The sequence below is a fragment of the Aquila chrysaetos genome, chromosome Z (assembly GCF_900496995.4).
Source record: "Aquila chrysaetos chrysaetos chromosome Z, bAquChr1.4, whole genome shotgun sequence".
Classification (NCBI taxonomy): Eukaryota; Metazoa; Chordata; class Aves; order Accipitriformes; family Accipitridae; genus Aquila; species Aquila chrysaetos.
The window spans coordinates 56,321,912-56,466,090 of NC_044030.1; the positions used below are offsets into that span (position 1 = coordinate 56,321,912).

At 39.2% G+C, this 144,179-nt stretch overlaps 5 protein-coding genes across 27 annotated transcripts in view; 2 read left to right on the plus strand and 3 right to left on the minus strand.

Annotated features, from left to right (window-relative positions):
* Positions 1 to 7,105: 7,105 nt before the first annotated feature.
* Positions 7,106 to 16,712, minus strand: PDCD1LG2 (programmed cell death 1 ligand 2). Its single transcript, XM_030005842.1, has 8 exons — positions 16,555 to 16,712; positions 14,839 to 14,972; positions 14,571 to 14,639; positions 12,875 to 13,237; positions 11,500 to 11,784; positions 10,799 to 10,939; positions 10,000 to 10,041; positions 7,106 to 7,729 (listed from the first exon to the last, which is right to left on the minus strand). The coding sequence occupies exons 3-8, from the start codon at positions 14,623 to 14,625 to the stop codon at positions 7,647 to 7,649; spliced, it is 969 nt and encodes a 322-aa protein (XP_029861702.1). The 5' UTR covers positions 14,626 to 14,639; positions 14,839 to 14,972; positions 16,555 to 16,712; the 3' UTR covers positions 7,106 to 7,646.
* Positions 16,713 to 25,229: 8,517 nt separating this feature from the next.
* CD274 (CD274 molecule) lies at positions 25,230 to 48,748 on the minus strand. 5 transcript variants are annotated; one of them, XM_041121010.1, is made up of 9 exons: positions 48,423 to 48,748; positions 47,816 to 48,308; positions 37,239 to 37,451; positions 34,014 to 34,082; positions 32,985 to 33,338; positions 32,217 to 32,498; positions 30,861 to 30,971; positions 28,320 to 28,370; positions 25,230 to 27,356 (listed from the first exon to the last, which is right to left on the minus strand). In XM_041121010.1, exons 4-9 carry the CDS (start codon positions 34,066 to 34,068, stop codon positions 27,277 to 27,279), a joined length of 933 nt encoding a protein of 310 aa, XP_040976944.1. In that variant the 5' UTR covers positions 34,069 to 34,082; positions 37,239 to 37,451; positions 47,816 to 48,308; positions 48,423 to 48,748; the 3' UTR covers positions 25,230 to 27,276. The 5 variants fall into 5 exon arrangements, with proteins under 5 accessions (XP_040976944.1, XP_029861361.1, XP_029861356.1 ...); XM_030005496.2 differs by lacking the exon at positions 47,816 to 48,308 and having other exon boundaries at positions 25,241 to 26,289; positions 27,291 to 27,356; XM_041121008.1 differs by lacking the exon at positions 48,423 to 48,748 and having other exon boundaries at positions 25,241 to 26,289; positions 27,291 to 27,356; positions 47,816 to 47,837.
* A 163-nt stretch (positions 48,749 to 48,911) lies between these two features.
* PLGRKT (plasminogen receptor with a C-terminal lysine) lies at positions 48,912 to 81,814 on the plus strand. 5 transcript variants are annotated; one of them, XM_030005347.2, is made up of 6 exons: positions 69,948 to 70,083; positions 70,782 to 70,890; positions 71,284 to 71,414; positions 72,393 to 72,502; positions 76,457 to 76,536; positions 77,264 to 77,347. In XM_030005347.2, exons 1-5 carry the CDS (start codon positions 70,067 to 70,069, stop codon positions 76,534 to 76,536), a joined length of 447 nt encoding a protein of 148 aa, XP_029861207.1. In that variant the 5' UTR covers positions 69,948 to 70,066; the 3' UTR covers positions 77,264 to 77,347. The 5 variants fall into 5 exon arrangements, with proteins under 5 accessions (XP_029861209.1, XP_029861208.1, XP_029861210.1 ...); XM_030005349.2 differs by lacking the exons at positions 69,948 to 70,083; positions 70,782 to 70,890; positions 76,457 to 76,536 and adding exons at positions 48,912 to 49,024; positions 49,300 to 49,386 and having other exon boundaries at positions 77,264 to 81,814; XM_030005348.2 differs by lacking the exons at positions 69,948 to 70,083; positions 70,782 to 70,890; positions 76,457 to 76,536 and adding exons at positions 48,921 to 49,029; positions 49,300 to 49,386 and having other exon boundaries at positions 77,264 to 81,814.
* Positions 81,815 to 84,281: 2,467 nt separating this feature from the next.
* LOC115336943 (relaxin-3-like) lies at positions 84,282 to 87,467 on the plus strand. The gene is made up of 2 exons (XM_030004775.2): positions 84,282 to 84,519; positions 86,816 to 87,467. The coding sequence occupies exons 1-2, from the start codon at positions 84,294 to 84,296 to the stop codon at positions 87,181 to 87,183; spliced, it is 594 nt and encodes a 197-aa protein (XP_029860635.1). The 5' UTR covers positions 84,282 to 84,293; the 3' UTR covers positions 87,184 to 87,467.
* A 15,326-nt stretch (positions 87,468 to 102,793) lies between these two features.
* The window catches only part of JAK2 (Janus kinase 2), a 96,033-nt gene continuing 54,647 nt past the window's right edge, over positions 102,794 to 144,179 (minus strand). For 10 of the 15 annotated variants that reach the window (XM_041120945.1, XM_041120948.1, XM_041120939.1 and 7 more), the window contains 22 exons: positions 144,124 to 144,179; positions 143,191 to 143,308; positions 142,452 to 142,597; positions 140,806 to 141,127; positions 138,313 to 138,432; positions 134,642 to 134,799; positions 133,098 to 133,209; positions 131,211 to 131,397; positions 129,052 to 129,179; positions 128,413 to 128,547; positions 126,675 to 126,762; positions 124,463 to 124,590; positions 123,491 to 123,629; positions 121,397 to 121,548; positions 120,182 to 120,332; positions 119,363 to 119,499; positions 118,694 to 118,883; positions 117,651 to 117,775; positions 112,463 to 112,635; positions 111,070 to 111,187; positions 109,152 to 109,265; positions 106,931 to 107,665 (listed from right to left, as the gene is read on the minus strand). The exon at positions 144,124 to 144,179 is cut by the window's right edge and continues 68 nt beyond it. In XM_041120945.1, coding sequence (XP_040976879.1) covers positions 107,405 to 107,665; positions 109,152 to 109,265; positions 111,070 to 111,187; positions 112,463 to 112,635; positions 117,651 to 117,775; positions 118,694 to 118,883; positions 119,363 to 119,499; positions 120,182 to 120,332; positions 121,397 to 121,548; positions 123,491 to 123,629; positions 124,463 to 124,590; positions 126,675 to 126,762; positions 128,413 to 128,547; positions 129,052 to 129,179; positions 131,211 to 131,397; positions 133,098 to 133,209; positions 134,642 to 134,799; positions 138,313 to 138,432; positions 140,806 to 141,127; positions 142,452 to 142,597; positions 143,191 to 143,308; positions 144,124 to 144,179 — 3,258 coding nt within the window. In that variant the 3' untranslated portion in view covers positions 106,931 to 107,404. Of the gene's footprint in view, positions 106,908 to 106,928; positions 107,666 to 109,151; positions 109,266 to 111,069; positions 111,188 to 112,462; positions 112,636 to 113,152; positions 113,316 to 113,665; positions 116,037 to 117,650; positions 117,776 to 118,693; positions 118,884 to 119,362; positions 119,500 to 120,181; positions 120,333 to 121,396; positions 121,549 to 123,490; positions 123,630 to 124,462; positions 124,591 to 126,674; positions 126,763 to 128,412; positions 128,548 to 129,051; positions 129,180 to 131,210; positions 131,398 to 133,097; positions 133,210 to 134,641; positions 134,800 to 138,312; positions 138,433 to 140,805; positions 141,128 to 142,451; positions 142,598 to 143,190; positions 143,309 to 144,123 lie in introns of those variants that run through there. The other 5 variants (XM_030005609.2, XM_041120952.1, XM_041120951.1 and 2 more) reach the window with 5 other exon arrangements.

Here is a 144,179-nt window from a genome sequence, read left to right on the forward strand (position 1 = left end):
TTTTCATGAACAAAAGTGTTTTTTTAAAAGACACTGTGTCCTGTTAAAAGACTAATAAAAATAAAAGTTCAACTTAAATCTATCAAAGTGGAAAAATTCAAAGAATTAGGCTGAAAATACAAGCCAGATTCCCTAACTCATTCCAGTCTTGTTTCTTTTAGCTCCCTGTGGCTTTTTGGATTTAATTAAGGATTTAAAAGCCTTTCAGGGACATTCATAGTCACAAGGTGTGGTTTAATCCAGGATGTGTCACTTTTGCCCCCAGAGACTGGCTAGCACTGTTTGTTTCAAATGCTTTTGTAGCTGTTCTTCACACAGCCTATCTTCATGGCACAAAGCCCAGTTCTGCAAAAAGCCGTGTCATGTTGTGCCTGCGAATGGCGCACACACACACGGGTTAGCTGGCCAGTGTGTGCAGAATCAGAGCAGCAGGCACGGCAGTAACTTGTACCTGTCCTCTGCACAAGTGCTCCCACTGTCACGCAGCTATGAAGTGAAAGGCTGGTGTGGAGCAAGCCTGAGCATCTACCTACACATGGGAATGACCAGCTCACAGCAGTCACTGCATAGGACTGAAGAACAGTTTACCTTGTTCCTTATTCCTGCTGTGAGGCTTCTGGTTTCTAAACCAGCAGCAGGCCCCTTTACTAGAGCGTTCACTCCATGACACTGCAAGATGAGAGCTGTTTCTCATGACAAGTAAGGTTTCAATATATATCAAAGCAGTGCACATGTTCTTGTTCTCCTGGGAAAAACCCAGCTTTGAACAAGTGTCTGGCCAGACACCAAGGGCAAAACAGACCTTTTTTTTGTTTATAGGACTGAGCAATCAGAGTCTCTGAGTAGGAACTCAGTAGTGGATAACTGCAGCTTGTTATTCTTGTTTATTAAAGGGGGTTATGAAGGAAAATTAATACAGGCAACACTTACTACATGGGAAACAGTGTCTCAAACGTTACAACTCCAGGAAAGCTGGTGTCCTCACAGGTATAGACCTCAGCATATGGTAAAAAGGGTTTGTGTGATCTTTAAGACAGGAACGCAGAATTGGAGGAGGTCTTATGATTAGCATGTCCCTGATATCACAAGACCCAAGTCATACAATCCCTCCCATAAATTCATTGCACTCTAGCTGTAAACAAGTTTGGGTTTTGCTCTACCACTTTCACTGAAAAGCCTCTTCTGACCCTCCCCACTCAAACTCTCAAGAAGCCTAATCTCTACACTGCATTTAGCACAGAGCCACTTTATACCTTTGCTTCTATGCTACTATTGACTTTGTAAACAACTCTTTTCCATCCTGGTGGACTATTCCTCCAATAACCTAAATGAGATGTTTTTCTTAACAGCAATCCTGTCTTCCATCTCAGGCAGGCAGGGAAAATCCAAGGACTACTCAAGTACTACAAAGGGCAATGACAAAAAGGACAACTATGAAGGCTTGGAAAAAGGAAGTTTAATTATCTCAGTTATGATCTTGTTTTGAAATACCATATCAAAGGGGAAGTCATATGTGTAGCCTAGAACTGGTGCTAAGTTACATACGCAGTTGTGCTGCTGTAACTGACAGGGTACCTGAGGCAGATCAGTTAAAGAATTAAGCTGAAAATATGCAGATCAAGACCCAGCACAGAGAAGATGCATCAGCTGATAACCTTTGACTTGAGAAAATCCTTGACCTTCTCTACATGGGACTGTGAGCCCATCTGTCTAGTAAATTTTGCTAATCACTTCCTACTTCTTTCATAGCTTTCCCTATTTGAGTCAAGAACCTTTCAGCTTCTGCCCATTAGCAATTCTCCTGTCAGGCAAGATGCACAACTAAATCTCCGTGTTTTAGACTGTAGCCAGTCACCTGGAAGCACCACGAATGTTAAGTTATCCCAGTGCACAGTTTGGCTTCCAGCATAACAGCAACCTTGTCTGAAGTATCAGAGATTGGGTAAGGTCAGCAGTGAGAAACTGAGCAGAGTCGGCTCGTACCCTGAAATGGCTTCCAGAGTGTCTTGTTCAAGACTGTCTTGACTGATGCAAGAAAATTTTTCACACTCTTGTGCTTTTTCCACCTTCCTCTCTCCAATGGGGGGTACAATTGTACAAGTCAGCATTGTGGAAATCCTGGGAATACCTGACTCAACCAGCTTCCTCCCAGTGGAGGCAACTGCGACTCTGATCTTCTGTTCTTTTGCAGCAATTGTCATACACATTTTCAATGTTGGAAAACTGAACAGCCTTGTAGAGGTGAAGTTTGAGGATTGTTGTAAAGAACCTGAACAATCCTTCATAAACTGTTACATAGGGGCAAGTAAAACAACTGATCCAGTAGTCTCTTCTGAAGTTAAACTGTTAAATCTATGTCAACAGCAAAATGTAGGGGAAGGCAGAAGTCATTCCAATTCACAGCATATAGTAACCTTCATCCAGCTCAGTGAAATTTAGACTCTCATGTAAATAAGCTTCTCAGATGGCAATTCACCAGATTCTCCAAGTTTGCTGAATCAGATTCTGCTCCTGGCTTTGAGCATTTAACTAGTCCAGAAGCAGGCTCTATCTCTGACATCTTCCCCAATATATCAGCAAGGTCTACACTTTGTGGTTTACATTTTATTTCACAACTCTTTAGGACCATGAGGTATATGCATGACAAACATACAGAAAATCAAAGTTTTTGTTTGTGTGGAGGTCTAAATATGTTGCTTTTGCTTAATAAACTTACAGCTGTCTTGCTGCCTCAGTTTTCTCACCAGTCTGAGACAGCTCCCTGGACTAGGGTTGCAATATTTTGGGGATGTAGCGAAGGATCCCTCAGCAGTTCATGGCTTCTTATATGAACCAGGAAATTCTTTGAGCTCACAGTGCTTCGTCTGACTTTACTATTCTCACAAAAATTCTGGGTCCCTCTTGAAACAAATGTTGTTGACCACCTGTTCCCTTTTCCCACCAAAAGCTTCTCCTTTCTCAGTGACATTCTCAGGTTTATATGTCTCTTCACTGATATCTGGCTTCTTTGTTCTGCCAGGTTTTACTTTACTGCTCCATGAATACAAGGTGGAAAGAGTTATTTCACTGTTTGTCAACTTAGCATTTTGGTATAGCTGTTGCTGAGCTGGAGCATTGTTAAGACTGACAGTTGTCTATTTTAGATCTGGGAAGAGTATGTTCATCATCTTACCTGAAAAAAAAGTGGATTCTATACACAAATGCAGTCATCCAGTAGCACAGCAACCTTCTTGCTAGCAACATTTCCATTGCAATTAGGACTCCATTTCTGACTAGGTAGATTCCCCACCCCACCGCAGAAAGCCCTGTCTTCACCAGCTGAAAGTCATGTAATCATCTTGCCCCACTGCTTGAAAAACACATGTATGTAAGGAATGCACTTATACCTGCTCTTCAAATTTCTACTGAGTATGGTTTGTTTTATTTCCGTATATAAAGTGGTTTCTAACCCAGACTTTGCATGAAAGAGATTCCACTTCTCACTTGGAAAAGCCCATTAAGGAAAGAGGGTTGTGAGTAAACAAACCTCAGCTGCAGAAAAAGGGCAGTAAACACAAAACTCAAAAGTAAATAGAGCTGAATTCAATTAATGTTTTTTTCAAGTCAGCTTTTAACAATGTTCGCATGGTGCACTTAACCTGTGTCAGCTACTTTTTACCATATGGCTGCATATTGAAGTTGAGTGAAATACTACAGTGCACTGGCTATAAAACAGCATTTCAGGGTACAATTGACAACATGCTGAGGAAAACCAGGATGACTTGTCAAACAAGATGGCAGTCATTGATCTGGGGCTATACTTTCAGGCCATGCTTTCATCAGAGTATAAGAAAAGTCAGATAATTACAAAGGATACAGAAGCTAATTTGAACAACAAATTTACAATCAAAGGTTACTTTTGGTTAGAAGGGACTTCTGGAGGTCACTTAGTTGACCCTCACCCCCACAGAAAGAAAAGCCCACTTTCAAGCTAGATCTGTTCCAGTAATGGTGATTCTTTACACTATAGAGATGGTTTGTAAAACTTTTCTCCTTTGCTACTTTGTGAAGTAGGAATGTATTGGTTTTTGTGGCAAGCAGCATGTTTCTGTCAGGTGAAGGAAGAAATTCTGTAAGAAAAGATGACTGCACCATTTCTTAAGAAAGGCATAGGATTTTGTTCATTGGCAATCCAAAACTCTAAAAGGCATTTCCAACTGCTCGCAGTTAGCCATGGTCAGAATCAGCTGGTAGTTTTCTGGTATGCAGACATAAGTCTTGTAACACTTAGGTTTCAACTGGCCATTAGAAATTCCTCTTCCAATTCAGTCTTTTCCCAAAGATACTAACATTCTTGATATTAACTGTTGCTTTCCACCACGTCTGCGCTAGTGGAAATCAAGTAATTGAGTGGGTTTAGGCTGTTGCCAGTATGAAAGTGAATATGGTATAAAACAGAGGTAGTCTTCCTCTCCTCTGTGCTCCTAATCACAGAGCAAACTGCAACTCACAGAAACTAAAAATGTTGCTGTGGTAGAAAAGCCCAGATAAACCTACTGCAAGCCCTTAAAATCTATGGTAAATAGCAGAGGTGAGGAATGAGCAGGAAGACTCATCACCCAACTTGCCAGTTGCTCCTGTGCTAAAATGGCAAATATCTCACTCACAGTAAAGCAGGTCAGAGGATTGCAAAAGTAGTGTTCCTTAGCCAGACAAGAAGAATTAAATACTTAAAACCTATTTTTTTTAATACTTGCCAGTGAAAAATGGTCATCATTAAAATTCAGTGAACTATGTTTTTGATGACTATAAATCAGTGAGTAGATTCTTTGCACATCTGCTCTCACAAACATTCCACCAACTTTAACTGAGTCCATACCTTTATCCAGTACATTAACATGCTATTGCTTATGACATTCTCCTAGTTTGGACAAACTTATGGAGCTGAATAGAGGAGGTACATATCAGAAAAGATAATGGAAGCTTCCTATGCAATGTATCCACTATACAACTCTAAAATGCCAGTTGAGAGTGTCAGTAAGTTTTAAAGTCAATCCCTACAAACTTATCTTTATATTACATCTAAAAATGTTTAATATTTCTTGGTCTAATAATATTGACTCACTGTAAACTCCAAAATTATAAAAAAAACCCAAAAAAACAACAAAAAAAAACCCCAAACTCCAAACCCTTCAAACATTTTTCAGGCAGTTTATCTGTATCTGAAAACTCTTACTTCAGCTGTTCCAAGATAACAGCGTGTAAAACAGTAGATGAAGCAGAAAGAACAGAGACTCATCGTATCACACATGTATCATATGCTCAGTGGTTTGCAGTAAAAAACAACTCACGCATGAATTCATAGACACATATAGACTGGCCAAGCTGCTGACAAGCTAACTTTCACACACTAAGATGTGACAATCATCATGATTTATTTTGATTGCAGGTCATAAGAATCCAGTGAGAGTTGATAAAAATATAAACTTGTAAACCAAGATACATTTCTGGGTATTCTTATGGTTATTACAGTAAATGGGACTATTGCCCCCTTCATATGAAAGGGAGTGGGTAGGGCATAGGATTGTTGTGCAAAGCTGAGCTGCCTCTGCCTGGGGATGCCAGGTGAAATGTTTCAGTGTACAGACCATTAAGAGGGAAAGCAGGGCAGTGTTTGCTATGCCTGTAAAATGAGCAGTAAGTGCTGCCCACACCTGTTCTTTCCTGCCCACACCAAGGCAACATTTACTTAGCAGCATAAGATAATGTCAGGATGACTTTCATTTCAGTAAGGAACAATGATAATCACCATAATCTAATTTCAAAGGCTGTGATGTACTATTTGTGTTCATCCACATAAATTCAGTTTGAATTACTTACATTTTATGATTATGAGGAAAAAAGAAACAGAAAAATGCAAAATGAAGTCCTTTCAGGAACACAGCAGGTTAGATTTTTCACCATGGCTGACGTAAGGGGCTCATAGTTCCCAGCGGAGTACAAATCTGGTATGGGGAGAAATTGCATGACCTTATGCACTGACCCTAAACTATTGCTAGATGTTGCAAGCCAGGTCAGTCCCCAAGCTGCTATTGCATCTGAAGCTAAGCAATGCTTCAAGAAGCTGCCTCTGATTCTCTGACATCTACCTGATTTGCCACGTCAGCAAGAACATTGCAAGCCTAGTGCGGATTTGTCTCAGTTGAATCCAATGGCTACAAATGAGTATTTAAAGGTACAATACGTAGGTATTAAAGTAGAGGTGATGACAGAGAGAGATTCGTTTTTCTCTTCCACAGGTAAAATCAACAGCCGCCCTGATATTTAAAATCAGCTGTCCTGGTGAAACAGAAGAGGGTGTGAATGCTGTCTTTCTGGTCTCATAGCAGCACTGTAGGTCCACTTCGTGCTGGTGCAAATAGCTGTAAAGTGACACTGGAGAAGCAGCTCCCATCTAAATCCAGAGCCAGTGCTATGAAGAAAACCTTAACATTACTGATGCGATTATTTTTGTGAAACAGATAGCACTCTTCCAAGAGCACAGTAATGACAAAAGTAGTTTCCATGTGAACACTTTTCTTCAATCTTGTTATGTCTATCTTAGGAGAAAACACAGCTCACCAGAGCCAATGCTCTTTGAAAATAATATGACAAATCCTATCCAGTGCCCTTGCTTCACTATCTGATGACTATCTAAGATGCAAAGCTGTTTCCTGCTGGGTGTTTTTTCAAAACTGGCATGGTAGAAGCTACACCAAGCACAAAGTGTATTCAGAGTTGAATGAGGCATTTTTAGGCATTCCAGTAAAAGAAAGTAAAACAGATAAGTGCCTGGCATGGAAAAAACTCATATTTTCCTTTGAGAAAAGTTAAAGTTACTGTTTAAAAATAATCAGTGGAGAAATCTGGCTGAGCTTCATTTTCACTTTTGCTTCCAAATTCCTCCTAAAGAAAATTCTGTTGAGTAATCAGTTTAAATGTAAAAGTTCTTAATGTCACATAGTATAGCATCACAGTTCATGGTTTTTTACCTGACTTACTTATGCAGTTTTACATAGACTGTGCTTAAAAATTCTCTTCTGTGATATAATGTTGATTTACTGTTGGTGTTGGGATTTTGTTTTTGTCTTGTCCTTTGATTTAACTTCAACCTCTTATTGATTTTGTTATATGAAATATCTTCCATATATTGCCATGCTGGTGCGTACTTGTGGTAATTTCCAGTTTAATGTGTTGGAAAGCTTGGAAATGAGATACGGGCATGTAATGATGTCTCCACTTGAAAGATGACTGTTTAGACATAAGATAGCGTATGCAGTTTTCATTCAAATTCCCACAAGATGTTTGAATCCAAGCACCGTTCCTGAGACTGGAACAGTTAATAAAGGCATTCTTAAACAAAAATTCCTTGAGTAAGTCCATAAGTAAAGTGTATCAAAGGCACTCAGATAACCTCTTCACAATGGTAAACCACATTTGATGACAGCATAATTCTCAGTAACTTCAGGATATGGTTTCTGAAGAGGCATAGCTTTCCATTGCTGCAGTGCCAATAAATCCCCATGAGTTCACTGTTCATCCCAAAGCTAAAGTGCTGTAACTTTCCTTTGAAGTCCCCAAAACCAGATACAAAATGTGCAAATTACGGCATGGGAGATGAATACTTTTCACAGACCCACACTCCCACTGTCTCTTGAAGCTGTGACAGTCGACAAGTATAAAGCCTCAGTTTGAGAGTTAAAATCATCTCCTTAAAGAAAGAAAATGGAATAGTATTATTTTAAAAATCTGCAATAATTTAAGCAAATAAATACCCTGATTTTAACAACTGAGTGGTAAAAGAGTGAAAGCCCTATCTTCATTGTATGCAAGCTTTTCTGGGCCATGCTGAAGTTACAATGGCTCCTTAAAGCTGCCATTAATTACAGAGACATCCTGTTGCAATCTTTTCAGAGGGAAGAGTTCTCTCTCTCTCTCTCTCTCTCTCTTATCTGTGGTCCAAATTCTGAATTTTCTATTACATCAAAGCTATCACTGACTATCAGCCACATAAATGAAATAACAGAACTGAAATCTGGTTAGATAGCATCCACAGGAATGCTTGTCAGTAAAATCTGTGCATCTGAATAAAAGTTTGCAGAACAGGGACTTCACCAATGAGGTCAAATGTCCTACATCTTCAGTGCTGATACAGCTTGAGCTGTAAGTTAACATGATAACATGAACAATCCTTGTTCCTGTAACCAGGGCCATATGGGTCATTTCCAAGGATCTCTGGTAAAGTTATCTGTGGCTTTCATGCTTCAACTACCTACTCATCATGGAAAAAAGGTTCTTTCCAGTGTTGCTTAAAAATATATGATGCGCAGAAATATAAATGTTTGTCATATGACTTACTGCACACTGCACAAAGATTTTCAGTCATTAAAATGAAGAAGTAAAAGAAAACCACAAAAAGCAGCTACCTCTCCTTTAATTTCTTCATTTCAGTAAGTGCACAGACAAGGCTAGGGCCTACAAAGTGAAAAAAATCTACAACAGTAATACACCAAGCCATGGGAAGCCACGCTGCACTCGGACAACGTGCACTGGAATTGTGTCCGGGCATGCACCAACGCTGTCCTCCAGATTGCTGCTTGCCTTGGGCTTCTGTTCATTTGCACATGGCATAATTCCACTGAAGTTTCACACCATCACGTGAAAAATAAGAAGGGGCGTTTGACTACAGCAAGTGCTGATTTCTGAAAGGTGAAAGTGTTTTTCTGAAAGTGTCATTTTGACTGTAGTATCTACCGATAGTAGTGAATTGGACAGCTATGGGTGAGATGCAAGCACTACAGTCTAAGGTGGCATGGGAATCAGTGAATTCATGCCCTCTCTGTCCAATCCCTAGTTTTCATTTCACCTATGAAAGTTTTTTTTAAGCTGGTGAATTCCTGATGTATGATTTTTTAGCAGTGAGAAACATGGGTGGCTTCTCAAGTAAATCTTGTCCTTGGAAAAGCCCAAAGCTGCCTATGCATCCAGAAACTGCTACGTATTGTTTCTTCAGGCCACTTGGTCAGCTGCATCACAGTTTTGCTTCATTTTTGCTCCTTGGGGGAGAATCATTCATATTCCTGGAGCACATTAGGCAGCCTCAGGGCTAGCCTCATTAGGCTGTGTTAGGGTCTGGTTGGACACCAAGGAAATACAGCTGAACCCGATACCACCGTACCTAACGTTGGCCACAGCCTCTCTCCTGACAATACATTAACCTATCTGACTTTTATTTATAGGTGACAAAACTGATTTATATAAGTAGGTGTTTTAAGAGCTTTCTCATCATATTGCTTTATAGTTTTCTATGGTGATTTCTTTTTTCCAGTTTAATTTTAGTACAGGACAGTTATATGCATCCTGATACTTTTTTAGGCATTACCTTCCCTCTGTAATGTGAAAATTCCAGGATGTCTAGAAAAGTCACATACTCATAAGATGAGAAGTGGCTCAGTGGATGATCTAATATTCCAGATAAATGAGGTATTATTGTATTTGTTGTTAAAACCTGTGGCCTGAGCAGACTATTGCCACAAAAATCTTGATGCCGTCCAGAACAACCAGCTTTCTGTGTGTATCCTACTCAGCTGAGGCTACTAGAACTGCAGTTAGTATGCAGAGATGTATACCAAGCTATGTATGCAAGCTATCTGTATCTCAGTAAAAGGGAACAAACATTTATAAATTTTTACATCGCCTGTGAGAAAGTCATAATGTTAGATACTGCATTTTTAGAAAATTGAAGAAAAGTTGAATTTAAATTCAAAACTAGCGTCTATTTTGATGTAACATTATTATGATGTAATTATATTGATGTAATTATTGATGTAATTATTATGATGTAATATATATGTAATATATTAACATTATTATCTATTTTGATGTATCATTATTATGATGTAACATCTACAGATTTATAAAGACTTTAGCTGTAAGCAAGAAAAAGCTGTAAGCATAAATATAGAAAACCCTATGACTTACTGTTCTCATCTTTCAGGTTAGGGTTCAGTTTTCTTTTCCTCTCTGTTAAAGTAAATATATACAAATTTAGCTTAAGCATTTCTAGATTTGAAAGAAGCAATACAATTCAACAAACTTTTAGATTAAACTGAGCTTTAAGTTTATTATTAACTCATACCAAATTCATGAACTTCTCTACACTTCTTTTCTTTTACAAATTTTGAACAAAATTCTGAAGTCCTTAATAGCAAGACTTTCATTTCATGAAAATAAATACATTTGTCTGAGTTTACTGGAGTCTATTCATAGTCAAGAAAAGACTAGAATAATAGCCTGTTTGCTTTATTACTTTTCCACTGTTGCACTTACTTACAAACAAGGAAAGAAATACTATTCGTAATAGTCCAGTACAGCATACCATGTTAGTTATAGACCCTTAATGGAGATCAAAAATAAAAATTCTGTGTCATAAGCCATAGCTACACTGTCTTTTTAGCCATGAAGAAAAACACTATTCAAACTACGTTTTTACATCCCTCCTTACCCAAGCCAAAGCTTGTTTGTGTTCTTTACAGAATAGCAGCTGGTCAGATAAATAAATGTATCTTCCCATATACCTTGTCTCATGTAAGTAACAAGGTGAGGAAAATAAAACCCAATTCAAATGATCCAAGATTTCATTTTAGAACAGAGCTCACCTAGAAATAAAATGTGACCAAAGTCACACAAGCATGCCTAGCGTCACTAAAAATTCCAAAAGCTCATTCACAGAAAAAATAAAGAATAAGTGAAAAGATCCACTATCTGAAGAAAAATGTACCTTTTCTGGGTTGCCCATTCTTGAATGATTTTCTCTTTTTAAAGATTATTAGTGCAGAGGGAAGGACAGCTACCATCACACATGTGGGGACAATAAATAAGATCGGGGATTTTTGTCCACTATACTGTGTACTCATTAAAGCTGTCAAAAACATGAAAAGAAAGTAAATTTATAACTTACAAAACAGGCATCATTTATGAAGTTATCAGTTCTGATTCTCCAAAGTCTTGCTCTGACTGAACAAAAGATTCTTAAAATTTATCAGCATAGTGTTTTACACTTATTTTATGAATACTTTATTCTGCAATATTACTATAAGAAGCTTTACAAAAAATGAGTCAAATCTCTCATTTGTATGGCATTTGAGTAAGCACTACTGCAATTTATCTGTATCCCATCTGAAGAACAATTAATTAGAAGTCTAGATCAGGGAAGACACCCTTGCAGATTAAAGAATTTCCTCTTACTGGCAGCCAAATAATGGGAGCTATCCTGAAATTAAAATATACAGAAAAATGACAGACTGGTTTGTTGGACTGCAAGCTAGCTGAGGCTTCAAAGGCATAAATAATGCTGACTTGTTTCTTTTCCAGAGCACCAATATTACACTGTTTTCTAGAACCAAATTCCAGTGATGGATCATAGGGCATGATGTATGTAGAAATACTCTCTGTCTTGTGCAAGTCCAAGGTGATACGAACCTAAAGTGGAAATGTGAGCTGAAGTTTCTCCATTCAGTTCTTTATTCCAGAACACGCAGCTGTAGTTCTCACTCATACTTGGTTTGAACGTCAGGATGCTGGTGACATTGTAAAGACCATCTGTGGTCAGCGTATAGGTGGTATTTGCAGATCCACTGAGATTGAAGTTCTTCTCATTTTGCCAGAAAACCTCTGCCAAAGGAAAGCCTTCTGACTGGCACATAAAAACAAACTTGTCTTCACCTGGTTTTCTCATTACTTGTGTGTTTATTCTTTTGTAAGATGCTGCATAAGAAGAAGTTGAGTGAAATTACTTTATGCAACAATAGTAATCTTCCCACTTCACTTTCCTGTCTTCTCTTTAATGCCATATTTTGTCTATGGCTGTACCTGAGGTACACTTATTTGAAATAATGAAGGGTGTTCTGTCGAACAATTCAATATCCATTACTCAATCTTCTCATGCCTACAGTGACAGAACTTACTCTGCTACTTTATACAAGGCAGCAGTTGACACTGAATTTATAATCTATCAGTACAGAGGAAACAAGTGAAGTCTCATGGGACTCTACTTTCACTTTTTGAATATGCCGCTTCAAGAAAAAGGCTGGTTTTAATGTTTGTTTTATCACAGGTTATAAACAAGTGTGATATCTTCATCATATTAGAACAAAATGAACTTAGAATTTCTGTAAGGACAGTTCAGAGGAACCAATGTGGGTCTTAAAAATGGCTGTATCTATTTTTTTATTTGACAAATCTCGTTATTTAAATGCCTGGATGAGAAGTGAATGCTGCCTTATATCACACAGACATACTGCAGTTAGTGGGAAACACCAGAGGCCTTTCAAAGGACTAATCTATCATGCTATCCAGTAACATATGCCTTTATTACTAATGTCCATTTGGCTTCAATGAACACAGAAAAATCACACTTCCTTGCTCTGGCAGCTGCCATCACTTGGAGAATTCCCAGCCACTTGGGTTGTTGCAGCAGGGCTCCTAAGTAAATTAAAGCACCTCTGGAAAACTTTTGGGAATGGCCAGAGGTGGCCCAACAGGGCAGGGGGTCAATTGAGAGGTGGGGACACTGCAGAAGAGGGTGTGGGAAGAAGGAAGAGGGATGAAGGGCAGAGGGGGAGCATTCGTTCTCCCACTCTGGCACAGGCTGCTCCTGGAGAAGCTCAGCTGGCTGTTGAAGCAAAGACCAGCCAGCACCACGACAACTTCTTTGGTTCACCTGGAGGCTGAGCACTGGGTCGTGGTGAGAGAATTAGCAACAAATTCCTCCAAATTACTCAATTTCTACAAGCCTGTAGGAATTGAGTAGAGACATCTCAATGAATATATACTTACATTCAACTCGGCCACTAACCTTTTACTTCCAAAGTAATGTACTTGTAGTCCACCCCCTGGTAGTCAATGAGACAAAGGTATGATCCTGCATCTGTGATCTTCACGCTGGTGATCTGAAGGAGAGCTCGTCCCAATTTCAGTTCACTGTGCAGAAGTGCTGCTCTTCCTATGTTATCGTGATGTTGGGATAGAGAGGAAGTCTTCCCCTTGCGGAGCGTGTACACCTCTCTTGATTTCGACTGGCCCTGCCTTTTTTGCTCCCAAACAACAGTCAGGAGTCCTAGGTTTAATGAGCCGTTCACAGGGAATCTGCATTCCATGGTCACATTGCTCCCATACTCCACAACGTACAGCTGTTGGGGAACTTCAACTGTAAATAAAGCTACAGCAGGAAAAGAAAAGAGTTTCATTTTTTGTATTAAAATATGTTCTGATTTTCCTTACATTTGGGCGAAAAGGTGTCACGTAGTCAGCCATATAGTTACTAGTTTAACTAAAAGTTTTACGCGTTTTTTTTCCTACTCACACTAACATTTTTACTATGTCAGTCATATTTATAGTGAATCATCTATATTCTGTATAGATTACAGAGTCTGAAAGACAAGGACAAAACAAGCAAGGGTTTTTTTTACATTTTAGAAATAACTTAAGGCTGAGTCAGTGAATACGCAGGGAGCACTATTATGAAACTATGAAACTTAGGACACATATGTCCTAAGATTCTAGTAAAAGCAACAGTTAATTGTGGAAATAGTAAATTTAATTTCATCATCCTTCACAAAGAGAAAATCCAGTGTAACCCCTGTGAAACAGAGCTGCATTGGATAAGCAGGTGTAACATGGAAGAATTGCTATGTAGCAATTACAGTCTTCCACAAGCCTGGGACCATGTGAGTGTCATTTGATCCAATGCATCTTCTCAGATACATGCAGCAGTTATTACAGAAAGTATATCAAAGTAATCTGTTTAGCCATTCACCAAATCTGAAATTCATACTGTTATGAAAAGTTTACCATTTTGAAGTGTAATTGATAAAGGAGAGTTATTTATGATACATCATTCAACATACCTTCTTACTACTTTCTATATTGGATGTACCATATATTGGTAGATTTAGTTCAGAAGCACTTGGAAGTATTCATAGTGACATTCAAAAGAGAAGTTCATGCAACTGTTTATGCATCCCTTTTATTTCATGTGTTTGTGAAATACTTACAGGGAAGGCTTCAATTCCTCTTAGCAATGTTTGTTTATTCACTTTAATACAACTGTGATGAGGGAAAAAATAATATGAGAAAGCGCTAAGCCCCTTCTGGGTTTTGGCCAAGCTGCTCCTGGTACAGGCGTGGGCAGGGGAATACATGTGTTTTTACTTCACTCTGCCTCTATATGCAACTGAGGTTGCTCTACTTTACAATTGGCTTAGGTTGCTTTGGTCACCTTCCCTCTCGTAGCTGTGCCTGATGATGCTGGATGCCTCGGCTGCCAATACACTATGCTTTAAAGAAGCCTGGCTGTGGAAAGTGACAGGCATCTGTCCTGTGCTCAATTTGTACACAGTGCCTTCTGTGAGACGTCGCAAAGCAGCGGCTCCAGACATCACTGGCTATTGGTGCAAGTGTCACTGGAGCTGCTGAAGCCCACGCACTGAGGGCGTAGCGGTATTTGCTGCATTGGTTCTGCTGGTGGAATTGAAAGGCAGTTTCGCTCTCACCTGAAACCATGGAGAGCTGTGTTTCCAGCAGCAGCATTGGGAGGATCTGCAACATTTTCTCAGGTGGATCTGAAACAAAAGTAGTATTGCATCAAAACTTGCAACAACCACCTTCTCCTGCTGAGGTGGACTATAGCCATGCTAGCCTTCAAAACCCATCGCAGCTAAAAATCAGCAAAACTAAAAACAGACACAAGGCTACCATTAGAAACAAGGAAAATCCTGATTAAAACAACCCATGCACACACATGGAATACAAACCACTGACCTGTGGCAATGAAGAGAAATAAAACATTTCCACAACTTCACCTGTAAGGCTTTCAGGATCTGTAGCTTGCAGGCAGTCTTAAATAGCCTGATGGGACAGTGTTTTTACAGCAACTTCACATTGAAACTCTACCCCTGAATAATAAAAATCAATTGCAGTTGATTTCTCACATGTGGGAGAGCTTCATAAACATGCACAAGCAGAATTTTTTAACTGCCTGCGCTAACACCTGATTTAGTTTACAAGATTGCTAACCCTGGTTTTGTTTCAACTCTACTTTGCATGCTTTTTTGAGGATACTTATTGTCCAAGTTCTTTAACCTCAAGACCAGCAGATGCCTGGAACTCAGTGTGAGGTACTGGAAATCTCAGGGTAGGTAAATTAAAGTTTGCTTCAGAATGGATTAGGTATGAACACTTACCGCTGCTAATTCTTTCACTATGCACATGGCAGTGCCTGACATGTACAAAGTACCTTCTATTACTGACAGTAAACCAACTGCCCTGAAATAATGCAGAAAGTCCAGTTTTAGAGTGAGTATCTTCCTGTTCCAGTAATAACCAAACTATTGTTTGTACTTTTGTATACAGATCAACATAACTAAAAAGCAAAAAACAAAAACCAGGGACAACATTTAAAACAAAACTGATGAAATAATAGAAAAGAAGGAAGAATTACTTTGAATAAAGCATGCCAGCATATAGTATAATCTGAAAAATTAGTGAAGGAGATCCGGAAATAATCATAAGGAAGTAAAGAACAGAAGGAGCAATTTTAGACTTCCCCAGAGCTAGCCTTACTGGAGAGGGTTTTAAATTTTACTTCCCCATTCATTTGTGGCTCAGCTTGAAACATTCTGGCTCTAATTTTCTCAGGTGCTGCATTTCTCTGATTGCTTCTACCTTTGAGCTCTGAGTACCTCAGAAAGACAGGCTCAAGCTTTAGCAAAATTAGCGGCCAAAATCAGAGGGCTTTTCCTAGAAATTTAGACTTTTATCTTTTGATGTCACAGCTAAAGGTGACATTTATGTCACAGTAAAGGTAGATATGCAAACTACAGTAAGCAGACTTACTACATATAAATGAAAGCTAATTACATGTATCAGAGGACGGAGTTGCCACTACTTAATCTGTGATAAATCATACCATAAATACACATACCATACATACATACGGTACACATACCATAAATAAATAGAAGAACCCAAACAGGGAAACATTTTCGCTTGTGATACTGAAAGCAGAGTCATGGAATGCTTGTGGTGATCAGCAAGGATCTGTATTAGAAGGATCAAGTATCTATCAGCAAGGATGTGTATTAGAAGCCATCCTTCATTATTTCCATGATCTTACTAGTAGACATCAACCTGTTGCGCAACCTCAGTGCAATCTACCCATGCAACTTAATCATGTTGCTCTGCCAGGCATCCTGACATACTTCCATAAGGAAGGTCTGCACCAGCATCTGGAATGTTATTTCCTCCAAGCTTGCAGTACCGATCATTCACGCTGTTACAGAATAGCCCTCATTTCCTCTCTACCTTTTGTAAAACATATACCATCCTCTACTATGCAGTAGTCCTTGTACACAACTATCGTAACACATTCATGCACAGCACTGTCTTTTTTTTCCTTTAAGCAAAAGGTCATTTCTAAAGCATATTCATCATCTGTCTGTTACAACTTCACAGTGATATAACAAAGGAACACTGCACCATAAAAATCAGCACTCAGTGGTTCTGGCAGCAAAGTCAGGAATTGAAATCCACATCTGAGAACATGAAGTCGCATGACATTTCAACAGCAATTCAGATCCTGTCAGTAAATGAATTTCCCAGACCGACTTGCAGAAGAAAAGGCAAGTTTTCACACAGTGCTGTGTGATTATGAAAATGAAGCTGAATAAACCTTTGAGGGTTGAGGTGATGAAAACCATAGCATCAGACATCTGAAAACCATCATGGCTCTTTATGAGTTGTAATAGTTCCAGTGAGGATGTAAGGACCAAGACTAAAAATTTGAATGGCAACAATGAACACAAAGGCATGACAATATGAATGGAAAAAGGGAGGAATATAATCTCTTTTAATACAGCTTTTTTATTTTACTGAAAGTACTAAGTTGAAACCCACACTTGACTTTCTGTGGCCCAAGAGGAACATATTCTGGTAAGTTTTCTCAGTGAATGCTGAGTGAAATCCAGAGGGCAATGATAATAAATTGCTAAAATTCCGCAAAGGTCAAAACAGCACTATGTATAGTTTTCCTCCTTTTGATTCAGTTGATCATGTCTATGACTTTAGTCCTGGCCCCAGCTCACATACCCACAAGGATTATAACACTCATCTCCAAAAATAACGTCATTTTTTGCCAATGCAATGCACCAGTCCACATAAAATCTCGAGTTGTTGCCAAACATCCTCCTGGGAAGGAGTGAGAAAGATATTTCTTGTTCCCTCAGAAAATTTAGACTTGGCATTCCCATTTCAAACTGCACAAGCTCTATGCTCCAGGCCACAATATCGTTTTCAACATATTATTCCATTTTTGATATATAGACTTAATTCAGTTCTACAGACAGAAGTGAAGAGATGCTTGTCCTAACAGAGCTGTATATTATAAAGATGACCTCAGGAGGTAAAAGTGGTGGCAAAAGGGGAACGTCAGACTCTGCTATACGCTTAAATCATGGAGCTCTTGAGCAAAAGCTGGGATACTTCTTTTAAGTAGCTGTGCTTTGTATAGATCTCTTTGGCATGTGTTTATTGTTATGGCTACTGGATCTTACCTTCGGAGAACACTCGGGTTGTGAACCAACACTGAGTTGACGGGGAGGTTGGCACCAATCTGGTCAGAATTGTTAATGATTTCTCAGTTAGTAACAACTCCCACAGTGTTGACAATAATGAAGAGTTTGCAAGAAGCTTTGTAAGCAAAGGAACATGGAAATCACAGAATATTGTGCAATCTACTTCTTAGTAATAATAGATTGAAACCCACATCTGAATAATGTGAACTGTGAATTCAATTCTATTCCTTTCATCTGTGTATCTGAAAGATCATAGCTCTTTTCTTAAACAAAAGGAGCATCTTAGTATAAGACTGTAGTACAAGACCCTCTGACACCACCTTGGGTTAGTAGCCTTGCTATGATTGTCCCTGCTCATTGCAGGGGAGTTGGACTAGATAACCTTTAAAGATTCCTTCCAACACAAACCATTCTTTGATTCTATGATTGCTGCCAACACAAGGATAACAAACGATCCTGTGCTGGATGAATCTTTCTTCTGCCATCTACTAAACGAACACAACCAGAGGCACAGTCACTGATTCAGGGATATTATAGCCTAACAAAACATTGATAACCCTTTCCTGGAAACATCATTTCAGCTATTAAAATATTTGTATTCCAGCAAACAGATGATTAAGAACAGTAAACTCATTTAGCATTTACATAATGACACTTAGCAGCAGTAAGCAAGGGGAGTTTTGTAGACCAAGAGCATATCTTCCACTAGAATAATTAGAACTGTTGAAAAATCTAAACAAGCATCCAAGCACACCAGTTCTTCTCCAGGTTTAAAGCAGAAGTCAAACATACATAGAAGTTCACAATAATCACTCAGACTTCAGTCTGAAAGATTAAAGGATTAAAGGACTAAGGAAAGGGTACTTGGTCCTGTTAAAGTTAAGTAGGGATTGTAGACAGACTCTTGTTTGTATTGCATTTCCCTGCAGACCAAGTTAGCATGTTGGCAGCCCTTAGGATGTGATCATCCTCAGTTTCAGCAGGTATAACACAGGTGCTCTTACAAAGTTCCTGGAAGAAAGCAGGGACATTGCACTCCACAGCTGGGAGCTGGGAGGAGGACGGTAACATCACCAGGCTGGCCAGGTGGCCTGTGTCCACCTCCACACCAACTGTCAAGTGCACTTTAGCAAACAAGGTGTTGCAAGTGATCTGAAAGACTGGTGAGAAATCATGAGCTGATAGACTTTGTTATAGATTTGAAACAGCAACGTTGCAATTGATTTGTTCATTCCTACATTCAACATTTTTGCTTTGCTACTGACATACTCTGTAACATTACACAGGTCAGCTCAGATCACTCTTTTCTTATTCCCTCGCCTTCTACAGCCTTTGTATTTTTGTACTGCAAAGGTGGTGCCTGCACAAAGCACAAAAACAAAACAGTGCCCTCTGGAAGTATCCCAGGAAGACAAACTCACCTGAATACCAGAAGCAAACAAGCTGTGTTAACATGGCATCCTACCTGGCTCCGTTTGGCCAGAGAAAGCATCAGAGCAATAACAGGCTAATGTGACTGTACTGCTTCTCATGCCTAAGCTAGTTTGTTTTGGGGTAATTCAGATCTTTGTGCATGAAACTGAGTTTTATGCTCATTTTGTTGGAAAACAGGCTATTTTCTCATACATATATGTACACTGCAAAAGATTGAGGGGTCCCAGTCACTGCTTGTTTGCTTTGTCTTTCTCTGTTACTGAAACTCCTTTGTCTTCTGTGCATCTTGCAGTTTCAAAACCTACATTCCAATACTCTCATGTGTGCAAAAAGACACAAACTTTTCAGCATCCTCATGAAAGACTAAACTGATCTTCCTTCCAGTTTAAAAACAAAGAAAAAAAGTTTTTTAAAAAAAAAGGTTTAAAAATCCTAGGTCAGAAAATAAACAACAAAAAAAGCAGCATTAGATCCTTTTACAAACTACATCTGTTCTAGATCTCACCATCAGAAAGAAGGTACTTTGTTTCCATTTCAAGGATTTCATAAAAAAACTAGCAGTGCATATTAAAATTTGTCCAAAGTCCGTTTCTCAGGCCTGTCTCAGTATGTTCCGTGGACACAAGTCTTCTGCCCACTTTCTCTCCAACCCACTTCACCCACACACCCTCTCACCTGCTGTTCCTTCTCTGCTGTTGCACCTTTATTGCAGTCCCTTGTTGTCCACCTCACTATACAGTCAATCTGCTGTTGGGTCCATTGCTTTATATCTGATGTTCGCATCACCTGTGACAGCCTATTTGCATTGTTTCAGTCTGCTCTCCGTCTCACTTCGGCTTTCAGGTGAAGAGATATCATTTCTCACTTCCTTCTTTGCTCATCCTTGCTGTGAATTTTTACTTTCTCTGCATTGTTTAACTTGTCACCTGTTATATCTTTTTCACTGTCACTTTTTTTCTTCAATATCAAATACAATAATTCTAACACAACCTCAAATAAATTTTTTTTTCCATAGATGTTAGGATAAGTTTGGGTTGAAATTCTGTTAAAGACAATGTCATTACATTTAAAATGCAGCTGTGTATTCTAGAGAACACACACCTTTCAGCTCTTAGCAGCAGCAATGAACAATACAGGCTAATGCTTTGGCATGATACACTGCAAATTTTCTCTGATATCACCAGCTTCTACAGAAAGAAAGACTTTTCAGGGAAGCACAAGAAATTGTCCTCTTCCTAGCCTGTGCTCCTCCTGGGAATGCAGAAGGTGAAAGTCCCCAGACTTGCTGTACAATCAAAACAACCTACCATCTGCAGGTAGGAGTTTAATAACAACTAAAAGAAAGTAAGCAGGAACATATAGATACAAATTCATACAGATTTTTTTCACCATACTAGTCTTCCCTGAAATTCAGAATGAAAGATTTATGAACAGCAACATCCCAACACATAATGTGAAGAGGCTCACTAGCACCACTCTTCTGCCTTTGTCTATGACAGAAGATCGAGTTGCAAGACAGGTTCAGCTTCTAAAACTCTTTATTCCTCAGGGTTTGAAGCTATAGGGACCCGTCGTTTAGGATCTGGGACTTATCCAATCTCTGGTTCAGAATCAGAGTCCACTCCCCACAAATAATTTGAAAATAAATGTAATTTAAGCAAATCTTAAGAATATAGGAAAAAAAATCTGCAATCCATCAGTCAGAAATAGAGTAAATATCGATTTGCATTTTAGCAGCATTATACTCACATCAGATCTTTATGCAGTCATTGGAAGAATCAGGTTCATAAAACAGCTAAGATTTTCAAAGTTTTAACAAAGTAGTTCTATCCTATTTGCGTGATAGCAGAAACTATCCAACTCTCATGATCAGTTTAAAACATGCACCGATAGCACAGCTTGTAGGCTGATCTTATTCTGGCTTTCTGTCATGAAACAATTGTGTTAAAAGGAAACCACCAAGTTTCTTAGGAATTTGTGAGCAGTTCCAGTTTCATTTTGATGTTTCATGCTGACCGTACACTTGAGTTCAGTGCTCTGCACTGCTAGAAAAATGCATCCAAACAAGTTTATTCAAAACACTGTCTAAAATTTATATGCTCAAATTCTGCTTTTAATTACACCCATAATTTTTTGCTGGATTTATACCCATGTAGAGCAGTATACAGCCTTGGCATCTGAACTTGCATTTACTAGGACTGTTCTACATTCATGAAACTATTAAGTTACATTTTCTTAGTTTTCATTAGATTAATTTTACATGAATCCCTTAATGATTACCTAACATTTGCAGAACACATGCCCTGTTCATTTTCATCTATATCTATACCCATATTATTAAAAAAAAAAAACAAAACAAACCCAAACCAAATCACAATGAGGGTAGTCAAACACTGTTGCCAAGTCAGGTTGTGAATCTCCATCCTTGCCAATACACCAAACTTGACAGGACAAAGCCTGGGCAATTGGATTTAAGTTGGCCCTGCTTTGAGTGGAAGGTTGGACTAGGTGACTGCCAGAGCTCCTTTTGAACATAAAGTATTCTATTCTATTAAACAACCTTATTAATGGATGTCTCTGTGCATTTTACTGTTACTAGGTACTATTTACTTCCATACTGCAGCTCGTCACTCTATCTTTTAATTTATGACCACATTATGAGTGGGAGACATAAAAGAGGTTACAGTGGTCTCTTCCCAGGTTTCTTGGATGCATTGGTGCTACAGGTGGGACACACATACTTTTTGTCTCCAGTTAGTTCCTCATTACTTGGAAGAATTGTGCTCTAGCTCCGCACAAATAATGGTTGTGGCTGTAGTCCCATGAATCCTGGCTGGTTTGGGACTATCTATGATGATTGCCTGCCTCACAGTTCCAGTCTGACTCAGACTGTGAAACTGTGTCTCCTGCTGCCAGGGGCAGAGCAATCCATCTCAACAAACCCAAAACCACTGTTATATCTTTTTTTTTTTTTTTCCTCAGTAAACTTATCCTGTGTAGCCCTATCACATAAAGTAATTCCTGGGTAGCCTGACCTTCTTCCAGAAAAACTCCAATGACCCCTTTGGCAGCTGTCAGCAGTCAATGGTTTGGCTGACTGAACACTTGAAGGAGAGAGAAAAGTCCATAGGGCCAGAGTTGAGCTTGATCTATGATTTACAGTTAAAGTCAAGTTTGCCTGATGTCCTAACAGTTTCAGTAAAAGCAAGAGGGAAGAGATGGCAGTAAGTGAGATCTGTGCTCTTTTTGTAAGTATGTGAGAGTGGTGAATCGAAACTTCCTAAGGCACTTCTTCTTGACTGATGCTTATGCCCACTGTTTCCCTTAACTCCATCTTCACCCTCCACCTGCCACCAACTCTCAAAGGCCTTGTTTGCTTTGTGGCCTTCCACACTAAGAAAAATAGCCTATTTAGGGAGAAGTATTTATGCAAACACACCTTGCAATTAATAACGTTTTTTAAAGGATTTATTAATGGGAAAATAAAGAAAAAGGCAGAAAAATGTGAATGATGTGCAAGTTGTGCAAAGCCTATAGGCATTTTGAGGTGGTAAAGGCAGGAGATAACCCTCTGCCAGAAACATTGTAAAAGATGGATCTCGCACCTGGAGTCATAGTGATTCCCAGCAAATGCCTTTGCAGAATACCAGTGTGCTACCAAGGGAGACTCTCTACCTGCATGAACTCCTCAGGGAAGCCTTGTTTTGTTGATTGCTATGTTCCTTCTCTTCTGATTAGCCCTTTGCTTGCCTACCCCATCCACTACTTCCTCACTTGTTTGTTAAGGAGTCTCTACCTGCCCTGTGTCTAGGTGTCTGGCTTCCCTGCAGGTATTGAGACTTCTTCTGGAAGGAAAACAAAAGTGTTCCTTGTTCTCTTCCCACCTGACAGAAAAGGTATCCAAAGTTACTTCACAGTCACCATCACTGTCTTCTACTGATTTTGAGCCAGCTCTGGCTACAATAGGTTTTATTCATGTACTCCTCTTTTGGGAACAGCTCAGAGCAATTGCCCAAGAGTCAGTGACCTGCCTGGGGCATCTCATGAGCCCAGCAGTACCTGGCAGGTACTTGGCTGGGACAATCACCTAGATTGCAGGAGCAGAGAAATATGGAAGAGACATGGAATTGGGGAGAAGGTGCTGCAAAACCAGAAGTCCCACTGATAACATCTGCAAAAGCCAAAATTCCACTGTTAACATCTCTGCCATTTTGCTGGTTAGCCCATGCTTGGAGGATGCACCATTGGTACATGTCACTCTAGGACACTGATTTTTTGGTCAAAAGGGAAAAGGGACACACACTCTGCATGCTGCTCCATGAAAAGCCCTGCAGGCCAATAGCAATGATTCCATTTTTCTTATTATTAGTTATTCTTTAATGTAATTGTTATTAGTAATAGCATTCATATTCTACAAAACTAAATGCCACACCACAAAACAGGCCATCAGACTGGTTCATAATTATATTTTTCAAATGAATGAGTCCTGAACTCAAATACCAGTAAGCCAATTTAGATTGTGCACATGATCCAGGCTTTTCAGAGCACTTTTGGGCATCTAACAATGCTTGGCCATTAGGAAGCAAAATGCAACTTACTGAAGCTGAGTCTGCTCTAGCTTCCTGCTGGATTTCATTTTCCAGCTATCCAAAACCACTGAAGTAGCATGCAAAAATTGTTAACTGAAGGAAAAAAAAATATTATTACAAATATGGTGTTTAACTACATTTTTTATGTTAGGATAGGAAGGATTTCCTCTTACCTAGTTCTCATGACATAAATGTGTCACACTTTTAGTTAGGTGCGTATTCTCCCTCTGTCACGAGTAGAAAGTAATTGTGCTGAAACAACTCATGGCATTGGAGGATGAGTATGTGGGCCTGTCTCCCTATATTCATAAAACTGAAGCCGAGACACTTAGCTTATCCTAAAAGCCTAATTTGTAAAATTGCTAAAATTAAATCAGACAAGTTCTGGTTTGGATGCAGAGAAATATAAAGTAGAGCTTATTTAGAGAGGACAGGTCTTTTCACATCATCTGTTATCCACCACACATCCTGCTTTTCTAATGAAGTAGCAAAATTTCAAGCTTCCTATCAACCGCTCAAGAATTCAAGCATTGGCATTTTGGGCAGTAGGGTTCAGCTGCAGAATTTAAAAATACATTTATATCCCCTCATTTCATTATCTTACTCATCTGCTATACAGCACTGTCAACAGTAACTTACCTTTTCTCCGGCTGGGAAAAGATAAATGTAACAATTCCTGCTGTCTGGTGGAGCTTGATAAAGACATCAACTTCGGTTCCATGATACTAAGCATGCACTAATAGCACTGCCTTGCAAAGATTGATAATAACTAAAAGAAGTAGACTTTTCACTTTTACTTTAATATGCAAACAGCTGTTGCAGTCTCAAAGAGGAAGTAGAAAATGAACAGATTGTCTGGAAGGGGAATTATTTATGTAGTGATATGAAACTAGTGGTGGTATGAAACTAAATTTGTGCGTGGAGAAGAGTCAGTGCTTTTTCTACAAATGGCCCTAATATTTCCAAAGCCATTCTTGCACTGCAGGAATAATTAAAATTGGCCATCGCCCTCAGTGATACCCCTACTAAAAGCATGACCTCTAAAAGCATGTTGGGAAGCAGGAGGGGATGTTCAAGATCACATAGCATCCTTGAAGAATCAAACAGCAAGAATCAGTATCAGAATATGCAAGCCCTGCCATGAATTAGGGAAATCACTATGTAGTAACTATTTACTTAACTGAGGTCTACCAACTCCATTATGGTTTTGGGATATATTTCTCTATCCTACTATATAGGGCAGCTTGCTGAGATGTATATTAAACACAATTTCACATTAGCTAGATCAAATACTGCCAGCAGTGAAGCCCTGGGCCAAGGGCTGCATTCACATTCTTAGGACTGCACAGCAGACTCATTTATTTTAAACAGAAAAATAAAACCAGGGTCCAATGAGATTCCAGCTGTTTCTTCTTTGTGGGAGCCATTAGAGGGATGACATGGGTGTAGACACTATTCTACACCCAAATCTTAGATAACTGATTTTCCCAGAAAAAGCACAAGTGGTGCTAACACTACTTATCAACAAGTCAAAGAGAGCAGGAAAAAAAACCACAAGAAAAACACAACATATTTTATTAAAAAAATATAACTGTGAATAGCATTGTAATAAATAATTTTCATCTGTGTATGACCAAAAAAAAAAAAAGCTATTTTGCACCTAGCAAAATGTAACAAGGCAATAGCTTAAGAAATGGTATCCAGGAGCATGTTCCCTCAGCATTTCTTAAGTAATCACATGAGCATTTATTTCATGTCCTAGAAGTGAGAAGGTTCTCTTTCTTCTGTTCCCAAGATAAACAAAAAGGCAGTCCAAATCAAGAGCCATTCTTCCAGAATGTCCAAAGCGTTGCACTATCCCCAAATGGTAAATCAGAATAGTAATGAGCGGTAACCAAGTAGTGCCAGCTATATCACAAGGAAATTAAATTCCCAAAACACTTTTCAGAGAAAGAGACCAAGAAGATCAGTATTATCTAATAATTGCCTAGCCATAGTTGCCAAGAGGGTTACAGCATCTATTTCAGGCTTAGCTGTGAGTATCCAGTATTTTAAGATCTACAGTAAGGACAGAAATTGCCCTGTCTGTACGGCATCTTGTCTTACTGCACCCTTATCTTTTATGAGGATCAAAGTATTGAAAAAACTGTTTGAAAGCTGCAAAACAAAATCTCTGCAAGGAACTGAGAGCTCAGGTGGGGAAAAAAAAAAAAAAAAGAAAAAAAGAAAGCCCAGAAGGTGGCCTATTCAAGAACTAGCTATGAAATTCATGATGGTCATAGACCTAAAGTGCTTTACCTTAAAAGAACTTTTTGACGTGTCTTTGACATTGCATAAACTTGAGAAAGCAGAAACTTGGATATTTAAATAAATACCTCCAAACCTAGTCACATACACAGAAGCCTGAATTCAAGGACTTTTTACACTATAATAATTCTATTAAATTCACTGCAGTTTTTCCTGAGTTACAACAATATGGAAGAAGATTGCCATCGCAGAACAGAAATTAAAAAAATATCCCCTTAACAGACAGAACACAGAACATCTGAGCTGTCAAACTTTCACCACAGAGGAAAAAAGCTTCCCCTGCTTTCTCTAGGTCTTCTCAATTTGCATATCTGTAAAAGGAAGAATTACATGAATAAATTATCAAATTACAAAATGATGAAGTCACAAAACAGTTCATGGCTTTGGGACTCTTTCCTAGAGTTTGGAAGTAACAAAAAAATTTCCTTCATTGTCAAAATTAAAGATCTAAAATGAAATTACTTAAAAGGCCAAATAGAAAGAGATGATGATCATGGGAGGAAATAAAGTGGTAGTTCAAACACACTGGCGGGAAGCACTCTTTAGCAAATACAGTGAAATTGCTGTGGCTTAGGTCCCCCATTCTTTTAAAATCTTCTTTTAAAGTCTTTCAAATACATTCAGTGCTCTATCTGGTGGTACCCCTAGCAGCATATCCCCAGGCCTTAACTCCTTGACTTGGACATCTCTACCTGCGGGACCAGCAGGCTTACCTTTGTTTATGTTTACTACACTAAAGTGTAGCAGGGAGGGATTTGGGATGTAATTAATATAACTGCTTTAGAACTCAGCAAGAACATGAAAGAAAAACTTCAATAACTTCACCCTTCTGTTCCACACCACAGTATGTTTCAGAGATTTCAGAGATTCGGTCATTTATTTTCTTTCTTTGCTGAGACAGAATCTCACAGCTTCAGACTTGCTCGAGTGGCCATGATGGGTTAAGGTCTCCCTCCCCATTGCCATCACCACTCCTTCAGTTGTGCTGGCACAACTGTTTCTGTAGCAAAAGTGCGAGCTAGAGAAAAGACTAATTTGGGTTGTTACATATCTCCACATCACATTTTCCTTCGCATGGCTTTTCTTTTTCTTTTTTAAACCAGATTAATTATTTGATACAACTCCCAGTACACAATGAGCTATGATGGTGAGTTTGTAAGACAGAGAATGGGAGGCTGTACTTCTCTTGAAGACTCTGTCTGTTGAAACAAGGGACTAAACAAATCAGCCATGAATGAAGGCTCTGATGACCATGGATGATTTATGCTGTGTGCAATTTGTTACTATTTTTCCCTTTATCATTTATACTTACATTTCAGCTCTTTGTCTTCAAAAGAAGCATCTCTGCAGTCATATGTATCCTTATCTTGTGACAGCTCTTTAAACAAACATACATACAGATAACAGTCAGTATAGCTTAAACTTTTCGTGTAGTAATAAATCTTTGTTAAAAGCTGCTATCTCAGGCTGTCCAGGAACTATGTGACTTAAATACAGATTGGGAGAAGAGATTAATACCAAATAATGTCCATTTTGGGCAAGTATTCTCAGGAGAGATTTTCTCAGGAAAACCCCAACTGCCAGTATGAACTAACTTTCACACAGCAGCTTAATTTGAATTGGTCTCCAAATAAAACCATACAACAAATTAAAAAAACCCCAACCTTAAGCCATCATGAGGGGGGCTAAGGTATTTTAATCTCTTATTTCCCACTGTAAATATTAACTTTCTCCACTCTTTCCTCCATTTCTCACTGTCATGGTTATACTGGCCATTCATTGAGCTTTGCTCATAGCAAGTAGCACCAGTATCCCAACAGGAGGAAAAAGAAACTGCTAGGGAAGCTAAAGCTTATTCTTGTGTTTCTCTCAACAGGGCCAAACCCTCTGTCCTTAATGTTGTGACAAAGACCCTCAAATGCGCACTATAATACTGGAGAAAACACAGGATGATGCCAACAAGGCTCAAATTGCAGCATAGGATCTGCACAACAGGATGTGCTGCCATCCTGAGGTATATGTTCCAGCGATCATGTCCCATCCTATCACAGACTTTCCAAAACACAGCACACCACTCTGTCTTTTTCTTGTGCATATCAGGACTGCATCCGCTCCTGGAACAAGTATGCTTTTCTCTCATGTTTTCATTTCCAGAAGTTGACATAGTAATGAAAAGTCACTGTTCAATTGTAATTTACAGTTATTACATAAATGAAAAGTAGAAAGTAAAATAAAAATTGAATGTAAATCTGCATTTGGTTGCCACCATTACAAAGTAAATTCTCAAGCAATTATTTCTACAAAAATCACACTGAGCTAGATTTATGCTGTATGTACATACTTGCTGTTGATGAAGTAGCCACAGGTGTTCTGTTGTCCTTATTTGCTCTAGCTGAAAGAAAAAAAGAGAGAAAAATCAAAAAGAAAACAAAATACCTACTTCAGATCTACTGGGGGATTAAGCACACTGGTGGAAAGGGCTCACTTAACATAGCATGATGATTGGTTCTCAAAACCCTCAATTTCTTCAAAGACTTTGAAATATATTCTTCAGTGCCCCCAGTCTGTCAGTTTCCTTTCCAATTCCCTTTCCTTGTTCCTAAGCCAGAACTCCGTTGATGCTATACACTAACATCACTGGAAAATACTTGTTCAAATGGTTTTCCATTGTATATTTTCACCCAGAATTTGAACTTATTGGGCAACAGGGAACAAGAAGGGGATCACCTTCTTAGTGCTTTTTGAGGGGACAAAAAGCCCATAATCCAGGAAGGTTCCTTTCTGAAAGAATCATTTGTCCGGTCATCTAGGACAGCTTGGGTTTTGAAAGAAAAACCTGTTGCTACTACTTTAGCTTATGAAACAACTTGCAGTTTATAATACACACACACATATATTATATATAACATAATCATGATAATCACATACATCATGACATGTATATACATTATCATGTATACACACAAACAAGAAATATTACACAAACAACCTAGGAAACTTCTGAACTTCACTGAAATCCCCAGATGGGAATCTTCTGAGAAGTCAAGGATTTTGGTGTCCCTTCTTCCAGTTTCATATTCTGCTCCTATTCCTATCATGTTCTTAGGACAAGTATATTCTTACACGTTATCTACAGGCCCTCTACAGCCTGTTAGCATCACCTGCAAGCCTGTTAAGCTTACGAACACTTCTCCCAGGACATGTTTCCATAGGATGGATGCAGGAGATGAGTTTGTGACCAAAACACTGAATATCCACATTTAGTTCTTCTATCTTGTATTTGTTTTATGGAACTTCAACATGAACGCTCAGTGTAGAGTTTGCTTATAGATCTTTTTGTTAATTTGCAGACAGAAATTAGGGCTGTTTCTGGTTTTCACTGTGGAAAAGAGAGCTGGCAGTCAGGAAAGCCAACAGTTCTGCTATACCACCTCAGAAAGTATGCCTCTCTTAGTGTGGAAGCTTTTGAGATACCAGTTGAAAAGACAGTACAACTAGCCTTTGCGTTAATTCCAGCTGAGTTTTATGCTAGCTACATGCATTTACATCTCCTACAAAACTCAAGAATTTCGAGGGAGCATTTAGTCAACTATCTTGTCCAGGTTTTTGGAGCATTTCTGGTAATAATTTGCAGAGTCATGCTAGTGTGATATTATAATGCTAAGAGTACTGTATCAGCTTCAATGCCTCTTGTATTTTTTCTCTGCAGACAACTTGACAAAAAAAAATATTCAAAAAGTTATTTGGAAAAAAAAGAAGTAGCTATGCAACGGCTAAAAAAATCCACAAATTTACTATACAGAGGAAGAGTTCTGGCCAAAACCATAATGTTCAGTAAAACCACTTTCCTTTTGACATTTTCAAATGAGTCCTATGGATGTTCTGAAATCTGCATGACGTTACTCTGCATGAAGAGTAAAAAAATATCGCTGAATATAAAATCCTCAAACACACCTACCTTCCCTCCAAGGTAAAAAAAACCCACAAACAACAAAAGACAAAAAATGTAACAGTACTTATTTCAGGTTAAGCAACATATTTCAAACATTTTTTCTTTAATTTGGGGGCAAACCGTATTCTTTTCATGCTCAGATACCCTAAAAATTATTTCTCCAAGTTTTTTCTTTTGTTAGCTACCAAGCAAAAACAAATTACCACCAATGCTTTAGCTCTTCAGCATGCTGTGTCGCTGAAAATGTCCAGTTCAAGTCAGTGAAGTGAACTGAAAAAGCTCAAAACTTAATTAAATTAATCAAGTGGTATGAAGCCACAGTGGGAATACTCCCTCTTGTGAAAAAAAATCTTTCAGACTCAAAATCTTGGACATATAACTTCATATGTAGTTCACCATTTTTGTGGTATTTTAAACAGAATAAAGATATATGTATGTAGAATTCATAACAATTAGATCACTTAAAAAACGCTCTAACAGTTCAGTGAAAATTTTCAGAGAATAAAGGAAAAAAAACCCCTAAAAAACCTCCAGTGCCCTATGTGTTGCCAGCATTCTGGTTCCCAATCAAAAGGGAGGACACAGAATAGGAAACCTCCATTTCCAGTAAGTGCATAAGCTGTGTTTTGATCTTTGAATAGATTAGACACTCATCTTTCTGCTCTACATCATTACCTATAAGAAAAGTTAATAGAGGTCCATGGCTAAGTGGTTTGTGAGAGGCTGACAACCTGTTCCACTCTGCTAACTTGCTAGTATTTAACTAAGTCAGATAAAGAAAAAGAAATAAACAATGTGGTAAAAAATCTAGTGATTTCAGGATGAAAGATCTAAGGCAGACTTCTATTATCTCATTCCACCTCTGTGAGGATGAATTAACAGACCATATTGAGAATAAGTGAGATACACTACAATAAATAATTTGAATACCTTTTCTAAGGCAGAGCATAACTAGAAGCACTGATCCAAAGAAAGCAGTCACAATGAGAATTGCTCCAACAAAACGTCTGCTCTCAGTCCACAGAACACCATCAGCTGAATCTTCGAGAAAAACAAGTTGGGGAAAGACATTACATAATTGCATAAGCTTCTCCCTTTTATTTTCATTTTCACAGTATTATTTTTGCTATGAGAACTTCAGACATGATAACAGCATTTTAGATTGTGTCTGAGTTCAGGTGCTGATGGTGCACTTCACCATATCTCACCCCAATAAAGGAAAAATAGGTAGAAGATATTAATATTTATCTTTACTTCCTGCATTCCATGTGATAGTGCCTTTGATTCCTATCACAAATCCTGCTTGTCACCAAGGTATGAAGCATTACATCTAGCTTAGTTTCCCATCAGGACTACAGAAAAGAGCTGATTGAGAAAGAAAGTCTCTTTCATCCGGTAAAGCTCTGAATGCCAAGGATAAGTGGCCTCCTTGAATCCCAGAGGTGTTTCTTGCTAAAACAAAACTTGGCCACTTACCACTCATTGGAAGGACGACTTGGCTTTCTCACTCTCAGCTGCCTGTTTCCACCCCTTGCCAGTCCCAAAAAGTGTGCCAGCACAGGCATTTTTAAAACTGTCTGGTGAACAGGACCAGGGAAATGAGCTGACCAAGTAACAGTCTGATAAACAGTAATACTATTTTTGAGTTGGATCAGGCCTCCAGTCTGGCTGTGCAAGAAAGCTTGTGCAAACATATCAGGGTACAATGCAGAAATTAAAAGTAATCAAAAGCAAAAGCAGTAGGGGTCGTGCCCTGTTAAAGCTCTGATGAGAAATTGTATTGGTCTTCTCCATTCATGCATCTTCCTTCAATCCAGACTTTATGAGAAAAAAAATCTGCGTACAATTTGTTACCTTTAAATATGGTCAAAGCAAAGGCTATCGTGGCAGGAAAAGACCATATTGTTCAAATTTATTTGACAGTTATCATGAGCAAAACAGAACATTCTTGGAAGGTGTGTTTAATTTATATGGGTGGGTTTTATTTCTAGGCTCCGAGCTATATGCTTTTCAAATAATGGAACTTTTTTTAACACTCAGACTCAATTTTCACATAACTGTAGGTCATGCAAAATTCCTATCCTTGAATTCTGTCCACACATGCATGATGAACATGTTAGTACAGTGGAAGTGTACGCTCATAGCAAAACTTAACAACACCAGAATTTCTTTTTAGCCTTTTCAAAATTAGAAAGGAAAGAGAAACAAATCATGGCTGATTCAACTGGGACAAAATGACATAGTACCTTGAAGTGTATTACCATAAATGAAATTTAGAAATGTTACCTGCTATGTGTAAAACCGCAGATGTATTTTCTTGCAGCTCTTTGTTCCAGAATATACAGTAAAAAATCTCATCAGTTCTACTTTTGATTGTAAGGGTACTTGTCACACGATACAGCTGGTCACTTCCAGTTTCATAACTTGTGTTTGCCTTATCAGTCAAATCTTCATACTCTCTGTTTTGCCATATCACTTCAGCTTGTGGATATCCTTCTGACTGACATGTCAACTTCCATTTGTTGCCTCCTGTGCTCACCACTCCTTGGGTTATGGTTCTATAAGGAGCTAAACAAATGGATGAAAATGATTATTAGTAGGAAGCTAGAAGAACAGCATATATTAGCAAGACACCTTTTTTCTATCCCCAGCCCCTGGGTTGAGTTTCTGTACATCAGCTTGTCTTTTGTAAATAATACTCTTGACAGGAAAAGTAAATATCGCTATTGTGTCTCTCCGTAGTAACTGGAGGTACAGGATTTATTACAATTTTGATGCTGTTTAGAAAACTGCATTAGCTTTCTGGTCTTTGTCCCATCTAAATGGTTTTGCAACACAATACCTTATATGTCATTATGGGAAATAAATGACAGAACATGGATTCAACCTAGTCGGGAACACAAAGTTAGACAGCTGCACAAGGGCCATGAGGTGGCTCCTGTCTCTGAAGAGGTTTCTGTAAATGCTAACCCAGACCTGTCTTACTTCAGGGACTCCTCTGAAATCTTGTAACAGTATCAGACAGCGTTGAACCTCCTGCAGTTGCTCACTCACCCTTAACTCTCAGATTAATTGTCTTGTAGTCGGCTCCCCCGTAGCCAATAAGACAGCGGTAAAACCCTGCATCTCTGAGCTTCACATCAGTGATCTGAAGAAGAGACTGTCCCAAGTTCAGATTCTCCTTTAACAATTTTATTCTTCCCCTAAAGTCACTGTGCTGACTTTCGAAGTCTTCCTCTCCTTTAAGAAGTACATAAACCTGCTTCTTTAACTTATCTTTCTTTTCCCAGCTGACACTTAAATCTCCAAACTTTAATTTCCCATTCACTGGAAACGTGCATTCCATGGTCACATTGTTACCATGTTCCACAGTGTAGAGTGACTGGGGAGCTTCAACTGTGAATAAAGCTGAAAAACAAGATTTGGAAGAAAACTTAATTTTCCAATTATAAGCCCAGTCTTCAAAGTCATGTCTTACCATATACATAGGACATTTTGAGGACCAAAAGTATCTGCCCTGTTCAGAAAAGTTAAACATTTTTGCATGTACTTGCCCAAGTTTGGGACAAACTGGCCTATTTATACCTGCAGACACCTGCTTTGTGCACACACAGAGTGTGGTGCCATACTAAAAACAGGCAAAAGTGTGTGCACAGCCCCTCTGCTGTTGCTTTCAGAACACTGCCATGGTAGCAGGTGATTGTTAGTGCCTCAGATGGGAATGGTCTTTTTACATAAATGTCGATTGTTTTTACACACAATGTTAAAGAATACATGACAATTCCCTGGTTTGACAGCAAAACTTTTTATGTAATGCAAACGGTACCTTGTCTGAAACAGTGGCTATGCTGAAACACTGACAGGGATTTCAACCTGGCCCCATATCAAAGAACACATATTAAGCACACATATCTAGTCTAATGTAAAAGCATGCTAAGACCTTTTTATTTAAAGCATTAAGGAAAAAAAAAACCCAAATGCTAGCACCTGAAGGAAAACTGAGGAATTAACATTTCTGTGCTTATACATGGAAAGGAAACATACTTAAACAGTTCTACTGCTTCTTACAACTCAGCTTCTTACCATTTAGGAAATGCCAGTAGAGTAAAAATATATATAAAAGCAAAGGCTTTTCCATGATGTAGATAGAACCTAAAACGATAAAATAACAGACAAATATAAATACCTGCTCATTTTCTAACTTGCATTGTAAAATACACTTTGTAGTCACTCCACACAAAGAACTGAACAGAAGGCACTGAATTCCACTTTAACCGAAAACATCACAAAATTGCACCTTTAACTAAGTAGACAATCAGGCAGAAAGCTTCCTGCATGGGTCCAAGAAGGACATCTAATTTTATTTGCTTTAACCATTTGTCCTTGGTTATGGCAAAATGTATGCTTTATCACTATCTATAAATTTGTAAATAAATAGTCACAGATAACCAACTGTTCCCCTAAACTGTAGCAGGGATTGTTGCTCCTGCTAGGAGGAGACTGGAGGAGTTTTCTATATGTGTTCAGTGGAAGAAATAGAACTTAGTTCTTCCCCACCTGTTTGCCTTACTTTAACATACTGTGAACATACCCCGTTTTATAACACCTGGTCTCACAGTACTTATCACTGGACTCATGATGTTACCCATACTGTGAACAGAATTCATGCGTTAATCAATCACTTAATGAGTATTTACACAATAGCGCCTTTGTAAAACAGTGCAAAACCTGTCAGCCTACAAACAAAATCTGTCTTCTTTAATTTCTGCTGCTTTACATCTGAACATGTAAATTATTTCAATTTTCTGTCAGAAGTTTTTCCCCTCTTTATTGACATAGCTTTTATACTCCTACACAACACTTCAACGTTATGAAAGACTGACTAATGTCAACTCATACACTTAACCTTCACATACCCACTGCATTTGCTGAGTGTGTATTTTAAATCAGAGCAATACTAGTATCAAACACTGCCATCATTTTTCAAATTACTCTCCAGAAAAATTCAAACTCACTGTAATGGAAATCTTTTGTGAGTACGGAGAACTGTAGAATTTTATCTAAATAAAGTCCTCACTTTGGATACCCAAACAGCCACAAAAATAAGGAAAGATTGCCTTCAACTGTTTTCTAGTGGTAGTTCCAGCAGTTGTATAAGAAATTAGGTGACTGTAACATGCCTCACCCTTCCTAAATGATGAATTCTATCTAGACTGCGACTCTTACTATTTTTGGTGAGATGTTTTATTTTTCTTTCTCTGGTTGTCAACTGTAAGATGACAAGAAAGTAACAATATTGTCCTGAATCATAAGACACATATGCCTTTACAGTGTTGTGGCTAAAGGGAATTAGAGTCCTCATGAGAATTTGACTCAAGATTGGTGCTGCCTGATCCCAATAGCAGGTTTGCAGAAGGCAACATAGATGGAGCCAAGAAAGGGACTCAATCTAATAAATAGTTACACAGGCATAAGCAATTACAAAAGGATGTTCTGCTACCAGGGAATGGAAATAGAAGTAAGATCCTCAGCATGAAAGATGTGTTTCATTGATAAATAGATCCAGGCTTCTTAATGTAGTTAGGTATCCAATTCTTCCCTTAGCCACAAGTGATGTTCCTAAAAGCACTAGCAAACTGCTGCCTAATCCTGTGAGTACCCAAGAGTTTCTGGTCATGTGCACACATGAGAATGCCTCCATCATGATGCCACTGCCTGAGTAACAAGCAGCCCAGCGCACCAACTAAGGTCCAGAGTAAAGCTTCTTAAACAAGACAGAGGCATACCGATCTCACAAGTGTGCTGTGATCACACTTACTCTAGAGGCAAGCCTGCAGAAGAGCAAGCCACTGAGACTGATGTGTATAGGTGTGCACCTCTCTGCGCTCCCCATGCCAGAATGACCAAAGTTGTAGCACACTCAGCCCCAAAACACTTTCTGCTTTTTTTAAAGTAGAGGCTGTAGCTGAGAGACTGCTCAGAACAAATAGGATGTGCACTACAGTCACAGAAAGATACCTATACCAATGCATGCAACCCATACCCACCTTCTTGTCAGGAAATCTGAATGTCAGTATGAACTCCAGGAGAGGTGTTCTGATTGACTGCTGGAAAATGGGTGACAACAAGTAAGCTTTTACGGTTCTAAGACCCACACTTGTATCCTGCAATTGCTGAACCTTAATTTGCATGCTTTTTCCCACTGTAGAGAAAAACAAGCCTTACTACACAGAAAAGAAGTATGACTATTACTTACAAAATTCCTCAAGACTGACAAAGTCTGCTGCTGTACTCAATTTTTCACTTTCAGAGAGAAAAAAAGTAAGTCCAGGTCAAATCCAGATGCGCATGAAAAAACCCGCTCCAATAACCATTACAGACCCTTCTCCTGTTTCACCCTGAGCAGAAGGATCCCCTGGCAGGATTGGTTGAAGCAGCTCAAGACCTAGATGCCAGTCAAAGATCTTTACCAAAGCTGCAATCCTCTTTCTATTTTTCTTATAGAACCTACCACAATGCTTCTTGTCGCCTCCTGCCAGCTTCTGACATCTATGGCAAACACAGTTTTATAAAAGCAAAAAGATATTCACTGTGCAAAATGCTCTTCAGTATTGCTGCTGTATGTTTTCCTCACAATCAAATGAAGAAGACAGGAAAAACAGAACTATTTGCCCAAAGACTTCTTGTGACAGGGAAAAACAGAACTATTTGCCCAAAGACTTCTTGTGACAGAACAGTTGATGTAACTCCACCTACTTCTTTAGGAAACTTCCCCATTATTGGAAAATTCCCCACTAGGGAAAATTCTCTATTGCTAACAGTGGTTCACTGTAACCAGAGAGAGAAATACTGGGAAAATTAGTACATAAAATGCCACAGGCATTTTAAGAAACATGTCATCTTATCAAAGCTGTATGTGAGCAACAGCCCTTGGACTACCAGTAGAAAGAAGTCATCCATTTACACAAACTCAGGGTCCCTACAGTATTAATCTCAAGCTGTGCCAAACAGCTGCTAACAATGACTGGACATTTCTACACAACTTACTCTGGTCTGCAAAGGTCATAATTAGGAATAATGGGAAGAGCATTACCTACCCTTCTCTGGTAAGAACAGATATTCTCTCCCCAAGATTTAAGCACAATGAAGGCCCCTTGCCTTGCTACTGTATAGTGCAAGAAGAGTTGTTAAGCCTATACATTAGCTTAGCAAAAAATCGAGCACTGTCTTTTCCTTTTTCTTGATTCTAGAAGTCATTCAAGAATACAGAAAAAAACACAAGTATTGGAAGCCAAAGTATGTACTCACATTAACTTGCGGATCGTAGTGGGATACCCTGGTGAACAGCACAAACCAGAACTTTAAGCCTATGTTTCAGGGTACGTTCACCCAGTTATGTTGTCTTTGCATATCTCAGAAAAGGGTTGAGATTCTCGGAAGAGTTAAAATACTGTGAAATGACCACTTAAAAGTTTTCAGAAAGTATTTTCTTCTTTCCACTTGACAGCCCACTCACAGTATCTGTCATGGAAGCAAAAACACACAATACACAAAACTGGTTAGGAGTTAACCTTTTTACTCGATGTGTGGGAGAAACATGGAGACAGTGGTATATGAAATAGCTGAATGTACACATTTAGGCTCTAATAACCTGAAACCACCTTAGGAGGTTGAGGGGGTGGATTTCCACAATAGGTGAGACAGACGAAGGTTAGTTTCCACTGATTTCTTCTGTACTTAAAAACAGGTTTAATGACATTTTCTCAGAAAAAAAAAGATGTAACAAAAAGAAACTGAAACAAATTTGTAAAATCCTGACTGTGAGACCACAGAAGCCGTTGATGTAGCCAGCTTTCAATGTCATGAATTTAGTTTCCTCTTCCTCGTTGCCTGCCTTGAGGTCACAAGAGTTGCTTTTTCCATATAAGCATTTAGTAGCAAATAAAAGGCCAGGACAGTTTGGGTTTTTTTTAATTTTTGGCAGTTGTTTGTTTGTTTTGTATATATGTCTCTCTCTATGTATACGCATACACACATCTGTATGGATACACACACAGACACACACACGTTTTACCACACAGTTATATACTGCGGTTGGTCGGGTTTTGCCTGTTTTACCTCCGTTCTGCCACGGATTTTCCAGACAAATACCTCAGCCTTGCCCGTCTCTGGGTACTCCTTAGCAAACCCCACGACCGGAGCAGCCTTCATTCAGGGAAGGAGCGCCCGGGAAGGAGCCGGCAGCCGCCGGCCTGCGCCGCGGACGCCCCACGGCAGGACGCGGTCCGTGCAGCGCCAGGCCGGGGCACCCGCTGCCGCCAGCCCCTCGCCCCTCGCCCCTCGCCGGGCTAAGCTCCGGGACCGGCCGCCTGCCTCGTCCCCGGGCGCAGGAGGGGCCGGCGGGGCGCAGAAACACCCGCTCCCGCCCTCGCAGACAGCGGACCCGGGGGCGGCAGAGACCCTCCCGGCCCGCCCCCGGCCCGGCTCCCCCCGTACCTGGCGGACCCTCGGGGCGCTGCGGGCCGCCTCCCCCGGCGGCTGCTCCCGGCGGCGGCCGCTGGGGCTCTGCGGGGCGGCGGCGGCCGCCCCGCCTCAACTCGCCTCAGCCCGACCCGGCCCTCCCCGGTCGCCGCCGGTGCGTAAGACCCCGGCCCCGGCCTTCCCCGCCCGCCCCCACTGCGGGGTCATCGGCGGGGACCGCGCCGGGAAATCCTGCCGGCTGCGGCCCTTCGCGGAAAGCCCCGGCGCCGGGCTCCCAGCCCCGCGTTTCCCAGCGCTCAGCCAGAGCGGCCAGGGAGCCCTCCCGGGCCACCTTCCCGTTCCCGAAAGCCAGCGGCTGTCAGGAAACAAAACCGAAAGCGGGCACCAGCGCCGCTCCCCGTTGCTTTCCTGCTCCCGAAAAGGTGTACCTGGCGGGAGTGGCACGGCGCATGGCTCAGGCAGCTCGCCCTTATTTTTTTTTTTCAACAGGAAACACTTTCGTAGTGAAATCCTATCCTTCACTCCCCGAACGGATGGCTTGCAGGGTGAAACCTACTTAGGTGGAGGAAGACTGGCGTCAAAGGACTGGCCATCTGTCTGACTACACAGCATCCGGGATGGCCATAAAGTCCAGGAGCTGCCTGCTGCTTCTCCAGAGACAGAGAAGCAGTCCAACTTTATTTAAACAGCTCTGTTCCCTGCCACTTAAAAGATCCTGCTGAGGGATAAAACTCCCACTCAATAACCTGTTAATACAATCTGATAATACAGTGTGATATACAGCTTCTTTGCTGTGATAATGTTTCTTATGAAACATAACCCGAGCAAGATCTCTGCCACAACTTTCCCAAAAGAAAGCAACCCCAAAATAAGACTATTACTCAGGACATTAATCTACCAAAGAACCAAGGAGCCATTGCAAGAACAGTTTACCAGCGAGTACATTTACAGGGTGGAATATAAAGAAAATTCAAAACTGTAAGCCATGGCAGCACGCACGTGGCAGAGATGCGTACCAAAGGAGGGGAAGGATACCCAACCCCCCATGCCTCTCTGTGCTGTAAGTATCAGGTACTGCCACCTGCAATACGAAGTTAATGTTTTCATGGGCCATAAGCCAGCAGCTGCTTGAGGAGCCAGCAGCGGCCCTACCTGGAAAACATCGGGTTTTCTGTTGATACAGCACATTGCTGTGGAAATGCTTGACAAAGATCCGTTTCATTCACTGACTTGGGTCCAAATCTTACAAAATCAGGTAATGCGAGCCCCTCAGAAAGGAGGATGTGGAATGTCAAGTTGTATGATAAAAGCTCCTCGGCACCCCCCAGAGGGGCAATGGCAGGTGGGGGAGCCCAAATAACATCCTGTCCCTGCTGCTCCCAGGCCCATCACAGGAGATACCAGCCCATCAGAGACCCATCTCCACAAGCACAGAGGAGCACAGAGGCCCCAAGGCACGTGGGAACGCAAATAAAAGGCTCAGAGGAAGGGACACCCTGCCTAGGTCACTCCCAGGAGAGCCTCAGCCCCAGGTCTGATGCCCACCAGACTGAGCCAACACCACAGCACCTTTCAGCCTGAGGGAGCCGCTGCCTGGTGGTGTGCTGTGGGACACATAATGGGATGCAGGGGAAGAGCATTTTGGTATTGCACAGGGCTTGTTATGAGATGCTTAGGGAAGGAACCAAAGGTTCCAAAGGGATAGATCTAGGAGATTTTGGGAGGAGCACGTGTGAGACAACAGAGGGATAAGTGGTTAAAAAGGACCAGCTGCATAGAAATAGTTGCTGGATAATGCACTTGTCTGGCCATGCCCTGCGCCCAGTCAGTGCAGTCTGTCCCCTTTTCTTGTTATATCGCTTTCTGGCTTTTCTGACTCTTTATTTGGGGTGAGTGTGTGTGTATATGGGGGTCTGAGTGCCAGCAACTGGAGTCATACCATGGGTCGGAGGACCCACGTGTCCCTAGTGCAGCAACTAGAGACCAGAGTGGGTGGACTACAGTGCCAGCAACTGGAGTGAGACCTTGGCCGTAGGGGCCCCTGTGTCTGTGGTGCCAGCAGCTGTACTGGGACCATGGGGCAGAGGGGGCCTGAGTCTGTGTGCTGGTGGCTGGGGACACTTGTGTGACACCAAGTGCCAGCCTCTGGGATGGGCGTCGTGGTATAACCCCAGCTGGCAAATAAGCACCACACAGCTGCTCGCTCACTTCCCTCCCCCGCAGTGAGATGGGGGAGAGTATCAGAAAAAAGTAAAACTCGTGGGTTGAGATAAAGACAGTTTAATAAGACAGAAAGGAAAATAATAATAATAATAACAATAATAATAATAATAAAAGAATTGGAATATACAAAACAAGTGATGCACAATGCAATTGCTCACGACCTGCTGACCAATGCCCAGTCAGCTTCCGAGCAGCAACCCGCCCTCCCAGGCCAACTCCCCCCAGCTTATATACTGGGCATGACATCACATGATATGGAATACCCCTTTGGCCAGTTTGGGCCAGCTGTCCTGGCTCTGTCCCCTCCCAACTTCTTGTGCCCCTCCAGCCTTCTTGCTGGCTGGGCATGAGAAGCTGGAAAATCCTTGACTTAGTATAAACACCACTCAGCAGCAACTGAAAACATCAGCATGTTATCAACATTATTCTCCTATTAAATTCAAAACCAAAACACTATACCAGCTAATAGAAAGAAAATTAACTATATCCCAGCCAAAACCAGGACAATGAGGCAAGTGACAAAAGGCCCATATTCCCTGGGTGCAATGCCCGGAACAGGAGGGTGTGTGAGTGGGTGCACGCAAGCAAAGATTCAGCTGGATGAGCCAGCAAGTACGTGCGGTGCGTGGGAGGCAGGGGGTGGGATTCTCTGAAGGCAAGACCACAGGAGGAGCTGGGACCCTACTGAATGGTCCAAGGGAGTCCCAGACACCTGCTGGAGAGACCCTGGGTCTGGGCAGTCTCTAGGGGAGACACCCAGTGGGGATGTGGGGATGTCCCTAAGGGAGAGATCACGGGTAGTTGGTACTGGGGGAGCAGGGGAGTTCTGGCCAGCTCTAGGTGGAAGTGTGTGCAGGGCGAGTGGGGTTTATGCATGTAAGGCAGGTGTCAGGACCAGCAACTGCAGAGTGGCTGCAGACCTCGTGGGCTCATGTGTCTAGATGCTAGACTAGGAGACTGGGATCCAGGGGCAGCTAGTGGACAAACTGAATGTCTGAGCACAGCTGCCGGAGGAATCCACCTTGTATGTATGTATATACATTCCCACCAGCAGACTTCTGTCCTGCTCAGCCAGAGAAAGTAACATGATGAAGCTGTTGATGCTGTTTGTGCAAGTGCTCCGCATGTCTGTCTGTGTCATCTGTATGGCTGGCTGTGTGTACGTATATAATGTGGCGTATACATGAGCTCTGTGTGCACATGCCTACTGGGAACACATGCTCAGCTCATACTGGTTGGACCTGTTGGCATGGGGCTGCAGCTGGCATGGGGCTGCAGCAGCCTCACCTCTCGTGGGCTGTCAGATCTGCCTGAATCTCCTGACATGCAGAACTGCTCAACACAGCATCAACAACTGTTACTCCCATTCTCTGTGTGCTGGATACCTTTCAAAATAAAAGACACAGAGCTACATTTGGAATGCAATAGCTGGAATGTTTTACTGTATTCTGTCATACACTCTGAACAACATTTATGGACTTAACCTGCAAATTTACTACTGAACTTATACCTGCAAAACTACTGGTTGTAGTTGAAAATAATGTATTGTTTTCTGTAGAGAAATTAATTTTTCTACCTTTGTTCCTCTTACTGGCCTGCTGACTTAATGACTGATGTCTACCCCAACCTTAATACATGCCCTGCTCTGTTATTGGTGTATAGTTTTAGTTGCACTTTATTGCTAAATCTGACATTAGAGACAAGACTGAACTTCTATAATGCGTGTGTTAGTGAAACTAATTCCACTTTCCATATGGAAGTGGAATATGGAAACATTTTCCAATTGGGAACTGAAAGTAGCTTATGCACAGTATGACTGTATCCTTCCTGAGGCTTCTGGAGCACAGGAAAGCAGCTTTGGATGGCCACATTTGGTTTTGCTGCACATCTCCCCTGTTTTCAAACAAGTACCTCAATGGAACTGTATAAAAACATGCATTTACTCTTAGTATGCTGAAGAAAGAATACAGATTAGACTAAGCTTAATGACAGGTACACTTAAACTATTATTTATGGCCAAAGGGGAAACACAGCTTCTATATAAAACTAAGACTTTTTTGCTATCACACCAAGCCTGCATTTGTCTACACCACGTAACTATGTTAGTCATAAAATCATGGTGGTACCATGCAAAGATAACAAAAAATAAAACAAGTTAGCCACAGAAAATGGATCACTTAATGAAACTGCTGCCAGAGACAAGCCAAATAACACCAAGCTGCAGGCAGGTCAAGAAAAGTTTAGATAGAGCAGGCCTGAAAAACCTCAGCCTGAGGCCTTGCAAACTCAGTACAAAGTTTATGGCCGGCTACTAGGACTGGAGATACAGTATCACAAAGCTACATGGTAACAACAGTTCCCTGGGACTACAGGGATTAGTTGTAGTAGTTACAGTGTATTGTAGCATACCTAGCATATGTGGTTTGTGTATTGGTCACATTTGGTATTTAATATGCGGTGTTACATACGTAAAATCCTTCTGTGGATCTAAAGACTGCAGGTCAAACAGAAGATAGGTGACTAAAGTTACCACCTGGCTTTACAAAGCTGTCTTCATCACCAGGAGAGCTAAAAGGTGTAGCCAACCGATACCTACTAGACCATGACTCAGAGCACATCTGGTTCTCTGGAAATCCTTCTCACATCCACAGGGACTGCTGCAGAGGGTAACCAGAGCCCACTGTGATAACAGCAACAGCATCCGTGACCTCTGCATACACCATAGAGAAGAGGACAGCAAGCTGTACAAACTCCGTAATGATAATCCAGAAGTGTTAGGGAACTTCTCTAATGGTATCAATCATGATCAGGTACTGGAGGGCTCTGTTAGACTAACAAAATGTGACAATATGAGAAGGACAGTACAAACAAAAAATGAAATGTTAAAAGCTTCTCTATTCTTCAGTTTCTTACAGTGAAGAAAATGCTTTCTAGTAAACACTAAATCAAATCCCACTAGAAAGGAAGAAGATAATCAGATCATGGGAGTGCGTATCACCTGGTTAGCACTTGTGATGCAAGAATCCTTTTCCAAATGAAAAAGCAAAGAAGCAAATATGAGCTGAGCAATCGTTATCCCTGGGAATTACTAAACAGCAGCATATCTCTTTACTAACTTCTTCACTTTGAAGTCACAGGTGAAACTAATCTATTCCACACGTTGTTATCCAGTGAGTTCCTCTCCAGCTGCAGATTTCACCACCTAAATTAACAACAGAATTTGGATTTTGCTTTTAAAATATCAGGAATTTGATGAGCAGGAATTAAAATTACCCATCCAGTTTTATCCATGCAGTTCAGAAAAGAGGCACACTGGTCATGGGAACTGGTGCCAGACATGAAGGTAACCAGTACAACTAATTCAGCTCACATTTTAATAAGCTTTAAATTGTTTAGTAATAAACATGACATTTGTAAATGGCAAATTTACCTATACAGCTAGGTAGTGTACATAAAAATAAAGCTACAAAACAGTCACAAAACCAGACAATACAGTCACTAACCAGTCTGAGAAGTCTCTTTCCAGTAAGAACAACAAACAACTACAAAAACATTCCCAGAATGAAGAGGAAGCTTCTAGTTTAAGAGCAACTTAACTGAGCTGATAAATGCTTTAGTTAACTAAGAGGATTAGATAACATTGGGACTTCCCTTATTGCAAACAAAAAAATGCTGTGTCAAAGCTAAAGGTTTACATTCAGTCTGTGTACGTTCTCCAATTTTCAAAGTTCACATATCTATATATACTCTCGCACTTCCTTTTTTTCAAAAGTTGAATACTACGGGAAAACAAAACCCCCAAATCTTCAAGGATGTCATAATTTTTTGTCATTAACAGAAGATGGCAGAAATCTGGATTTTTTTGCTGAACACTCATACCCAAAATAGAAATAAGCAATTGTCACAAGTTAAAGAACTAATTATCATGGGGTTAAAAAAGTCTTACAGTCATCCATGTTTAGTCAGTATACTTCTAGTGTACTCAGATAAATACATTGTGGTAAAACAGGGAAATTGGTCTGCTAAAGACTATGAACTTAGGGCATTGATTTTTATCTCTTTGAAACTGTTTAACTATTTAAACTTTAAAGTTGTAAGGTATTAAAAAAGCATTTGCTGTCCCATTTTGAAAAACGTTGACAGATTTTGGAATTTAATTTTGTAGATAATCCTTCCAGTTCTATGGAATCAATCAGGCAGACTGATACAGATGTAACCTCCTTTACAAATATTAATTCTACAGGCTACCTCTAGCACGTTTTGCTTCCTTATTGATCTGGATTGTGAAACTGAAGCAGATAATGAATTGTTTTATGCCAAAACCATTATAGTAAAATGCAAACTGATTCATCCAAGTGCACTACATATAAAGATAAGAGAAAGAACGCTTGCTTTCTTTTAAACATTTCTTCTGGTTGTTTTTCTATGTTCCTTTTTCTTTCTTGTCATGTAAAAATCACATTTAACTTATCCAATAAACATCTGCATTGGCACAAGTTATACTTATTTCCATTTTTTGGTTACTTAATTTTTTTGGTTAAGTACCACAACCAAAATTTCTAAGATTTAATTATTTTTGGACCAACTATTTGTGGAGAAAATACATCTTATAATTTAAATCTTTAGAAAAAGATGACAAGAATGAAGGAGATATGACTGCCTGGCTAATGGCTGCCAGTTTTGCATTCCTACAAAATGTCTTTATGGCTGTGCGTGGGTCTTCTGCAAAGGCAGCAATCCCTATAGCTTTCTGGTCTAATGGAACACTGCCTGCCCCCAGAAATGCCGATGATCCAACAGCACCATGCAATAATATGATGCTGCCTGATTTTTTTCTCCATATCATGACCTGACAGATTGGTGGCAACAGGCCATAGCCTGGAGTACTGGGACAAGACCCTGTGCCTAAGCCTAGGTTTTATACTGCTGTACTCCACAGGACAATGGTTCCCAGCTGATGATGTGCCAGCACATCATGAATAAGGCACCGTACTGAAGCAGACTTGGCAGCATGACTTAACCCAGCTCTTGTTCTTCATTATGCATTTGAAACACAGTGGCAGCAAGACGCTGATGGAGGCTTAAAACAGGTATCAATCAGCTAAGCAGGACAGAGATTCTGGATTTGACTGTGGCTGTCAGAGGTGTTTCTGATTGCTTGTAACAGCCACTCAGATGAAGAGCAGCAATTTGGCTGGGGGCGTGGGAACTGGAACAGGACAGGCAATGTCCCCCAGTGTGGTGCCATAAATATTCACAATGTCAGTGAAGTCATACTGTTCAGCTCGTGTCTACTGCAGCAAGCAGGTATCAGCAAGGATAGGCAAGTGCTGCACCCCCTGTTGCAGATGGGCTCCTCTGCAGTGTCTGCAGTCTGCTGTAGCTCAAACCTGCCTCCCCACCACATGCATAAACCATAGTGGCTCTTCATGCCCTGTGCAAAACTAGCCTCCATTCTCTCTGCTACTTCTGAAATCCTTAATCCTTTCTTCAGAAACTAGCCCCATTTCCCTAGCAATCAGCCACAGTTTCCCCCCTTGTTCTCTATTCTTATATTATTGAAATCTGCTGCCCCATCATGTTAACCCCTCCACAGAAACCAGACCTCTACAATACAGAGGTCTACCAGAGCTGCAATACAAAGTTCTACTGCACTCTGAAACATCTTTCTGCTCAAAGAAAGAAGAAATTTGGGCAGACCGAAATGGTTTGCTTGGCTGCAAGGGGCTCGGCGGGTAGGGGTGGATGATATCTTTGGTAACCTGCTTTGAAGAAGAATTACATTCTCTCAAATTTACCAGTGAGAGACCCATCAATCACAGTTTTCTCCGATGAAGCCTAAGAAAAGAAATGCTTGTCAGTCGCTGCCAGTGCAGTACTGCCATCTTGCGTGGAGCTGGAGTATAGCAGGAAATTTCTGCCCTGGATCTCTACTGCACCAGGAGCAGGCAACACCTCAGGGAGTTGCGTGCCACCTTCGTGTTCATCACAAAAGCCACTACTCCAGCCCACTTGGAGGATGGATTCTTCTACTCAAGGATGGACAGGTCTGTTACCAGCAGCGCGTAATTTCATCTATTAGTTATAATTTTTTCTGTCCTCCTCTGCCTTCTCACTCTCTGACCCTTTCTTACAGCATTGCTCTCTCCCTCCTTCTCAGTATGCCACTCTTTATTAATTTTTTTTCAGTTCCTTCCCATTATTATGCTAATCTCCATTTTTCATAACATTTTACACAACCACCCATCACTCATGTATCTAACAGACTTCCATGTAGCCTTCCACAAAACCTTACTACCTTCTTGGATCGCAAGCAATTAGAATTAAGTACACATAGTCCAATGCATCCTCCAGTTCTTTGCACAGGATTGTCATTTTGTGAGTCAGCTTCCCTGTTTCCCCCTCCCTTGGCTGTTGCTGTCATTCACTGTATCTTCATGACAGAGAATGTTTTGATTCTAGATACAACCTTACGAACGTATTAAAGCCCAGAGAAGTTTGCCAGAACAGAGCTTTTCAATGTTCCTTTCCTATGACTCGCAGCTAGTTTAGATAAACCAAGACTTATGCAAGGATTTTTATTCAAGTGAGCAATATAATACCTTCAGTAAAGCTATTAACTGTTGGCAAAACCCTCCCTTTCAAAGGGGTATGCAGAATCTTGGGCCAGATGCCTTCATCCTTGCAAATGCTTACATCTATAAGCAGTTTAATCAACACTTACTCTATACTGTAAATTGACAGTAGAAGTTTGACATGGACCAGTCTCTAAAACCTCTGGAGCTGAAAATATATCCTACCGTCATGTTTTTCAAGTTTGTAACTCCTTAGACTAAAACTATGTGTGGTCAAGTGATTAAATACTTTTAAAAGTCACAGGCATTTCCAAAATATCACCAAAAAAATCAAGTTCTTGGAAACACTTGAAGTAAAAGTGTTAAGCAATTTTCCACAACGAAAGAAGAATTGGTTTTTCTCCTTACTTTTCTTCTATTTTTGCTGTGCCATTAAAAAAAGGTGAGAGAGAAAAAATGGGAAGAGACCTGTCTTCTCAGACATTTTTTTCAAAACCACAACCTTTGCAAAAACGTATGCATTTAGAAAATGAATTAATACTAACAACAAGCATCACTTGCAGGTCAAGAGTTTAGCAGATATAAGTATGTGAAAATGACACTTACTACAACTGAATCTTGAACTAGAAGACTCTTTCTGGAAAAAGATGATTAATTCTTGTTGTAAGGTGAGATGGCAAATTCCACTATAAGACGGTGTTTGAAATGCCATATATTCTCATTGACTGGTGTTGGAAAATTTAATGAGGTACTCTTTAGCGCCAAAAGAATCCCGGGAATCCTATCCAATATTTGTATCACTCTTTAAAAAGCCAGCTGGCAGAGCATAATTTTTGTCTCAACACTTTTTTAATTACAAAAATTTAATTTCTTTGGATTTCAAAGTCAGCCTTTAATTATGATGGTGCCACAAAAACATTCTGACCCATGATGAACGGCAGAGTAAGACAAGAAGCCTGAGTGTCAAAAGCATTGAATTCCTTACTCTGCTAACTTACACTTAGTACATGGTTGCATCATGCCCGAGTTGTGAACCTGCCAGGGCCCGTGTATATATTTCACGTGGAGAAGAGATGTTGGAAGTTTCTCGGGACAGTTTCTATAGACAAAAACAAAAAAACCCAAACCAAAACAAAAAAAAAAAAAAGTGGAAAATGACAGGCAGCCCGCTGCGGGACTGGCAGTTCCCATCCGGCGCATTTTCAATACCCACCCAAGCTGCAAGAACAGGACGAAACCCGCCGGTTCTTCACACGTGTATTTCCGGAGTTGCCCGAAACCTGCAACGTCACTCCAGTGCCACGATACTCCTCGGTTAAAAACGCACGTGGTACCAGTCCCACTCGAACGGAACCGCATTTTTTTCAGACCGCTGGAGGATTTAGCTCAGAAAGAAAACAAAAAAAAGGCGAGGCGAAGCGTTAACCTGGTTACAGAAACTAAGGGCCCAGCCACATACAAGCGGTGCCGTTCCCCTACAGGGACTTTTCAAATGGCGGCGGCCGCTGCCCTCCCTCAGGGAGCACCCGCCGGCCGCGCGCGCCCTGCCCCGCTCGCCCGCCCTCACGAGGCCGCGGCGCGCGGGGGCGGCGCGCGGGGGCGGACGGCAGCCCCGGCGGGGCGGGGCGGGGCCAGGCGAAGGGCGGCCGGGGCGGCCGGGCAGCCCGGCGCCGGCCCTTTAAACTCCGCCCGCCTCTGCCGGCGCCAGCCAATCGTCGGCCGCAGGCAGCGCGGGCGGGGAGGCCGGTGACCTGAGCGGAGCCAGCCGCAGCCGTAGCCCCCTCTGCCCGTGGCCGATCGGCGCCTTTCCCGGAGGAGAGGTGAGGCGAGGCGAGGTGCGGCGCGAAGCGGTGCGGTGCGGTGCGGCGGGGCCCGGCCAGGCCCGGCCCGCCGGGCGCCGAGGGGTGGCCCGCCCAGCCGAGGCGGGCGCCGAGGGCCCGCGGGAACAGTCGGTCCCCAGCCGGCGGCCCGCCCCGGGGCAGGCTCCTCCCGGGGGCGGGCGAGGAGGGCGAGGGCGAGGCTGAGGAGAGCCGCCCGCGTTTCCCGCCGCGCTTGTCGCCTCAACCTGCTTCGTCTCTTCTGCGCTACAGGGCACGATGGGGTTCGTTTTCTCGAAGTCCGTGAATGACAGCCTGAAAGCTCAGCAGGAGTTTATGGTCATGAACTCACGGCTTCAGGTAACGCATACGCCGGTGGCGGTGTGGAGGAAGGTCACCCGCGGCCTGCTGTCTGCACGGAGCCGGGCTTGCGGCTTCGCGCGCTGAGGTTTGCTCCCCTCCCAGGGTTAAAGGTGCTCCACTGGCACGCTCCACCACGCCCGGTGTGGTCATCGAACGCAGCAGGTTCAGATGTGTAAAGCACCTATTCTCTGGATCTAACCGCTTCCTCGGAAGTCTGTGTTAACAAGTTGTAGAGGTGCAAACCATCCTTATAGCAGCCAGACCCTAAAATTGCAGTTTTGGTAACTTACCTTGAACAGCCCCCTGAAGCACAGCTGGGCTTCTCCAGTCTTAAGCAACATGTACATGTTAAAGTGAATTGGTAACCGCACGGTTACTAAAGCATGGATACCATTCTCCTAAAATACATGAGTTAAAAATGTTTCGACGCTTCTGCTATACACAGTCTTTCAAACAACTCTTTCTTTAGGTTTAGTTAGGTAACTGCAGTTACTCCACGTTACTAGGCAGGCGTGACACAGCTGTTGGTTGTTCTAGAAACCTCAAACTAAATAGGGTGTAGGGGATTTTTTTTATTCCCTCTCATAATAAAGTAGTAGCAGAGAAAGAGAAGGAAAACCAGTTGGTCTAAGGTTCAGAAAGTTGTGCTGAACAGAACTTACAGGTGTAGCACTAGTTACAGCTTTCTGATTTGTTTTTAGGTATCTTATGATCTGTAACGTGTTTATATACTAAATGCTAGAGTGCAATCTGAAGGACGTGGCTGGAGTTTGTGCCTTTAGTTTTGCGTTTAGATTGAATACGGGTGAATTTAGAATGTTTAAAGTAGTGATGGATGAACTTCCAATTTATTAAGTTGCCAGTAGATGGCGTATTCTAGTTTTCAAAGCAGCGTGCAGATAGGTTTTTGTAGGATCACATGTAAACTCAACTCTGAAGGTGACCCTGGAAACGTGGCTAGGAAAGAGAAAGCATAAGGAAGGATGGTATAATAAAATACTGGCTATCTCTTAACTGTTTAAAGAAAATCAACTTTTTTCAATGTTTGTAAACATAATTTTCCGTCTGTGCTGGGTTATATGTTTCTCAGATACAACCATGTCTTGTGTACGAACAATTTATATTTATTTTTTTCCCTATACAGAGGGGCTCTTCTCTCCCCACAAGTTTTTGGAAATCCAAATGACGGGAAGGTTTTCAGTTTGAGAGAATGATGATGAAATTAGAGTGGAGGCTTGCTTCATGATCTGCTTCTCTGCTGTGTAGAATGAAAGACAAAGTGGAGGAAACAGCGTGAATTCAGGCTAGCATTTGTAGGGTGCTGCGGGCTTTGAATGGCAAACAGTCTTTGGCCTCCTGACCCCAGATGCCTAACAACTCTAGTTCTAGCCCAAATGCTCAGGCTAACATAAAAAATGAACTTCTTTGAGGACAGTTACAAAAAAGCCCTTTCAAGATTGCATACGAAATTTTTGTAAGTTGCTCTTTAGGAAATCTCCCTGTATTGTATTTCTTTGTTATGACAATAGTAATAGTCAACATGGTAGATTTCTTTCTAACACTACAAATGCCTGATCATATCTGATTTGTACTACGTTTGCAGACATACCAGCTATGTTAGAAAACCTACATCTTTTAAAAATGCATAAAGTGGGCAGTTATGTTGTGTGCAAAAGATGCAGTGGGGGCAAGGGGAGGACTAAATTTTGTGTCATAAGGGGGTGGAAGAAAATAGGTCTGCTCCAAGCTTAGGAAGAGTGTAGGGAAGGGGGAAAGACTGCCAGTTTCCTTTTTCATATGTGAGTAAAACCTGTGATGTGTCTGGAGTCTAGTGTTAGACAAACTACTTTCAGGCGATTTGTGGAAAATAGTATAGCCTGATTTATTCACTTTTAGATAGAAAAGGTAACTAGAAATACCTGGAGAAGTTAGGTCATGCTAGGACCGGAATGAAATAGCTTAACTTAAAGCATTAGATATTCTTATACGGTGAAATACTGGGATTTGGATGCTATGAGTTTTCCCATCTTCCTCTGAAAACCATCATATTTATTGATAAGATAGATGTTTCCACTTCAAGCAATATGATGTATTTGCTATGAGAGATTCAAAAATACTGATTGGTTTTAAATGTAAATCTATTCCAAAACAACAAGTGATTGAAACCTCTTGGAGCTTTTCCTAGCTTCTGAATGTACTTTGGAGTGCCCCATGATTACAATGTTGAGGGAATAGGGTACTATTGTTACTCCAAGCCAATTGGTGTGGATCAAGAAGTCATCAAAATTGTTTCTCCTAGAATGCCCTCCCTACTAGCACTGATGGTGTGACACTGCTCAGAAATGAAGTCTTTGGGTTGACCTGGAGCAAAACACCACAGGTGTTCGTGACACAGTCAGAATCTGTGAAAGCTCCTCCTGTTCCTTGGAGATGAGGAGGAGTCATAAAGTTACTGTAAATTGTTTGGAAGAGGATTATTGTGCTACCAGTTTCCACGACAGAACACGTTCTTTTTGCCTTTTTTTTTTTTTTTTTAAGCCAAAAATATAGGTATATGCTTTCCTCTGAATGGAGAGAAGATACAAAGCTGTTCAGTCATTGACTTATCCTCTGTGGAGGATTATAGGTTGGAAGGAGACCGTTGCAAAAATAGAAAGGTGAGCAACATGACAGAAGTTGCTAAGGTCCCCTCCAAATCCCAAGCCTTGGTGTATGCTAAAGCTCAGTCAGTTTTATAGGTGCTCTGATGTATGCTGGACACCTAGACCAGCTCAACTACTTCAGAATAAGAGAATGTTAAAAGGAGTTGTAAAGTTGTGTGCATATTTTTTTCTTTATACCCTTCTTGGGATAGCTCTGAAAAGAAGGGGTTGTGGGCTTTTGTATCTTAATGCTTTTTGGAAGAATAATAAAACTCAATTGTCAGTTTGCCTTGATGTTGAAGGACTTGCCAGTTGTTTGTATTGTCTTGGTATGGCTCCAGAATGAAACACCAGTCTGTACCAAATGGAAACTGTTTATGGTAGAGTTTGTTGAGGCTTCATTTTTATCATGAGCCTGCTCCTTGAAGTGTAACTTGCAAAATTCTTTCTAAACAGTATATCAGATCTACAGCTCAAGCCCAGCATATGGCCTTGCTAAGAGCTTTTAGCGTGGCTGAATGGGTAAGAGAAGGTTGCAGGTCTCGGAGCATTTATAGCAGATTATTTATTTATCATGAGCTATGTGGGTGCTCTTAACACAATTAAAAGCAGGAATTTAATGTATTTCTTTTGTTGAAGTGCTATGGTCTGTACCTACTGTTGTGGTTAGGCTTTTACTCCTTGCTGTTTTTTTTTAACAACCCAAATGTTCACCTTGAAAAAGCTATTTCAATAACTATTTACTAAGAAAGCCATTTTAAGATGTACAAGGCAATCTGGAAGAAAATACACATTTTGAAACTGGCAACTAAGAATGCAGCAATATTTGTGGCTGATCGTTCATTCCTCAGTATGGATTAGAACACTTGAAATGTAACTTATTCTGTTTGATATTTCTAGGCAGTGACATTCCTTGACCAACAGGTGGGTCTTTTTGTAGGAAGACTTTATTGTGATGAGACAGGCTTAAGTATGATAATATAAGTACATTGTCTTCAAATCATTAAAAAAAAATATTAAAACAACCTTGTATACTCTATATGTAGTGTTATTTAGAGTGATAAGCAAAATCATGGTAGACGATCATGGCACAGTACAAACTAAAATTTTAAATTTAATTAAATTTAATTTCTTACTGTTAATGAATTTGATTCTAGGACTACATAGAGCAAAGCTTACTAAATTAACCTTGTGCTACAGAAGAATATTTCTGTGCTGATGTGTAAAAGACATTCTAAGTGCAACTTAAAAGACTTTTACTTTAGGGTATAGACATAAAAATGCCTAAGCTCTCAATGAAATTTTTGCCAAGCTTTCTCATGCAGTAGAGGAATCAAAAATGCTTTCTTTTGCCTTTCTTTCATTTTTCTTTTGTTTTGAATAGAACCCCACCAAGTCAGTGCTATGCCACTCCCTCCCCGCCACCCCCCATCCCCCTACCCCCAGTTAGATTTTACTTTATGCCCTGCTGTTATTTTTGTAGAGGTGATACTGCTTTTGGCTCTAAAAAGCTGCTTTTCCTTGCTTTGCTTGGGAGATTCTACACAAGGGAAACCAAGTACTCAGTGAACTACACAAAAGGTAACCCTTCAGAAGAGGAGGCTGAGATTTTGTTTTATAAGGGGGGTTTGGGGTTATTTTTCCAGTGGTATTATGAGAGTTGAATGACATGAAGATGTCTTGATGTGTGTGGGACTAATACTCCATAATAAACAGTGTTTTCTAGTCTGTGAAAAAAAAAAATTTAAAGTCCTTGTAGCATTTGAAATCCTCGGTAGCTGTTTTCAATTATATCTCAATGTATAAGGTGTTTTCTTAATGGGAAGAAATTTTTCAGTGGAACTCCACAAAAAATTGGTGGTACACTAGTCCTTTAATGACTAGCCCTTTTACTCTTTCACGTATTAGCTTGCAACATCATTAATAATGACATCTGAATTAATGACTAGTTTATAGTTTTATAATATCACTCTTTTTTTTAACATGAGATGGCCAAAATGGGGAGGCAGTATCTGACTGATTTGTTCGTGATATCTTTATGTATAACAATCATACCTAAGGCATTAAGCACTCTCTTGATGTTGTCTAGCTCTTGAAGTTTTCATCTAGATACTGTTGTTGGGAAACTGTACCAAAAAGCAATAAGGAGAAAGAGGAACACTGCTTTTGGTCAGAGAATGGAAGAGAAAAATCTGTTGTATAAGCGACTGCCTAGTGAAGTGAATGAGGGCAGGTGAGCTCAATAAGCAAGAATTGTGTAGCTGGAGTTTAAGCCATGTGGAAAAGATCAATTTCTAGCTTTGTTGAATTGCTAAATGTGATACTGATCAGGTTCTAAACAATGAACTTTTCTCCAATAATTCAGAGCACAAGGAATTCTATAAACTATCGCAAAGCATTTTTACTCCATTAACAAAAAAAAAAACCCCAAACCAAAAAAACAACAAACCAGAAAATGAAAAAACTCTCTTCTCTAAACAAAACAATAAATCACATTTCCCCCACCCTAAAAATTGTTCCTAGTATAGCAGCACAATAGGAGCATTTTGCTGTCGTGGCAGATGTTAAGTAAACAAGTCTAGAGCATATCTGGTCCTTGCAGAAGCTTTTATGAGTGACAATGTTCTGGAGTTTCTGCAGAGTTGATGGTTGTGGAGAAAGGAGGCCCGTACATGTGCACAGCCTGAGGAAAAAGCAGGAAGAACAGGAACTGTTTCTGGTCACAAAACTGCAAAATCATGGGAATAACTGATATGTAGTAGGGTGCTACCCTACCGCTCATGCAACTGGAAATCTGTAATGGACAGATACAAGCTCTTCAGGAGAGATAGGCAGGGAAGACAAGGAGAAGGGCTGCCCGTGATGTGATGGAGTAGTTTGTAGGTTAAGGTCAGAGGAGAGGCCACCACAGTGGGAGTGTGCTGCAGACCACTGATCAGGGTGACGAAGTACATGAAGCCTTTAAACAACTGAAGAAAGCCTCTGGATTACTGACTCCGGTTCTCATGCGACTTGTCTCCCTAACATCTGCTGGAAGGGCCATAAAGCAGGACATAAGCAATTGAGTACATTTCTGGAAAATGTGAAGGATAACTGATAACAGGTAGGTACTGGATGGGCCATCCAGGGCTCACGTGCAGCTGGATTTGTTACTCACAAATAGGGAAGAACTGATCTGGGGATGTAATATCAAAGGCAGTCCTGGTTGTGGTGGTGAGGTCAGGGTCCTGAGGGGGCTGAGGAAGGCGGGTAGCACAGTGCAGACCCTGGACACTGGGCGAGCAGGTTTTGTCTTACTCGGGAAGCTAGTAGGTGAGATGCTATAGGAGGCAGCTCTGGAGGATAAAGGAGTTCAGGAAAGCTGACGTGTTTAAGGACAACCTCTTCCTAGTGGCCCTGGCAAGACAGAGCTCCTGGCGACAATACAGGTTGGGGGTTGACAACTGGGGAGCCACTCTGTAGAGATGGAGGGGACACTGGAAGACAGCAACCAGAGCATAAGGCAGCAGTGTGCCCTGGCAGCAAAGAGAGTCAAAAGGATCAGCAAGGAGGGCATTATAAACAGTAGTGCAGCCAGTAGTTTGAGGAAAATGACTGTTGCCTTCTGTTCAGTGCTTTTGTTAAATGCATTTAAATACTGCATCCAGTTTTTAGTTTTTGCCCCCCCACTTCTCTTCCCTCAATGCAAGAAAAATGTAGATGAAAAGGAGCAAGTTTAGCAGCTGACCGTCAAGGTGGTCAAGGGCTGGAGCACTTCTTGAGAGGAGGCCAAGTGAGCTGGACTTACTTAGCCCGGAGAGGGATGCCTTCTGGAGTGCAGGATCCAACAGCAGCCCCTGAGCAACTGGGAGGAGGTTATCAAGAAAGCAGAGCCAGGGTGTTCCCAGTGGTGGATTGCAGAAGGGTGAGAGATAGTGAGCATACATTGAAACAAGATGAGGGGAGCAGTTCAGACTGAATATGAGGAGAAACCTTTTCCCCCATAAGGACAACCCAGCAATGGAACAGAGGTCCAGTGAAGCTGTGCAACCTCCATCCTTGGGGGTTTTCAAGGCCTGACTGGATAAAGCCCTCAGCAACCTTGTCCAATCACATAGCTGACCCTGTTCTGAGCAGGACTTGCTGAGGTCCTGTCCAACCTGAGTTATTCTATGATGCACTGACCACCATGGAAGCAGGCACAGACTGTGGCCCACTGTATTTTGTGGATCCTGGGAGGCAGGATCTCCTCACATCTGCTTCTTCCCAGACTGAGAATGATGACAAGTTACTGCTTGACGTCTGCATTCCTGTTGAGCACCACATGCACAGCAGCACTCTGTAGAAACAAGATGTGACTTGGTCTAACTTTTAACTGACAGTTTTCAGTCACATACTTTAGGTATGTGTAAGCGATACTGATACAGAAGTAACATCACAAGGAAGGGAATTCAGAATTAAAGCCTCAATGTGCCCTGCAAAAATTAGGCAAAAATCTGGTTAAACAAAAATCACAGGTAAGTTTCCCCAGCACTGCTTAATATTATGTATCTAGCAATAGCACATACATAAATCAGTCAAAATCAGTAATTCCAGTAAAAAGCTATGTCCATTATTTAAGCAAAACTTGTTATAAAAGTCTTGCTTTAAGACTACAGCAGGTTGGCTATGCCAGACTTTCGGGGCAGATTGGACTGGTAAGAGTGGGAGATTGGAGGACTGGAATTCTTGAAAAATACAGGTTTTAGGAGAAAGTAATACAGCAGGAGCCAAAAATCACTGAAAGTGCTGGAAAGAAAAGAGACTAGTTAGTGCTTAAGGCGTATCATAATTTCTGTGGCTAACAGATTGTTGTTGTTGTTGTTTTGGGATAGCAGTTCAGAGTGATTTGGAGTTTTGTTTGGTTGAGTTTTGGTTTTTTGTTTGTTTGGGGTTTTTTTTCCCAGCAAGAGAATTCGTTATCAGACAAGAGGGTAATCTTCTCTGTGGGAAAGCATAATTGCATTCAGGAGTCAGAGATACTCCTCCAAATTAATCTTTGATGGGAGCCACATAACATTTGAGAAAATAAACAGGCTAGGAAAATAATATACTTCTGACAAATCTTGTATTTACCCATAATAAAAATGTTTGATTATAACCTCCTGTCTGCAATATGAATCTCTGGATAGTCTCACTCCCCTTCTCCTGCCATCACTGCTCTCTCCCTATTTTATTATGTCAGGCTGTAAAGTGCATTCTTCTCCCCAGGTAATATTGGATAGCCAGGAAACAGCCATAGATCTGCTTTCATAGCAGTTATATAGACTTGCTCCCTGTATGCTCCCTGTGTGGGCATGGGAGAGGTTCCATACTCCTTGGTGAAGAAAAATGCCAGTATCAAGTAAAGCTGGAAAAGTAAGGGGTTGATTTTCCTATTTTGACAATTTATTGCAATACCATCCTCTTTTCTGAAAATCCATGCCATCCTCTCCTTCTTTTTCAAATCTTTTCCCCTCTTTTGGGGTCCTCAGTGTCATTTAGGCTCATTTTGAGCCATGGGAAGACTACATTATCCTATTCTAATGAGGGCTAGCCAGTGGTATTGAAGCTCCTCTGCACTTCTGTACCTAATTGGATACGTTTATGCTCCCTTTTTTTTTTTTTTTTTTTTTCCTTCTCCTTTGGTGGTGTTTTGGTTTTTTTCCTGCTTTGTTGTAACAGCTCCTTTTGAAGCTTTGGCAGTGATGCAAAATAATAAGGGAAATAAAAACTAGCGGCATTTTTTTCCCAGTTAGCAAAAATTGTTAAGTTGAGTAGTTGGGCAGATAGTATAAAACATTGCTAGGCTAACTTACCCTCCAGTGCAATAAAGAATACTCTGACTTTTTAAAGATGAAAAAGAATATAGCAGTTTCTTCTGTAAGTAAAATGTTCTTTTTGACACAGCATAGAAATGCCAAAAACATATTTGACTCTTGCAGATTCTGTACCTTTAGAAATAACTTTATTAATCCAAATTATAAATCACAGGATTTCTACTTCTGAACATGACACTTAAGTGTTCTGTGCTTTCATCTGTTCTTCAGCTGTTGCCTATGGAGAAAGATGTATGAATTTTGCACTGTATGTATGAGCTATGGCACATGCATTCATGGTTCAGCTTGTAGTGAAACTGCTGTTTCCATGTCTGCAAATGGCTTGAACGCTCTCAATCTCATAAGAATATGCTTTGGAACATTATTTCTTCATAACATTAATGTGTAAACATTAATTTCATTAGACTGTAATTTGATGTTATAAAAGATGTGTGACAAAAGTATTTTTATTTGGAAAAACTATCAAAAACTCAGTGAAAGCATAGATAAATGCAACTTAATATCATATTTTTTCTTTCCTCTAAACTATCAGCACTTGGTTAGAGGCAAAACATAGCATGATTTCTGCCAGGGTTGTATTGCCTTAAGAGGTTTGCATTGAATGGCAATAAATGCAAGGAATGAGGCAGTTTTCTCTTCATGTTCAACAATTTATTCTTAAATCTGAAATGAAAGTATAGAAGTACCCCATAGCAAGCTTCTTGATAGACCATGTCTTATGATCAAATTATAGCAGATTTTCTTCTGAATTAAAGTAATAGTAAAAAAATAAAGTCAGACCTATTCTAAGTGATGGAAAAGAACCAGAACATTTCAATTTATATCCAGACACTCAGCAGTTTCTCAAAATAAAATCTGGCCATAATTCAATGAAATGTTGTTTGCGTAAAATTTTAGATTGGAGGATTGCTTTAGTATTCTGATTGTCCTGATGAATTGGAAAATGCCTGAAATAATAGACTGTGGCATAATAGGTAACAGAATAAATACCAGTCCAGAGCATTATATCCAAGAAGCAAAAGTTAAATAGATTAACCGAGTATCAGTCATTAGACTTCAGGAGCTTAAAAAAGACCTAGGTTGTATATATTTGTGCATAAATATTAGTGTATTTGAAATAGATTTATATTTATATGCTGATATATAGGCTGAGTCGACAGCACAGATTCTTGTAAAAAGCAAATGTAATTGTGGATTTATTAACCAGGGGATAAAATTACTCAATTTACACTGCTGGTGACTTTGCTAGGGAAAAGATTTTGATACTTCTTTTAATGAGCAGACAAGCTGTCAAAAGTTCAGAGGATGGTAGTAAGAATAATAAAAGCATTAGAACCTACAGTGAAAGGGTGAAAAAATTCTTTGTCTGATGCTATAAACACATCTGTTATGAATTTTAAGTTTGTGTGGGTTGGTGGTGTTTTTTTAATCCACTCAATTTTCTTATATGTCCTTCTAGAGATATTGAGTCTTTTCCATTGCAAAAGCAAGCAAGCAAGAATTGGGATAAGTATTAGGAGACTTTGAGTGCTTAACTATCATTACATGGGTTACTAAAACAGGCAGTGAAATCTGTCATTGGGGGTCTTGATTAGTTAAATAAATGTCTATTTCAGCTCCCTGCTTTTGGGCTAACTTTAAGGGACCTCTGAATATGCTTTCTAGCCTTATCCTCATGACTATGCACATACAGAAGCTGAATTACCTGAACAGAATGCAGGTCCATTTAACTGAAGGCTGGCTAATGTGTAACGACTCTTTCTTTCAGATTTATTTTGCACTTAATGCTGTTTCTTCCTTAGCAACATCTCTTTTCCAACCATACCATTTCTAACCAGCTCAAACACATAAGTAAATGTGATAATTTTTTTTTAAATACAGAAAATACCTGGTTTTCAGAGTTAACACTGATTTCTGTGTGAATGCTATTATATTATATTGTGTTATGAGTGAGATTTTTATCTAGCTAAGATTGCAAGATGTTGTAACTTCAATTATACAGCTGTTTGTTATCGGTGTTTGGTTTTCACTCAGTGTCTTTTTGAAAATGTACACAACAATCTTAAGGTTTATATATGCCCAGTAAGAAATAAGTTTAAACCTTTCAACAGGAGTTTTAAGTTTGTTTCTTATTGGGAAGTATTTGATAATCTAGTTATTCTCCCAGTGGTTTTTGAAGTTTTTACTTCTTAAGAAACAGAAATTTCTGTGGTAACATGTGCGACAGGATATAGTGAAAGAGACAGCTGAAGCATTTTGAACACTTGTTTGAGTGAAAAACAAAATTACCCATTTGGCATAGAAAAAGTACAAGCAGTATGTGTACCTGCATAGTTAAGAAGATAAATGTTTTCTATACAAATACATACACCTTCCTTAAGTTATTGGTTTTGTGAGATTTGAATTGAATAATGGATTCTACTGTCCTTAGGACATATTAATACATAACACTTTGCTGAACTTCCTTTACTACTGCAGATACTGAGAATTTTGTGAGGGAGAGTTGAGGAAAACCTGACTTACTTATTAGGCAGCTCAATGATCTCCTCTGCCCTCCTCTCCCCAGCTAGTTTTAAACTGGGAAAGAATTTGTATTTGAGTTTTTCATGGTTTTAAAAATGAGGTTTTATATGCATAATTTTTATTTCAGTTAAATTAAAAATCTATTAAGAATGTAAAGATGCTATTACAAGATAGGTGAGTAGGAGTTTCATGGGAAACTAGACAGTAGGCCACATTTTGTTTTAGTAATTCAACTTAAAGACAAATGCAAAATGTTAATGAAAACCAGAGGGGAAGAAAAAACTTCTGAAAAAGGAAAATATTAATGTCTGTTCGATGTGTAGTAGACTAAGAGTACTCCATCTTAGACAGGTAAGACAAATTGACCTAATAAGCCTATCATTTTTTCTTGGTAGGGACCTGTATCTTTTACAAGTTCCTGTCCTTATCCTAGGATGCTTTTTGAGTAATGAGCTAAAAGTAGGAATGGAAAAGACAGTATAAGTAAGGGCAGGGGGAGATGCTCTGTTTTATTAGAAGATGAAGTATATTTGCAAATAGCGTTGTGGGATTCTGTTGGGGTTTTTCTTACTAAATTCAACTAACCTGTTACTCAGTCAACATACTATTGATGATTTATCAGTTGATCATAAGAAAGGCTTTGAAAGGCATAAGAGTGCTATGTTATGACTCTTGGCAGGAAAAAGAATGGCTAATGTTAAAATATCAATGAGTTTCTGAACAATAAAACTTCTTTTCATGCCTTATCACTTTCATTGATCAAAAAAGAAAGAGAACTGACACATGCTTCTGCATAGGCTGCTTTCTATAGAGTCCTTCCTGTCCCTAGTAAACCTTTGTGTGATGACATTCTTTCCAACGACAGATTTGCCAACTTATCTTTGTTAGTAAAAGATCAGCTACCTCTAGCATGATACCTGAAAAATTTATTTTTTCGTAACATCTTAGACACTGAGTAATTTTCTGCAGGGTTTTGCAAGTCCCTAACCTTTTCCTCTCTAAAGTTTTCACTGAGAATTAGTCAAAAGGATTTTTTTTTAAGTTCTATTACAATGAAAACAATTGTTTCCTATCTTCCATGTGAAGTAAAATGTAAGCAAGCTTTCCCTTTCCTGACTACTACCATCCTTTTCCCTTTGGGATGGGAAATAGCTAGATTTGTTCTCTATTGACAAGATACTAGTAGTGCTTATGGCATCTCTAATGCATTTGTCTTGAAGCATTGGAAAAATTATTTTGCCCCTTAGGTGATCAGGGCTTAATTCAGGAAATAAATGCTCTCTGGTAACAATTCTATATCCTTATTAGTTTGCGTGCATCAAATGGAACGGAACAAGATGAATGATATCTGTACTGAGGAAGATTAGAACCATCTATCTCACAGGAAAAAAGCCAGTTTGGTTGGTATTAGCTGAGAGATTGTATACTCTGCCTGATCACTCTAAAGAAATAAATGCAGTGGTTTACAAAGAACAGATTTTAATAGCTATTTCTAAGATGCAAGCACTACCAGCAAAAGATGCAAAACAGACTGATTGCTCCATCCGTAATGAGACAAATATTAATTAAATATGTTCAGTGGAATCAGTTTTACCAGTCTTTTTGCTGGGGAGTATCTGTGACTAGTACATACCATTGTGAATGCAGCTTGCTTAGGTAAAACTTTTGTCTTGCTTGGAGGTGCACCTGTAGCTCACCCTTACATGTGTAGGCTTAGTTTGTTGTGGCGATTTAACTAACTTCAAAGAAAAAATGCCTTCTGAAACTGCCTCCTTTAATGCTATGAATTTTCCATAGTTCATTCCTTCTTAGTAGAGCAAACCTACCGTTTTAGTCTTCTGCTGTTAAGTCCACTGAAGTCAAATCTGGCCATTTACTTGTTTTATTATGAAATATTATTTCTTGAATGCTAAGTTTAAAAAAAAAGGGGGGGGGGGGGGGCAGGGGAGGAGCCCTGTATTGAGCAGAACTCATGAGAGCCCAGGAGGTACAATGAATAACTAAAGAGATCTTATACCTATTTTAATTCAATAACAAAAATGGTGTAAAGAGAGCCATAGTAATTTTGCAAGCCAAAATCTTAAATGGATAGGAAGAAACATCTTATTTGCGGGTGTTGTTGGTATTATAATACCCTTTCGTACTTCAGTATCATTTTACAGCCATTTCTTCCGGTTTTCATTTCTGATTCAATGCTCTGAGTCTTTATTTCTTTTTTAAAAAAAGGGTTTATGAGGCACATAAGGAGCATACCTAGAGGCATTATTGAGGGATGGAAATAATAAATTAAATAGTACTTACTTATTCAGTTATTAGTCAGATTTCAAAATGAATTGATGTTGTGACGTTAAGTCTGTCTTACACTGCTTGAACTAGTTTACTATTCCTACAGCATGGGTACCTTTTTTTTTTATATATGTATAACTGGCTACCCAATGACTTTGGTTTGTCTTTATAGAGCTTGTATAAAACTCCTGAGAATTCTAAACACTGATAACAGTACCTTAAAACTTTGCTTACTCTGTAGGTAAGATTATTAAATGCAGATGGAGGACAACCTTCTCCACTCTGCTGCATGTTCGTTGCTCAAAGACCACACAGCAGAAGCATGGAAATGCTAGGTTACTGCCAAGAAATCTTACTTTCATACCACAGACCATTGGATTGAGCCTCTCCTTTGCACAGCTTAAAACTTCAAATGGATTTAGGTGCTTCTGGTATTATTTTCTTGTTATATGGCATGTGATTCCAGTAACTTATTGACGACAACAGGAATATAAACAATTTTTTTTTCAGTGCAGTTTACATTCTAGCTTGTGGCTAATATTGTGAGACCCCTTTCTTTTTATGATAGCTCTTAGCCTGTAAATATTTTGTGATGTGTCTCTGCACTTGGAAGCTTTAAAAATTGAGGGTTTTTTTTAGGGAGTGTAGTTTCTTGCAGTGCTAATAATTTTAATTGCTCTGTGTACTTGATGTGAAAAATACTTGCAAACAAGCTTTGAGGAGGCAGGATAAAACATTTAAGTCTGCTTTATTTTAACTGTTTGATCTAGAGGCCCATTTCCTGACACTCCTGTGTGCATGCTGGTCATAGAACCAAGCAGACACTGCGTAATTATTACAAGTTATCATCTCTGTATTGCACTCTGGTGGCTTACAATAGAGGTGTAAACATAGGTATCACTATTCTATTTTCCATTTAGCTTTGCTAAAGAACATTTCCAGCAGCTTCTGGTTTTGCACTTTGATTAGGAAGGGTGACACCTAGGACAAGTCACATAAGCCTTTAATCTTTTGTCTGCTTATGAAATGCCAGGTGCATTGCTACTGCAAGGGGTTTGTGGAGTTACTTAGCTATAGTAACTGCACACCAACTTTTATATGTGTTTTGTAAGCGATTTGCAGATTTTTATATGTGTGACTCTCACATTTTTGAAAAAATAAGCCTTATTTTCATTGTGCCTCTGAGTACTCAGAAGTTAGAAGTTACTAGTTGTTTAAAGAATATTTTCAGAGTCTCTCATCATTAAAAAACTGTAAGTGAAAATAACATTCTATTATGGGCACAGTAGCCGTGACCTATAACAGATGTGCAAGAGATTAGCCTGTGACAAAACTGGTGGTTCTTTTAACATGAGTGTAAGGATATTCCAACAGTTTCTTCATGTTTCTCTTTTCTTAGATTTAGATAGTGAGTTTCAGAATTTAAGCAGAGATGGTGTATATTAATCTGGCTGATAATTCCTTCAAAGGTAGATTAATTCTTTTTCTGTCTGAATATCTGTTTCCCAAGCTGTCAGCATAATTATGTCTTAATGATGTTGACATGACAGTTCCCTGAATAGGTTTACTGCCACAACCACTCTCAAGCCAAGTGTTTGCCCTGCCCACTCTTTTAGAGGGGTTGGGGAAGACAGTGTATGTGCCAGGAGAGCCATTAAATATATCAGGTTGCAAACAGAGGCTTTATCCAGGGGTGGTTACTATCTTTTCCTCTCTCCAGATACATTTTGACCTGCATGAAATACATAGGATCACAGAATGGTTTGTGTTGGAAGGGACCTTAAGATCACCTAGTTCCAACGCCCCTGCCATGGGCAGGGACACCTTCCACTAGACCAGGTTGCTCAAAGCCCCATCCAACCTGGCCTGCAACACTTCCAGGGAGGGGGCATCCACAGATTCTCTGGGTGACCTGTTCCAGTGCCGCACCACCCTCACAGTGAAGAACTTCTTCCTTACATCTAATCTAAATCTACCTTTTTTCAGTTTAAGCTGTTACCCCTTGTCCTATCACTACATGCCCTTGTAAAAAATCCCTCCCCATCTTTCTTGTAGGCCCCCTTTAGGTCCTGGAAGGCTGCTATAAGGTCTCCCCCCAGAGCCTTCTCTTCTCCAGGCTGAAGAACCCCAACTCTCTCAGCCTGTCCTCATGGGGAGGTGCTCCAGCCCCCTGATCATCTTTGTGGCCCTTCTCTGGACCCACTCAAGGAAGTCCATGTCCTTCTTACGTTGGGGGTCCGCGCCAAAGCTGGATGCAGTACTCCAGGTGGGGTCTCATGAGAGTGGAGTAAAGGGGGAGAATCACGTCCCTCAACCTGCTGGCCACACTTCTTTTGATGCAGCCCAGAATGCGACTGGCTTTCTGCGCTGCAAGGGCACATCAGAGAAATTGTGTTTAATACACATGGACAGTGAGGAGAGAGCATTTTGCACTGGCTCTGCTTTCCATTTCTGTTGAGCCTTTGTACACCACCTTGAATCCCATTTGTTTTGCTTTGTGCATCAGCTTAATACAAAACACAAGTAGCATCTGTTCCTTCCTACACCATGTGAACATGAAATGGGAAGGCAGAAAGAGAGAGAGAAAACAAGCTAAGAGCCTAAAGTATCAGAAATTTCCAGTCTATCTACCAGTGCTGATGTGGCTTGTAATCCAGAGAGGACTGTTTATTTTTTTGCAAGTTGTCAAAGTTGATTAAATTATTTCAGATGAGAATTTTCTCTCACTGGATTTTAATCAATGAAATGATGGTATAAATGCTCTTTTCTGTGGTTTGACATCATTGTGACAGTCTGAAGAATAATCAATAGAAATGATAAGGATGGTTACCACTGACTAGTTTATTAGCATTATCAGTTTCACAGTAACTGACCTTTTCCCTCTCCGCCTCACTTCTCTTCATCTGTCATGTTTCATTTTGTCAGATTGATTTCCTTTTACTATAGCAGTTGGTATGTGGCAGACTTCAAATGCTAATCAGCCCTTACAGTTTCTCACACGGTGTTGAGAAACTACTAGCTGTATTTAAAGAAAAATGGGAAAGTTTTTTCTAATTGGGTCCTCCTGAGAGTGTTATAAAATAGACAATGTTACTTGCTACTAGTACCCATTTTATTTTGAAATACTAAACTCGAATTTTAAAATTACACGATCAATATTTATTACCAGTAAAGAAGTTCCTACTGTCATTTGAGGAAATCTGTTCATTATGGAATTAAACTGACAGAAATTTATATAGGTTATTTTTAATTACGATATTAACTGTACTTGTATATGTGTCTCTAAAACATGCTCTGATTGTTGCAGGATGCGATTTCTTAACAGGAATAGAAAAGCATGCTTTGATGTGTACCCACACATCCACATCACAACTTCAGTTCTTTTGTGCCATGCACAGCAACCTGGCTGGGAAAATTACAGCATCACCCTTCTTCCCATGGTAAATCTGCACCTGAGACTACCTATTGTTTTTATGCAAGCATAGTCATGTAAATAGTTCCTATTGAAGTTTTTATGGCTATATAGGTTCATAGAATGGTTTGGGTTTGAAGGGACTTTAAAGATCATCTAGTTCCAACCCTGCTGCAGGGACACCTTCCACTAGACCAGGTTGCTCAAAGCCCCATCCAACCTGGCCTGCAACACTTCCAGGGAGGGGACATCCACAGCTTCTCTGGGCAACCTGTTCCAGTGCCGCACCACCCTCACAGTGAAGAACTTCTTCCTTACATCTAATCTAAATCTACCTTTTTTCAGTTTAAGCTGTTACCCCTTGTCCTATCACTACATGCCCTTGTAAAAAATCCCTCCCCATCTTTCTTGTAGGCCCCCTTTAGGTCCTGGAAGGCTGCTATAAGGTCTCCCCCCAGAGCCTTCTCTTCTCCAGGCTGAAAAACCCCAACTCTCTCAGCCTGTCCTCATAGGAGAGGTGCTCTGGCCCTCTAATCATTTTCATGGCCCTTCTCTGGACTCGCTCGAGCAGGTCCATGTCTTTATGTTGGGGGCCCCAGTGCTGAATGCAGTACTCCAGGCAGGGTCTCAAAAGAGCCAAGTAGAGGGGGAAGATACAGATGGGAGGATTATGTATTTAAAATGAAACAGAATTTATTCCATAAGACATGGCACTTGGATTGTGAACTGTTGTTCACCTGATGTGTATGATATACACCTGTGGCTTGTTTCCTGAATAACCAATTTTTCCCATCAGTGAGATTATTCTAAGTAGACTACAGCACACCTGTGCTAAGTTTGAATGATACACTTTTTTTTTAATCTTATCACCTATAAAGTTCTATGTATGAAGTTATGGTTTTCAGTAAAATGAATACCTACTGTTCTTCAGTTGTGCTTCTGACCTGCCATAATGGGAGAAGAAGTAATCTGAAACATCATTGCAAAGGCCCAAGGGACTAGGCCTCGGCCTGGCCTTTGTCATAAAATCTGCATGTTAATAGGTCAAAAGCCTTCTCCACCCTTTCACTACCCCAGTGTGGCTGGCATTTTCAATAGAACACATGTGGAGGAAAATAAGACACAATTACTAAGAAATTAACAGCTCAAAATGGGATATTGATTTGAACTGCAGTCAAACATGATTTGGTTTTCTATCTTTCATCTAATTTGGAGTTATCTTTTGTGGTGGACTCCTAAGTCTTTCCCTATATAGATCTGCTTTCAAATCCTGACTTGCTTAAGGTTAATGTAATCTGACTGCAATAGTTCCGCCTTATGATCTACCAGTAGTTGTTTGCCACTGTAAAGTCAACGTACCTGAGTATCCTGGTCATTCAAAACTGTCAGAACTCAAGATGCTCAGTTCAGATTGGCGTGTTAAATGGGTTAGCACAAGGATATTGCCCCTGAATTTTTTGAAATTTTGAAAGATTGAGGTGCATAGGAGTTGCTTGAGTGCCCATGTAGGTGCTTAATTTTGCAACTTAGAGCATCCAAAGTTCATTTAAATGCATATACTCTTTTAGCGTCAAACATTGCTCATAAACCTATTTAGCTGATCAGATGTTGGGTCCAGGCATATTAAAGCAGTCTTTGATGACACAGGGTAGGTAGGTGCCCTGCCTTATGTCTGCTCTGTCAGAGTCTGCGAGATGGGTGTTCCCTGTCATGCTGAACACGTGTTGTTGGAGCCCACACGTGGAATGTGACGGCAGCATTGCCCTGTGTCATTCAGCAGCGCAGTGGCTATGGTACTCTCTGAAAAGAGCTCAGGCATACTCCAAACTGTTTTTTCTACAATTATTCCAGTAAGTTTAAGTTGTGTGATGAAACAGTATATTCTGGGACAATTTTGTCCTTAATTGTTGCCCAGTTTTCCCTTTCCTTAAGGAAAGCTTGAAATTCAGCGAAGTCAGTGTGGAATTGCCCTGGAACACTGGCTAAATCTCTTCATTATGCAGATTCCCATTGCAGTCCTACGGCTACAGCACTATAGTCTTTTGTTCTGGCAAGATGAAACTATGCTAAGTGACAAAACTGATCTTGGAAATGGAAAGCAAGAATGAAAATTTTTTCAGAATAAAGGCTGACAGAGCAAAGGGCATTTCTGGCATTTGGGAGAGGTATTCCCAGGTTTGGCATAAAATTGCATAGGTTCAGAGAGATTTTGGAGCACATTTAGTGATGTTTGTGTGTTATTATTAGATTTTCCCCATATAACTTATGACTAAATAAAAATATATTTAAAACGAAACTTCTTCAGCAGTAATATAGATTACTTAGCATCCCTGTAAATATCTCAGTGCTTTCTTGGTGCTACCTTGTAAGTTTATGGACAAAATAGATCTTGTACAGTAAACTGTAATATCATGCAACTTCAGTAATAGCAAGAATTAAATAATTAATCTAGCTAAATGTCACTAGAACTACTTTTTACTGCCTTCTGTGCATCAAGATTCCTCTGAAACCTTTTTTTTGGCTGGCTATGCCGCATTTCCCCATGTACACATAAAATGCTCATCTCTAAGATTCATCAGTCTAAAGCTTCCCTCTGACACATCTTTTTTTTTTAAAAAGTAATTTAAATACATTATTCTGTTTCATCTAGGTAAGATTTTACATCCACATTGAAGAAGTTTGCTCAAAGGAAAGGAATTATGAGCATTTTTCTGTGTGTTTTTCCCCTCGCCTTATTTTAGATGGTGTACCATGTAGAAAGTTGAGGGTTGTTTTTTTTAAGTGGAAAAAAAATCCTTCTGGTTAGAAAAGAATATGAAATATTGTTTGATTATGTTATCTAGCTGCTGTTTATAATATACAGAACAAGTTGTTTTCATTTATATTAAGTTATTTATATAAATTACTTGTAGATACACATGAAAGTATCCTTGGGCTTCTGAAATTTGATATGACAGGCTCCTACAGAAAGACGTTTGTTTGACCTTAGTGTCTGTGACTTTAGTATCTTTTTCTTTCAGTACTTGGGTTTTAAAGAGCTATCAAAAAGCTATCAACTTGTGTGAGGGGTTTTTTGTTTTGTTTTTAAAGAAATCATGTTAGGACCCTTTAGTTTATTTTTGTAGATTTAAACTTACAGCTTTCTTTTTATTCCATGCTTACTTCTTTCTACACTCTGTGCATATTGAACTGTCTGTTTTTCTTCTTCTCCGTTAAGTTTCTTTTTAGCAAGACCTATATTTCATGAGCATATCCCTGTCCCACTTCCTCCCCCTGTACTTCTTCAAATTGAAGCTCATTTAGGGTAATACTGTGCATCTTGGAAGCACAGGCTCCTTATCTGTGCTGACAGGTGAACAAAGGATCCTTAATAATTTTCACATGTGTGCAAACTACTCACATAAGCAAATTGAAGGGGAAAATAGAGGTCATTAAATTGATATTACATGTCATTATTTTATCTTGTCACCTTAACCCTCAGCAATTTACCAGGCTTAGGATATTGGGGACCACAATGGAGCTAATTAAGGGGCAGTGTGCTTGTTTACTTTAGAATTTCCAAGTGTCTCATAGGTGACAAAATCTAATTATTTTGATATTTTATTAAGTGGTTTGTCAGCCATTATATAATTACTTCTGAAAAAAGCAATCTGAAAATTATGGATATCAGGAAGGTAGAGCCTGTTGATATTTTTTGTGAGAACAACAATTGCAATATAAGTCTTGAGGAAAGAGAAACAGATGAAACAGTATTGTGAGACTACAGTGAATGTTGTTTTTCCTACTGTGTACAATTATATGTAATTAGATCTGTCCTTTTTTTATGCTGCTGTCTAAAAAATTAATTCTACCTATCTAGGTGCTGACTGAGATGGTAAATAAGATAGCAAGATCAACATAGTCTGACGAAATAATTAGTAACAATTTAACAGAAACTGTTCTGTTCAGGCTAAATCAATAGTAATGGAGATGAATAAATGGGTAGAAACCTTAAGTAATTACAAATCCTTTAAATTATTCTTGAATTAGAAAGCAGGAGAAAAGGACAGATTTAATTACTTTTATAGGTACATGAGAAGAGAACTTTCTGAATTCGCTCTTTGTTCTTTCTTTTCTAGAATACGCTTTTTTAGCCAGCTGGTATTCTGTTTCCTGTATCTTGTTGGACTTCTTATGCAACTCTGTTAGCTAGGCTAGACATACCAACTCAGGTATTCTGTTTTTTTCCCCCAAAATGAGTTACAAACAGTAATGGGAAGAAGCAGACTTCTTATTTTGTTAACTAATTTCTGTACTCTGGTTTCAGACTGCTTATTTTTGGCACAATTCTTATTTTTTGCATCACTCTAAGGAGGAAGGACCATTGGGTTTTTTTGGTGTTCTGTACACTAGAGAAGAACTTTTAAGAAATACTAAATTTACCTTTATTTAATGGAAATATGCCAGTATGTTTAGATGAGGCATGTAATTTAAAAAAAAATAATCTAATAGTCTGGTTTTTTTATTCTTATGCACAATAGAATGTTCTACTTTGACTGCATAGTCTGTCTAGATTGTACTTTTTGCACTGTTGTTTTTAATTTTAGTTATAGAAGTATTTTGTCATGGACTTTTGATATGTATTCCAGTAGCTTTAAAAGAACTGATATCTTCCCCATCTTTTTTCTATATTTGTAAACTATGGTGTTTCAGAAGATTTACTGGCTTTATGATGCATCACAAAGAAGAGAAATCCTCAAAGGGCAAAGAGGTGACAAGATTGACTGTAAAGATACTATCAGCTAAATTAAAATCAAGCAGAGTAAGTTGGAAAGCAACTAGACAGTACCCTTTGAATCACCATGGAAATGCAAAGGTCAGAGAACCTTAACCTAGGGAGTGCTGCTGAGACTTGGGGATCTCTCAAAACCTAAAACTGGTATTTTGGTTTTCTTGACCTTGAGAAGCATCATTAGAAAGATTCTGCATTAAAACATTTGCTAATTGACCTAAATGATTTCTTGGTATAAACTATTCTGAGTTATTACTGAAGACAACCATTCTCAATCAAAAGCTATGAATAACTGAAATAAAAGAACAAAAAAGAAACCTTCTCGCTTAGTGTTTTGGATTTATAGACTAATGAGAGATTGACTCAGCCTTTAAAATAAAACATGGATACCTTAATTTTGTCTAACCTCTCTCCCTTCTTTAGCTGGAAAGGCAACTACTGATGCAGAACCAGATGAGAGAGAGACAAACAGCCATGCAGATTGCTTGGACACGGGAATTTCTCAAATATTTTGGGACATTTTTTGGACTTGCTGCTGTAGGTTTAACAGCTGGGTATGAAGTTTATTTCCTAATAGAAAATATAAATATATTACATTTATATTTCTATATTGCTGGATCTTCCTTTTGCATTATAAGAAGTAGTTATTTTTATCCAGTAACTGCTCAGAGGTTAATCAAATGACAGAGTGACTCTGATTTCTGTCTGCTTCCAGTTGTGTTTTGGTTATGTCTGTACTGCAGACTTACATAAAAGCAGAGACATGTGAGCTGACAATAAAGTGATACAGCTGAGTATCATTGTACCGAAAGTTCAGTGTAAAATAAAAGTTGTGTGTAAAACAGGAGGAATTGTTTAAAAGCCATGCTATTTTCCTGTCTGTATTGTGATTTAATAAACTATTAATGAGCAACAAATCCCCCATCATCTGGGTTTTTTAATATGTCAGTGAACAAGTGGACATATTCTGAAAAATTTGAATCAAGAAACTCACCCAAGGGCAAAAAAACGTGGACAATAAAGCTGTGTTGTATGGGGAAGAACTTGCCTTACAGGATTTTTGTTTGGTAACATGTTTTTCTTGTGATATAACATGATTAGAGGAAATGTAGGAAATATTTGTGGGTTTATGTACATAGGACAGATTAAATGCATGTTATGCATTATGAATTCTCTGTGGACTCAGATGCATTTGGAACTGAACGTAGTATCTTGATTGCTACATGTTGCATGTGGCTGGATGGATATATGCATGTGCATGCTACACAAGTTAGATAATCCTGGTTTTGTTAGATAGATTAAATTTTTTTTTTAATAACTTGGGTTGATAGTTGAGCAAGAAGACAAGCAGAACACGAATGCTTCTGATGAAATTAAGACTTCGACTTGTTCTTCTTTGATTAGAGATTGTAGAAGGATACACAAGTCCTAGACAGTCAAGGTCAACCTAAACTAACAGTGCTGATGTGCTGAATGTCCTAAATAATCTTATTTTTCCTTCTTTTTTTTCTTTTTTTTTTTTTTTTTAACAGAGCAATAAAAAAGAAGAACCCAGGAGTTTTACTGCCAATAGTTCCCCTGAGCTTTATATTTGCCTATCAATATGATATGGGCTATGGAACGCTGTTGCAAAGGATAAAAGGTGTGTGTATATAAGTCTGTCTGCTTCACACATAGAACCAAGCATAATATTTCACATAACCTCTTATCTTTTTAGAAAGTCTGGGAGAAAACTTGCAATAGATTTTCTCTCTTTTTTTTTTTTTTTTTGACAAAAATCTTACTCTTTCATTTCCTTTCTTCTCTGTTACAATCAGGTACTTTCCCAGTCAAGAGTACTCACTCTACTTTTACAGCCTTTCCCTCCATTTAAGAGTGTTTGTTACTTTCTCCTCTCTTGTTTCAAAAAATGTGAATTTTAAGGCTATAAATACAGCTGAAGTAATCATTGTGTATTTGGGAGAAATGACAGATCTAGTGATTTCCTTCCATATTCCCCTCTGATGCTGCTGTTTTGGCAAGGGATAGGGATGATAAAAGCAGATAAAGGGATACAGACAGGAATCATGCCCCTATACCTTCATGACGAAACACAATCCATCAGCTGATCATCTTGCCATGGTGCCCTGCTAAGATGGAGAGAAGAAAGGTGAGTCCCAGAAAGTGGGGTCTTGGCTCATAGTTGCCAGTGGCAGATCTGATTAAGTGATGGGTGTTGAGAATTACGGAGGTGCATTTATGTTAGCTCTGGTTCCTAGTGAAGGAGACATGCTAAGAGAGTGTTCACTGTAAGTGAAGACAGCATTGGGCCATGGCTTGTCACCTTCACAAATCATCTTAGGTAACTATCTTGATTTTCCCATCTGCTACTGACACAAACATACTGAAACAAAATAAAAATTTGTTTCAGTGCTTGGTCTTAGCCTCCAGATCTAAGAACTAGGTTTCCTAACTCTGTGTACTTCATTGAAAATAATGATATATTAATTAGACAAACTCTGAGATATTTTCTGCTGCATACAGGTGCAAATATATTTTGGTGATGCAGCAATGTATATCTGCAAACACTTCCTAAACCCTGCTAAATACATTTCTTTGGATTTTAATAGGAAGAGGCAGCTAAGCACAGGGAGAAAAACTGGGTGGCTCTTGGAAATCAGAGTTTTGAAAAGGACATTAGTACATACAATGCAGAAGGAACGCTTGGAATTTAGGATTTGTTAATAATTTTTTTATAAGAAATGAGGTCTTTTCATTCCAGAATTTTGAAAGAGTGGCCATATTATAATGTAAACCCCATGGCAAGAGTATGTAATGTGTTTACTGAGGACCCTGTGGTCCTGTATAGGTTGAAGAGGGGCAATGTGGTATCCTGTTGCTTTCCAAACAGGAAAAGTCATCTTCATAACTTCAGATCCACTAGGGCAACTTCAGCAGCATGCAAGGCTTGTGAAAAGGTTTTGGAGAAAAGAAGCTATGGAGCCAAATGGACAATAAGATAAAATGAAATATGCCAAACTAACTCTGTCTTTTCCAGGAAAATAATTTCTCTTTTCCAGAAGAAATGTGGTAGATCTACTATAAACTCATGAAAGCATTTAGTGTGGTATCACATGAACATTAAGTTAGCATGAAGGACATGGAAATTAGTAGACAAGTAAGCATTGGAGTAAAGAGAAGACGTCAAAGGTTTGTGCTTAAAGAGGAAAGCTACGCTTTAGCAGCATTGTTAGCAATATTCCTCAAGATATGGTCTGGACTGGCTTTTGTTTTGTATTTGAAATTATGAGTAGGTTATACTAATCAAATCTGTGGATGACAAACTTGATTGGTGTCATCAACAGAGAAGAAATAAACTGTAGTACAAGAACTGATGACCTGAAGAACTTTGATAATAAAATAGGATTCAATTTGATTAAGAGGTCAGTGAGAAGCTAGATGCTAATAGGGATTTCTACCATCAGAACTCACCATCTGGAAATGATAGAAAAAGCGAAAAACCTGAATGTATTAGGTGGTCACAGAATGAGTATGATCCAGTAGTGTGATGAAATTATGAGAGTCAAGTGATATCTGGAAACTTCAGTTGACGTTTCCTAGTATCACAGCATGGTTGAGGTTGGAAGGGACCTCTAGAGGTTTTCTGGTCCACCCCCCCTGCTCAAGCAGCATCACCTAGAGCCAATTGCCCAGAAAAATGTCAAGATGGCTTTTGAGTGTCTCCCAGGATGGATATTTGACAACCTTAGTACAGATAGGAAGGTACTGATGCAGGAAAACAGTAATACCTTCCTTGGAAATGTATATGTAATTTGGATCACTTCTGTATATGGAATCTAGAGTTACTTAAGAGTTAAAATTATTAAGGAATGCCAAGCTGCCTTGTGAGAGAAAACAAAGTGATTAGTTTGTTTAGTCTTGTAAAAAGACATGATAGATTTGGGTCTACAGGTCCTACTTACAGGATAGGATAAAGGAAAGTAAGAGAAGGAAATTAAACTAATTACTAATTATCAGCACTAGAATAAAAGGAATTGGACTAGCCTGAATGAATCTGGGCTGGAAATCAGAAGAAGTTTTGTAATTATGTGGAAATCAGGTTCAGGAGTTAATTTTTATTTTCGGTTAAAATTAGTTAGTTGAAGAGGATGTTTTATGACACAATTGACCTGCAGCCACAATGCTTGTTCTTATTACTCAGCTGATCCGTGTGTCCACTCCCATACTACTTTCTCAACCACTTCTCTGCTTGCCCATGTATTCTGTTGGTGCATGCCATGCTTCATCTCTGTCATGTAATGATGAATGTATCTACCACTCCCTTTATTGTTCCCTCCTTAACTGGTCTCTTTCCTCCAGGGTATGCCTGTCTTCAGCCTAACAGCCAATTCCCTCTCCAACACTAATCTGCAATTATTTCCGTGCTGCACAATCATCTTTGTATCTAAACCACCTTGATCAAACAGCCCTGCATTTGCTGTCCTTCATTCTTTGGAATCAGTTTATATCCCTGGAAGGTTTCTTTATTCCTCTTTCACCAGGAATTTTGTCTCTGATCTTGCTTACAGTTAATTTTTTCTTCTGTCTCTAGCCTACTTGTCCAAACATTTTCTCATGACTTGCTTATTCTCCCACATTGAAATCGGAGGGTTTTTTCCCTGCTTTATAGGTTGGGCTAATTAAAGCAAAAACTGAGGACATAGTGGTAAATTGCTGGTTTGAGTTCTGCTTGGGCTGTTGAAAAGCCGTAAGTGTGCCAGGGCCATGTATCAGAACTGAATCTTGTGGGGATGGCAGGGTTACAGAACAGCCCTCAGGTGCACTATCTTTCCTGAATGGCTGAGGACACTTAGAATCAGTCATGGATCTGCTATCTAAGTTTTTGGCCTTGCTGTTCTGCTTTTCCTCCCAGTTCAGGTACATATTGCTGGTGTTTTTCAGACAAATGATGAGAGGAGGGGAGGGATTATATAGCCAGCCTCCAACTGCACAGAACTTCTCCACTAAGCAATGAAACTCCGGCTACCTTTTCCAAAATTTAGATAGCTCACTCCTTGTATCCTGAGCCATGAGAGAAGGATGGTGACTGGGCAATCTGCTCTAGTGCATGTGAGTCACAGGCAAGGAGACCTGAATATCTGTAACATCTGTCACCTGAGATCTCTTGCTATTCCATGATCAGATGCTATATGCAACTGACTGACATTGTGTTATTACCAGTTACTGGAAGTGGTAACCAGTGTCATCCTGTTGGATATTACTGATGTGTGGAGATCCCAAGCACCATAATACTACCAAAACTGCAGTGGAGATTTCAGCATTCAGACCTGTTTTAAAGAATGACCATAATCTCAACTGCATTACAATATTCATTCAGGTTTATTGCACATAAATGCAGCTTCATATTACTGCCCTAATGATCATCAAGTTAGGAGTTAAGGCATAGGTAAAGAAGATTGTTGGTATTGTACCCAATGGCATCAGCCAAAACACATTCTTTGCCTAATCTTCATCCTTTCTTATATCACAATCAGACCACCACAACTTATGTATGATGTTCAGTCTGTATCTTTGTTTTTTGGATTCTCTGTCCTAGATGTTTTCATTCCAGCGTTACCCAAAGCATTCTGCACCCTACAACTTCTCCCTGCTATGTTGTTAAGACTGCATGTTTAGGTAACTGTCTTAGCAAATCTTTTTGTGAGCAGTATGCTTTGACCAATGCTTCTTCAGGTCCTGTGCTACCCACTTTCTGCCTGTAGCCTGACATCTTTTAGCCTAGGCCCAAGACAAGAAGAAAAATTGTGCCCAAATATGGCATGTCTAGGATACTGTGTACAGGGAATTTACTTGTTAAAGCTTATGTATGCTTTTATGTGTATGCCTGATCTACCATCTTCTCAGACTCCTAATTGGTCAAATACAGTATGGGGTTGCTACAAAGTATGTGGTGATGCTAAGTCCTGGCTTTATCTCATGCCTCCATTCCAAAGCACATGTATAATAAATCTCTAAATGAAACATTACTATAACTCAGTGTAGTTTTTAGAGAAAGGGGCTAACAGAAATGGCAACAACAATAGCACAATTGATTATTTTGGCTTAAGTTCTTTCAAACAAATGCAGCCTGAGGCAGATATTCAGTTCAGACCAAACACTTCTATATGCAGTTATCCCACCAGTCCAAAATTCCTTAAAGACAACTTTAATGCTACATTGGCATGAGCTCCTTTGTGAAATACATAGCTGTGACCTGGTATTTTGTTGTCCTGGCCCAAACAAGAATAGTAAAATCAGTTTCAGGGGTTTGGGGGTTGTTGTTTGTTTGTTTTTTTGTTTTTACTTCCTTTCCTTTCTCACAGTAAGGGTAAGGAAATGTATTTAATTTCTTTATTTTTTTAAGGTGAAGCAGAGAACATATTGGACACACAGAGCACTTTGCTACAATTGCCGAAAGGACCGCTCACTTATGAAGACCTGGAGAAGATCAGAAGATCACAGAGCAAGTTCTTCATAGAAAAATAGGAAGACTGTATTAAAGCCTAATATCTGAAATGTGATTCTAATACTGGGTTTGGACATAAATGAATCATTAAAATTTTGAGAAAATGATGAGCTTTTATAAAATCAAAATATAATTCATTTTCTTAAATCAGTACTTTCTAAAGCAATAATTTTCATATTGTATGTATCTCTTGAAAATATCCATTGTTGCTGTAGTGTATTTTTCTTGTTTAGAACGAAATACTGAATTTCCACTGTCTATTTAGAGTCTGAAAATAACTTTCACCTGTAATAAAAATGTCTGGTACTGACCAAACTCACTATAACAAAAAAAAAAAAGTTAATTGGTAGTTACAAATTTGTATAAATATGGTCATAATTTTCAAATATATTTAAGGATGCACAGCTGAATTTGAAGTCAGGAATAGACAGTCAACTTCTCTGAAGAATATAACACTTTTTATTTGCCCTTCTTTAGGCAGTAAACTCACCATCTCTGCTTCAAATTCTGGAATAAACAGCTTTCATCAGAAGTAGATTCAGAAGTAAACATGTCACTTGCTAACTGTGTGTTTTACTCTTAGGAAAAACTGCATTAAAGTATGAGCAGAGATAATTTCTCAAAAAGAGAAAACAAATTATGTAGCTATTTCCTGAACCTTTTTCATGCTTGTTTAACATTCTGAGACTCAGGATAATTTGTTTACATAAAATCAGAGTTTCACTACTAAGATGAATATTAACTTTGGCTAGCAGCAAGCAAAATTATTAATGTATGTTTTTGTAATGGGTAGATCCAAGGGGCCTTACAAGTACTGAAAAACGGAGGGATTTTTTGCATGCCTTTACTCTAGCATGGTCTATACTGAGGATATAATTTTAGTGTATGTATTAGTGTTCTGATGTTACACTTGGCAAAAAAAAAAAAAAAAGCATCTTTCTGTATTGGAAATTTTGTTTAAAAACAGATTATTTTGTGTTTTGGATGGAAACTCTTATAACATTAGTCTAATTGTGGAATGAAAACCAAATGCTCAAAAAGCATCCAATACTGAATTAAGCCTAAGTCTGTATTTACAATTTGTTGAGTTAAAAATTAAATTCCAGCTGGAGATTATGCCCCAAATCTGGTTTTGAAGATTACTTGACTAAAATTAGAATATTGTTACACAAAGACAGGTGAATATATAATAAAACAAAAGCTCCTCAATGTAGAAGACATTAATAGCACAGTTTCCATAGCTGTGTAAGATTGATTTCTGAAAGTGCATTCACTTCTGCATTCAATCACTTCTGTAATTGGTTCTGTCACCTGCATGTTAACAATGCATACAATCTGTAACAGATTTCAAATGTGGTACATTTTAATGTGCAGAGTGATAAAATGGGTTATAATAGCATGTTTGGTTATAATAGTTTGGTCTACACTTTGGCTGTATAGGATTTACAGCAGTGATTTTAATTGTCTTGGAAGGTGTTCCTCAGCTCAGCCTATGGTGCTACCCATGTCCTCTGAGCTCACAAAATGCAGCGCAAGACCACCTCACTTTTTCTGCCTGTCCTATTAGATAATCCCTCACCACTTGCTGCTATATTATGTACTACTCTTAGGACGTATGCATCCCTGTTTATTTGTTTTGCTTTGAGTAACAGATCATCTACTACCTTTCCTCCAAGTTCTGAAGTCCACCTTGCTTTAATTTTGAAGAAGTTGTAACAGCCTTTTGTGTTTTGATCTGTCATCTAATGATACTCTTTCTTCCAAGAAAGAAAAACAATCCAGCTTGTTTTGGTATTTGTATGTCTCCACTTGTGCCTTTTAACCTACCTTTTAATCCTATGAAAGACATTTTTGCAAGAGAGCAGTTTTAGTAGTCCATACAGCAGTTTTACTTACAAATCCTAGAAAATTAGGAAATACCCTAATCCTTTCCACTGTGAATTAGGAATTAATATCTGTGCGTTTGGAATAGATTGCTGTCTGTAGTGTTGGCTTAAAAGGTGGTGTTAAACAAAGCAAGCAGGCTAAGCAAAATAACAACCCAGATGATAGCAGTGTTAGGAGATAACAGGATAGCTATTTATTACTCCATCCTAGCTAAATTTGAAATTTTTTTCTCCCAAAAGTTAAACTTAGATCAATAGTGTTAATCCATTACAAGACTCCACACTAAAAAGTGATGGAAATGGAGCAAGTTCAATTCGGTGTTACACAGTGAGTATCAATCAGTGAAAGTTACCAAATCTATAAGGGAAAAGCAACAGGCTCTAAGCAGGACAGTCTAATGCCAAACCCAGAAATTGATTTAAACAGGCTGCATAGAATGTGCCAATGATTTGAAGAACTTAAGGGCTAGTCACCTTTACCGTCTTGATTTTTTACTGTTAGCTTTGCTTTTTTCTTGATAGAGGCTTTTGTTTTGAAGATGCTCATTCTTTGTTACAGAGTATTAATCAAAATGCTTGCATGTGTCAAGCCCAGTCATATCTGTCACATAGATATCTGGCTACAGAGTGGTTGAACTGTATGATTTCCTTTAGAAAACAATGAAAGAAAGCAGGAAAGCTTACCTTTGACGGGTTCTACTTCAGGGAATAGGTGTTTACAGCACAAGTTGCCTGTAATCATCATACCAGTTGTACTCATAGAAATAAATAAATAAAACACCTAAAACATCCTGCTCCCTTCTGTCATTGGTGCTCAACTGGCTTCAGCTGTAAAACTTACTTTAATATGTCACAGAAACTGTCTTTGTTTTCATGAATCACTGGGGAAGAGAAGGAGAATAACAGCAGGGGGAGCTTGTTCTGACCTGAGGGCACTACTCTTACTACCTTAATCCTGTTGGTTTTTCTGGTCATAATGTCTGACAGCCATGTCTCCTGAATCAGTGTCACTTGGAGCAGGAAAGTGCTTTTTCTTCCAGGAAAGTGAGAAGTCAGTCATGATTAGGATGTCAAAATTAAACTCTCTGTGTTCTCATTATGGATATGTCTCATTTAGAATCCAAGAAAGTGCACGCTACTTCTGAGCCACAACTGCCTGCCTGACGCTTACCTTGTTAATCTGGTTTTGATAGGATACATGAGTATTGTTGAGAAACAAGCAAAGTCACTTATGGGGAGTCCAGTTTGGGCCCCTTCCTCCATTCTTTGGATGAATGATTTAACTTTCCTGAACCCTTCCTTATGATAGGGAAAGTTGATTCTTGCAGCCCCTTCCTAAATGTTTTGAAGTTGTTTTATGACTATGACTGCATATTACTGCTTTTAAAAGTAGAAGGGGAAAGCACTTATGTGGACATATGCAAATGAGATCATTTCTGCATTATTATTTAATTGGTTAATCGGTCTTGGAATTCATTATATAAAAATGCTTGGATTTCTTCATTTTTTTAACTATTAGCTTTCTTAAAGGTGAACTGCATTCTAAAACCCACAATCAGCTGATGAAGATAGCTGGATAACGCTGATACTTAGTCACCAATCACATGCATGCAGTGGTATTTCACATTTCCTGCACCATCCTGTCTGGTACTGAGCAAACTTAAGAAATATTTTAAATTCATGTTTGGGCAGCTTTCAAAAACTAAGTAGTTCTTGCAGCAGTGAATTGCATGAATTTGAAGTGAAGTCTCTGAAAAAAGGCTAATGAAGTCTGCATTTCTTTCCTACCTCTGAACTTCTGTGTAGATTGTCTGACACTTAACATGTGAATAAGCCTTTCATTCAAGGTATTCAAGGTTATCAAGGTATTGTTGAAAGGCATCTTCTTTATTTAGCCACCTGTTTTCATGAAACATCCTCTACCTTCTATACACTTTGATTGCTGTTGGCCAACAGATTCAAAATTTAGTGCAAGGGAGAGAAGTGGTACAATCATCTTTACCTTATTTTAGGAAACTAAAAAATACAAAATACTTGCATTGAGACAGTACGCTGCGTGTACCTATCTTGATCCTACAGATCACAAATGGAATTTCATTTCTTTGTTCTGCTGTTGTCTGTTCTTTGTAATACAAACAGTAAGAAGGTGGATAGTTACTTCAGAATTGTTGTATTTAAATTATTTATTTTCTTCTGCATGTATTGTTTTGAATAGAAGTAGTTGTTCTAGCTATGATGAACAGATAAACAAACCTAGCCTCTGACTTGATTTAAATTGATGGCAAATTACTGAGAGATTGCCAGTTAGGCTCTTCTGTGTAAAGTCCTGTATGGTTTAAAGTTATATGACTAACATAGTAAGTTTCTTTACAACCTGCTACTCAAATCACAGTATAGTTGAAAGCCCTAGATGCAAAGGCAACGTTCCTAAAATACAGCTGGAGGAAAAATACTGAGCAATACACCCTACTAGTGAAACTGCATTAAGCATAGTAACATTAAGCAATGTCAAACTACCGCCAGCTTATTCAGATACGATCCTTAATAAAACTCATTAAGTCGCTGCCTGTTGTTGCAGTCTTTAATCCTAGCAAGAGAACGTTCGTAGCCAATGCTTTTCAACAAGAAGAGTGATGAAGAGGGCTGCAGTGTGGGCTCCCCTGAGGAATTATGAATGTCTTGAAAAGACATTTCCTCCAAGGCCTCTGACAACTTGTGCTCTATCACCCACCAACAAGCACGACGGAAAGCACAGAAAGTATTGTCTTTCACATTTAGTAGCCCTGATGAAGAAGCAGGTGAGGTCAGAAAAACTGTTTTGAACTATTTGTTTTCCGGTCTCTTGAGCGCTTGCATTTAGCAGCTGTAGTCAGAGGTTACGTGCTTCAGACAGTTGCAAAAATGAGGTTCTTCTTACAAAAAACCCTAAAGGTAGACATCATAATGCCTGCCTTTGCTTAGGGAAGAGTTAGATGTGGTGCCACAATAAGTGATGGTCCAGTTAAATGTGAACCTAAAGCATGTGGAGAGTCAGGAGTTTTCCAGCTAGACTGACAAATCAGCCTGCTATTGGGGGACGTCTCTCAAAATTCCCTGGTAAAAACTCTGAGAAAAACGTATCTGACATTTTGCTGCTTCCAAAATTTTGGATCCATCTTGCTGGATCCAAGCCTGGATCCAATATTGGGCATGGGCATCAAAGTAGGGTATAAAATAAATGATATTAGTTTACAAGCTAAGTAAGTCAGTCACCAGGTCAGTCACTGCCTGACTCAGGAGACACCTTCCTTATTGCCCTGAAAGTCCTGGTAGTGCTCTTGCACATGACTACAGCTCTCCAGTCACTGAAAACAATTCCCTTGTCTAGAAGACTACTTACAGTCCACGAGTAAGTTCACCTGATGTGATGGGTATTTTCAGACATGTGTTGTCCACGTCACCAACAAGACCAAGCTGGTGCTCTCTTTAAAAATGCAAGTTTTGATTACCCCTGCACAGCTTGTCTGTAACAGAATAGCAGTTAAGACTTTAAGGGAGAAACAGATTGAGGTTTTGTTCTTCAGGAACTTTGGATTGGCAGCCTCCACTTCTGCGGACTGCATCCTAGTAACAGCCTGGATGGTAGTTATGTGTCTACTGTTGAAGCGGTACCACTGTCTAAAACGTTTAAGACTGGACCAAAAAGAAAGTCCAAGTATAGACAACTTTGCAGGTTGCTCACTATTCCAGCACTCCACGGCCTCTTTCTAGATCCAGCTCAGCATAAAACACCCAAGTCCTCCTTGAAAAGGTGATTGGAGTCTCTGTCAGCACAGGTGAATTGTTCACCTTTGTACACTAAGCTGTGGACACCTGTCTTCAGGCGCTCTCCTTCTAGATTGAGTTTTGAGGGGTTTTCTCTATATACTAGCAGTACACAAGGGATAGAAAGCATAACCCTCAAGCAAAAGGATCTACAGACAAGAGCTTAATTGTATTTTTAGAGAGATGAACCTTTCTGGCTTTCCACAGCATGACTGTTTATAAAAGGGCACAGCAGCCACTTCTTGTCCTATTATGTGGAAAAAAAAAAAAACCCAAAGCAAAGTTTACTTTCACAGGGCGCATAGTTCTGCTTGGTGAATCCCCAAGAGTGCTACCCTTGTCACCAAGAGGCTGCTGGGGGCTGCTGGGGAAACACATGGGCGTGGAGCTCCACGTCTGCAGGACGTGCGTGTCAGAGCCGAGGCATCTCTGACGCTTGGGTACCTATGGCTGCCACTGGACGTGGGTCTCAAGAATGACAAACTTGAGGAGGAATTCAGGCTTTTAAATCCCGCCTCAAGCATCCACGGCTTAAGTAGTTCTGTGGAAGCGTGTTTATTCTACTTTACTTGCTTCTGCCTTTCTGCTTCAGCCAGCATGTTTAGGATGTAGGAGTAGTTACGCAGATTCCAGACCTGCAAGGTCAAAAACAGAGGAGCAGAAGTTTTTCAGACTTTTAAGAGTCATTTGAGAGGGCATCGGCCACCGGTACTTGACCACACACAGGAAAAGCTGGGACGAGACGGAGCGCCCGGCGAGGGGAGATGGAGCCTGTCTCCGGGTCGGTGGGGTGCCGGGAGCCCGAGGAGGGAGGCCGAAGGCGGGGTGCATCTTCACCGAGGCGTGAGGAGCGGCGGCAGCAAGCAAGGGGCAGAAAGAGGAGGGAGTCCTCCCCGAGGGCGCATCGACGCCGCTTGCAGGCAGAGGGACCGCCCGCCGAGGGAGCTGCCGGCGGCACCGGGGAGGGGAGCCGCGGGGGGGGGCTCGCCCCGGCGCGGGGCGGCCGGGGCCGGGGCCGGGGCCGGGGCGGTGACTCAGCGCCGCCCTCAGCGCATAAAAGGCGGGAGGCGGGCGGGCGGCGGCGGCAGCGCGCGCGGGGCACGCGGGGCGGCGGCGGTTAGCCCTCGAGGCCGCGAGTCGCGGGCGGTGCGTCCGCCTGGGAGCGGGTCCGCGGGAGCGGGACGGGGAGGACGGGGACGGGGCCGACGGGGACGGGGCCGGGGCGGGCGGGCGGCGCCATGTGGGCCAAGCTGCCGCTCCTCTGCGCCGCGGCTGCGCTGCTCTGCGCGGGGCAGCCCGGAGCCCGGGGCGCGGCGGCGGGCGCCGTGCTCCCCGCGGGCGAGGAGGACGCGTACGGGGTGAAGCTGTGCGGCCGGGAGTTCATCCGCGCCGTCATCTTCACCTGCGGGGGGTCCCGCTGGAAGCGGCTCTCCCTGCTGGCGATGGAGCCGGCGCCCGCGGCCGGTGAGTGTCCGCGGAGCGGGCGGGGGTGGAGGGGGCGGGGCGAGGCGAGCGGCCGCGCCGGACGGGGCAGCCTTGTCAGGCGGCCCCGGGGCGGCGGCGCTGGCTGCCCGGTCCCGCGGGCAGAAGTGGCTCTCGGGGCGCCTCGCCTCGCCGGGGAGAGAGGTGCTGTGAGGAGAAATGGCGGGGTGGGGGGCAGCGAGGAAGGGCCAGCGCCCCGCGGCGCTCCTCGCTCCTCCCGCCCGGAGGCGCGGCGGGAGCGACCCCGTCCTTCTCGCTGCCGATGCCGGTCGGCGCTTCCCGTGGCTTCTGAGAGGAAACCCGCAAATTTAGAGGAAAAGGCAGCGGGCAGTCGCTGGGGCGTTAGTAGCCGGGATGACCTGCGAAGTTTTTGGTCTGTTCAGAGACATTGGTCTGCACAGGGCCGAGCAGCCCTGCCGGCGGCCGAGGCTCACTGAACTCTCTGCATTTAAAAAAACCACAAACAATAAATCACACTTTTTTCTTCTTGGCCACGCAGGGAGGTGTGATGCACCCTTGGAGGCGGTAGGGTGTTCCTCTGGCTATGGCTTCGCTCCCTTCCCAAAGCTGGGTAACTCTTCGGGCTGGGGCGGCCTGGCTCGATTTTCCTTCTCTGCCAGGAGCTTTAAAGCTGCGCCCCTCGTCTTCCTGGGCTGTGCTCGGGGCATTGCTGGGTGTGGAATCGTTTGGGGTTTTTATCACTCGCGTGTGCTGCTCTGTAGAAAAGAGTTGGCACGCTGGAGGGTGGATGGGACTCTGGTGCTTCAGGTTACCATTTGAACAGCAAGAACTGCTTTAGGAATCTTTGGTGAAACAGTTAATGGGTAAAATACTCCTCAGAGAATTTTACTGTCGGGTGTGCATTAAGAAAGTGTAAGCAGATGTTTCTGGGGCTGTGTTCTCAAACTACGGTAATGTAACAGAGTAATTTTAAGTGATGACTCTCATTTATGTTGATATTTTGAATATTGAAAATAGCATTTTTAACAAGGGCAAAAGTTGGAATTACGGCTGAAGTGTGCAATGGAAGAGCTTTTTTCTTGCTTAGACATGCTGTTAATGAAATAACATTGAACCTCAGGCAGTTAATGAAGCCAGTATTTTGGGTTTCTTGGGAGTTTTTTGCTTGCTTCCGACAGGTTGAGTAGAAGATAAGTTACCTCTGTGATTATAACAAATTACCTACGTACAGCCTCTCCTGGGATTGTGTTCTCTCCCAGCAAACTTTTCTTTCCATTTTATTAAGAGTAGCTTCTGAGAGCATCAGTCACTAAGGAGCCCCCACTGTGCTGCGTGCTAACTAAAAGTCTTCCCTGCCCCAGAAGACACTAAATAGCAGTTACTGTCTAACTAGTAAAGTAACTACAACCACTTTTACTTTTGTACTTATTCAAGCAGCTGTTCCATCTGAACGTTAGGTTCTATATGTTAATTAGCCATATTAAAGTAAATACAACATTCACTGGATGTTCTCGCGTTCTTTCAGCTTTCTGAAACAAAAACCATATTAATAGCATTAAGACCACATGACAAACACTTATTTTGGATTTTTTTGACTTCAGAATTGAAGGAGTTGCTTTTTTCACATTAGCTGAAGTAAGCAATGCCACTTGCCTTGCAGAAGCCAAGAGAAACAGTATGAGGTGAAAGGAAGTAGAGCTGGATTTTTGAGAACACGTCAGTCAGTGAGACAAAGCGTGTTTCTAAGTAAATTCTGCAAGCCTCTGCTATGCCTTGAGAAATGAAGAGAGTGGAACGCATCGGCTGAAAATAGCTATAGAAAAATACAATCTATAAGAAGCAGTTTACATACAATATTTGCTTATTTAGTTCTCCTTACATTTGTTCTTCATATGATGCTAGTTTGTGTGATTGTGCATGGGAAAGGAGGGATCTAATCTAATTCATGAGCCACATGATATAGCTCTGTGTGGTTTCTGGGTATGTGTCTTTAAAACAGAAATTTATTTCTATAGAAATATTGAGATTTCTGTATCAGTAACACTGCAGTTGTGATGGGATGTCTATACCTCAGTCACAGTTGTAGCTGTGTACATTCCATGACTAACCGGCAGCATAGGCTTTAAAACATACGGAGTCACCTATAAGTAAGCTATAAGTAAATCATGGAGTAGAGACTGCAGTAGTGACAGTTCTCCTAGATAGCCGTGCTTTGCTTATTACTAACCGAATGGGTTTTACTGCTATTTCGTAGAGCTACGTGTTCCTTTTGATGCTCCTACAATCTGAACTTAGAGTCTGTCTTCTCTTTAAACAGATTCTGCACGAACAGCAAGTAACAAACTACTGGGAAACTTGAAGCTGCAATCAGTTTTAGGTCCTGAGGGGGAGCAACTGCAGAGAACCAGCCCATTTCTTGGATGGGAGATGTTTAAGGACTTGGATAGTTCAAATGGCTATAATGAATATGTACCTGTGGCAGATGACTTCAAAGAACTTGTTCGCCAGGTAGAGGAAGCTGTTCAGAAGGACAGGGGAGGAACAGGAATTCCAAACCCCATGGGATCGAACAGTTATCTTTGGGCCAGGTATCCCAGAAGAAAACGGGAATCTCTGGGTTTGGCAGGAATGTGTTGCAAATGGGGCTGTACAAAAGCTGAAATTAGTACTATATGCAGAGTTTAAAATCCTCTCTGCACTTATGCATGAAATCAATGTTTGTTGCAGTGCTACTTGATTGAATACTGTATGGAGGAATAAAACTCTCACTGTATTTTATTTTGTCTGTATGTGCCAGTCAATACTGCTGGTTTTCTTAAAAAAAAAAAAAAAAAAAAAAAAAAAATCCACAAGTGTAATTGTAATGACTTTGTTTTGCTGCAGTAACTTTTAATCTATATTTTTTACTAAGTCTTTTCATTTTAATGTCAAGCCTTTACACTTGCATTACAAATGTATTATATCTTTGTAACACTTTAGGAAGAACTTCAGTGTTTCATTAAAGTATAATTATACCAAGTGTTACGGAATTGTTCTTTCTCTGTCCACAGAAGGAACATCCAGTGATGTTCTTGAAATGAGATTCATGGTACAAAGCTGTACAGAAAGGATATTTTGCCACTTGAAACTCCACTCAACACTGACTCAGCTTGATGATTATTTTGAACACGCTTTTTCCATTTTCTTGTAGTTGCAGAATTGTTTTATGCAATAGACTCCATCTTTCTAGAAACTTTACCAGAATACAACACTTGCAGCCTAAATATTTCTTCATATTCATGGATAGTTAGCGGATGAAGTATCAACACTTTAATTGTTCCTTGGTTACCTTACTTCCCTATTTTTTACTACTACTGCTAAGTGAGAGTGTTGGACGTGTTTTAAGTAACTTACTCTACAGACACTCTGATATCTTCCTGTCTGTTCTTACGGTATGCTGGTCTACACTTCTTCAGATGTATTTCTACGTTGCTAAATGCCACTGTATTTATAAATAGCTAATTTAATCTTTGTAGTTTCTAAGCTTTTTGTCTTCCTGGCTGGTTTTCTCAGCTGTAATAAGTTGCATTTCCAGAGATGTTGTTGATGACTTGAGGTTTTTGGTTTTTCTGACCTTTATGATGTTCATGGTAACCTAGCCTTGTAGCAGTAGTTGATTCAGAGTATACTTCATAGCTTAGACGGCACAGTTGTTACCTTTGGCGTCATTCTTAAAATTGTCTTTTGAAAAGTGTTCTTTGACTGAACTACTGCTTAGTGAAATTATTGTATCACTTTTTTATCCCTTTTCCTAAGATGATATTGTTATTCCAGCAATTGGGCATCAATTAATCCTTTTTATTTTTTTAAACCATGTCAATTTTATTCAGTAGAGACTGGGCAGAATGGACATTCACTGTGAATGCTGTTATCTTCCAGCTGAAAAGCACTGTCTTCTGTCATTGTAACAATAAAGTTTAGCAAGAAATTAGTTACCTTCTTCCACACCATTGTTGTAGTGACTGTAAGATGCTTTTTGTCACTCTGAGTGGAGAAGGTAACTGTAAACTTTTGCTATAGTTTTCTTTGCAACAGGCTAGCTAAACTTCTATAGCTTAGCTTCCAGCAACTTCACCTCACAAATAGTTTTGGGTTTGGAGACTCCTAGTTTAGATCAGGATTTCCTAGAAGAATACAGGAGGAGTTTGAGGGGAAGTATTCCTTATTTTGAGGTAGGAGACAGGGCTTTGGGAGTTAAGATTCCTTAGTAAGGTGAAGACTAAATGGTACACAGAATCCCTAAGAAAAGGGAAAAATGTGAAAATGCCATGCTTGATGAAACTGAAAATTAGCCTGTATGCATTGTTCATTTTGCTAGAAAACTTTCTGCCAAGCTTTTAAAAAGGAACACTGGAAAAGGTGAATACGGTGTTTATTCTGCTTGCTTGCCCCAGTAGCGCTGGTCTGGTCAGGTACACAGCTTGCATGTGTAGTGAGCAGGCTGTCTTATATCCTGAGTGAAACAAAGATGTAGCTAAAACCTTAAATTTGTCAGCTTCAGTCCTGCACAGAACAAGCTGGTGTTTAACTTGTCAGCTTAGATGTAACCTGTTGGTAAAACTATAAATAGTTTAAGTGGAAATTAATTAAATCTCAGTTAGTTTGAGATTAACTGTTTCATGCTGAGACAGAATTATAAACAGAAAAATCAGTCTTTATCTGACAAAACCAGGCATTTTTCAGAGGTATGAGTCAAGATAGGTCAGTATGCATAACCCAGAGAAATGGTGAAATGCGTGTTTTCATCTGGTTTCTTAACAGGCCTCATCGTAGTCTGTAACGGCTTTAGGAGGTCAGCCATGACACAGATAGATACATGGCTCAGACTGCAAGTCAGTCTGTATTTTAGAGTAAGGAAGTGTTTGTCTCTGTGCACACACTAGAATGTGCAAAGGTTTTCTTTATTTAAAGCAAATTGAGTTTTCAAAGACCTCTAAGGTTTTCTGTGTGGGTAGGCCATATTTTATAATGGTTTCTTTGCAATGTAGCCAAAGGTGACAATTATGTGGTGTCATTTGATTGCAACTGGTCTAGAGGATGCCATCTGCTCCTGCTCACATGACTCAGTGTCCAAAAACCATTTTTTTAAGACCAAAAGGAAACCTTTTACATAAAATGAGGTGTCTGACTAGTTACATGGGGGAAGAAAACACATTTTGGAGCAGACAGCTCAAAATGTAAAATAATTATATTGTTCCAAATAGCAAACCAAAAGGACATTGTCTCTGCTGAAAGCTCCTCTGGGAGTTCTGCCATATGTATATAGCAGCATAAACATGAGCAGAGCAGTTCAGAGCAGCACACTCTGCTTTTGATCACAACTGTTCAGAAACATATACATTTTTTCACAAGGAATAAGCTTCTTTTTTCACCCATTTCATTCACAGAGCAATGAGCTATTCAGAAAAGCATTGTTTTAGCAACTTGCTACTTACAGAAATCACAGTCCCATGATGTGGGGATCTTAACCCATAGGAAGTGTCCAATTTCTGGGTAATCTGTTAAGATGTGTGAGCCATCTTCTGCACAGTTATTCTGAGTGAGTTCGTGAGTAGAAAATGATCCATCAGCACATTCCCATATTAGCACGGCTACTTGTGTCTGCAAGAGTTTTTATTATTCTGGATGGTTTGGGGATTTTTTTTTTTTTTCACTGTGGGTGTAGGCCAATTCAGGTCTGACTATGAACTAACTCCTTGAACGATGCCCAGAGACATGGGAACAATCCACAGCAGTATATACAACAGGTTTTCCAGCTCTATTCCCTGCTGTTGCCCTGTTTAAAACCTGACAGAACTCTTCATGTAAAGCATTCAGCAATGTGAAGATTGTGATATAGCTAAAGCCAAGTACCTCAAATGACGATAAGGTGTAAGTTTGAACATACACAGAATGTTAAACATGCTACAGAGGGCTATCTAACAAATCCCCAGAGACCTAGAGGACACGGCTCCCTGCTATATTTAGTCCTCTTTGGTCAGTTGCTTACTTTGCCAGCTGTTTAAACCATACAGGAAAAAAAAAAAAATCTAGATTCCTGAGTTATTGAAGTAGATGTGCTGTCCTCTTTTTTTTTTTTTTTACATCTGCTGATAGTCAGGAAAAAAGTTAACCTTTATTTCTACATTCTGGCAAAGCCAGAGACAAACTTAGAGTTAGCACTCTGAGTTTTTGGAAGACTTTCTGAGACTACCTTCCTTCCTCCTCAGCAGGCAGCAGAGACTCAACAGAAAATGCAAGCTCCTTTCCTACTCAGCAGAACAGAACCTGGATAGATTTGTATCCCATCTGCTGCTCTGCAGTCACTTACCAGTACTAGCAAGTAGGTGAAAGAAGGTCCTTTCCTCATTTGTGCCACATTGCCATCATGTGTAGAATGAATTTTTTTCATTGCACAGCTTTTCTGTATCTTGGGAACAAACAGCTGAGCTGTTGGCTCCTTTCCCTGGATTTTAGCTCCAACAGTTACTTGAGCGTTACTCTGACTGCTTTGTGGTCAGGTCTTGCTATCAAATACTGCACCACCACAGTGTGCTTGTCCAGTACTATTTTCTGACCTATTCACTCTAGAGAGCCAGCACTAATAGGAAGGAAAGTAAATTCGCCAGTCTGTGCATCAGCCTCTTTTCCTCCACCTAACCTCCCGACTATCTACATTTTTTTTCCTGGAATTGTCCTATACTTGATTTGCAATGCTAAAAGTTCCTCAACTGCAGCCTACTCACTGTTTTAACCTTAAAGTGTGTAAACCCATATGTGTAGCTATGACTCTTCAAGAGCACATCATGAACACAGCAGAGTGAGTTAGTGTATCTATCTCTCGCATACAGAAATTCAGGTGAGAACCAAAACCAGGGTTCCAGCCTTTGTGCCTTGAAAACTTCTGGGTACTGCCCTTCCAAGTAGGCCAGCCAAACAGGCCCCAGCAAGATGTGCCTCTTCTTCACCTTGTCTGGATCGCCTTCTTTGGATTGTACTGTCTGACCTGAGACTCTCCAGGTCCTTGCAGTTTCTGTGAAATCTCAGCCAGCAAATGCCTTCTGGCATGGAGAAGTGCCTCTTTCAGGAACTGTTATGTCCAGACAAGCTGAAAGTGCAGTGCAGTGAGATCACACTTTCTGCTGCACCAGAACTGGATCACCATGGTTTCAGCTCTCCTGGTATCACTCTTCAGTGGCTTATTCAAATGCCAGCACGAAGTTGTTCCCTGTGTCACCAAACTGGTGTAAAGAGTTTGCCTGTCACTTTATGCTTCTGGCACTGCAGAAGTTATTGAGCTGAGCAGCAACTAGGCTTGGCACCAAGGGCCACTGTTGAAGAGCTGCTTTGTCTCTCTATTTTCCCCTCTTTTTGTCCCTGTGCCAAGAGATTGAATCTCCTGAGGCGCTTCTTATGCAGCAACACAGTGTGAAGATATGCTTATTCGTCCTGCTCGTTTTTCGTTTCAGCTCACAACATGGGGCTGAGGGCTCCAGCGCAGTGCCACGTTGACCCCAGCAGTCTTGTGCCCTCTGTGCAGAGCTCCTGAGAGGCAGAGACTTCAGTAGGCAGGTCAACTTTCCTGCCCTGCTGAGATGTGATAGCTGTCGGTCTTGGCGTCTTCCAATAACATTAGGGGCTGGTGTGTTCTACAATGGGCTGATGACAGCTAGGACACCTTGCTGGTTTGAGGGGCAGGAAGATTTATCCTGCAGATCCTTCGAGCCCTGATACAAGGAACGATATCGGCCAGATTACCTGAACAACTAGGCACCTTTTCAGAACCTCATAAGGTTTGTAGCAGTATTGCTGCACTTCCACTTCAGAGGAAAGTCTGGTACTTTTCACACCTTTTCAGACTTCCTACATTACCAATATCCATCTTACGTCTCTCAGCACTAGGTCTCTTGGGTCTCCTCCACCCTCACTGAGTGCTGCATGAGAGACAGAACCATGTGTGTGTATCATCTAAATCAGAAGGCTCAGAAACTGAATAGGTCGTGGAGGAAGGCATAGTCTTCTGCATTGTTCCAGTTGTCTAGCAACCAGTCAGACCTTGTTTGTCTAATTTTATTTAACCTTCAACTTTGGTTTAGCTTTTGCAGGCTCATCCACCTGATATGAGAGAAGCATTCTCAGCTTTGCTTTTGGAAACTTAGATGACTTCCAGCCTGGCACTGAAGACTGCGTAGATATACCTTCCTGTCTATCCCCTCAGCTGTTTGTTTGCATTGCCTCTTAGAGGTGTGGAGTGCAGATATCTTCAAAGAGATAACCTCATCTTGGAGACGACCTTTTATTCATTGGAACCTCACCCTTTACGGTCCACACATCCTCTTTTCAAGGATTTTTAGACTACCCTGCAATTCCTGCGAATCCTTCCAAAATTTATATAATTTAATTATAATTTATATAATTTAATTTATATAATTTATATAATTTCTTTCTATCCCCCTCAGACTCTACTTGTGGCAGACCCTCAGTAATTACAGCTTTGTCAATCCACCTTCAAGCGCTCACAAGCTTTTTCTCTTATTGTGGTTCCAAGCTTGCCCAAAACTTTGCTCAGTCAACAAGTCCATCTCAAACTTTGTCAGTGAGCTGGGTTTGAGCTTGCACAGGGTCCCAGGCCACACAGAAAGGCCATACTGGAAGCTAAAGATCATTATCAATGAGGAGAGAGTCTGTTAAAAAATAGACTCCAGCAATGATCAGAGCTGTGTACCTATTCTAAATTCAAACCTTGTTAAATCACAGTGGCTTGGGCTTCAAAAAAGCACCTGTCCTGCTCATAGTATACTCCTTTTGCATGGAAGTGTATGTAAGTGAACTTTCGGTGGTGTTTCTAACTTGGCTTAGCTATTCTCTCTTTCAGACTTGCAGCATCTGATAATCTCTTAAATTTTTCCTTTAAGCCTAAATTTAACCATAAGCTTAGATTACAGCTAAACTAAATTAGTTGACCTGAACAGGTAATTAGAGGATCCAAAAATCCCCCATGACAGAGTCCCCTCCTATCTATGAAGAGGTCATCAAGGAGCCAGGCTTTCACAGCAGTACATGGCGAGAGGATGAGAGACGATGGTGATAAATTGAAACACCAGAGGCTCAGGCAGGAGATAAGAAGGAGCCTTTTGCCCATGAGCACAGCCCGGCAGCAGGGCCAGGATGCAGGGAAGTTGTGCTGTCTCCAGCCTTGGGGAGTTTTCAAGCCCCGGGTGGGTAATGTCTTGAGGAACCTTGTCTCATCCCGCAGCTGAGCCTGCTGTGGGCAGGGTGTGGGACAGGAGCCCGGCCAAGGTCCCCTGGGACTGCCCCTGCTGGAGTGCAGCCAGGACTGGCTGCAGAAAGGATATGAACCAAGGAGTCACATACAAGACAGCAATCGGTATAAAGACTTAGATGTGGAAGGAAGTATTTTCCTGATGTGGTATTGATGGAGGTAAGCAAAACCATCTTAGTTTCTTATATACAAATACATATTGATTATATATTATTGTTTATTATATACTAATAGATAACTAGCATATATATACACATGCTAATTAGTTTATAACAGTAATGCAAGAGGATAGGAAACAGGAATGGGTAGATGTCTTAAATCATACTCAAAATTGTCTCTTTATTGGCGCGATAGAGATTTGGTTGGACAGTTCCCACAGACAAGTATGGTCTGTTCAGGAAAGATAGCTAAAACTAAAAGGCTGTTTCAAGGAGGTGTGTGCTTATTCTTTAGTCCAGAAGGGATATCAGAGGCTAGAGTGACTAAACATTTCTCAGTAAAAGCAATATTGCTGTCATGTAAGGGACTACAGTAGGCTATAAATAAAGAAGATAATGGAGATGAGTCTTTCTCTTGGTGACCAAAGGACTTATCAAAAGCATAAAAACTTCATACTAATGGGAAATTTCAATTACCATTTTGATGAGAAAGGACACAGACTACCCAGAAAATTCTGGAAAAGTGTTGAAGCACTCTGCAGAAGATGGAGAAAACAGCTGGGGGGGGGGGAAATGTGCTGTTTAATTACAACCACTACAAAAGATCTAGCTGAGAATGTGGACATGGCGGGCATCATAAGAAAGAATGACCACAGTATAGTAATCATTTTTGGAAAAGAAAGGAGCATTAAAACAAATCATGACATAGAGAAGGAAAAAAAAAAAAGTATCTAATGGCTCCCCCTATGCTCCATTTTTTACTGAAATCACCAAGTGCAATCAACTAGCTCAACTGCACCAGTGATCCAGGGCTGAGACTTGAGACTAGGCTGTTGTCGCAGGTGAGTGGAATGCACCTCACTCCAAAGACAGAAGCAGCAATATGTTTTATTGAGGTAAAGTAATAATTTGACAGAGTTCAATAAATTCGATGGAATTTAACAAATTTTAACAGTGGTTTGACAAGGTTCACCTTACTAATTACTGCATGGAAGAAACATCCAAAAGAAAATTGAGTTAGAAATTAGTTAGAACACAGAGACAGGAGACACAAAGAGTAGGGAAGACTCTCCCATTGAGTCACGAGGTTCAGAATGGACCCTGTCGCTTTCTAAACTCCTTATGGAGCCTAGGTGCAGCTAGCTCCAATCTTAGTCTCGGACTTTTTATGTCTAATGGAAGAGATACAATAAGTATCAATGGACAGGGAGATTGAACCAGGATATCACGATCAAGTCCTTTTATCATACCACATACCACTTACTAAGTACCCCAAGTTGATAGTTTTCTGCTATTTATAAAGAGATCATAATTATGAGATCCTGTAAAATGGACTAGGGTTTTTTTATATCTCTGCAGATCTACCTCTTCTGCCATACTGAACTTATTCTTGATAGATACTTATCCAATATGTAGTGAGGATCTCATAACCTCTGTGGGAAGTCTATTCCAGTGATTACTTTTCCTTGCTCTTAAAAAGTCTTTTCAGATTCTCAAATACATTTCTGTAATCTAAACACATTGCTCTTTGTCCTACACTGGTTGTGTAAAATTTCTTTCTTTCATCTCCACTGCTGCTTTTACAATAGCTGAATACTTCTGCAAGTTCTTGCCTCAGTCTTCTTTGCTCTGTATAAAACAACTGCCATTTCTACATTCTTTCTTTATAAGCCGCATTTTCTGTATCTTTGATAATTCTTGTTACTGTTTTACAGACTTTCTCCTTCCTTAACTGTGGTGTCCAAAACTGGACATGGTAATGCGGGCCTTATTTGTTCCCAGAAGAAGAAATACTTCGCGTATCTTCCAGTTAAAATTCTCATTTATATATCCCTGTATGATGTATGCCTGTTTTTACAATATGATATTGTTATCTCACTCTGTGATCATCTACAACACCAAATTCTTCTGTATAGCCAGACATCCCTTGTATTTATGCTTTGGATTATTCCTAAATGCAGTAAATAATTTCCCTAATTTTTGAAGATCAGTCTGAACTCTTCCAACATAATTCCAGTCCCTTTGTCCTTAATGCCATCTGCAAATACCTCTGCACCTTTTCTCTCGTTCTTTCTGCATCTGCATTGTCTCTCTTCCTTCATGCAAGCAAGTAATGAAAATATCAAATACTACTAGACCAAAGAGAGGATGGTCTGAACTCAGTTTGGTCTGTCTCTCCTCCTTGACAGCACACCTTTGATAAATGGCTGGAACACCATACTAAGAAGGTCTGACAGTACTCCTCTTACAAATAGTTTAGTTCAGTTTATGCTACTCTAGATTATTTGCAAAGATTGCCAAGAGCTGGAATCGAGTTTCCCTACTTTTTGCATGCATACTCTTGACTAATATTCTTTTCTTAGCAGAAGAAATGAATGATAAATGGAAAGCAGAATGGTATACATTTATACTGAAAAGATACTTACGTCAGTTCCTTTAAATCCACTAGACAGTCCTCACATCTAAGGAATTTAGTATTCTCTCACCTTGGGAACTCTCCTGTGATTTCTGAAAGATTTGCCAAACATTTCTCTCCTCTCCCCATTTAGAAATTCAGTTTGCAGTGGAATTCCAACCTGTTCAGTCCTTAATAGAGAAGTCCTTTTAGCCTTTGGAAATAATTTTATTTTCATTTGCTATTAAAATATTCTTTTAAATAGCAGCATCTTTGGCTAAGTGAATAGAGGGATTCATGTCTTTATGTCAGATGCTCTTCTGCTGACGGCTGAAGCCAAGCTTAGGTTTAACCTTAATTTTATTCAAGGTCTTTTTAGAGGTCCATTCAGAGGTAGGAGGTAAGAACCTGCATGTGCTTATTTGTAAGCTCCACACTTCCCAAACAGAAGTTGCTGTACATGGACTAGATGTTAAGTCTGATTTACCTTTTCAATTGTTAGGTCAGTATTGCCGAGGAGAAGCCACTTCCAGTAGCAACCTGACTGAGAGTTTTTAACGACATAGTTAGAAAAGCCTATTGATCTGATTAGAGCTCAATCAACTCTAGCTCAGGCAACACATCTAGCACCCACATTTAATAGCTGTTCTTTTCTTTTCAGCTCCTCGTGATGTAATTGTTTAGCTTTTGTTGTTTCATGGTTCGAGTTAGATGTACTCAATAATACACTAGATGATTGCTAACTGAAGTTCTTGTTGGGGGGCAATTACTGCAATTTTAAATGCATTTCAATACACTTGAGCTATATACTCAGTTATATTTAAATATCTGTTACTATTGTAACTATTTCTTATAATTGATTGTTGTCTATTGACTTTGTTCTATTATTACTATTTGATTTCTTAATAAAGTTTTACAAAAGCTCTGTAAAAAATGTTTTATATATATAAAGACTAAAGTTAAAATGAGTGGTCTACGTTCAGTAAAACAGTAGACAAGATTATAGCAGCAAAGCGAAATCACTAATAGCTATTACTTTTGTAGGATTTTTTTTTCTTTTTAAGAAATCAGTAATACAATGGCAGCTGTATTGCAGAGGGAATGAAATACAATGTTAATTTTCTCTCACCATGCAGCATTCAATCACACACCACCCAGCTAAAATTGATTGTATATACCTAAAATATATACCGACCACACACTTTGAACTCAGACAGGTTTTTTTGCTATCCTTGCTTAGGTAGTCTGTCTTGCAGCAATTCTGATACAACTCTGCAATAATATCATTTTTTCTTCTGGCACACTTAATCCAACTTTTGGTTCTCCTCACATTTCCAGTTCTTCTGAGAGCCTTTTATAAGGTGGCAGGTGTATTTATTGAAGTCGTCTGACATAATGACATTCTTATTATTGCTCATTATTATAAAGAAACAAATTTGTTGAGATCTCATCTGTATAATCAGATTTATCTCCACAGATGCACTAGTTCAAGACCCAAGATTGACTGAAAATTTTGTTTCCATTCAATCATTTGTGATGCACGCAGAGTACGTTTGACATCTTCCTCTCTGTTCAACCATACATTTTGAAAATCTGAAAATACAGACAAAAGAAAGCAAGGTAAGGATGATAATTTGAATAAAAAGGTGCTTTGGAGAGATGCAAAAGTTTTGCCAGGGTGCCTAAGGGAAAGGTACTTACAAAAGATGGCTGAGAGCTTTCATTCTAAACTTAAAATCCTTAAAAATGATTCTTCATTGAATCTTAATTTTAAAGCCATCTCAGTTTCACAGACATTCCTATTTCTTAAGTGCCTATGCACTCCTGTGGCTTTTGTCAATGCCCCAAAGCCTTTTATCAGTGAGTGGCTTGGTGGCTGTTTCAGGTGGCAAAGCCAAAATTCAGTGCCAGGAAAGCATTTGTTTTCCTACATGACATCCGATGGGTCTGCCTTAGCAGGCCCTCAGTCTGGTGGATGAGGCTGGTAATGGAAAACACACTCTGAAATAACTGTACACTTCTGTTCGGGTGGGGGTGGGTAACATCAAACCATCTGACATTGCTACGCTTGACGTGTTAAGCGGACCAGGCATGGGACAGGCTTTTCACTCACTCATCTCACACACCCGTACACAATCGCCTGACACCAGCCCCAGTTACCACCCCCGTGTGCCAGCAGGGTTAAGCCCAGGGGACCACCTCACCCCTTCCTCCCCACCCCACGGTAGGGCTTTGCAGCGGCGGCTCAGCTCGGATGCAGAGCAGCTCCACCTCAGCCACATCTTGCCTCTGCGCGGTGCCGGACTTCCCACGTTCCCTTCCATACGCCTCTGTGCTGGACTGCCGCGCAGCATGCTCACGCACTGCTCCCCTCCCATCCTAAAGCAAGGCTTCACCTTTGCCAGCACGGTCACGATCCTGGTTGGCCTGCTCCAAATCTCCATACACTTCACCAGTGAGCACACTAGTGGGAGCTGCATGACCAGCGACAGAGCCACCTGTTCCCCAGGGCCCAACAGCCCCAGTACAGGAGGCTAAAGCTCCCCTAGGGCAGCCTTTTTCTTCCCTATCATGCTCTTCCTGTGACAGCATGGTTGCCCAGACACTTGCAACGTGGCATGTCCCAAAAGCCTTCGTAAAGAGGCCGTGATATCCCGGTACCAACTTCCTTGTAGCCTTCGAGTTACACACCTTCCACCAAGGTAATAAAATCTTGCTTAGTCCTGAGAAATGAAGGGCATATCCAGCACCATACTGATGTGCAAGTCTTCTTTATTTAGTTCTTCTCCACAGATTTGAAGTTTAAGTTGCATCTCATAAACACCTGTCAATATTGGATACCATTCTGCTTTCCATTTATCATTAATTTCTTCTGCTAAGAAAAGAACATTAGTCAAGAGTATGGATGCAAAATATAGGGAAGCCCAATTCCAGCTATCCATTCATCAAACTGTGTGTTCATGTTCTAAATACAACCTCACACTCCTGAACTCTGTTCCATGCTCCAGTAATCTGCAGTTTTGGGTTGGAAGCTCATATGTGCTTTCTATAGCTTTCGCTGATGTTCCCTAGCAATTGCAATTTAGCTCTATTGGTTCATCTTTTTTTAATGACAGCATTACAGAAAACGACTTATCTATGCCACCTGCCACAATCTGCACCACAGCCACAGTGCAAAAGGATGCACTCCAGCAGGGCAAGCCGCAGGGCTTGCAAAGGCCTCACGGAAAGGTCCCCTCCACAACGCCCTTGCAAATGCTTGGTTGTCGCACAGCTGCTTAGAGACTCGGGGATCCTCCTCCCCAGTTGTGCCTGACAGCGAGCAAGCCTTGCACCCAGAGCTCCACATCATACGTGCCTCGGGACCTGCGCCTGCGTTGACCTCACGGCAACAACAGTGCGCCAGAATTACCAGATAAGCAGCTCTCAGTTTTGCCTGCTGTGACAACCAGCCATCGCAGGGACTCCCCACGCAGAGCATCCTGCCAGCTCTTGCGCAGCAGCACGGGTTATTGAGGCAGACCCCTGCCACACTGGGCGCCAGCCTCCCAGCTGCACCAGCAGCTCGGGCACGGTAAGGCAGCACCAGCAAGTACCGAACTGCCCAGACCTCCTTTTGTTCAACTTCGTGCTTCTTAAGCGCTGCAAAGCTTCAGAGTTAGCATTACTTCAGATATAGCTCAAACACTTTTTTGAAGGCATTTAAGTAGCACTACGGTTTTACAGATGCTCTAGGAAGGAAGAGTTGAAAAAATGACCTGGTTTATTGCAACATTTTTCAGATTTCATTCTTCCAGTCCTGTTTCTTTTGACCTGTTCACATCAGCAGTATCTGTCTCTGTGAATTGCATGCATGGGGTTATTACACACTTGGATTTCCCCAAGTCTTACCTTTCAGTCCAATTTTGTGGCTTTAATATGAGAACTTTTGCTTTCTAGACTACTGTTCGCCTTCAAACTCTTATTTTCTAGAGTCAGTACTGTGTAGTGTATCACATGCTTCACATGAATGCAAGTCAGATGTGCAGTAGTCACAAACGGGTTGTACAGATGAGAGCAGCTACCTCCTGTACAAACACAGGAACGAACGCAAACAGAAATCATGCTTGCTCCTGTAGCACCAAGCTTGTTACTCTCGTGCTACACAGCCCCTTTATACATTTCAGATGAGAAACTCTGGAAAATATATGGCAACCCAATGTGTGCACGCACCTACCTTCTCAAACCAAAACCTTAATCTGGTTTAACTCCAGAATAGGACATACTACCATACACCGTTTCAAACCTGTCAGGGTGCTCAGCTTTTTTTCATGAAGTCTCAGAATAAAGTTGACAAATGGAATGAACTTGAAGAATTCCACAGAGTTAAATCTTCCTCTACAGAAATAGTGTAATTCAGAGGAGAGGTAGGTTGCCTAATCAAAAAAAACCCCAAACCTCAAAACAACTGAACAAAAAAGCCACAACCATGTCTCAGGTGAGACGTGGGCAGAATTCAAATGTCAAAATTGGATCCTAAAATAACAGCTCCATTACCACCCATACTTTCAGTAGTGATCTTACCTTGTTGCAGAGACCACTATTTCACTTTTTTAAGTAAGCTTACATGGATGTGAGCTTTTTTTTTTAATATAAGTTCACTAAAAGTTTCACATCTTTATAACACGAAAGGGAAAGTTACTTAGAGGAAATATGAGTGATGCACAGTTGTTTTTATACAGGAGTTGCTTTGGTTTTTTTGGCTGATATTCTTCAATGAGCTGAAGTTTCATGGCACACCTCCATATGGAAAATGCAACTGAACACACAGAAAAACAGATGCACAGCAGATTAGCTGTTGCAGTCTTGCAGAAGTATAAGGTAGTAACTCAGTTTAGTATGTTATTCAATCTTTCTCATTCCCTGAAAAAAAATAACCAAACCCAACACAATACAGTTCATCAGAATTCAATACTTGCTGTGCTGCAGTATTAATTTAGCTAAAAGCTCTTGAATCCTTTCCACGCCTGGATGTTTCTGCATTGTTCAAAATAATTAGTCACATAAAACTTGAAGCATTTTAAGCTTTACCTTGTTGTTCTGCTTTTATTAGTATTACTTAGCTATAATCTTAATATTTAAAGTGTCTGCACTTGGTCCTAGTGATTGGCATGTTATCTATTCGTCTGCATTTCTAGGGCAGACTCAGCTGTGTTAGTACTCTATAGAAGACAAATATCTGAACTAGTATCTGCTGCCTTGGTTGCTTTATACAATTAACACGAGTTTCTATTTTTTTTTTTTTTCTTTTAAATGCCTTCCTGAATCCTTCCTGAAATTATGACACAGTATTTTTGGGTAATCTTTGCAAATAATGGACATTCTTATTTCTTTCCTTATTACTATCCACAAATAATGTTTCACTTAGTCTGACTGCAGTTTGACAGGTTTCTAAACCTAAATTTCAGAATTCATTAAAACCACTACGAATATTTATCACAAAGAACGAGCAGAACATCACAGTATTGCATAACACGGAAATGAATTGAAGGCTATATTGTTCCACACTTTATGACACAGGGACAACATGCTTCATGACATTATTACACTTATTACAGTATTTTCTTCTTCAAACTTTTTCATTTTCCCAGAAATTTGTTCTCTAGAACTATTAGAGATCCCCAATTATGTCAGTAGGTGTGGGGAGGAACAGCAGGAACACTACCTATAACAACCTTTAAGCTTCATTGGGATGGTATTTTGTCACATAAAAGAAAATAAAATCTTCAGGCAATCTTCTGTGAGAATAAGGTGCCTTTTATGTGTGGGAAGGGGTAACTGAACTAGCTTAATTTTTACTTCCACCACAGTCGAGTAGCTTAAGTATATATTTGCACACTTGTATTTATATGCATATTTTCCATTTTGCCATTGTACTTCTAAAAAATTTAACAGCAGCAGCATTCAACTCTGTTCAAGTTAAGTGGTGGTAATTTTCATGTAAAGTTACAGGAAAGTCATATGAAAAGACAACAAAGTAATGCAAATCAAGAAGTGGTTTCATAAGAGTTTGTGTTAGAAATTCTAAAGAAGTATAGTCTGATAACAGCCAATCTGTTAGCAGTCCCTGTCTTACAGACTTGCTTCTCTCTAAATATTGAGAGTAAAAGGAGTGCTTCTTCATCCTAAAATAATTAGCTTAATGAAAACATAAAAAAACCAAATTACCCCCCTTCCCCCCAGTCTTATTGTTAGGGACCACCCAATATATGACCTTTACTTCGGTACATGCAAGTCCCTTCCAAAAGATAAACACTACATATGGCTATTCTGGTAAGGTTGCAAAGTTGTATGTGCTGTATTCTACCCCTTTAAACAGACCAGCTCTCTTCAGTAGTGACTTTAACACCAGTAACTAATTTTAGGTATTATATAAAAGAAAATCTTGGCAGGCATGTGCCATTCATTGTATTTAGTTATTTTATTTTCACTATCCAAACTCAAAAGAAACGCACAGTGAAGTTTCAGGTATCGATAACAGTTTTCTAAAAAATATCCCTTTCATGTTCTGTTCAATAAACCATGCATTCAAATGTTTGCAGTCCAACCATAAGAAGGAGGTGTCTTTTTTTTCCCCCTCCTCCCTAAAGGGACTTTTTCTACTTTAATATAAAGTATTGTAAACCTCTTACTCAAAAAGCAAAATTCAGAAAAAGCTTCTTAACCAAACATCTTTTCAAAATTGCTCTCTGGCATGGCACAACCTTAAGCAGTTTCTTTTGGTGTAACAATTCTTGTATTTTTCAGTCAGGTTAGGCCTCAGGGAGTATTTTATATTTAAGGCAGACAATACACAGTTTAGAAATATATTAGCACATATTTGTCTTGGTGTGGTATTTTCAGTAGACATCAGTTTTTCATAAATCATTATGTATTTCACATTTCAGAAAGCTTCTTCAGTATTGAACATCAGCCTTCTTCCATCAGTCTGGTGGTTGTTCCATGCTTCTACTTTTGCTCTCAGAACTCTATCCTCCAGGTGTTTGTGATCCTACATTCCTGGAAAGCTTGCTTTCTTTACACAAGAGTTACATTTCTTCTTATTTTATACAATAACATCTTTTCCCATACATTTCAAGGCAGTTGGTCAACATCTCAACTAAATGCAACAATTAAAAACTTACTTTCTGGAAACAAATTAAAATAATTTTTACATATCTTTTTACAGTTATATTCATCTGTACATTTAGTAACAATTATGTCAACTATGGAAGCTTTTATTAAATACTAGGACTTGACAAGAATATGGGTTTCTTTTCCTGACAACTCATTCCTCCTCTGGCTTATTGCATGACTGTTGCAAGGTTGTGGAATCCATTTAAAAACTGATTTTGAAACTTAACGTATTAATACTGATACACAACAAACCAATATTATACTAGACAATACTTGTTTGCAGAGTTCTACAAGATATATTGTGCACTTACAGAAAAATTCTTTCACTTCAAATACAACTGCAAAGCAGTATTTAATATTTTAGTTCTACATCGTAGCAGCAGTCATGTATGCATAAACCAGCACTTCTTCTAGGAAAAAAAAAATCACAGCATTTTGGGTAGCATAATGATTACACTAAAGTATGACAAATGCAATGCCAGCTGAACAAAGTTTCTAAAACAGAGAACTGAGTCTGTTAATACAAAGGCTATATAAAAATACAGCATTATACAATGCTACTGTAGATCTGGATGCTTTTGAAATGCAGTGTTCCTTGTTTTTGAAAAAGGTTACTACAATTGGCAGTAGAAAATTCAGCAAAATCACTGCATTTATATCCTCAACAGCTTTTTGAGAAAACCATTGGGTCTGCTCCAGGACCTAAGTGTTGATGCTGCAGATGATCACACATACCCCAAGAGTCCTAAGCACTACTTGGTCCTATTCACCCAGCTAAGAATACTCATCCCAAATGATCAAGCCCTTTGCACAGATAGACTTGTTACAAAAGACTATACGTTCCTGACCAACAGCACAAAATTATACTGCAGTGTAAAGATATGGCTTTCTCTAAAAATTAGAAAGTATTAAAGAAAACAATTCCACAAGACACTTAAAAATTATCCTTGAGTTCAACACTGTATTTATGAAATCAAATAGACTATGTAATCAGTCATAGTGTAGTAGAACAAGAAAGACTTTTTATTCACTTGAAAAAATAGCAGACCGGAAGAGTTCTTCATTGCATTACACAAACTTCCCTGAGATTTTTACATAAATTATGTTTAGTCTACTGTATATTGGAAACCAGTTAGCTACTGAGTGTCATACACTGCGAATTTTACATAATTCCTGCATATGTTATTCAGCTAAAATGCTATTTCAATGCTTTAAAGCTTTATCTTCTTTTGTTACAAAAACCACGTACACACAACCGAGACTACAAATGCAAAGACATTTTTTGCACAAAATTTTAAATCTTCAAAGCAATGTATAGAAATGGAGAAAACATGTTAAGTTGAACAAAGCACTTTAAAGTTCTTTGCAGCTTAAAAACTGATTGTGAAATTAGTTTTAAAAATTATCTATGCAAGTGCTTGGTGGCAAGAAAACCAGCAGAAATATTATTAAATGCAATGGGCAGAAAGAGGGCTGATGCTGCCCTCCCTATTTAGCAATCTCCCATATTATAAAATAATAATTTTGTATGAGCAATTATGGGAGAGAAACATCACAGTGGTACAAAACATTGCTATACTGGCACTATGTTACACTATGTAAGGATTTTTCTATTTTTTAAAGTTGAGGTACTTAAACTTCCAATAAGATGGATGTAGTTAACCACAAATCTTAAGGAGGCCCCATAGTGAAAGTAACTCCTCTGTTTCACTGACTCTTGCCACAAATTTTAAAAACTAACACTTCATTTTAAATACAAATCTGGATGTCAGGTCAGTTTGCCAAGTTGTATATCCCCTTAATTGAACTTCTCTCAGCAAAAGTCCAAGAAGAACAAGCATTGTACTTCACAAACAATAATGCTTAAGAATAAGACAAAACAAACAAACAAAAAGATTATTTGAACTAAAAATAAACAAAACCTGCAACTTTACTGCTTTGAGATATAAGATTATCCCCAAGTTTTATGCCTGGAGGCAAAACCAAAGAGTTGTCTTGTCCATATTTCAAAAGCTGAATTTTACAGCATAAGTAATCTGTTCAGGTAGTTCTGATCTCCTTCCAGTTCTCAGTAACTGGGATCATGTCCTTGCCCCCCACTGAGTGTGGACACTTGTAATTCCTCCTTCCAAATAGTCTTATGTTGGGTATTACCACAGAAAGAAATAGGAGGTAACGTGGGCCACTTCATTACACAATAGACTCGATGTGGTTGTGACTGGCCATATCAGATACTGGGCCATAAGCACTCTTTTTGTGTATTGGAAGGAAGGTATAAGGTGACCATCTTAACAGGAAAGTGAGGAACTGTGAAATGGAGGGCATTTTCTAGATTCTTAATTCTGCTTTAAAAAGTTCCCAATTTACAGATACACTTATGACTGGATGAAAATTACAAAGATGGAAAGAATAAGAGCAGCATTTAAAATCAGTATGTTTAGCTTTTTCATATTCAGAAACAAACTGAAGACACTGCCTTGTATAAAATGGCTTCATTTCTACTCATTATCACTGTATCTTCAATTATATAAAGGGAATCTAATACTTACTCAGAGGAAGAGTAAGAAAAACTGGATAACATGTTTGCTTTTAATTTTAAATTAAAATTTCCATATGGATGAGTAGGTTTTCTGGCTCTCCAAATTAAGAACAATTTGCTCCCTTTCCCTCAAAATACTTACGGAACATCACAGCCTATTATATCTCTTTGCATATATTGCTGGCTGATAACTGATTCAGGCACATGAAAAGTTTCTGGGTTACATAACTACTTCTATTTTGTTATACAGAGAAGCCATTTCTGCATCAACAATGAAAAAATTATAAAACTGTATTAACAAACACAAGCCCTTGCGCAACACACAAAACAGGGTGCCAAGTCACTCTATACTCAGTGTGAAAAGACTTCTAGAAGTCTTTTCTGTGCATCCCCATTTCAACAAGGAAATACACTGTCTTTTCATGTCTTAATCTCACATTTTAAGTCACCTCTTTTTTGTATTGCCAAGTAAGGCAAATAATGGTGTTGTAGACTGACCATATATTAGAGTATTTCATTTAGAAAAATAATTTCTCTCCCTATTGAGAATTTCAACACATTCTTATAGTAACAAAATATATCCTGATAAAGAAAACCAGCAGGATTCCTCAGTATGCAGATTGAGATAGGGTATTTGCCACACAGATTTTACTTCCAGCAAAGGTAAGATGCACATGTGTACATACGTCAATTATACACAGCAGACATTTTGTTCTGCATTCCAACACATCCTCTGAAGAAGGGATAGTTTTCTCATCCACCCATGTTGTCCCTTATATGATCCACTCGCTGAGCAAGATCCCTAAAGGTGGGGCGCTGGGTAACATTATTGTTCCAGCATTCTTTCATGATAGCATAAATCTGGAGAAGAAACAAAGAAAATCAGTAGTAGGTAAACAGATGTTACAAATAGTTAATAGTTACTCTGATCTGGGGCAAAGAACATCCAACTTAACTTTATGCTTCTAAGCAACAGTGGCACAAGAGCATGCCTAAAATCTTCCTATACCAATCAGTTTATCTGCTTGATCCCAATGACAGCAAGAAGTGAGGATAGCTAACTCTGCAAAAGCCCTTATTATAAAAGGAGGGGGTTTTTTTTAGAGTTAGTCTGGAAACTCACTCAGCTAGTTTTTAAAACTTTTAAGAGACACATGTTATTTTGCTAAGTGTTTATCTTCTTGCTTGCTCTTGTTTTTTGGTAAGCTAAAAAACGTTTAAAATGACAAATGCTTTACAAATCTGACGAAAAATCAGATTTACAAAGACAGCAATTCTAAAATTATGCTTCCCCTGCAATGTTAACATACACTTCTCCACATCCGTATATTAAATTCTTAATTATTCTTCATATATAATCAGAAATAAGCCAGAAAAGTTACTGTGCAAACTGAACCCACTTCTAGTAGAAGTAGATTTAAATTACTTTTCATTACATTTCCATTACAATAGGCATTTGACAATAGCTTTTTTTTTTCCCAAACATGTACCTGATACCTGGTCACAGAACAACTTGCCAAGCTCTTCACCTGTACTCCTCTTACCAATTTAACCCAGACTACTATTACCAACTTCTCATACTTCTTCCAATGATTTTTTACATGTTGCCTAAGAACAAACTGCAGAGCTCCCAGAAAAAAAAAAAAAAAAGTAGTGTCAGTTCCTTATTTTTCAGCAAATGTGAAACTCCTGCATTGACCAAGCTGCTTTAGACCCAAGTCTCAAGCAGCTTGTAAGCTACAGACATCTGGAAGATTTAGTATCTGTGATGACTGGCCTTTCAGAATCAAAACGGGAGAAGCACAGTTTCTGACAAAAAAGAGATATTTTCATCTTGCTTTGATATCTGAAGAAATGTCAGACATTGAAACCTTCGCATTAGTCCGGATACAATTTCAGTAAAACAGATTACGTATTATCTCATACATATGACATTCAGGTTATCTACAAGAAGCCAAACCTTTGCAATTCAACAATGGCTGTACTCATACATATAATGCAAGAAAGGTTGCTTCAGACACTTCTTTGATTCTCTATAGACTATTTCTTCCCCCGTAGCTTCCCTGCCCCACCTGTACCATTCTTTCTCTTCTTTGGTAGACCACTTGACCCTGGTCTCTCCTCTGCCTCCAGCTTTGAATGGATTATTTCTCAACTTATTGCCAAGTGTGCTTGATTTTAAAGGGATGCAGCAATTGATCTGAGCTGGAAATTACACATGTTAAAAAGCATAACTATTTTACTTACCTTCTCTCCCTACTGATTCATCTACTCAGCCCTACCAGTTTGACTCAAGCTGAAGTGCACCCTGCTCTGAAGAACAGAGAACTACAAGACTTAGAAGTAGCATGAAAGGATTTTTTAAAACATCTGGAGTATTAGCAAAAACAAAAAGACACTGAATTAATCTGTGTGCCTTAAGGATGGCTTTACATACATATACACTTCAGTATGTACAAAGAACGTGAATACAAATCTGAAGACCCTGAACATCTAAAATCTGATTCATATACTTAACTGGGCCTACAATCTGCAGGTAGCTCTTGGCTGAGAATGTTTGACAGTGAATAATATACATGATAAACATTGGTATTCCTATGCTTGGGGAGGGAAGAGCAAGTGAAAGAAAATAATCAAGATAAGGAGTTCTTTAAATCTTGGAATTAAATGTGAAAAACCTTATGTAGATATTAAGGTACTTCTGCTAAACGTTACAGACTTCAAGAGAATCCACAGTTCACAGCTTTGAACAAGAATCTCTGTATGGGGCACCCATGGAACAAGTTCTATATACTAATCTCATTGCCTTAATAAATTCATATTTTTGAAATAGAAGCCCGAGTGCCCCACTACAGCAGTCAGTCATAATAGTCCTACTTCATATATTTAGAAAGACTACATTCTAGACTCCTGAGGGAATGCAATCTAAATAATCAGAAATGTGATTATACTCATCAGGCAACTGAAAGTAACAGCACAGCCGTTCCACTTGTATAAATACTTGAATAACACAAGCAGAACAAAACACAAGGTTTGCATCTACCACGTACTCACCCTGACTGAGCACTTTTCAGACTATAGTAACATATTAATACAATACTTCACCTCATCAGGGCATCCATCTGGTCTCGGTAGTCGTCCATTATTCTTCAAAAGCTCTATCAAATGAAATACAATCATCTGCCCTTGTTTATCATTGCCGATCATGCGCATGAATTCCTGAAACAGAAGGCTAACCGTCATAAATAATTTTCAAAGAAAAAATTATGCTGCAATGTTCTTGCCAGGGAAAATCCGTTATAAGACAAATAAATAATAATAATAATAATAGAGAACAGTATGTAACAATGATAAAATTATAAATTACAAGTCCAGAGAATATAACAATAATTACATATTTTTTGTGTGTGGATAAAAATAGGATGATACATACACAATTTAAAGCAGTAAGTGAAAAATCTTAAAATAATGTTGATTAGCATCTGACGATTAACTAGTTTTAAAAGGATAAACCTCACAGCTAATTCTAAAGAGCTCTCTGAAACATTAAAACAAGATCTTGATGCTTTGAAAAATCCCAGTCAAACAGAAAACAGGCAATATCATACTGATGTATGAAAAAAGAGATTAACAGGATTAATCAGTAACTACAGGCCAGAAAGAGTAGCATAATTAAAGCCAGCAAAAATGGCTTAGATAAATCTTGCTATCCAAAACCCAACATAACTCAAAAAGTAGATTAAAATCTCACTCAGGTTGCCAGAGATCAAAAGTAAATGAGGGAGTTCTATTAACTGAAAATAATTTTAAACACAATATGAAGGAATTATTTTTCTTCCAATGCTACAAACATTTCTTTAATAATCTTTTACATGAAAATGGGAAACAACTGTTGGTAGAATCTGCAAATGGCCAAAGTTGAGGAAACAATATACAAATATAAAGACCATGACAGTTAAAAAGACCACTTTGGCTAATTGATGAAACTAATTTTTCTTGATACATATCCAGTAGGATAACCAACCTGATGAAGTGGTGAATGCACATGTAGAGTTGATTTATTCAAAGTATATTCCACCTGAGCCCATGACTTACTCTACCACTTTTCATTTCATAATCCTTCTGAAGAACTCCAGGTGTCTGCAGTGTTTGTGTTATTACACAAGAAGAGCTGCCCCTGCCTTGAGAGTTCTTCTTTGATAGCTTAGTCATTGTATAGAATTACTAAGAGGTCCACTGAGGTCAGTGCAGAGATCTCCCAAGTGCATTTTTGCCTATCATCATTGTTCAGCTCTCAAAACTACATTTGCCAGGACTAAGACTCTAGCCAAGGGTAAGAACAGCTGCAGTAAATATATAAGGCTCAACTCTCCTCTGTTATGCCTGCAAAGGACTGTAGGTATAAGTAAGATTGTGAATCTCATTTCCAATTGGAGAACTGTTATTCAGTGTACAAGTAGTACTTTTCTCCGTCCACTGTAAATTTGTCTTAAAAGGTGCCTGTCAACAGTCTGCAAAAAGCCACTCCCTTTCCTTCTTGAACCTCAATACTAACTTGGGTTCTGGTAACATAACAAAATAACTTTTAAGTTACCTTATTTAACTCAACTTATTGTTTACATATTTGTTTGGCTCAGCCTTAGATTTGGAATAGCTTTAAAAATACATGTCATGTTGCAATGAAACAGTTGCATCTGGGATCACTCTCCACAAAGGATGAGAAAGAACAATCTGTAATGAGAGATTTTAAAATCTTTTTCAAATGGTTAGGAGTTACAGGATGGGTAAGATCTGCACAAACTATCAGGTAATTTTCAGATCTCCTTTCCTTCTTATGGCTTGATACAAATACTTCTTAGCATGTTGCTGCTCTTGATTGGATGCTGCCTCATAAACACTAAGGTATTTCCAGAAAAGCATCGGTAAATATCAACCTATTTAGGTATAGGAACAATCTATATCTTTCAAAAAAATTTAGATAAAGAAACAAAAAAACTCTGACAACCATTAACTATGTACTTACAGCTGGTGGGCTTTTGCTCTTGTCAATATACGTGAAGAGTTCATACAAGACCACACCAAAACTCCACACATCTGAGGCCACAGAAAATTTGCTTTCTGTCAGAGATTCTGGAGCATACCTGCAATACATGGTAAAAGAAATATTGTTCTGTATAATGTGTCTTTTTGATTTTGAAGATATTTCTTTTAATAGACTGACTTTTTTTCATGAATAAGTGTTCTTTGTACACAGGCATTAGCATGTTCCTTCCACTACTTTCACTAGTAACTATTCTTTTAATAATAGTTAATTGGTATTGCAAACACAAACCCCCTTAAGCAAACACAGTTAGTGATAACTATATCAAAGTTTTTGTTTTTCCAACAAAGCTGTAGATATTTTTCTTATCTGTAGTGTGAGTAAACAAGATTTTGCTCTGATAAGGAAGGCCTAGAAAGACAATTATAGCCAGCAAGCATCCTTCCACCACTTTCGGTGAGTCTTGAACTGTCTCCCAGCTACTTCTGGACTTAAATTTTACAACTCCCAATAACATCATCTACTAAGATGCCATTTTGTATTATTTATACTTTAGATACGACATTTTTACAGTGCCTAAGGCAGACTAAAATATAGACTAAAATCACATGTACAAAATGGCATTTTCTTCTGCTATCGGGACATAAAACGGTTTTTATCAGTTATCTGCCAGCGTATTTTCTAAGGTACCTCTAGGTCTGTAGAACGGAACAGAAGTATATGTTTTGCATTCTGAATACAGTCTACCAATTTCCATTTCATAATCCTTCAGTCTTCCACAGACTACACAGAGTGTTCTCCTTTCCAAGCTAAGTACAGCTCCTTGGAGCATTACTGTATTTTGGAGTAACTTAGGCCTTTTCTGGAAGCTCAGTGCCCAAATACAGACATCTACCTGAATATTCAACTCAGCATTTTATCCTTGCTAATTACAGTCTGTGGGATTTAACTCCACTCGGTCAACAGGGGGTCTCTCCAACAGATCTCAGCTACAAGATATGAATGACCAGTGTTCAGGGAACCGAAAGGTCCAAAACTTTGAAAGCATCCTGGGGAACGAGCCCGTTTAGATTTCTTTTATCTTTGAATATCTTCCCTGTTGCATACTATTTCTTTTAAGTATTCTGGTAATTCTTAGTTTGGAGGGGGGGGGGGGGGTGTTGGGGTTTTTGTTTGTTTGTTTGTTTGTTTTTAAATATGTTGAAAAATCCTACATGCTGTTCTGTAAAGTCAAACATCATGCATGTGACTTTCACAATGCTAGGCAACTGACTTGGAGTTTGCACTTAAAAATCCCACAATATGCAAAACAATTGGGTGGAACTGCAAAAAACTGAAAACATGCCATGATTTCACATACCAAAAGAAGACTTACCAAAATATAGGGCTTTCACCAGGTTCTTTTACTTTGTAGTATTCTTTGTCTTGTGGCAAGACTTTTGTCAATCCAAAATCTCCAATTTTGACTCTGTTCTCATTCTCCACTAAGATATTTCTTGTTGCTAAATCCCGGTGAACGTATCTTTTTGTACCCAGATACTCCATGCCCTAGGTGTAAAGTTCACAAACAAGAGGAAAAGAGTTACTTTTACCATTAAGTAGCTGCACTTTCCCTAAAGGGATGCATTAACCTCAAAGTTAAAGCCAAACACAGATTGTTACCAAAACTGGTGTGCTTGAACATTTGTATTCTCTGAGGAATTACTTCTTTCAAGACCAGGGACTTCCCTTAACTGAAGGGAGCCAGACTGAGCACCTGTCAGAGCTGAGTGTTTGTTGATTATGTAGCTGGATAGCTGTTACAGCTACTTTCTGTGGCCAAATGCAGTTTGCCGTTGATAGACAGAAGAAAAAACAAAATTTGGGCTAAGCTACGCAGTCCAGGGCAGATGAGAAGGCTGTCCTATTTACCCATTTAATTTAATTATTTTTCTTCACTTAGTACATCTGCTTTCCTGATTGCTTTATGAAACTATATATTATGATTCCTTGAATTTGACAACTATTCCCCGACTGTATTCCCACCTGTGTGTCCTGTTTCTCTTCCGTATGGACCATTACTCACCAACACAGTTCTGCTTATTGTTATATTCCCATGGGTTGCTGTAACAAAACATGGGTCCAAAGCCACGTTGTCTTTTGCTGCTGATGATCCCTTCTTACCAATGCATGTAATTCTTTTTACTAACGATGAAATGTGGAAGAAGCCAGTGTGTGTAGTGGTATTACTAAAAAAAGGAAGGTCTTGCTTACACAGCAATAATAAATGGTGGACAGAAGTTGACACTGCAGAACATCGAGAGATACCCGACTTGTACGTGAAAGGAAACACAAAGCAAGCTGTCAGTTTCGGAGTTTCATAAGAAAGCATCTCGCTTCTTCAACACAACCGAAAAGCGACAAGTTACGCTAAGAGCATCGTTGAACTCAAAAGTTTCGGACATCAACGTTAAGATTTCGCTCTCCCTCTCTCCTTCTTCTTCGGAAGTGGCGTGACTCCGCAGCCCAACCAACCTTCCGCTCAGGCGCCTGTTGCCCCCTCGCGCCGCTAGGGGGCGCCGCCGTGCGGCCCCTAGCCCCCTTCCCAAAGCGCCGGCCGCCAGCGCCGGACCACCGCCGCGCCGAGCCCGGCTCTTCCCCAGGAAGGCGTCTGCGTTCCCGGTACGAGCCGTCCGCGTAAACGCTGTAGCTTTTTGTTACTGCTACACAGTGCACTGAGAACCGCCCTGAAGTTTCTCTGAGGACAGCAATTTCTCTGATAGCCTGGAAAATACTTATTCTAAGAGAGATACTTAATTGAAATCGTGCAAATTCTAAGTGGAAATCATAGCCCTGTGGCACTACTCTAACAATGGAGTTGAGTTTCATTATGTGATTTCCAACGTTTCTCTCATTAAAACTGTGCTATCCAGCACGGACACCTGAAGCGCTTTAAGCACTAAGATATGGAAAAATAAATTTATTCTTGGCCTCTTCTCCTATCAGCCAGCCTTAACAAAATGCAGGGCTGTAAGAGCAAAAAAGAACATCCCCCAAATCAGATGCACAGAGAAGTTAACTTCCTTATTTGCCATTCTGTTGTCAGGATTCTTTAAAGCTGAATATAAAGTCCTACCTCTTGCCACCAGGCAAGCTATACAAATGGCACAAGCTGCACCCGATGACAGCTGTGCTAATTTGCATCTACAGACACATCACCACTAGCAAACGCCTTCTCTGAAAATGCTGCTTTGCACAGTAGGAGATAGGCACAAAAAAAATAAAAAAAAATCACCTGTAAGCCAGGAACCCTTTACCAGTACAGTGGCAAGGAACCAAAACACAGCAAGCAAGCAAAACCACTCATCTTAACCCTCAGGTGTGGGCATGCCTTTGTTTCTCTCATACATTTGACAGAAAAGCAGCAAGGCAGAGGGAGAAAGACTTTTGATTTAAAAAAACCCCCAAATAACAGAGTGACAGAAATGCACAGCAGAAAGAAGAGATATGAAATGTTGAAAGAGCAAACGTTGCAAGAGAAGCAAAAACAGCTAAAGGAAAGGGGGAAATGTGGTCAGCTAAAAGTAGAAGAAAAACCATTCAGATTCCATTTTCCCAATACTAGGTATTATGTTTTTAATTAAGTTGTTTTGAAGTAACAGAATGCTGCAGATTAGAGTGAAATCTTAAACGATCAATATAACCTCTGCTTTGCAGGTCATACAGCAACAACAGTGCAAAGCAAGACACATACACTGTAATTATTAGACTTTGATCCCCTTGGAAGTAAAGGAAAGATACTTTAAGAGAAAGCTCTATATGCAGACTTCCCCCATTCTCATACTGTGTGTACCTATGCTTCGCCACATGAAAGCAGGATGTTTTCCCACGTAAGTATCTGCAAAAGGCATATTCTAGCTCCCTTCATCTTGGTTTGTGCTTGATACTTAGGAAGCAGTCATTTCATCTGCTATTTGGATTTTTCACATCATCATTCTGCAGACATGTAATATTTCGATGCTTCTTTTATATATGTGTATGTATACACATTAAGAATCTTCTTTGTACCTTCTGAACACAGTTCCTTTCGCACAGTTTCCTGCCATATTTGCACTGCCTGCAAAGGCCAAAATCCACCTTCCGGTCCTCCTATCAGATACCTCTGTCTCAGAGAGCAGGGTCCTGAGATATGTTGCCACTGTTGTTCCTTCGGGCTTTGAAAAAAACTTTGGATAAGGCCTGAAGACTTAGATATGCAAGCTTCACAGCTTTTTATGAGAGTAAGGCTCCTTACAACCCCTCAGATCATAGGCCGAGATGGCCACAGAATAAAACAGGTAAGTGGCTGCAGCCTTTGCGTGTTCAAAAATCCCTGTTGCATCTTTATTCTATGAAAGATTCACTGTCACCATGCTTCTAGGTGGTACTGAGTGTTAGACACTTCCAGATCTTTGCTTTGAAGGAAGATTGTTTTCAGTGACTTACCAGCACTGATAGTAACAGTTATTTTGTTGCAGAAATAATACTGAGAGAATTTCTTACACCTGTTACTGGAGAATGACTTCTTGGTTTTGAGACACAAATCAGAGGGCTTTTAACTCTCTTTGAGTGGGTGGTCCTATGTTCAATCCTTCCTCTCTGTGAAAAAGACTGACCCTTGCCACAGCCTTGTGAACATTTTCTGTTTTCCAAACTCATTGTACATTGCTTGCCCATCAAGGAGTTTTTGCTGGAGACTACCCACCTAGCCTTGCTTCAGTGAAGCACATGAATAGGTGAGCTCAGCTGCTAAAAGTGCACGCAGCATTCTTTTGTACATGCCCCAGGTTCAGTAGCTAAAAGGTTTACCAAGTCAGTCCAGGTTCAAGCAGGGAACACGATCAAGCTCTGCTCACCCTGTGAAAGTTTGAATGCCTGGAGAAGACCTCAGCTCTGGCAGAGACTCTCCTGCCTGACTTGTCAGGCCTTTTCTGTGGATATTGCAGAAAGAAAGTCTTCTGCTCTGAATGTGGCAGGGCAAAATTACCAGACATAAGAATATCCGTGGGCTACATACCCTGAAGAACACTCATTAATGTTAAGTAACCCACTGTTTCCACATCTTTGATGTGGCTATTGGGGAAACGAATTTAAAAGTATTTCTGGCACGTGCCTTGAGGTGCTGTGTCTTTCCCCCTCCCCCCTGACCCTTCTCCCCCCATTTTTTTTTCCCTTTACCCAAGCTACCAAACATGCAATGAAGTCTAAAGTGTCTGCAGTTTCTTGTATCTAAAGCATAACAACAGAATAAAACTAGGGTAGGCATAAGCCCTCTTTCTGAGGAAATGAGATATTACAATAAAGATCAGATGTTTGCCCCCCTTTTCAGAATTTTATGAAGGATGTTCAGTACCAACCACTGAGACTAGCAAATAATTTATTACAGTGTCCTGGTTCCAGGGATAGAGTTAATTTTCTTCTTAGTAGCTGGTACAGTGTTTTGGATTTAGTGTGAGGATAATATTGATAATGCACCAATGTTTTAGGATAAGCGCTGCTTAGCAACAGCTAAGTTAAGGATTTTCCAGTTTCCCACGCTCTGCCAGCAAGCAGATGTACAAGAAGCAGGAGTGAGCACAGCCAGGACAGCTGACCTGAACTAGCCAAAGGGATGTTCCATACCACAGAATGTCATGCGCAGTATAGAAACTGGGGGGAGTTGGCTGGGAGGGGTGGATCACTGCTCTGGCATCGGTCAGCAGGTGGTGAGCAATTGCATTGTGTATCACTTGTTTTGTTTGGGGTTTTTTTAATTTTATTTTTAAATTTTATTTCATTATATTCCTTTTAATTACAATTATTATTATGGTTTTTTATTATTATTGGTAGTATTAAATTTTATTGTTGTTATTATATCGTTCTTATCTCAACTTTAAGTTTTACTTTTTTTTCCCCGATTCTCCTCCCCATCCCACTGGGGGTGGGGGGAAAGTGAGCAAGTGGCTGCATGGTGCCGAGTTGCCAGTTAGGCTTAAACCACAACATACAGCTTTGGGCACTTCTATGGCCTCTAGTTCTTCATACAGAAATCATATACCTTGCTCTTTCTGCTAAACAAGCTAATATTATTTACAGTTTAAAGTAAATTTCTTAAACACATACATGCTATTATTAGTGGTTTTACAGCTGAATGTCTAAGTTCTGAAAAATAAGTTCTAGTACGTCATGAACAGTTTGCCTGGTTGAGTACATTAACTCCTGCAAAATTTTATTTCAGCTCTCATTAGGGAGAAAAGAGGTTTTGATTCTTCTGAATGGAATATAAGCTAAGCAAACTATAAAATAAACAAAAATAAATGGAGTATGTTCTGCCTCAGTCAGCAGATAGGCCAGTCTCAGCATCCTGTATTAAGATACTCAGAAGTTGTCATGTTTAGTGCATGAGTATGTATCACTACTTTTTTTAGGGTTATGGGGTGCTACCAGCCCAACAGTATTATAAAAGATACAACAAAACAACCAATGATGGTTGTTTTGAGACAAGTGAGAAGAGACCAAAGAGACAAAAATTTGTTGAAAAATATCAATAATCTGAAATTTCCTACCTTGCATATCTGAGATGCATACAGCAAAAGCTTCTTGTGGTCCAGCCTTTCCTTGTGTTTCTGCAGATAATCTCGTAAACTTCCATATGGTAAGTATTCCATAATTAACCTTAGATTCCTACGACCTTTTACAACAAAAATAAAAAAAGCACTTAAGTTTTCTGTCATTTTCCAATGAAAATTTTTTAAATACAAATATTTACAAATGTCTATGAATAAAAGTAATAGAAAATAGTCTTAATATCAAAAAACTAATTTATCATATGTACATCACTATGCAATTTTTCATATATTAAACTGCATTTATTCAGGAAATGCCATTTATTTGAACACAACAATAATGTGGGTGTGCTTGATATACAGAGCATCACTAATCAAGATCATCTCATCAGTACTGTAGCTACTATTGCTAAAGCAAAGCAAAAGTGCCATGTGTATATTTGTGTTTATGTAATTCCTCCTCACTGCTGAGATTAAACTCAGAATGGCAACTGACATCAACTGGTCAGCAATTTTACCATCTTTCAAAACTTAGTCTGATTTTGAACCAAGATTTTTCTTTTTACAGAACCCATGCTTTCATTCATCAGCTTCAACGGCATCAGCAATTCACTCAAACACATCCATTTCTGAAACTTTTTCCTGTCTAGTCTTTTATTTTATAGGCTGTACAAGAACCAGTAATATCCACTCTGGGATATTACATTGAGCAAAAACCAATAACAGTTACAAAATGGTTGCATTTTCCCACTTAATCCTAAATTCTTTTCTAGGAAGGATTTTATGCTTTAAGATAAAGAAACTGGGTAACCAGTCAAAATGGTACTTTCTCTAAATCAAATTATGCAATGAGCTGACTAAATAAAATGTCCATCTTGTACTGAGAAGTAGTATATGACAGATGCTACTTCCTTTGATTTGTACTCTCTAAGTCCTGGTAAAGTTAGGACAAGTCAGTGATTTTCACAAGCACTTACCTCTCTGAATTTCTCAGTATGCATACTTAGGTGTACACCTGAAGGTGTATTCAGTATAGCACATACCTGCGCTGTAGCATACTCCTTTGTATTTAACAATGTTATCATGCTGCAGAGATTTAAGTATTTCAATTTCTCTTTCAAAGTCCCTAAGGTGCTCTTCTGTGCTATGTTGCAGCTTTTTCACAGCCACCACCTCCCCAGTATTATCCTGCAGTGGGTCATACCGGCACATCTCAACACTCCCAAAGTTTCCCTAGATCACAAATGGAAATACTTGAATTAAAAACAAGTCCACATCATTGTTTCTTTCTCAGTGCTTGTTCATACTGCCTCAGTGCTCACTGTATAAGCATTAAGGTGACCACAGTTAATTATTTAAGTGAAATGTCACAAAAACTCCCCGAGAGAAGACAACTGCAGGAGAAGGGGGGGGGAGGGGGAAGAAGGGGGGGAAAAACATTATGTCAGATGCAGCTCTGCATTACTGAAAAAGATTTTAGCCTTTCAGTGTGACTGGATTTTTTGTAGAGGTCAGCTATCTTTCTTCTAGCTAATGATACTGTGAAACTGAAAAAAGATCTAGAAGGAACTGCATGTTGTGGTCAGATATGACTGAAATTATTCATTTCTGTAACAGAAGTCTCAATGTAAATAATGTATATGGGATCATCAGAAGATAACTAAAAAAGATAGTTCTTTCCTAGGCAATTAGAGAATTTCAAAACATCCTACCTTGCCAAGTTGCTGTAAAAACTTAAGATGTCTTTCTTCAAATTGTGTTGGGTCACGATCTTCAAAAGCGCCAGAAAATCCAAGTGCTCCAATTCTCATATTTGGCAACATATCACTTTCTGTCAGTAGCTCATAATCTGAGGGGTAGGAGGAAGAACGGAAGAGAGAAGGGGAACAGGAGGCACAGAGAAGCAAATAGGAGAATGAAGAAATTTATTACAACCATGGCATGTACTACCTTTGCTTGGCATACCCCAAGCTCAGTAGAATATTAACAACCACCCTAATTTCTATATAGTAACTTGCAGTCAAAGACAAAGATGTATTACAAAAAAGCCAAATGACTTGTCTTGAGTCATAGCAAGTCTTGCTTTAATTTCCAATTCTCTTTTTTGCAGGCCTATGGTTCTTCAAATTTAGCGACTATTGTGCAACAACTCCATTACTGCAGAGGGGAGAAATGTAAACTTCACAAGGGCTTGTGACAACACGTCTTCCACTTGGAAAAAAGAAAGATACCTATTTATTTTATTGAGAGAAAAAAGACAGACAGTCACAAACATAACGTACTTGGTTAAGAGACTAGAATGTTTGGGACAGACATAATCAAACCACAAAACTTCTTTGAATGATAATGCTAACTTCTAATGTGTTCTCTTTTAGAACAAACTAAAAAGCAGTAACATAGAGTCCTTACGAACTTAGATTTCTGGGTCTGCTTTGGAGAGTGGTTGTGAGTCAACATACCAAAAAGGAAATGAACCAACAAGAATCAGGGTTCTTTTTGTCTGGTGTGTTCTTGTTGTATCACAGACTCACCTGGAGTGAACAAACTATTCAAGTCACGTATAATTGCTCTAAATGAAGGCCTGAAATCTGGCTCATAATCCATACAGCTGTTTATAAGGTTTGCTAGTTCTGTCCAGTTGGGGGCAGGAAGCTGGTGCCTATCTTCATAAAACTGTAGTTTCTGGAATTAAATAGATAAAAGCCATTTTAATATACAACCATGAAGAGTTGCAGAAGCCTTAACATTCTCACCAGAGCAGCCAAAAGATACAACTCTCTGCCTAGACTTGTTATCTCACCAAATGCACATCTGACCAATTTACATCAAAAGCAAAGGCTGACAATGTAGCAAGACTGGCCTAATTTAGAGTAATCTGTTCAGAAATTCCCAGTCAGTTACTGGTGGAAGATGATAAAATAGCAAAAGATAATGAGAAAGGTGGCATCTCCTTTACTGGCAATTTCGTAAAACCTCAACTGGATGGGTCCAGCAGAAAATTCTATCCACTTGTGAGCTGGCTGACCTCCTCCAGTTGTGAAAAGCTTCATGAGTATTGTGAAAGAATGTAGATTAGTACAGGAGAGGAGGGCAACTTCTGAAATACCTAGATATCTATAAGCTAGGCCCAGGTAGACCTTAGAGCTTATTGTAAGAGCTGATCAGACCACCTCAGAAATCAGACCAGGCTTTGTGAGAAGGTAACAGTCCATTTATAAAAATAATACTACAAATCTTTTTGTAGAGTAGAAAAGGAAATAATCTTTTTGCTTCCAACTAAGGAAGCAAATACATAAAAAACAGTATTTCTATGGAATGTGTTTCCCCTCCATCTCCTGCCCCTAATTGAAACGTTAACATTTCTGGTTTAGCTAAAATAGAATTGTCTGCAACACACAAAGTCTGACAGTATTTCAGATGGTCAATTATTAGAATAAAGCCAATTAAAATCCATGTACATTGTTCAGAATACTTTTTGTCTAAAGTGATATACTGTTGCAACAATGCAACAGAAATATGAACAAGATAATACTGGCAACTGTACTTAAAAAATAAAAATCAAAACTGACAACATAAAACCAAACCTGAAATCATCACTTCTGACCATTAACTACCAGTGAAAGTGTCCTTTTACTACAGTGGTCATGGGCCACACCACTTCACATGCTGATATAGTTACAACAGCAGATGTTTTAAATTAGAAGTGTCCAAAGAACTGTTATGACTGCAGACCCAGTAATACTTACTCTTGAAGAATCCAATGCACTCAGAGGTTTGTCTCCTCCACTGCAGATTTCCCACAAAGTAGTACCAAAACTCCATTTGTCTGTGGCCAGACTTAATTGTTTGGGATTCTCAATACATTCAGGTGGAACCCATGGTATTCTCTCAAGAAGAACTGTGCAATCACACAAAGGAAACGTCATGCCAAGATGAATAAGAAAACCCCAGAAAATTCTATAACATATTTGATTTAGTAAAAATTACTTTAGTATACACAGGTATTTCATTCTGTAATGTGCTTTTAACACTGTCCTGGTTTCAGCTGGGATAGAGTTAATTTTCTTCTTAGTAGCTGGTACAGTGTATTTTGGATTTAGTGTGAGAATAATGTTGATAACACACTGTTGTTTTAGTTGTTGCTAAGTAGCGCTTAGGATCTAAGTTAAGGATTTTTTTCTTTCCCATGATCTCCCAGCAAGCAGGTGTACAAGAAGCTGGGAGGGAGCATGGCCAGTACAGCTGACCCTAACTAGCCAAAGGGATATTCCATACCATAGAGCATCATACTCAGTATATAAACCAGGGGGAGTTGGCTGGGTGGGGTGGATTGCTGCTCTGGCATCGGTCAGTGGGTGGCAAGCAATTGCACTGTGCATAACTTTTTTTTTTTTTTAAATTATTTTATTATATTCCTTTTCATTACTATCACTATCACTATTATTATTATTATTATTATTATAATTATATTTTATTGTTATTGTTGTTAGTGTTACACCTTATTTTACTTTAGTTATTAAATCGTTCTTATCTCAACCCATGAGTTTTACTTTTTTTTATGATTTGCCTCACCATCCCACTGGGGGTGGTGGGGGAAGTGAGCGAGTGGCTGCATGGTGCCGAGTTGCTGGCTGGGCTTAAACCACAACAAATACCTTTCCAAAGTTTTGTTCCTGCCTAAAAACAAAGCTACAGAATATGTACAAAGATAATATTTATGAATCAGAGTGGAGGACCATTATTTTTACTGTAAAAGAAGCCTAAAGTTATACAATTGCCTTAACATCATTTCCACATTATATTTTTGCTCCAACTGCTCTATTTCCCACAATGTTACCAAGATTTAGTAGCTACCACAAAGGAACTAGATGGCAAAGAGTAAAAAGTACTTTGCTAGTGTTTGGCACATTATGGCACAGCAAAAGGCACTATAACAAGGAATTTAATCTTACTTGATTTTTAAACTTTTGATACTGATTGTAGTAATAAGGTAAAAGATGGTATGGTACTGATGCAGATTTAGAGCTCCTTAAAATGAGACCTTGTAAGATTAATGTAGGCTTCTCATTTAAAACGGGAATTTAATTTTTTTTTTGAAAATTATGATACTGCATTGCTTATAGCCTCTTAGATGTGTTATTACTTTTGTCATGTATAAAATTACCAAATATAAAGTGAGTTCATTTTTCCAAAATTATTAAAAAGACTAGATAAAGAATAGTCAGGTTACTTCAGTTTCATTAGCATAACAATCTTGCACACAGTTTTGATTTCTTCTCACTTAATTTTGCTGTTTATAAAGCTTAGAATAGCCTCAATGGCAGATGATAATCCAGTATTTTTAGCATCATCATGGTTTCAGGTATTCACCAAGAAATGCACTGAAGGTGATTTTCCACTGCCAGGTAGCATTTTCAAAAGTGCATATACTTTCAGCTCTGAAAGCTTCTCCAAGCTATAGAAAACAACAGTTTAATCTTGATCTATAATTTATATACTAAGTCCAGCAGCTACCTGCAGATGCAAGAGACTTACTCATGGTACATTATAACATACTAATAGTATTACCAGTCAAAAAAAAAAGTGGAAAATGAGAACAGCAGGGAAAAAACCCTCACACAATGGAGAATTGTGTTTTATTTCCTGTAGCTGTTTGTTAATAAAGAAGATACACTCAAAACTGCTGACTAGGAATCCAGAGATTATTTTAAAGTGACAGATGGATGAAGGAACTTTATAACAGAATTACTTTAGATGGTGGTTAGAAAAAAACCAAAACCCACCCAAACTTATTTTTCAAGTCAGAAGCATTAAAGAAGAAAGCTGACACAAAGACTTACTATCTCTTGGCAAAACTGTAATACTGATGCCAGGATCACTTAGTTTTATAAACGGAAGGTTTCCAGACTTCCTGTCTTCCTCTCTGATAAGCAAGATGTTTTTTGCACAGACATTCCCATGAACAAGGCCTTTATCCTCCTATGAACAGAAATGAACCTTTTACATACTAACAAAAAAAAATCTTACAGTTAAAGAGGTATTTAAAATCCAATACTTTACAGCATGAGGGAAACATCAGCAAAGAAGATAATGATCATAGATTAAGTTGATCAAATCTCAGACATTTCAGCTGTTCCTCTCAGACTTATAGTTTATAGCCAATTTTCATTCATTTAAAATATCTACCTGATGTTTTAAGTTTAAAACTATTTAATGTATGTTAACTCAGAAGAATACTGATCCATCAGTATGATCCATTTAAAATGAACATAAGAACATTTAAACTCTGTTAAAGGGAAGATTTATCTAATCACATATCCTGTCTCGAATAACAGCCTTTATGTTGAATTAAGCAGACTCTAAGGTTGGGACCTAATGCACAAAAAGAACGTACTCGCAGTCTGAACAGTACAATGTTTTCCCCTCCCAGTGATTAACTACCAACACTACCAGGAAATAGTTTATGTTCAGCATCATGAGCTGAAGTGGTAAAACCAGGAAGGTCTGATTCCTGGAAAAAAAAAAAAAAAAAAAAAGAAAAGAGAGAGAGAGAAAAGAATTTTTACTGGAAATGTGTTTTTATTTCACACTAAACCATAAAGCATTAAAAAAGAATGGGAAATTCAATTACACTTTGTGCAAGATACAAAGGTCTGTCCTTGGCTAGCCACTAACTATGTGGTATATGCCATGCCTATTTTCAAATACCCTCCAGAGTTTCAAGAAGTAGGGTAATAGCTCAGCCATTCTACATGTATTAGCCTGAAACATTTGAATTTAGCCATAACAAAACTGAGGAATAAACAACTTACCAGAAAATGCATGGCTAATGCCAACTGTTTGGCAACTTCCAGCTTCCACAAGATATTGATAACATTTTTGTTCTTTTTCAAATACGTGTCCAAGGATCCAAATTTTACATATTCTTGCACAAGGATGTCTGGTTTAAAATAGTAAAAAGAGTAACAATTAAAACCAACAACAAATAATGGAATTTCAGGACAGATTCATTACTCTGGTACTACCCATCTCTTTCTTTGATACCTCATTGGTGAGCTAACTATAAATTTGAAGCTATATGACATCTGAGTATTGCCACAAATATTCCATGTTCTTTTTACCTCTTCAAGGTGTGGAAGTTTGCCTAATTTCTTCTCAAATGCAAAATTACTGGATTTAATAGCTTTTTACAGAATAGGTTTCCACCTTAACAAATCCACTGAGCATCCTTCCACCCTCACTTGAAAGGCACAATAATGTAAATTCTGATAAAACATAGTAGTGCACAGCAATATCAATTTAGTGAGTCAAATAACATTCAAGTCATTCATTCTATTCTTAGTGAAAAATACAATGCTTTGCTAATAAAAGATGCTCTTCTTGAAAACAGATTAATATTTGCACTAAAAAAAAAATACGTGTTTATATATATATGACATATGCCTCCATGCAGTCATCCAGTGATTAACCAAAGAAACAAGATCCATTTCATAGCACTGCACAGTCTTTATCAGTTTCAATACAACAACTTCAAACTGCGTGATCGAACTCTTGCCTTCAGCTGCAAGATGCTCACATTGCAGTGCTTCTCATTTAGACTCTAAAGACACTGGAAACTACTGGTATTATATTTGGTTGTAACAAACTGATTTTTTATAACAAATTCATTTTATAGACAGCAAACTTTTTCTTTTTAAAATTATGTGAAGCAATTTTCATCAAATCTGTACATCAAGTATGTAACCCACAGAAAAAATAACCTCTCTTCCCATTCCTTAGTAACTGCCTCTTACTAAACTGTAATAAGTGTCTTCAGAAATAGAACCATCTATAGAGGGCAACTGTGATCTCAAGGAAAAATAAGTAACCGTATACATCTTTGGATAATTTTTTTTTTTTTTTTAAATTATACGCTTGATCTACCTGGAATTTTATATATAGTCCCTGTGCATGGTACAATGAATAAACTAGAAAAAATACTTGTAGGCATTTTTGCGAAGAAACTGACATAACAAGCTCTTGGCCAAACATGATGCTGTGCCTTTACCAGTCTCCTAAGATAAGCAACTGCTGATACAGAATCCACCCTCACTTTCGCAAATTCCTTCTCTCTTAATGCAGGCAACTGTTTACATAATATGCTTATACAGTTATTATAAAATGCTTCCTTTTGTTACAAATTTCTAATCACAGAAAAAAAAAATGGTTTTAGGGCAAACCAACATTTCTGCCTAAAGACTGAATAAAGAAGAAAAACTGCCAAAGTGAGACCCAGCAGCACATATTCAAAGGTAGCACACATAAGCATATGACAACCATCCAAAATAAAGATTTGTTTACAAGACGTTATAAATGTATTTCAGGTGTTCTAAAAAAAACCCCCAAAAACCTTATTAATACATAGTCACAATGCAGTAAGCTAACCTGAAACCACATTCTACATCTGTTGACAATGCAAAGATTTTACCTTTGTTAATATTTTGTAGTGTTTTTGTTAAAATAATGGGAGCTCATGTTTTCAGAATGGGATCTCTAAACCAAACTTCCCAAAGCTGTATTTGTGCTCACAAAGACAGCACATGGGTGGGAAAGAGTGGCAGTTTAAATTTCTGATCCCAGTGAACTAAGATTTTCTTGGGTAGCCAAGCACTTCCCTTTCTAGCTAACCACAGCTGATACAATATAGGGGTGCAATTTTTCTGGCATTTCAAAAGCTCGTTTCAGAAGTTCAGCAAAACTTTTCAAAAGTGAGATTTTCAGAACAGACACAACTGAGTCATTTACAGAGGTTACTATTCACACTGACTGTATTCACACAATTTTTTCATTTTCTTTGTTTTCACCATATTAATTAGTTCTCATACACCAAGACTAATACTACTGCAATGTGAACATGTATTGGATGTCCAGCTGGTGTGACATGTTGTTTTTGTTTTTTCCCCTGCCTTTACCCAGAGCCAATGGCAACCTCTAATTAGACAGTTGTATAAAATTAGTACAAAAAGATCATTAATTTCTACTTACTTTCCTCTCCACATACGCAGACTCCATAATTTAACACCAAATGTTTGTAAGAAAGCTGGCTCATCATACTTGCTGCCTCAAAGAAGGACTTTGAGGAAGGAAAGAGAGATTGAGAGAATAAATATCAGTGAAAAGAAAACCCCAAAACACTACATGTTTTCTAATAAATTTATTAAAACCATGTGCATTTTTAAAAACATTTCAACTTCCACATTATTGCAAAGACCCTGTGTAACATTTTATATTGTTTATGGTTGGTTTAGATTTGTTTTTTTCCTTTTTTAAATAACTGATAATCCACATTCCAGAGAGGTTACCAATCTCTTTTTCTGCAGGCAGGGGTATCTCAATGTTTTAAAAAGAATCTTCTCTTCCATGTCAATTAGCTAAGTAAAGTAAACCACAGACAAATTCATGATGCACTATTGAGTTTCCAATAATACACTGATTCCAATAATACACTATTGTACGCTAATTCCAATAATCCACTAATAATACACTATTGAGATTCCAATGATACACTAATTCAGAACAGTCTGAATAATACACTATTCAGTTTCCAATTTATTTCTTCCTAGCACATTATTAAAGACAAGTATTAAATCACTCATCCACTACTGTGAGACCTTACCTAACCTTGTCAGGAACGTTTCAGATGCTCTTATTTCTTTAGTTATTTTTTAATTCTCCTTAGTGGCATCTCCAGCTACACTTGCTTGTGTACTGATTATTCACCCAACAAAACAAGGTAAAAATCAGCATATTTTCCTTCAGGTGAATATATTTGTATTTCTGCACTCTTAGTCCTTTTAACAACTGATTTTCACTTAACTTTAGAATGTAAGTATGTTACCCAGCTTATTAAAACTAAAATAAGGGTTATAGTTTCCTTACTGTTTTCAATTGTCCAAAGTGTATGCCTATGTTGCTTATGAATATTAGTTTTCTGAAATGTCTTTTCCTTTTTTGCTTACATTTTCTTACAGATTTGTCTAAAGTAATTGCAAAATTTAGTACACAATGGACTGGTTCTCTTGGCTGTAAATACAGCTAGATTAATTTGGAATTTGATTCAATTGCATCATCAAAATAAACAATAAACAGCCATATGAAGTTACATTAATACATTAAAGACTTTAACAAGATGTGGTAGTGTTTAAAATTAAATTCTCATATACACAATCTTGGGCTCAATTACATTTCCAGTGCATTAGTTTTTGCACAAAGGCATTTCAGGTTTGCTCACAGCTTCACTCAAACAGTGAAAAGTCTAAGTGAATACAGATGATTCTACATATGGCAAGTGTTTCTCATACATAAATACTTCTGATTTTTTATGACTTGATGTGAAATGTTGATTTTACTGGAGAATCAGTGCAACTCCAAAACATTGAACATAGCCTACCAAAAGAAAGTAGCTTTCCATGAATGTTGGTCCCTCATCTGTACATAATGAATTTACTGGTAAAGGCAATTCTGTGGCCATGCCACTGTTCTCTGGCCCTCATTGGGAATCTCTGAATTCTCTGATGGATGGTGGGGAGAGGGGAAATGAAGTACATCGGTGTACTTCCCAAAGCCAATCTCAAATCTGTTCTCCCAGTGACACAAAGCCAAGAATGAGCTTGGTTCAACACACAGCCCTCCACCAATGTAACAAATACTCTTTTATTTTAAGAAAAGTAATGCTCAACATAACGAGGACAAATGTTATATAGCAGTTGACAATCACACCAACCTCGGAGTAGTTTCTATGCACTTTATCCAGCACCTTTAAAAGAACTTCAGTTTGATGGAGCTGGCCATAGTCTCCCACTTCTTTCCTTACACCTTTGAAAATCTTAGTAAATGTGCCCTGTCCAAGACTCTCCTCCTAAAAGACAGGAAGGATACAGATAGGAAAAAAAAATCAGTAATCTCTGCCTGTTTTGAAAAGATCTCTTAAACAACTACCTTAAATAATGCATATGCAAATCTTTACAGCTCATACACCTCTAGAGTCAAACTGAGGGGACAAGGAAGCAACTATAATCAGAAACAGCTTAAATCTTTGCTTATTTTTTTATTGACTCCTCAAGGATCTCAGAAAATAACTTGTTGCAAGAGAGGTAGGAATTGCTGTTAAAGATGTATTTAGATATCCCTACAAGAAAGAAAACAAGTGTCAAAAGGACACTTAATTAAAAAAAAAAAAAACACTTGCTTGTATTAATGGAAAATTTTTTTTAAAAATTCTTTTCTCTCACAACTCTAAGGAAAGATTAGAGCAAAATCTCCTAGCTAAGATAAGGCTCTTTTACACATATACTGAGTTTTTTAAAACTTAGTGTGTATTAAACCAACTATCTGCAGTGGAGGAAGCAACTAATGGACTTACAAATATTAAATCCTCATTCCGGATTTTGTGAAAGACCATCTGGTTGACATTATTGTGTCTCTGTAGCGTAGGTGATGAAGGTACATCAGAAACACTATTGCTTCTGAAGACTAGGAGATTTGATTTATCTGGGAAAAGAAAGGGGGTGGGGAAAAGAAAAACAAAGTAAATTTGTAAAATATGAAACTAGAACAGTACTATTTCACAAGGATTATTAATGAGAAGCTGTTAATCCAACAAAAAGCAGGTATCACATTGAGATCAGTTTATTCAAAAAGCCACACAGTATTTTATTAAACAAATTCAAAGTCCAATTTTTTTCTCATCAGCAAAACACACTTAGGTTCACTCAGCTATTTCAAGTTTAAGTGCTCCTACATTCTGAAAGTATTCCTGCCTCCTTTCACATTTGAACTTCTGTATTTGTGGTAACAATCAGGGATGGGTCAAGGGGATGTAAGTTACCTTCTTCTTTTATATTACAAAGTCATTCCATTAAACACGTGCATATCTTTGATGCCTCTTTAAAGCTTTTACATATTTTTACCCTGGCAGCACCTTAGTGATCCTCATTGCCTTACGTTTACCAGAGTAATTATTCTTCAAGTGATTTTGAAAAAAAGGGTCTCCATAAAGCAGACCAGGTCTGTTAGTAAAACATATTCGTGGCTATATGCGTGCATGCGTGTGTGACTATATTTAATCAATAATTTATAATTCTGATGCATATACATTTTTGGTTTCAATAGAAATAAGGTTACAAAATTATTCTCTGTAGTGTGCATATGTATTTACTTGTCAAATCTTTTCTAAGCTTTTGAATTCATTGGCTAATTTCAGTCAAATTTGAAAGAGGTGAAAGTGATAACAAATAGTCTGTTCTCTCAAGTTTTTGTTTAAGTAGGGACTTGGACAGAGACAAAGACTGACTAATATTAACTGTAAATAGTACTACTTAGAATAAGCAAAAAGGGCAGGTGTTATCAGAATTCATAAAGGAGAAAGACACTAGGAATATCAAAGTTAGGCAAAAACCTTTAATGTAAATTCAAGAAAAATCCATTCAGGCAGGAGCTCTATTCCATGTGTATTTTCAGTGTTAAAAAGAATTTGAGATCACACTGCAGCCTTGGCATAATTCAGCTGTCAACAAACAATGAAAGAAATTAACTGGCATTGTTTGTTCCATTAATTATGGAACTATCCTCAGTGAGAAATGATACATTTAGTAGCTCTTTCCTTCTTAAGGCAGGAAAGCACTTGACTGAAGAAGAAACGCTGCTGCATACGATCCACTGCAATTAAGAAACCAGTTTTGCTTCTAACCATGGAACTGGCTACCATGATTCCTTCTGGAATACCATCTTGTAACAAAGTAAAATTTGGCAGACACAAGGACTGAAAACTATGCCTAAGAAGGTGCACACATAAGTCAGTGAAATTTAAAAAAAACCCCACAAACATATATATCTATATATATGTCATGGCTTAACCCCAGCCAGCAACTAAGCACCACGCAGCCGCTCACTTACCCCCTGCCCCCCCCCCCCCCCCCCCCCCCGCAGTGGGATGGGGGAGAAAATCGGGAAAAGAAGTAAAACTCGTGGGTTGAGGTAAGAACAGTTTAATAGAACAGAAAAGAAGAAACTAATAATGATAATGATAACACTAATAAAATGACAACAGTAATAATAAAAGGATTGGAATGTACATGCGCAGTGCAATTGCTCACCACCCGCTGACCGGCACCCAGCTAGTCCCCGAGCGGCAATTCCCCCCACCCCCACTTCCCAGTTCCTATACTAGATGTGACATCCCATGGTATGGAATACCCTGTTGGCCAGTTTGGGTCAGCTGCCCTGGCTGTGTCCTTTGCCAACTTCTTGTGCCCCTCCAGCTTTCTCACTGGCTGGGCATGAGAAGCTGAAAAATCCTTGACATTAGTCTAAACGCTACTGAGCAACAACTGAAACATCAGTGTTATCAACATTCTTCACATACTGAACTCAAAACATAGCACTGTACCAGCTACTAGGAAGACAGTTAACTCTATCCCAGCTGAAACCAGGACAACCTACCAGAGAGTCATTTAATGTTAAATTATTTTTAAATCTTTAAAAGATGGAAACTCTTCTGCTTAGAAATAATTTCTCTCTTACCTTTTGGTTTTGGAGGACAGCACTTGATGAACTGGAAAATTATGCTGTCTGAACGGACGGTTTCTGTCTGGTAACAGGTCAGCAGATCCTTAAGATTACCAAAACTTCTCTTGGTTCCACTAAGGTTATATTCTCCATTCTCATTCTTTGTAATTAAGCAGTGCTTATAATCAGTGGTATTCTCACGCTGCAGAGGTTTTTTCCATTAAAAATAAAATTGATCAATATTTAGTATTTGAAAGCTTATTTAAATGTATAGCACTCTACTAATTAAAGAAAGAATGCTTCAGCAAAATACTACCATAATTTGTTATTTTGTTCTCACTATGTAAAAGTGATTCTGAGAACACATGATTCCACTCCCATCACTGGAATTAGCTCAGTGATGCTAAGAAAAACAAATGTTACGAAATCTGCAAAGATGGACCTGAGAAAACAGATAACAGATCCTAGGAAAGACCCTTCAGAGCTAGTAATGAAAGCTTCTTCACCCTTACATTCCAACAAAATTTTTAGAAGCAATAGCCCAAATGCTCACACTCCACGTTCTTCTGGCAAGCATTTGAGATGTCAGCTGTATTTCTATTTTTCTGTCATCTACAGTACAGTTCTAAGCAATTAGTTCCTAGCACAGATTTTCAATATGCACTGAATCATTTTTACAATGAGTCTTGAAATGATCCCATTGAACATTTTTAAACAAGAGGAGATTTTAATAGTGTTTTCATGGTCTTTCACATCAACACTGTGGAAAATGTTCCAACAAATTCTGAATCTCAAAAGCCTTCTAACAGCTTACCCAGAAAGACTCAGAACGAGGAAAAAAAAAAAAAAAAGTAGCTAGGTCACTTGATGGCAGACTTAACTCAGAAACTTAACTCTCAGGCTTTGACCCTCTCAGCTTGCTCAAGGATGGATCTCTTAGTCTAAAAATCTCCCTATCAAACACACTTCACTGACTGGACATAAAATTTTTGTGAACCTGATCTTAAAATGGCTGTTTACTTCTTCATCCACACATGAACATTATTTTGTCATTTTCAGAGATATGTACATATCTCTGACAGTATTTAGCAAACTTGCTAGCTTGCTGCAAACCAGCAGGAAAACCCATATATTACCTTCGTTAGTTAAAAACCCAATGGTAGCTCTGTTGATTTAATTAAAGAGAAGCCCATCCTTGGAACAAGATCATGTAATTATGTAACAGCAATATTAAAGTACTGTATTATCACTAACTGCAATCTCACAGAGCAGAGGTATATCTGGTTCTTTAGCCACATGAGAATTGTGGGCTTTTCACGGGTGACTCCCATGCTAGCTAACACCAGATATCCAGCAGATCTGTGTTGATGTAGCACCTGCCAAATAATCTGGCTGGCCCCACAGTGGAGATGGGGAAAGGACGCAAACCCAGAAGAACCTGTTAAGGAGAGACACTCTCAGATCACCAAGGGCTGTATACTCAGTCTAACTAAGCCCTATTTGGAAGAGGGGAAGAAGGTGGGTAGGCAGAAATGACAGGAAAAAATCCAACAAAAAAAAAAAAAAAAAACCAAAACAAACCTTAAGAAAAAAAAACCCAAACATTTACTACATGTCCCAAGAGCCATGTCACCATCCTCACAACTCTCAAGCTCTCACCCCTCCACCTGTCTGGTTCTCCTAGGCATATGGTATGCGTCATAGTGATTCTTTACCATACAAGTATTTTGATGTTTCTCACAAGACCCTGAAAGTTGGCCAATCTGACAGAAGTAGCTATAGAATATACACATCAGACAAACATTCTGGAGAGAAAATTCAGAATAATTTACTGAACATCCCAGGCTCCCTACTGCAATGCAATAAACATTACACAGGTACGATCTAAGGCAGAATACAAACCTCAATAGCAAAGGTGAGGAAGTATTTTTTAAAATCTTTAGGACTGCAACGAAGAACGTAGAAACCAGTCTGATTACCTGCTTTCTTCAGTTTACTGATAGCAAAGTCCATGCTATAATAAAAAAGAAAAAGTTTAATATTGCATAATTTCAAAATCCAGGAACATCAGAGATTGGCCAATGAGCACTCTTACCAGATACCTAATACCACAACAACTCAAACTCAATTTTTTACAGCTTCCTTTAAGTTAATCTTTTTGTCCCTTTATTTTCCAATATTCAGGGTGGCTGCTTATGTAGAGAAAAGTATATTAAAAATTCTTAATACTGAAAACACCACAATTATTTATTTCATGAGAAATCTCACAGCCTAAAAAAGTATATTCCCCTAAGCTTATGATATGACTTTCAACATCCATTATGGAAGAAGCTGTAATAAAAGTGCCTAATGAATAAGCTAAAATTAACAAAATATTTGTGTGGATGAAAAAGGTGGGTTTAACTTGGGAAAGGGCTAACAAGAAAGAGGAGTTGAAATAAAACATCATCTGTTACTACAAGAACCAATTTCCCTTTAAACAAGCCTTGCTAACTGACTATTTCTGTCCTCAGGGAATGAAAAATAGAATGGCTTGGAAAGGTCTAGACTCATTGCACATCCTTCTAAACAGCCCTAAATAAAAGTCAATATACAGCATTAGTCATTACTGCAAGAAACGTGGTTAGAACTCTATAGGTCTCCATCCCTCTCCTCCTTCATCTCTTCTGAATGTTATAGCACCTATCCTCTTTCTGTCATTGCTACAGAACTATTCTGTATTAGCTGAATAGACAGTGCTAGTTTCAGGCAACATATCTTGCACATATCCACTTTCAAGCTTTCCGTAGCTAAAACAAATACCCATTTTATTCTGCCTAACAAAACATTTCTAGGTTCCCATGTGTGCTTTTGCAAACAATAAACAATACTATATGAACTATTCAAAAAAGTTAAAAAAATTCAATGAAGGTAATAAATTCCTCCTCTAAAAAACAAAGAAAGCAAACAAAGAGACAACATTGCTTAAAAACAAACAAACCCTCCAATTTATATGGCTAGCAGTTCACTGCAATCCTTGCTTAAATATTGAAGAGAGTGTTATCTGAATTTGCTTTTTTCTCCTTGGCAACTCAGATAATACAACTGCTAGAGGCTGCAGTGAAAACATGATCTTATGCTGTCTATGACACAGTATGTTGCTGCCATGGTAGTAATTATAATTCTGTAAAATCGGCATCATGACTTTCCTACCTGCCTCACTTGAAGAAAAAACAGAATTCTAAGGGAACAAAATTAAAGCCAGAGTCTTTCAATTCATTTTTTAGAATACGTCAAGAAGGCATTGTATTTTGCAAAGCAAAAAATAAGAGGAAAAATTTAAAGCATTTTATGTTATATAAATGTAACAAATACACATTTCAAGATGTCCATCATGGTTCACAGTCAACTAAAGTTCATCTTTCAAAAATAGTATCACCGTGTTACATTGCTAAAAAATTGCTTACAAAATAGGTCCATGGCAGTTGCTTTGGATATTTTCAAGGACTGATGGTGGTGCTACTTCTTTACAGAGATAATGGTGGGCATCCGCAGTTAATCTGTAATATCCATCGATTAATGATACAAAGGAGAGAGCTTCTCTTAATGACTGAAATTCAGCCTCCTGTTAAATTGCCAGGGGATAAGGGGGGGGGGGGGGGGGGGGGGGGAGGGGAAGAGAAAGAATTTCAATTTTTAATAGGCAACACAAAATTCCTGGATATGGTAATGGTATAAGAGATAGAAATATATGCATATATTAAAGCTATCACAATTGTTTTTAACTACTATTTGTATAGTTCTCTTTCCTGGTGCCACCCAAAACTTGTCAGCAATCTTCAATGTTCAAAATTAAACCCAAACAAATCTGCCATTAAAAAAACCCTTTAAATATATGAAACAGCAGAGGAATGCTGACAAGAGGGCAAAAGGGAACATTTGAAAGGGAAAAACTGAGTAGATACAACTTAACATGGCAGGCACATACTGCACTGCCAACAGAGTGATAACTTTTTTCCTAAAGGAAAGCCTTTGCTTATCAAAGATTTATGGGGCTGCCTTCAAGTATCAAAGAAAAATCTCTAGAAAAGCACTTGCCTGAAAATTTAACTAGTAGTCAGCAAAAACTGGCATCCTGACCTGGATCAGAGATGGAAGCTGACCTTTAACTACTATGAAGAGAGGTGCAATGGATGGAAGCAGGGAGAAAAATAATGTGATCAAAGGAAAATGGGGTGTGGAAAATGTCTATGCAGAATAGATTGAACAGGTAACAGCAGGGTAAAATTAAATCCAGTTCTAACAACATATTTAATTACTGCCAATAAGGGTAAATATAGTCTATTTTTATGTAATTATCTGTATTTTCTTAATATTTTATCAGTTGTATCAGAGCATTAAAGAGAGTCTTTACTTCAACAGAGACGTTACTCTACGATCTACAGAGTCACACTAGATTTCATTCGATAGCATAGGCCAACAAAACAGGCTTTTGTATGTGCTGCACAAGTTTGCCCATGACACTAGGGACACACTTAGTGGCTGAACACAATTCCTTGGCAAGTTCTTTGCTAGACAGCAAGAAAAAAGCTGGTGCTTTTGATCACATGCCAAGAATTTGTTTGGAAAGAGGACCTGGAAACAATTATCTTTCCAGTTGTTTCAACATGATGGGAAAACACCCCACAAACAACAGACCTAGAAATCCAGCCATTTTAATCAATCCATTTATCCTAAAACTGTGTAAAGTACATTTCTAAATGAATTCTACTAACTGTGTAACAGGTTAAACTAAATCACAAATTCTAATTTACACATCAGCTAATTCTGCTCTGTAAAGTGTCCACACACAAATCATAAACAAAACAGCAACTACTGCACTTTTTCCTACTCTACCTTACTCTTCAGTAGCTTTTTTAGACAAGCTCTTAGAAAGTCACTTTTACCCTCAGAAGCATATGCAGTCAAGTACCTAACTACTGCTATTGAGAATTTTTAAAGAGAATTTTAATGGCTCAAGATTAAGGAAGCCTCCTCCACCAATCTGAAATATTATTATGCTCTCAGCATCATAGATGGACATCACAGATATTCCAGCTACTCTTATGTCTCAGTAAAAAGCCTTGAAAAAAATTTCAAATTCTTAACAGGTCATTAATTCTGTGCCATTAATGCAGGAAATGAATGTAAATCACAATTCTACTATAAATGAAAGTAAACCATATGCCTTTTTAAAAAAAAGCACCATTAGAGAGACAATAAAACTAGTTAATGCTTACTGAAACATTTTTGGAATTTTTAAAAGTTATTTTTACAGAAAACAAGTACATAAACTGTACACAGCTCTTACACACACACACACAGAGAAGGAAGCTCTCCGGTCACACAAATGCCTGAGATGAGGAGCCCTGAAGGCCCACAGATCAGTCACGGAGATAAAGGAAGAGACAACTTGCATTGGCTTTGCATGGCAAGGGGGCTACAGGGGTGGCTTCTGTGAGAAGCTGCTAGGAGCTTCCCCTGTGTCCGACAGAGCCAATGCCAGCCGGCTCCAAGACGGACCTGCCACTGGCCAAGGCCGAGCCCATCAGCGATGGTGGTAGTGCCTCTAGGATAACATATGTAAAAAAGGGGAAAAAAAACCCTCAAGAGCAGCAACAGCTGCCAGAGAGAGGAGTAAGAATATGAGAGAAACAACTCTGCAGACACCAAGGTCAGTGGTGAAGGAGGGGGAGGAGGTGCTCCAGGCGCCGGAGCAGAGATTCCCCTGCAGCCCACGGTGAAGACCATGGTGAGGCAGGCTGTCCCTCTGCAGCCCGTGGAGGTCCACGGTGGAGCAGATATCCACCTGCAGCCCGTGGAGGACCCCACACTGGAGCAGATGGATGCCCAGGGGAGGTTGTGACCCTGTGGGAAGCCCGTGGTGGAGCAGGCTCTTGGCAGGACCTGTGGACCTGTGGAGAGAAAAGCCCACGCTGGAGCAGGTTTTCTGGCAGGACTTGTGACCCCGTGGGGGACCCACGCTGGAGCAGTCTATGCCTGAAGGACTGCAGCCCATGGAAGGGACCCACACTGGAGCTGTTCGTGAAGAACTGCAGCCCATGGGAAGGACCCACATTGGAAAAGTTCATGGAGAACTGTCTCCCGTGGGAGGGACCCTACACTGGAGTAGGGGAAGAGTGAGGAGTCCTCCCTGTGAGGAGGAAGGAGCAGCAGAGGTGATGAACTGACCACAACCCCCACTTCCTGTTCCCCTGTGCTGCTGGGCAGGAGGAGGTAGAGAAAATCAGGAGTAGAGTTGAGCCCAGGTAGGAGGGAGGGGTGAGGGGAAGGTGTTTTTTAAGATTTGGTTTTATTTCTCATTACCCTACTCTGGTTTGATTGGCAATAAATTAAATTAATTTCCCTGAGTCAAGTCTGTTTTGCCCACGACAGTAATTGGTGAATGATCTCTCCCTCTCCTTATCTCAATCCACAAGTCTTTTGTTGTATTTTTCGCTCCCTGTCCAGCTGAGGAGGGGGAGTGATAGAGCGGCTTTGCTAGACACATGGCATCCAGCCAGGGTCAACCCACCACACAACTATGTGACAGTTATACCTGCTGGAAAGCCTGACTCAAGTGCAATGCTGGCATTCAAACTAAAACAACTTAACTTTTTACATTTATGTATAAAATACTTGAAGATCTTCTTTCAAGAATTTTAAATAGTAAAAGCAATGACATTAATTTTATTGCAATACTCATTTTCTGTGTATCGTCATTCCTTCAGAGCATTTTGAAGTCTTTTTCAATGTATTGGTTGCTGGCAGACAGCTTACCATGACAGCGTGAAAACAGTATGCTTGATAACTAAACCCACAGACTCAGGTTTAAGACTCTAATAAGGAAAAGAACCAATCTGTGTATCAGAAATTACCCTCAGCTATAAACACCTATTTCTGTTTCAGTCCATGCACAGACCTTTGAATGCAAAAGACCTCTGGTGTTCAGATACACTGCTTATACTGCTGAAATGCATTTAGTTTTACCTCATGCTTAATTAATGTGGTGATTAGTTATACAATACTATAAATACCACAGCAATCACACAGTCTGCTCAAAGCAACATCTATTTGAAAAAACAGCAAGTAAACAGACCAGATTCTTGCTGTCTTGTTTGTGAATGGTGACAATTCTTCTCTCACTGGAGCCTTCTTGGCTTGCTTGCTTAATGCTGACATCAATTATATCAGGAAAATCACAGTATGTTTGTAAATCCTGAAATAAATATTGGTTATATAATGTCAGTAATAACATAAATAGCAACTAAAAATCCCCACCAATTTGCATCATTAGAATTCCAACAACTCTGAACTTGTAAGCTAGCAACAAAGAGGACCATAAAACCTTAAATATGCCATTACAAATAAAGAAAGGGGTTGTGTGTTTACAGGACCATCACTAGGAGCATCAATTAAAAAATACAAAAAGATCCAGGAACCACGAATGGAAATATCCATATATGGGTTGGGGTTTTTTTTACTGCAGATACTACTTTGCTCTGTAGTATTTTGTAAGGATTAACAATGGAACATTTTGATTAGTCTTTTGGGGGAGCCTTTTCTTGGGGGGGAAACTTATTATTAGCATCCTGATTGCAGAGGTTTAGAAAGCCTGTTAACAATGCCAAATGTCATGGCTTCATTCAGAGTGATACAAGCTGCAAAATCTGCTGCCAAAGAGACAAAAGTAGTATGAATGAAGAAAGGGTCTAAGAGAAGGTTCTCCTATCAGCCACCCATGGTCATCACTGACTAGGTAACGTGAAGCACTGATTCTAATTACATGGGAAATCCAAGACACATTTTCCTTTGATAGCAAGTTCAGGTAGTTTTTGATACTATGATATTCTGTACCACTTCCTTCAGTCTTTCACAAGTCAAATTACAAAGTTATATAAATCATACTTTTGTTTTGTTTTCAGTACAACTTCAGATGCTAAGTAACATCCTTAAATAAAGGTAGATTTATCTAAGATTATTCTTCCAAAGCAAGTAGATTTTATTCAAGTCAGAATATGCCATTTATATGGCTGCAAGCATATCCTAGTACATAAACAGGTTAATAATCAAGGCTGTAAGACTCAGTGGGTATCAGCTAGAATTAATCAGCTCAAATGCACTGAAGTCCCTGAAGCTCTATTTGTTCATCTGGTTGTTGGAAATGTGAACCAGCAAAACAAACTTCTTCATGATCTACCCCACATATGTCATTCCTGCCTTTAAAAAAATAAAAATTTTGTTTCGATTCAGTATCTTAATAAAGATTCATCAGTACAATTTGCTGAAACAAGAGTTATGATCACATTTACAAGCAGCCTTATTCATTTACTAAGTTTTCATAACCAATTTTATCAACAGTTTCTGTACTGGTAAAAATATATTCAGCCTACACCATGTCTCTGTCAAAAGGTGGGATAATATTATTAATTATGAAAAAATAATTTGGTGGTCTCTATAGGAAATACAACCAGTTTAAACACCACTCTTACTAAAGCCTTGGCTGCCAGGCCCTAACAGCATAGTATGCATAAGTTTTGTACATCTGAAACTAGAAATTGCAAAACCTGACATTTATGTTAGCTGCTGCCAGAGCAACTGGCACTTACAGGCAATTTAGGAAAGGGCTATGTATCACAGGGCTGATACATAACAACTATGAATGAGGTAACTGGACTTAACATCAATCTACAAATATTCTAAGAGCACACTTAAAAAATCTGGGTATGTAATAAGATTATTATTTTTTTTAAATATTACCAAAAAAATAGCATTTTTATAAGTTATTATAGCACACTGTAAAAATGCAACCTTTTGTAGTTTGATCTTGACTGTTATATATAATGCATCAAAACTGCCAAACTAACAGATGCAATTATTTTGGAAAACTGACAGGTGCTCCACTTTGCCTTTAATTTTACTTTGGAAAATCCCCAGTCTCAATGTATACTGCCATAAGTTTGTATCAGATTCTGGTAAATTTGACAAAATGAACAGTCATGCTAGGAAGTCGTGCACAGAAGAAATACTGATAAATGAAAATGCAACAGCACATGATTACTAGCACTCACTGGAACCATTTAGCATCCAATTTCAAAAACTGTCTATGGATTTCGCAGTCACAGAAATGTCACTTTAAATTTGCTAGCTCAGACACTGGTAGGAGTCTAACTGCAGCAGGAAAGAGGTACAGGGAAATTTACCTGGTTTGAGTCCTTAAAACCCTTCTTTCAAAGAGAATTTGAGGAATTTATGCATTTTACCTATACCTGGGGGCAGGGTCATTACTTTTCCACACTGATTTTTTTTTTTACAGTAATGAGGGTCCAACACTGAATTTTCCATTTGTCAAGCACAGAAGTATTACATGTTTAAGTATTGACTTTCTTCTAATACTTCAATAAAAAACTAGTTTTAAATCCTGTACTGTTTAAGTCAATACATTTCTGTGAGCCTCAGCTGTACGGAAATTGTATCAACACCATGAAGTAAAATTAACCTACCAAATTTACACGGGGTAAATCAGAACTTCTAACATAAGCCTCTGCTACATTATAAACTGAACAATTATTTAAATAATAAAAGAAATTACCTGCTCTGCCAGTGTCTCACAGTCTTTAAGTTTTCCTCTTGAGCACTGAATTCCACCATTTCCAGTTATTACAATGGTTGCAAAACTTCCCTCTCCAGAAGGATCTCCACCAGGTTCTTTTACTTCAAAAACCTCTGAATAGAAGGCAGACTGAAGGGTTTCCAGATTTATAAGATACTTAAGTTTCAAGTTTCTGGCAGTAGCTTTGCATTGGCCAAACTGTTGTATAAATTTGCGGAACCTGTACCTTATTCTTTTTCTCGTCAAAATGTGGTAGTCTTGGATTTTTGCTCGCACACATTTAGGCAAAAACATTTTGTAGCTGTGAATACATAACCAGCAAAAAACCTACTAATTTTATCCATTAAATCCAGCAAAGATAACTAGTTCTGTGCTAAACAAGTCAACATGAAAGTATCTTTTCCTCTAAATGTAACCTTATTCTTTAAACTGTAGGATAACAAGGATCCTTTCTTCAATCTGTACCATGTTCTTTCAAATACAGCCCTGTCTCTTCTATCTTCCATTTTTTGTCCTCACTCAGTTTCAACATATATTACATAATGCATTTTCCATAAATCCAGACATGTCTGTTCTTTGTTGCTTTGTTTGGTGTACAAGTTGGAAAGAAGATACTGCACAGATGGAGGCAACTACATGGCTAGAGGACAGACTTCCTGGCTGAAAATATAGGTGGTAGAACTTAACACTGTGGTTGCTTCTCACTGAAGTTCCTATATCACAGTCCATATTCTATATAGAGGGGCAAAAGAGTTGCAATAAGCTGGCCAATTCATTGCCTCATTCTCTTTTTTACTCCTCCTGCTAGATTTCATTAAAAGATGAACATCAAGCATTAAGTACCAAGCAGGGACAGAATTAATTCAGCTGGAGTGGAAACTGATTAGGTTAATAAACCAAAGTGAATTGATAAACTCAAGCAAGTTTAGCAGCAATCTACCAAAGATGGTTAAGAGCCTGGAGCACATGACATGACAGCAGAGGCATAAGGGAGCTTGATTTGTTCAGCCTGGAGAAAAGAAGGCTCAGGTAAAGTGTTCTACTAATTGTCTTCAACTAACAGATGGTTACAGAGAAGACTGAATTAGACTCTTCTCAGACATGGACAGTGAAAGGACAAGAGGCAACAGAGGATAATCAGTATCACAGAGGAGACTGACTAGATAAAGAGAAAATCCTCCTCAGTGAGGGTGATCATACAAAGGACAAAGCTGCCCAGAGATATGATGGAATCTCCATCCCTGGACATTTTCAAAACCTGACTGGACGAGGCCCTGAGTAACTTCATCTAACTTTGAAGTTGGCCCTGATCTGAACAGGGGGTTGGATCTGATGACTTCCAGAGCTCTCTCCCAACTCAAATTATTACTTACAACCTTTCCCACCTGAGTAGCTGCTGCCTTACCTCTCATTAAGAGCCAAACCCGTGTACTCAAACATGAATGGCCATCATGGTACAAGCCTTCTATTAATTTCTAGTTTAAATGATAGGTAGCTTTATGAAATCACCATGCTAGAATAAATCAGTTGCCACCAGCTGAACATCTCCTCCCAGATGCTAATGTGCAAAAATATTGGTTTTAGGTATCAAATAGGTGTGATACAATTATGAAGTATGGAGTCACCTGACTGAATTGTAAACAGCCAGTGGGGTTTGGTCCTTTTCTTTGGCCACTCTCATCATATCCAGAACAGCCATTCCAAGGCATTCTTCTTGTGTTTCATGAGTAACAGGCATCTGTATCCACCCATCCAAAAAATCATCTCGCCACTGACAAAGAAGAATGCAAGAAAGCAAATTATAACTGTAGCACTGCTGCTCATCAATGAAAGTTTTTTGGGGTGTGGGTTTTTTTTGTTTTGTTTTGTGGGTTTTGTTTGTTTGTTTGTTTTTTGCTTGTTTAGGGTTTTTATTGTGGTTTTTTTTTTTTTTTTTTTTTTTAAGACTGCATTCTTCTGAGTGAACCCTTTTGTCTACAAAAAGCTGCACATGTTCATAATGGATAGCAGTTACCATCATGCTTAGAAACACTGTTTTCAAAATATTTTCATTTCAAATCTCAAGAAGGTCCATATGGGGAGGATATTGCTGTACATTGTATCAGTCCAAAATGAAAGTCACAGTGAAGGACTTCCACATGCTAGTGGCACAAGAAAGGAGCTACACACTCTCACTGGTCTCCCCACAGCTGCCATTTGAGCTTCATCTCTCCAAACACACAATACAACATGGAATTTAATTTTCATCTTGAGTGGGCTTCAAGCTGTCAAAAGAGCCTACAGTTACTATCAGAAGACGTGAAAGGGAATAAATACAAACAACCTTTACCAATCTGCATTAAAAAATAATCAAGTAAATCATACCTGTGCAAATAGGTAAGACATGACAAGATCATCAAGAACAGGGCTTTCTGCACCTCGAAGAATGCCATACCGATATGCTCTGCTGGTACCATTGCAATACCAGTGGGGAAAATAAAACCTGTTAGGAAATATTTAAGCAAACATCAATAAACAGATACCTTCGCTTACCAACACCAGATATTATCACTTTTCATAGACATGTAATTAGTGCTGGCTGGTTTGGAGGACCAATATGAAGCCCCAGTTAGTCAATGGAAGGCTTTGGATCCAGTTCTTGGTGTCTTAAGAGTAACACAACATTTAAGCAGGGTGAAAAACTCTACTGGTAGGAACGAGGAGCCCTGCAAAGTTATCCTCACTAATCAGAATATAGAGCATTTTGTGTTACTGTCTTCCAGTTTCCTTTCAGACAGTTCCAAAAAAAAAAAAAAAAAAAAAAACAAACCAAAACACTCCGGCCACATTTATGCAATGTAAATAAACAAAATCTTTTACATAAGCAAAACTGTGACTGTAGCTTTAGACGTCCACATTCAAAAATCAGGTTAGAGAAAAAGGGTTCTATTGCAGACATCTGCCTGACTACACACAATAATTACTCTGCATTTCAGAAATCAGAATTTCAAACAGGCAAGCACAGAGAAGATAAGATGTACCATTATTAAGATAAATTATTTTTACTTCTGCTGTATTTTTTATTGTTTCTTCAATCTGACATGGCAAACATATGGTATATAGCCAATCGATAAAGTATGTTTTTCAAACTCACTCCAATAATTTGGATTCTTTTATCTCTCTCTTATCAAGATATCACCAACAATCTGTCCATAACTTCTTAGAGAAACTATGGTTCAACTAAATATCTTATTGATCATGTTTCCTCACATAGTTTTGTTTTACCATGGAAAGTGCATAAAATATGATTTAGATTACCTTATCCGGTAAAGCAGGATGAGTCTGGTTGCTTCATCTACATGAAAGATGTGATT

Coding starts and splice junctions, on each gene's coding strand:
- CD274 (XM_030005501.2), bottom strand. CDS start 34,068: ATGGAAAAGCCTTTGCTTTTATATATATTTTTACTCTACTGGCATTTC. Junction 32,499..32,984: donor AATTAATCTGAGAGTTAAGG/GTGAGTGAGCAA, acceptor CCATTTGTTTAG/CTCCTTATAGAACCATAACC. Junction 27,357..28,319: donor GGCTACTTCATCAACAGCAA/GTATGTACATAC, acceptor GTTTGTTTAAAG/AGCTGTCACAAGATAAGGAT.
- PLGRKT (XM_030005346.1), top strand. Junction 70,891..71,283: donor CTAAATTAAAATCAAGCAGA/GTAAGTTGGAAA, acceptor TCCCTTCTTTAG/CTGGAAAGGCAACTACTGAT. Junction 72,503..77,263: donor GCTGTTGCAAAGGATAAAAG/GTGTGTGTATAT, acceptor TATTTTTTTAAG/GTGAAGCAGAGAACATATTG.
- PDCD1LG2 (XM_030005842.1), bottom strand. CDS start 14,625: ATGTTGCAGATCCTCCCAATGCTGCTGCTGGAAACACAGCTCTCCATG. Junction 11,785..12,874: donor CATTACTTTGGAAGTAAAAG/GTTAGTGGCCGA, acceptor CTTCTTATGCAG/CATCTTACAAAAGAATAAAC. Junction 10,042..10,798: donor GAATGGGCAACCCAGAAAAG/GTACATTTTTCT, acceptor TTACTTTAACAG/AGAGGAAAAGAAAACTGAAC.
- LOC115336943 (XM_030004775.2), top strand. CDS start 84,294: ATGTGGGCCAAGCTGCCGCTCCTCTGCGCCGCGGCTGCGCTGCTCTGC. Junction 84,520..86,815: donor GGAGCCGGCGCCCGCGGCCG/GTGAGTGTCCGC, acceptor CTCTTTAAACAG/ATTCTGCACGAACAGCAAGT.